The sequence below is a fragment of the Lontra canadensis genome, unplaced genomic scaffold (assembly GCF_010015895.1).
Source record: "Lontra canadensis isolate GAN:19392208 unplaced genomic scaffold, GSC_riverotter_1.0 scaffold100, whole genome shotgun sequence".
Lineage (NCBI taxonomy): Eukaryota > Metazoa > Chordata > Mammalia > Carnivora > Mustelidae > Lontra > Lontra canadensis.
In genome coordinates this window covers 1,773,293-1,917,471 of record NW_022631094.1, presented here as the reverse complement: position 1 = coordinate 1,917,471, position 144,179 = coordinate 1,773,293, and the positions used below count along the sequence as shown (strand labels likewise).

Here is a 144,179-nt window from a genome sequence, read left to right as displayed (position 1 = left end):
GGCTCTTGGGCTCTGGTTCTAGCTCTGGGCTCCTCTTTAGCTCTCTAACAAATTATCCCACCTCTGTAGCTCCCAACTTGGTTGGGGTGGGGGGCAAGATTTTGCCATGTTTGGAGACTTTTTGGGGCATCAAAAAGTGCCGGTCAGCAGGGCTGTGGGTTGGCACTCCCCATCTCTGTCATGCCAAGGCCGGGGATGATGCTAAACGTCTTACACTGTACAGGGCCAGCTCTCTGGCCAAAGATTATCTGGCCCCAAGTGCCAATAGTACCAAAAATCGAGGAATGCTGCCTGGCCTCCAGTCCCCTCACCTGTAAAGGAAGAGGGTTGTGAACAACTCCCCTGAGCCAGCATAGAAAGAAAACTTCTTAGGGATTATGCTCTTTGATTTTCACGGAAACCAACTGCATGGCCATGAGGATGGTCCCTGTTTTGCTGATGAGAAAGTGATGCTTGCAGCCCCGAGGAGGCCACCAAGAGCACACGGGCCCAGCTGGGTCTTCGGAGCTCACACTCTAACCGTTGCTTGTGCCACCTCAAGACAATTTTTGTAAAAGCATTTGGAAACCTAGAAGGACCCTATAAATGGCATCATAGTTCTCAGAGCGGAGGCAGGCATGCAGCTGGATTGTGATAAATCCTTGCAAGTTAATTCAATATGGCTTCCTCCAGTGAGTCAGGAGAGGCTGAAAAACTGAGCAAGGCTGTGCGGCCTGCAAGTTAGATTACTAGAAACTTAGAAAGTGCTAGAAGCTGGTAAGAGTCTCAGTGTGGCCCCAGAGGAGACTGAGACCTTGTGAGTAGGACAGTTCACAGCCTACACCCAGCCTGACCGCCATTCAGAGGACACATGGCCACTATGCATTTTCTCAGGGCACCTGTTCATACAGCTGGCAAACACAACCAGCAACCAGGGCCCGGGGTGGCCTTCTCTGTAGGGGCAACAGAGCTGTCACCCACGGTTGCCGACCAAGAGCTTGCAGGACTGGGCAGGGCAGGGTGATGTCCACAGCATGACTGGCCCCTGCAGTGATGCCTTGTTCTCCATTGAGAAGGATTTTAATCTCCAGGGAGAGGTTACCATGTTCCTTGTGGGGAGCACATGTCCACAAGGACAGAAGGCCTCGCCACAGCTGTAAACTCTTTACCAGTTCATGGTTGACCATCCGTCTTCCTATACGTCACAGCACATGAAGTCATTGTGGCTTGCCTATCATGACCAGGGCAGCTTTGAAGAGCAAAGGTCCTCATCGCCATTCATCACTTCCTCTTTGTTTTTCCATCTGAGAAGTACAAGACGAAATTCGTATCTGGAAATCTCTTTCCTAGGTTCTCCTCTGAAAATAAGTCTGAGCTCAGGAGTGGTTCTTCTCAAGCCCTGGGCATTAGAGCCTGTAAAACTAATGACATTAACAAAATTCTCTGAGCAGCATGCAGGAGGCAACATAGTCCTTCTGGTAGGATGAACATCAGTCCAATAAGATGTATTGTCCATTCCCCTGTAAATAGAAACGGGCCACATCAATTTCTCTTCTGTCTGTGAATGATGACCAGTTTATCAAGTATACACTGAATAATGATTTCCATGGGGACAACAGCTCTTATGATAAACTACGACTGCTCTAGCTGCATTATTATAAACAGCATCCAATTTATGGAGTTAGGAAGCAGATACATTTCTCAGAAATGTGTCACCATTATCTAGAACCAGCCATAAAATCTAGGCTGTCATGTATTTTCTGGCTGCAGACTTGAAGCAATGAATATTCCTATAAAACAGTCTTGATCACAAGCCCGATTTAGAAATTAGTTGTTCAGTATGATGATTACATTCCAGAGCTGGAACTTCCTATGGCCGAATGTGAGTAGCCAAATGTGACAAATCTTATACAGCTTTTCAGACGGAAGGAACTGTTTGAGACATTGGGGGTTTTGGGTGAATTTCAAATGAGGTACCTTCACCTTAGGAAAGGGCCACAATCTTGCTCGGCCTTCCAGAGGAAGATGAGTCACCGGTATTTTCCTGCATCAAATACCACGGCTGTTCCCTAGGCGTGAGTCAGTGTTCAGGAGGCAGTGCACACACGCCCAGCTGGACACTGCACCAGGATGGATGGCTGAATTTCAACTCTGCTGTCCCTAGGAGGGCTTCGATGGCACCCCTGTCTTCTTCCTTAGCCCAGGGATGCCACACAAGATGAGAACTAGGAGACATGAAATGGTGGGAGAATAAAGCTTGGAGTAGTATTTGAAAACACAACCCTCTAGAGTATAGAGCCAACGTTACCAGAAACTAAGTGGAGAGAGTGACAAGCCTTTGGGACATTGTCACTGACTAATCAGTCATTTTAACTATATGGACATGGTCATGCTCAGAATTTTAATCCCTAATATGTCAGCAAAAGAGTTTTGTTCTATCATTTATTTTGCAAAACCTAATTCAGCATTCGGTTCACGTTGAGATATGTCATTTGTTCCCCTGGTCATTTCAGAAGGCCTGTCTTTTGTGTATTTGTAGGCTACCCAGGATGGCGATGAATTCCAAATATGAATTTCGCTGTTAAACATGGCCCACTGAGTTTAAAATGAAAGAGGCAAGAAGAAACCACCACTGGCTGATGGTAAGTGTTCAGGGGAAATGAACACTCATGCACTCTTGTGAGGGAGCACACTGTAATATTATGAAATTTGTGAGAGACCATTTGGCAGTAAGTATCAAAAACTCCTTTGACCTAGCCATTTCACTTCCAGGAATTTTTCCTAAGGGAAACGGTTAGTAGGGGAGATCCTGAGGGGAGCACTGCTCATGCTCACAAATGTCCGGTGTAAGGGGATTGGTTAATGAGGGTTGGGACATCCATGCAATGGAATGATATACAGCCATAAAAATCACGTTATACAACGTATAATGGAAATATTGTTCAATGCAAAGAGCCAGTTAAAAAGTAGACTATATCATAAGATCTCAATTTTATATTAAAAAGAATATATTATATATGCTTGAGGGAGAAGAGTCACGAAAACATTAATGTGCTCTGTATGGAGAAAAAGTGAGTGATTTCAATTTTTCTTCTTTGTGCTTTTCTGAACATTGGGTTTGTTACCAAAGGAAAAGAAATAATGTAATTATTGAAGATTAGGCAAAAATGTGATTATTGAAAAACATTACCCATCTTATAAAGACCATAATAATTTATATGATATATGATACTGTATTCTATTAGACCATATTATACTATAAGATTCTATTAATCATGAGGGGAAGCATTGGGTTGACAATTTTTTTTAATTTTATTGAAACACAATTGACACAAATAAAGTGGTATATTTGTTTCAGGGATACAACATAGTGATTCAAGATTTATATAAATTATAATCATAGTAAGTCTTGTTCCCACCTATCACCATACAAAATTAATACAATATTTCACCTATTTTGCGTACCCCTTTTCAAATCCCTTTTCTCTGGCTACCATGGGTCTGTTCTGTGTATCTTTGAGTCTGCTTTTGTTTTGTTTGTTCATTTCTTTTGTTTTTTTTTAGATTCCACATACAAGTGAAATCACATGGTATTTGTCTTTCTCTCTCTGACTTATTTCAGTTAGTGTAATAACCTCCAGGTCCATCCATGTTCTCACAAATGGCAAAATCTCATTCTTTTTTATGGTTGACTGGGCGCCTTGGTGGCTCAGTGGGTTAAAGCCTCTGCCTTCGGCTCAGGTCATGATCTCAGGGTCCTGGGATCAAGGCCCTCATCGGGCTCTCTGCTCAGCGGGGAGCCTGTTTTCTCCTCTCTCTCTCTATGCCTGCCTCTCTGCATACTTGTGATCTCTCTCTCTCTGTTTCAAATAAATAAATAAAATCTTTTAAAAAAATCATTTTTTATGGTTGAGTGATGTTCTGTTTGTGTGTGTATGTGTGTGTGTGTGTATATATATATATATATATATATATATATATATACACACCATGTCTTCTTAATCCATTCATCTATTGATAGTTCTGTTGCTTTCATATTTTGGCTGTTATCAATAATACTGCAATGAACATGGGCGTATACAGATCTCTTTGAATTAGTGTTTTGTTTTCCTTGTATATACCTAGAAGTGGAATTGCAGGATCATCTGGTTGTTCTATTTTTAATTTTGGGGGGAAACTCCATATTATTTCCCGTAATGGCTGTACCAATTTATATTCCACCAAGAGTGCACCAAGATTCCCTTTTGTCCACATCCTCACCGACACTGGTTTTTTATTTTTTTGCTAATAGCTATTCTAACAGGTGTGATGTGATATACCATTATGGTTTTGATTTGCATTTCCCTGATGATTACTGATGTTGAATATCTTTTCATTTTGTCCATCTGTATGTCTTCTTCTTTTTTTTTTAAAGATTTTATTTATTTATTTGACAGAGATCACAAGTAGGCAGAGAGGCAGGCAGAGAGAGAGGGGAAGCAGGCTCCCTGCTGAGCAGAGAGCCCGATGCGGGGCTCGATCCCAGGACCCTGAGATCATGACCTGAGCTAAAGGCAGAGGCTTAACCCACTGAGCCACCCAGGTGTCCCTGTATGTCTTCTTCAGAAAAATGTCTATTTAGATCTTATGCCCAGTTTTAATTGGCTTTTTATTTATGATTATGATTTTGTTACTGAGTTGTATGAGGTCTTTATATATTTTGGATGGTAGCCCTTTATCAGATATATGATTGGCGAATATTTTCCCCCATTCTGTGGGTTGCCTTCTTTTGTTGATCATTCTTTTTGCTCTGCAAGAGCTTTTGAGTTTGATACAGGCCTGTTTATTTTTGCTTTTGTTGCTCTTGCCTGTGGAATCCGGTTCAAAAAAAATATCACTAAGGCTGGCATCAAGGCACTTATTGCCTATGTTTTCTTCTAGTTTTATGGTTTCAGGTCAAATTCATTTTGAGTTTATGTTTATGTACGGTTAAGAAAGTGGTTCAGTTACATTTTTTTGCATGTGGCTGTCCAGTTTTCCCAATACCATTTGTTGAAGATGCTGTCTGTTCCCCATTGTATAGTCTTTCCTCCTTTATTTAGATTAATTGATTGTCTATGTGTGGGTTTATTTCTGGGCTCTCTATTCTGTTCTCTTGATCTATGTTTCTATTTTTGTGCAAGTGCCATACTGTTTTGATTGCCATAGCTTTGTAGTATAGTTTAAAATCAGGAGTGTGATACCTCCAGCTTTGTTCTTCTTTCTGAAGATTGCTTTGGCTATTCAGGTTTTTTGGTTTTTTGTTTTGTTTTGGTTTGGTTTTCTTTTGTTTGTTTTTGTTTTTGTGGTTCCATATACATTTTAATAGTATTTGTTGTGGTTGTGTGAAAAATGTCATTGGTATTTTGATAGGGATTACACTGAATCCATCAGTTGTTTTGGGTAGCATGGACATTTTAACAATTTTAATCCTTCCAATCATAAGCATGGAATATCTTTTCATTTGTTTGTGGTTTGTTTGATTTCTTTCATCAGTGCGTACAGTTCTGAGTATAGGTCTTTCACCTTCTTGGTTAAATATATTTCTAGGGAATTTTTTTTAAATATACAATTGTGAATGGGATTGTCTTCTTAATTCTTTTTCTGACAGTTCCTTTAGTGTATAAAAACGTAGCTGTTTTCTGTATATTTGTTTTATATCCTGCAACTTTGCTGAATTAATTTAGAGTCTTTGGAGCTTTTTAATATATAGTACCATTTCATCTGCAAATAGGGGTAATTTTATTTCTTCATAACCAATTTGGATGCCTTTTTTTCTTTTTCTTGCCTAATTGCTGTGGCTGAACTTCCAATACTGTGTTGAATAAAAGGGGCAAGAGGGGGCATCCTTGTCTTATTCCTGATCTTAGGAAAAACTTTTAGCTTTTCACTGTTGAGTATGATAGCTGTGCATTTGTCATATATAGCCTTTATTATGTTGAGATCTGTTTTCTCTGTAACTACTTTGTTGGGAGTTTTTATCATAAATGGATGTTGAATTTTGTCAAATGCCTTTCTGCATATATTACAATGATCATATGATCATCCTCCTTCATTTTGTTAATGTGGTGTATCACATAGATTGATTTGTAGAAGTTAGACCGTCCTTGCGTCCCTGGAATAAATCCCACTTGGTCATAGTGTATCACTTTTTTAATTTATTGTTGAATTGATTTGCTGTTATCTTATTGATGATTTTTTTACATCTATGTTCATCAAGGATATTGGTCTATAATTTTTTGTGTGTAATACTGACCTGGTAAAATGAGTTTGGAAATGGACCCTTCTCTTCATTTACCTTGGAATCATTTGAGAAGGATAGTGTTAACTCTTCTTTGAATGTTTGGTAGAATTCACCAGTGAAGCTGTCTGGTCCTGGACTTTTGTATGCTGGAAGTTTTTTGATTACTGATTCAATCTCTTTATTGGTAATTGGTCTATTCAGATTTTCTATTTCTTCATAATTAAGTCTCAGAGGACTGTGTGTTTCTAGGAATGTATCCATTTCTTCTAGGTTGACCAATTTTTTGGTGTATAATTTGTTCAAAGTAGTATCTTGTGATTCTTAGTATTTCTATGATATCAGTTATAACTTCTCTTTCAATTTTTATTTTCTTTGGGTCCTCCTCTTTTTTTTTCCTTGATGAGTCTGTCTAAATGTGTGTCAACTTTATCTTTTCAAAGAACCAACTCTTAGTGTCATTAATCTTTTCTGTTGTTTGTTTGTTTGTTTGTCTCTGTTTCATTATTTCCACTCTGATCTTTATTATTTCCTTCCTTCTACTAACCTTGGGCATGGCATTTTTTTCCTAGTTCCTTTAAGTATAAAGTTAGATTGTTTATTCAGAATTTTTTTGTTTATTCATTGATGTAGGCTCAAATTGCTAAGAACTTTCCTCTTAGAACTGTCTTTGTGGAATCCCATAAATTTTGGACTATTGTGTTTCCATTTTTTTTTTTTGGCTCAAGATATTTTTTGATTTTACATTTAACTTCTTCATTGACCCATTGGTTATTTAGTCTTCATGTGCTTGTGTTTTTCCCATTTTTCTTCTTCTGATTGATTTCTACTTTCCTGCTGTTGTGATTGGAAAAGATGCTTGATATGACTTCAGTCTTCTTAAATTTGTTGAGACTTGGTTTGTGGCCTAACATGTGATCTACCCTGAAGAATGTGTGCACGTGGAGAATGTGTATTCTGCTGCTTTTGAATGGAATCTTATGTAAATATCTGTTAAGTCCACCTGGCCTAATATATCATTTAAGGCTGATATTTTCTTTGTGATTTATTTTGTCTGGATGAAATATCCATTGATGTAAATGGGGTTTTAAAGTCACCTGCTATGATTGTATTGCTGTCAATTTCTCCCTGTGTATCTATCAATACTGTTTTTATATACTTTATATATATATATATATATAATTTATATATATTTTATATATATATTGTTTTATATATCCCTTTACTTTCAGTCTGTGTGTCTTTAGCTCTGAAGTAAGTCTCTGGTAAACAGCGTATGGATGAGTCATATTTTTTTTAATTCATTCAGCCACACTATGCCTTTTGATTGGGGAACTTAGTCTATTTATGTTTAAATTACTTATTGATAGGCATATATTCATTGCTATTTTGCTCATTGTTTTCTGGTTGTTCTGTGGCTTTTCTCTGTTCCTTTCTTCTTCTCTAGCTCTCTTCCCTGTGGTTTGATGACATTTTTCAGTGTTATGTTTAGGTTCCTTTCTAATTATTTTTAATGTATCTATTATAAGGTTTTGGTTTATGGTTATCATGAGGTTTGTATGTAATTACCTATTTATATAGCAACCTACTTTAAGTTGATAGTCACTTCAATTTGGCTGCATTCTAAAAGCACTACATTTTTATTCCATACTCAGTTTTTGTTTTTGACATCTGTAAGATATTTTTATTTTGTGTATCCCTTACCTAACTATTGTGTAGTTTTTACCACCTTTTTCTTTGAACTTTCACACTAGCTTTATAAGAAGTTGACCTACTACCTCTACTATATTTTCCTTTACCAGTGAGGTATATTTTATTTCTAGTTATGACCTTTTCTTTTTGCTCAAAGAGGTCCCTTTAACAATTCTTGTAAGGCCAGGTTAGTGATGATAAACTCCCTTAGCTGTTTCTTGTCTGGGAAACTCTTTATCTCTCCTTCAGTTCTGAATGATTACCTTGCCAGAGAGAATATTCTTTGTTGGAAGTCTTTTCCATTTAGCATTTTGAATATATCATGTCTCTCTCTTCTAGCCTGCAAAATTTCTGCTGAAAAACCCGATGGTATTATGGGATTTCCTTGTATGTAACCATTTGTTTTCTCTTGCTGCTTTTAAGATTCTCTCTTTATTTTTAACTTTTAACATTTAAAAAAAAGAGTTTACTTATTTATTTGACAGAGATCACAAGTAGGCAGAGGGGCAGGCAGAGAGGGGTGGGGGAAGCAGGCTCCCTGCCAAGCAGAGAGCCCGATGTGGGGCTCCACCCCAGGACCCTGAGATCATAACCTGAGCTGAAGGCAGAGGCTTAACCCACTGAGCCACCCAAGTGCCCCAAATTTGACATTTTTAATGATAATTTGTCTTGGTGTGGAACTCCTTGGATTCATCTTATTTGGGACTCTATGCTTCCTGGACTTGCTTTTCTGTTTTTTCCCCCTCAGGTTAGAGAAGTTTTCAGACATTATTTCTTATAGTAAATATTCTGTCCCTTTCTCTCTTTCTTCTCCTTCAGGAGAATATTAATATGCTTGTTGTTGTCATCCCACAGATGCCTTAAACTATCCTCATTTTCAAAATTTTTTTTTTCTTTTTGTTGTTCTATTTGGATACTTTCCACTACCTTGTCTTCCAGGTCACTGATCTGTTCTGTATCATCTAGTCTGCTGTTGAATGCTTGTAGTGTATTTTTCAGTATAGTTATTGTATTCTTCAGCTCTGTGAGTGTCCTGCTTTGTACTTTCTTATATTTTCTCTCTGTATTGAAGTTCTCACTATGACCATCTGTTCTCTTGAGTTTGGTGAGCATCTTTATGGCCATTAATTTGAACGCTTTATCAGGTATATTTTCTAGGTAAATTATCTCCATTTTATTGTTGTTGTTTTTTTCTGAGATTTTATCTTGTTCCTTTATTTGGAACAATTTATTTGTGTCCTCATTTGCTTGACTATGTTTGTTTCTCTGTTTTATGTGAAACAGCTCTCTCTCCCTGTCTTGATGGGGTACCTCTATGTAGGAGATGAACATTATTCTTCAACCTCGCCTTAGATCTTGGTTGTGTCTTAAGTTGTCTCTCCAAGTATTCAGACTCTTGGGGTTCAGAAATGCATACCCTGTGTGGCTTGTGGTGCCTGTTGTTTCCGGTAGGGTCATATGACCAGTTCAGGCAGGGCAGGGCTGCTTGGTGTTGGTCTGGGGGTACAGTGCCAGCAGACATTATGGAATGGGGGTGAGCTGTTTGCCCAGGACTGTTGGGTGGTTAGAATGAGGGTGTAAAAATGGTGCCACCAGGGCAGCAGCAGCAAAGTAGAAGTAGCCGATAAGAAGGCATCTGCCAGAGAGTGCAGACTTTCCTGAGAGAGTGCCAACAGACTTTTGCTCGGGGTACTTTCTAGCACTTTTATTTTTGAGTTGCTGATCTTGCAGGGAATCAGTGAGAGAGGAATCCAGTCTGGGGAGCTGGGGGGATCTGCATCCCCCCAGCTGGTGGCTCCATGAGCCCCAGTGCTGAGCCTCCAAGTTTACCCAGACAAAAGATATGGCAAGGTAAAGATCAACTGTCCTTGGACCATGCATATCCATCCACATATGTGTCTGTGTTCACCAGCCAGAGTCTATCCAAGGGCATACGCATACACATGCTTGCAAGCATGCATGACAGCCTTAGCCAGGCCATGAGGGTCCCGCTTTGCTTTGGCACCAGGACTGGTTAAAAAAGGAGGAGGCAGCTGTTGCCACAGTTTGGTTCTCTATCTTAATAAACAGTGATTTCCTCTTTTCTTAGTATTGAGTGCTCAGTTTCTTAGAATCGTGGGGCTTGTTTAGGGGGATATGTAATTGTATTATGCCTTCCCCTACCCAGATTCCCTTTGGTGTTTCTCAACATAGGTGATGTTGGCATTAGAGCATGAAAAATGTCTGCGGCATGGGCTTGACTCAACACTGAGGGGTTGTTAGCTTCCCTGGCCCTCCAAATGAATACCAGTAGGATGATTTCTGGCCCTGTGATAATCAAGAATGCTCCTGGCACTCTTCCAAAGCTGCTGTGGCAGACTTTCTGAAATCAGAGGTTTACTCTCCAAATAGAATTGGATTAATTCTCAAAGCCTTTGGACCTGACTCTTCTCTTAGCCTGTGACCTTTTCTCTAGGAGAGTGACTTTGAATAACCACACATTTGCATGATGTGGTTCCTATTTGTTGTTCCCAGCTTTACAATCCCCCATATCTCAGATAAGAACCTATCCCTGTGACTATGTGGAACTTGGGCCTTGACCTATTTTGTGACATCATAAATCTCAGATTGCTAAAGGATGTGTCATTTAACTCATTCATTCATTCAATCATATTTGTTAAGAACCTACCACTGTGTTAAGCTTCTGGGATGCAGAGAAATCAATCAAGCAATCCCATTCATAATATGCAATTGCAAATTGAGATTTGTGCTCTGAGGAAGGAAAAGAATAAGGTTCAATGGGAATTTATTTTAAAGGAACCACCTAAACTGAGCAGTCAGAGAAGGTTTTTAGTAAATGATGCTGGAGCAGAGATCCAAGGGTCATGTAGAGGCTAGCTAGATGAAGGGGTGGTTATTGTGGCATTTGATCATTCTAGATGGAAGAAACAGTATGTGCAGAGGTCTTTTTGAGAGGATCATTGGGAAATGGGAGAAATTAGACAAGCCAGTATGGCTTGCACAGAGAACAGGGGCCTTTGAATAGAGGCCTTGTAGGCTTGTTAGAGAATTGTTTATTATTTTAAGAGCAATGGGAAGCCCTTGGTAGGCTTTAAGTAGGGAGCACTGGGAACAGCCATGGTTTTTTTGAAAGATCCTTATAGATGCAGTGTGGGAATAAGGTTGGAAGAGAATCTCACTGGATCCAAAGATGTGGCTACCACAGTCATCCAGGCAAGAGATAAAGACAGTCTGGACTAGGGGGACAGCAGGGAGAGCACTGAGCACTGTGTGGATTTAGAGATATTTGGGAAACAAAATGGTGGCTTCTTGGTGATGGTTTGGTTTGGGTGGTGAGAATAAATGAAATACAGATGACTTTGTTTCTTGCTTGGAAAATGACTATTGTTGCCATTTACTGATGTGGAAATTCAGGAGGGATCAGATGGGGCTGGCAACCAAGGTTGGGGGAAAAAAACATGAGTTTACTTTTAGATAATTTGGGTTTGAAGTGTCTAAGACAATTTGAAGAGAAACTAAACAGGGAAATGCCTGGGTCAGTGGGGGAGGGGTGGGGACAGGGCAAAGACCAGAGAAGATGCTGCAATATTGGGCTTACAGATCTTTGCAAACATTTATTTGTCATATTTTTCTTTTCTTGAGGGTTCTGTCAGATGCAAGAGTGGCTGTCGGTGTGACAAATACAAATATTTGTATTTCAAAGGACAAATATTTGTCCTTTGAACACCTGAGGTATAGCGTGACATACACCATCTGAGATCTTTTAATGAGCCACCAATATTAATTAAGAATTCAAGTGTTAGGGGGAAAAAAGTGTTTAGAAGTATTCTGACCTGTTAGGATTCCCTAAAGTGCCCTAGAGACCTTGGTTTGGAGCAAAGATGGGGCTGGACTCTTATGATACAAGATGGAGGCTTATGTGTGTCTTCAGGAAGGTTCTCAGAGGCCCCTGCTGGGGTCCTTCTTAAATGACACTGTGCTGTGATGTCTCCCTTACTTCTCAGGGCTCCTGGTCACTGTGAAAGTGTAGATGATGGTGGTTTTTTTTCCCAGTGCCAACAATCAGTTTTCTAATTCTCCTGACACTAATGAGTGTTCAGCAGTGCAGTTCGATTCTGATACCGACTACCCAGAATGAGGGCAAATCCTACCGCGTAAGGGCTTAGTTCCTCAAGACCACCCCCACTTTAGATACCAGCCACAAGGCCTAGGCTTTGCCATGCTTCTGACCAACCAGCCGTAAGTCCAGGATTCCTGTGACAATTTGCTAAAACACCTCACATAACACAGGAACATGCTTTACATATACTTTTCACTTTGTGTTAAAGGATAATATAAAGGACACAAATGAATAATCTGATGAATCAATACACAAGGCAAGGTCCAGAAGGGTCCTGAGCATGGCAGCCTCTGTTCTTGTGGAGTTAGCGTGTGCCCCCCTCCTGCCTCACAGATGCACGCCCCAAACTAGAAGCTCCCCAAACTCCATGCTACTGGGAATTTTATGGAAGCTTCCTCCCATAGACATGATTGATTATTACCTCATTCTCCAGTCCTATCCCCCTCCCCCCGAGGATGTGCGGGGAAGGGCCAAAAGTTCCAGGCTTCTAATCAAGGTCTAACCTGGCAACCTGCCCCATCCTGAAGCTATCTAGGGCAACAGGGAGAGTTGTCTCCTTAGAACAAAAGATGCTCCAATCATCCAGGAAATTCCAAGAGATATAGGAGCTCTGTTGTCAGGAACCAGGGACAAAGACCAAAGAGTAAAACAAAAGACAATCCTATCACCTCTATCACTCAGGAAATTCCAAGGGTTTGAGGAACTCTGTGTTGGGAACCGTATCTGTGTCTTATTATACTATAGGTGGCTGGTGCACTCTGGAGGTGCTCCTTGGGTGGGGCTGCTCCTGTGGGGTTTCTAGAAGCCACCTGAGGCTAGGCCTCAGCAGCAATGGCCTCCTGTCCCCCGTTCCCTGCCCTGAGCACCATCCTTACTGCCTGGCAGGTGGAACACATCTCTGATGCATGAACCACCAATGACCTTCCCCAGGCTGGAGCAGAAAACCCCAAATCCAGTCAGTTGAGGACTTGCCAGCAGGGGAGAGAAAGTGTGGGCTGGGGCGGAGGTCATGTTCACGCTGCAGGTTTGTGTCTCTAGTGTACGGGGATCCCACAAAAATGGTTACTCTACCATCACAGGCATGCTGTCAACCAGAAAAATAAGGTAATGCACCCCACTCCTGGAGTTTCTGAGCTGTGCGAACACTTACATTATTGCTAATTCTCGAATCCTGGAGGGAGATGTCACTATCCCTCATTTTATTCATAGTAACTGGAGGTTTTTAGAGGTTGGAAAACTCCATGATCACAGTTCAGTGGCAGAGTCTGATTTCGAACCCGCATCTGTCAGGTGCCAATCTGTTCCGTGACATTCATGGATGCCTCCAGGTTCACGTGAGGGGGACGAAAGACCCAAGAGCCAGTGCCTGGAGGCTGGTCAGGCCCAAACAACAGCTGGCCATGTACCCCACAAACTCAAGGAGATGAGAGCCCCCAAGTGCCTGAGAAATTCAGGATTAGTGCCATGAGCTGCCCTCCGTGGCTCCTCTGGCAAGATGGAGGTGGATTTCCTAACTCTTTCCAAGCGCTCACTCTGGTCCCTTGGCGACCCTATTTGGAGCCTGTTGTGTGTCTTCATGAATGCAAACTTTCCAACTGAGAGCCCAACACAGAGCCAGTCAGGATGCTGGCTCTCACCAGGCCCCTGACGCCCCATCACACAGGCGAGAACTTGGCATTAAGTCCATCAGCGGGTGTAGAAAAGCCCTGTTGCCTACTATACAAAAATAGCTTTCCCTCTGAGAAAGGGCCCACCCAGTGCTGTTGTACCCAGCAGTACTCATACTGCCCTTAAGAGCATTTAACTCACTTTCTTGGGCCAGAGAGACTGGCAGGAGAGGGGAGGGGAGTCCCAGCTGTCCTCCTGGGAGCACTCAGCTCCTTTATTAGGATCCACAAAGCCTTTCACATTGGCTCAAACCCCATCCTCTCTGGAAGCCTTCCTCATCACTCTGCCCTGCACACCCCCTTCCCTGCTCTGAATCCTTCTAATGCCGCCCTGTTGCACCATTATTACTGTTTTAAAACTCCGGGTCCTTAAGCACTTGGGTGTAGGGGATAAGGGCTGTGCATTGCACTTTAAAGTACTTCCTTCCCTCCAGATTCCATCTTGACCTCTGGGGTGGGGCTGGGCGGAGGGGGGGGGGGCTGTGTTTCCCAGATATTCATCCCTCATGGCCTTTGGTATGCACATGCCCTCTCGTGATTTCCTTCCAGAAATGCTGATTTTGGAGGTGCATGTCCGTGTATGGACATCGGAGGCACACCTGCCATTTCCAAGGGCGCAGCAGAGGGCTGGCTGTCCTGTCGCCGAGCTTGGGGGTTTGCTTAGTCATTATGGGCTTGCAGGGCATTTGGGCAGCCTCCAGCCTGCTGCTGGTATAAATAGCATCGTGGCCTCCCTGACACTTTTGCATTTAATCACCCGCTGCTTGGATATTTAACTGTTTCCTGGGGTTGGTCCTGCCTCATCGGAGGTCGGGATGTGGTTTTGCCTTTTGTATCCCCCTCACTGCCCCTGAGGCTGCTGGAACTGAGCGGGAGCCTTACAACCAAACTAGCCCCTTCTCACGCCCTTGTCACCTGCCAGACAACGGAGGATGCTCTTGCTGGGCATGAGCTTATTCTCACAGTGACCCTGTGTGATAGATGCCAGGGTGCCCCTCATTTGCTGAATGGGGAAACCCATGCTTAAAGCGACCAGGTCATTTCCCCAGCGCGCAGTAGCCAGTAAGAGGTGGGGCGTGGATCTGACCTTGGCCGCCAGACTCCACACGCCCCTGCCTGGCCCATCTCCCTGCATTTGTCTGGCCAAAGCAAGCAGACTCCCCTGCACCCCTGCCTCGTCCTGGGCTGATGGGCTGCTTGGGAAGAGTCTTCCTTGAGGTTAGGCCCACACAGGAGCACCTGATTGAGAATTCCTCAGGTGCCTGGCCTGCTCATTCCACTAGAAGGCCCCCTGTGAGGGTGTGTCCTGGGACAACCTGTCTTGTCCTGCAGGACCACAATGGATGGCTGTTACTGTCAAGTTCCTGGGTCCCCAGACTCTTATTCACAGCAGAAGTTCTTCCTCCAATTCCTATGAGCGAGGGGAGTGGGAAGGCCAGAAGGGCCTGGAGTTCTGCTTGTGGGGCCCTTTGCTCCTCAAATATTTTAGAGGAGAACTGCAGATATGCCCTCTGCCTGAGAAACTAAGGCCCAGTGCCCAATGGTCTGGTGGTGAAGGAGACCTGGCGGGACCACAGCATGAGAGGAAAGGACAGAGCCCGGTCCCTTTTTTTCTGAAACTCCTGCCCAGAGTGGCTCTGGCAGGCGTGGTCAGCCCAGAGTAGCCGCTGCCCTTGACTTCTCCCTCCACTGTCACCCACTCAGCACGACGTGGAGAAGCGCACAGTGTCCGCCATGCTTGTGTCTCCAGTCAGCCAGACGTAGTCATGTCTGTCTGTACTTTGAGAAAAGTGGCCCCGTGAAGGATCATCAGAGACCAGAAGGCAAGCCTTTCTGGCAGCTCCAGGTCTGGCCACCTGCCAGGTGGGTGAAGATTAGTTATCCCTGTTCTACAGGTGAGACCACCAAGCTACAGAGAGGGGAACCAACGAGCTCAATGATGGAGTTGAGGTCACACATCTCAGAAGCTACTGCTGGGGTGTCACTGATGTATAACACTGGATATATCTTGATCCGCAATTATCAAACCCACTGATTATCAAACATCTTTTTTTAAAATATTTTATTCATTCATTTGAGAGAGAGAAAGAGAGAGCACAAGTGAGGGGAGGGGAGAAGGAGAAGGACAAGCAGACTCCCTGCTGAGTGGGGAGCCTGACATGGGGCTCTGTCCCAGAAGCCTGAGGTCATGACCAGACATTTCACCAACAGAACCACCCAGGTGTCCCTCTCAAGCATCTTTTAAAATAGCATGATTTTTCTTTCTGACTAGAAAAATAGTACATTTTCATTTTAGAAACTGTCAAAAAAGGAAAATCAAAAATGTCCGTAATCGTCTCACTTGGAGACAACCCAATACTCACACTTACGTATATTATATTCTCTTCTTTATGTGCATACTTTTTACATCACTGCTCATGTATAAAATTTTTTGTAGTCTACTTTCCTCACTTTATAAACATTTCTCTAGTCATCAAAAAATCTTCGTAGGTGTGCTTTTCCTAACTACATACATTTTGACATCGTGTGAAACTTTTCTTAAATATTTCCTTGTATAATAGTTGCTCAATTCCAATTTTTGGCTACTACAAACAATTCTGGGATTAATGTTTTTGATATCAGCTTTTTCTGCATTTTTGTGAGTTTTTATGATCTAGATCGCCCAGAATCTCCTCCATGATACTCCTGATCAGTAATTACTGATCAAATGATGTGAGCACCTTGAAGGTTCTTGGTAAATTGCTCTCCAGAGGAGTTGTGTTCTTTTATAAACCTACCAGCTCTGCCTGTTCCACACCTCCCTCTCCAGGTTAAGTGTTATCAATAAAAATGTAAAAATAATCAAATGATTTAGGCCATCAATACCTTTAGTCACGATTTTCTCTATGGCTCCCCCTCCTTCGGTCACTTGAGTGATAATGACTACATTTAGGGGGAGTGTCCATAAGTCAGACTCTGTGGTAAGCACCCTATGTGCTTTGTCTAGTGTAGTCGTCCCAGCTTCCCTGGTCAGGCATTGTTATTACCTTGGCTTTGAAGATAAGAAACCTCAGACACAGCTTAAGTGAGTGGCCCAAAGTGCACAGTGAGTGAGTGGTAAGATCCTCTTCTGTACCTGGCTCCCACCACCAGGCCCGAATGCCAGGGCGAGCCTGGGGCCAAGTCTGGGCTGTCTGCCCTGCATGGATCCCATTCCTCATTCTGAGTGAGGAACCCGTGACCCACTTCCTGCTTGGTTGCATCATGGCGAAGTCAAGGGGTAAATATGACAGGGTCAAACCAATGGGCCTAATCAACCCCACAAAGAGTTGAGTTTCATGATGTGCCTACAGGATTTAAGATCAGCAAAACATCGTCTTTCCCTCAAAAGCTTACAGCTAGTTGAGGAGTGAAGGTAAATACACAGATGACTGTTCTAGAAGGTAGAATATGTAAGGTCCTAAAAAGAAGTACAATGTAGGGGTCTTAGGCATTGAGAGAAGAGAGTGACGGTTGGCCGAGGGGGCAACGTGGAAGCCCCCTACTGGGCAAGGAGAATTTCCTTTGGCAGAGATGGCATGAGGGGACCTCAAGCAGAGGCTCTGAGGGGCCCGTAGGATTAGAAGGGTGTTGGAGTGGTGGGCATTCCATGTGGGAAATGAGGGAAGGGGATTTGAAGGGTTATGGTTGCCAAAGGCAGACGTCTGCTCTCGACACGGGCTGCAGGACCGCGAGTTGTATCCACAGCCAGGGGGATGATGCCAAATGACACGGACATGGAGGGTGAGATCTGAACTCAGGCAAGAAATGAAGCATTGAACTGGGGAGCTGGGTGTGGGAATGGAAGCCAAATGACAGATTTGAGAGAGTTTATATAATGCAGTTTGCAAGACTGGGTGACGGGCTGAGAGAGTCATTCATGATGGCCTGAATCCCTGACCTCCTTCCCTCTCCACCTCCCCACTCAGTCTAGTAGCTGTCCCACTGGGTCCATCTCTATAACATCCCAGGGACATCAGTCCCCTCCAGCTGTCCAGGTCCCCACCACAGCTTGTCTATCTCACTGCACTCACTCCCAACCGACTTCTCAGCTGCCACAATGGCTGTCCCTACAGCTTTTCCTTCCTGTGGCTGGAGTTGGGGGAATCTTCTGATTTCTGGTCTGAACCTGGACGCTTTGGAAAATGAAAAGAGGCACTATAAATGATTACACCAGGCGAAAGGCATAAACTGGGAATGTTCTGGGCAAACCCCAACGTAGCCAGAGAGATCATTAGCAAATGTAAGTTACATGGCAACTCTCTCCTGTTTAATGGCGTCCCACAGCAATGAGAAGAAAGCCTGCATGTCTTTCCCCCCACTCCCCTGCCATCGGCCCGATCTCACCCTCCTCTCTCCCTCTGCCTGTGCTCTGGCCACACGTAACTTCTTTCAGTACCAAGACCTTTCACCTGCCAGTCATGGTGCCTGAGCACCCTAGATCTTCATGAGGCTGCCCTGCCTGCGTTCATGCCTCTTCACATGCCCTCCCGGCCCCTTCTTATGACCTTGCAGTAACACTTCTCCATCCCCAGCTCGTTCTCTAACACTTACTGCTCTCTGAAAGTAAGTTGTTTACAGATTTCCAGGTTTAGCTTCAACTTGTAAAGAGCTTGGAAGTTGTCACTCCCATCCTCACAATGAGAGAAGCTGGACACACTGAAACTTAATGACTTTTTTGTACTCATTAGAGAGTCAAATGAGGTTGCTGGGCCAGCCCTTGCCCTGGAATCTGCGGAGTCAAAGCCAAGAGCAGGAGCAGGAGCCACCGGCCCCATGAACTGGTACGAACATTTTGAAGAATTGCTGAAGGCAGCACGAGAGCAATGAATTCCTGAGGATGCCAGTCCTTTGGGAGACCCCACGCTTTCTGGGCTCCAGCTGTAGGAATTCACCATGGTCTCCTGGGAAGGCCTGGGAAAGGTCCCTGGCTCTGGCTGGGGTCAAGGAAGAGCCATCCTGGTGAATGTATCAGAGCATTCTCCATAACAAAGGCCTGCCTTCAGGGGAACTGTAGCCCTCCCACCCTACCTGCTCTACCTTCCTGCCTCACCATTCCAGAAAGCCTCCAACCGGAAGCACAGGCCCACTATAGGCCCAGATTGGTTGGAAGATTAGAGCTCCCTCCCCCTTCTCTACACCCACAGGGCTAATTGGCTCCCTATAGGAATTGTAATATAACAACCATATCTTAACCTCCTCCTCTCTGAGGAGGAGTACTTAGGGAAGCCCAAAGTCAAGAGGAAAGACAAAAAGCAAACACAAGAACCCTAGAGTCCCCGGCACCTATAGACACGGAAAACATTAGCCAAATCTACTGACTCCTAGGCAGAATTACTGGAAATTCGTAAGAGGACAAATGACCTTGGTTCCTATTACCCAGTACAGCATCTCCTGCCTTCAACAACCAAAGAATAACCAGCCCCACCAAAACCCAAGAAAGCACACAGTATGAAGAGACAAAGCAAGCATCAAAATGAGACTAGATATAGCATAGATGTTAAGAATGCTCACTGCGGGAATTTAAAGTAACGATGATTAATTTGTGAAGGACTCTGCTGGAAAAAGTCGACCCACATGCTGGAACAGCTGGGGAATGTAAGCAGAGAGATAAGAAAGCCTCAGAGGAAATGCTGGACATTGGAGAACGCCTTTAATGAGTTCATCAGTAGACTCAACATAGCTGAGTGCGGAATCAGTGAGTTTGAAGATCTATCAATATAACTCCAAAGGGGAAAAAAAATCCAGAACAGCCAAAAACCATGGGACAATGACAAACGATGTAACAGACGCATGATCAGAATACCAGAAGGAGAAAAGGGAGAACAGGAAGCAGAACAAATATTTGAAGTAATAATGGCAGACAACCTTCCCAAGATTAATGAGGCACAGCAAACCACAGATGCAGGAAGCTCGTGAAATTACACGAAGTCACTTTGCATTTATGGTTTGTCGTGTGACCCCTCCCCCCCACTGGCGGGCAAGCTCCTTGAGAGCATCTGTTCTTATTCCTCTTTGTATCTCTGGAGTCCAGACAGGGCCCGACACACAGTAGGTGAGCAATAAATATTTACTGAATGGTGGTAGGGTGGTCGGACTAATTTTGATCGCGTGCCCGTGCACAGTTTCCATAGCTGCACGGGACTTTGAGGCCCAGGTGTCTCTTTCTCGGCCCTGGGATCCTTCATTTAGCTGACCAAGAGGACTTCTGAAGAGTGATGGTAACCTGCATGGGTGGAGGGCCAGGTCAGCCCAGCTCACCAAGTGTCCCCATAGCCTGGGTGTGTGACCCAGGATCCACTAGGTACCCCTAGGGTCACCCCAATTTGGACCACCATCACGTCCTACCTAGATCATGACAGCCCCCTGTCCCACCTGCTATTAAAGCTTCAGTGCCCTCCAACTCCCTTTCCACACTCCAGCCAGAGTGGGCTTTATCAGTAACCTTGACCCTTTAGATGTTTCAGTGTCTCCTCCTCTCATTCAGGATAAAAACCCCAACTCCTGAGCCTGGCACACAAGACAGTTCATCGTTGTACCCGTGTCCCCGCTAGCTTTGCCGCTTGCTCCAGTCCCAGAACCATCCCCTGGTCACCCTCAGCCCTTTGAACAATTTGTAATTCTCCAAGGCACCCCCCCCCCCCCCCCTGCTCAGAGCCTTGGTGCTGATTTCTCCTGCTTCCTCCTTCCCACCCAGCCCCTGGTACCCGGTTAACTCATTCAGCCTTCTGGCTCCAGTTATGCATCATTTCCTGGGGAAGCCCTGTGTCCCCACAGTCCAGGCTGAGTCCAGTACCCCTCTTGGGGGCTGGCCCTTGTTGTAGCATTTGTCGTGTAATGTTTTACATGCAATAATGTTTCCTTATGTCTTCGTCCCACAAGAATGTAAGCTTCCCAAGGAAGTAATGATTAGCCAAAACTTCGAAGTAACGCGCAAAGATGACTTCCTGGCTACTGGCAGTCAGGCCGGCCCCCGGTAAGGCTGCCTGCCATGGGGCCACCTGAGGCAGTGCCATCCTGTCTGATCACAGCTTCCTATTGATTAGGGCCCAGACTCTAATGGTACATGTTAGCCTGTAGGAAATGGATAAACTGGGAATGATTTTTGTCCACTAGAGGTGCCAATGACTTCTGACTGATACAAAAGAGGAATCGCCAGTGGTAACAGTTTTACTGCCGGGTGGGACAGGAGCCCGTTTGAAGTCTGATTCACTCCCTCCTTTCCCCACCGTCTCCCCGCTCTGCATAGACAGGAACAGACACATGTCTGCGTATATGTAGCTATTCTCTATTTTTTCTCCTAGCTTTTCCCAAACTGACGTTACTGTCTTGTCTGGTGGTTCCATCATTAACCATTTAATGATTGTAGTTAAGTCTTTGGTTCAGTGTCCCCCCCTTCCCCCCCGCTCAGCTTCCAGGCTTCTCTGCTTTCAGGCCATGATCAGGTCTGGCCAGCGACCCAGTCCAGGGGGTCTCAGGGCCTGGCCCTTTCTGCCGATGTCCTCAAAAGAGCAGCCTTGGGTCTAGGGCTGCCCACGGGCTGGCCAAAAATCTCTCAGCACTGTCTCTCAGGCTGAAGCTGGCTCTCCCATATCCTCCCTCCCTGCCCCCTTCCCAGCTGTCCAGCCTCCATCACCATCAGGAGGCTCCCTCTGCCTCTTCTTGCTCTCCTTCTTTGCGTGTCCCCAATAAATGTTCCTCCCAATAAATGTCTTGCATATCTCACCCTGCCTTGGTGACTGCTTTCTGGAGGCCCCCAAATGTCACCCATGTTCACCATGTATCTGGCTGAGGGTTTTGTTTTTAGTTTTCTGAATATTTCGCTTTGGCAGTAAGTCCAAGGCCATCACTGGTACCATTTCAAGTGTGTATCTGGGAGAGCCTTTATTCTAGCAGCAGGTGCTCAGTCCAGATGTGCAGGATGAATGAATGTGGGTGGGGGCGGGGATTTTGCTTTTAGAGGCTTGCGTGCCCAAGTAGAACAGCATGGTCTTGGTGGCCCGGGAGCCCTGATCTGAAAGTAATTGGGCCATGTTGCTGCAAAGCAGTTGGAAATGCCTCTGAGTCACCTTCACTCTCAGCTGGTTTGGTATCTTTCCTTTGAACGTGCCCACATCTCCTCTGTGACCTAATTCCTCCTCACAGAGCCCCTGCCAGGGCAACAAGGGGGAAGGCATGTGACAGACGGGACATGAGGGAAGTTCCCTGAGTAGGACAGAGAAGGGGATGTGCCAGGGCAGAGAGGAGCTCCGGGCTGGAAAGGGAGGTGGGCCCAGTACACGCCCAGGGCCAAGCGTGGCGGGTGGAGGGGCGGTCATGTGCAGCAGGCCGAATGGGAAGGGAGACTGTCTCCTCAGGACCCCGAGAGCCAGGACGGAAATGGAGAGCTAATTTGAAAAGTCTCTCTCGTTGTCCTGACAGGCACAGAATCTATGAAAACCTGTATTTAGCATCATTTTTCTGATCATGCCATTTTCTCTGGTTATTCAGCACACTGAATAGATGATTACAGATCATCCCCCGACGGTGGCTAATTAAATATTTGATAAATAGAATTTAGCACTTTTCATCAGCAGAGAGCTTTCCTGACATTAACTAATTGAGTCTAAGAAAGGTTATCACCTTCATCCTACAGATGACAGAAGCGGGGAAGGGAAGACCTTTAAAGTCGAAAAAAAAAAAAATGTGTATATGTGGGAGAGGTCCTTAGAGCCAGACTGTCCCGGCCCCCAGAAGCCCCTGTCTTTGGGAAGTTTCGTGTTTGTGATTTCTCGCTGCTCACTGCTTGTATTCCTCAATGATGGCCTCTCTGGATTTGCTTCTGGAAACGTTCCTGGAGCCCCAGACAGGTTGAAAAGAGACAGCATAGGAACTCCTCTCTCCAGGTCACCGGACTCAAGTTCTTTGGGGTGTAAACACGCCTGTGAGGGAAGGTGGGGCTCCTCAGGGTCCACTAGGGTCTTGGGAAGGTCTTATCCCAGCCCAGTGCATAAGGACTGGCGCTAGCTGCCAGGGGAAGGGCACCAAGGGCGCTCCCTTGGCTCCTCTGAGGCTGATGGTGAGCAACAGCGCCACCTGCTGGTGATACAGCTCGTCCCAGACTCTGAGCCTGTGGCCAGCTTTTTGCCTCTGGCATTTCGCCATTTCCTTCCTTGGCCAGTCCCAGCTCCCAGTCCTGGCTTCTTCAGTTGGAGGAATGCAGCTGACAGGTTATTTTGGAATCAATATAAATCTATATAAATTTCAGAATCAATATCAATCGAAGGACCATTTGTATATAAACAGCAAACCTCTCACTGGGGTGAAAATCCGTGTTATTGAAGAAATTTCCTGCCTGGGTGGGTGGGGCTAAGGGAAACACTCCACCAGGGGTGGGTTTCGGGACACTTGTCTAGAAGTTGTTTGTGTAGTAAGCACTGTTCTCCCTGAGGCAGTGTGCGTGCTTGGGGGTGTTGGGGGGGGTAGGGAAGAAGGAGTTGAAGGGGTCCCAGGTCTGGTGCAGCCACGAAGCCTGGCTTCACGACGACCCCACATAAGGCATCTGGTCACCTGCCGTGGCACCCACCCAGGTCCCCTAAACAGTGGTGGGGGATCCATCTGAATATTTTACTCTCTCCAAGAGAACGGAGATGGAAAAAAATCTCCATTTGTTCTCCCAGATAATGGAAAGAAGTCCTGAATTACTTTCCAGGCCTACCCATCCTTTCTCCTAGAGTACAGGGTGATTCAGCTTCTCCTTTCCCACCTGCTGCCCCCCTCAGGACCCCAAACAAGAATCGCCGGGTGGGATCATGCTCAGGAAGCCTGTCCACAGGGGCCTAGGGCCATCAGAACCCCAGAGCGAAGTGAGGCAAAACCCCGCTGCGGCTGGAATCGGGGCAAGAGGGCCCCAGTCTTTCTCGCACAACTTGAGAAGTGGCAGAGTTCAGCACATGGGGACGAGGAAGTTGGAACCTCCCTTGCCCCATCCAGCTTTTAGAGGGGAGCCCTGCATACAGAGTCCTGCCTGGGCTGGAAGGGCCCACCTGCATGGCCCTTGAAGCTGGCCTGTTTCTCTCCCCACACCAACCCTGGCTGGGGTCCTCCTGAAGATGACATTAAAATTATCCGTGATGCAGCTTTCGATTTCCAAGATGTGTCCGCCGTCCCTCAAGCAAGGGCAGTGTTGGATGTGGGCTGAGCTGCGTAATGCCGGCGGAGTTCCTATGCAGGTGATGGTCCCCCAATTCCTCCTGGGGGAGTCCTGGGCCCAGCCCGAGCCCCCGGGGAGCCTGAATGTCGAGGTCGTGCAAGTATCAGTGGGTTCCCCGTCTTACTTCTCTGGTGAACCTTTCCCATTGGGTGCTCTGGCTGGCATGGGCGATGGCTTTACAACATGGCAACTTTCCCCTGTCATCGACGTGTCTGGTGGCCGGACGGCACTTTGCACACATTGTTACTCCAGGCAGCCTTGTGAAGGGTGGTGCCAGGTTCATCAAGCCCATGAACCTAAGGTGCAGGGAGGTTAAGGAACTTGTATAGGCTCATGGGCTGGAAGGGGTGGGGCTGGGGTTGCAAGTCTGGGAGCCTGTGCTCCTCGCTGTGTGACTGGTCCTCCCTCCCATGTTGTTGTTTGTGGCATCGGCAGCCCCTCCGGTTATCTTCGCTCCCAATGGCCATGGCAATGGGGAGGAGGGAGCAGGTGGGCAAACTGAGGCACTTTCTAATACTTGAGTCAAACGGTGGGTCAGAGATCGTGAGAACGGGTAGCTGCTTTCTTCCGGCTGTGTGGAGGCAGGGGGTACAGTGGAATCAGGCAGAGTCAAATTCACCCTCTGTCATTTCCCGGCAATGGGAAGAGAGGCAGGAACCTGGCTTCCAAGTTACTCATCTGTACCATGGGGATAATGAGCACCTCATGGGGCTGCTTCCCAGGATGGGATGAAATCACCTGGTACAAGACTGAGCATGTGATTACTCTCCTGAGTGCCTCCTAATGGAGATGATAATGGACTTTCATTGGTCTTGATTATTCAACACAATCGGACAGGGATGGAGAGCAGACAACCTCATGTGGGTCTGGTCTTGCTGGACCCCTGAAATTTTCCGTGCCTTAGTCTTTTATCTACATTATGCCCAGTCAGTCTTCCAGGAATAAATATATATAAATATATATATATATATATATATATATATATATATATATATATATATATATATATATAAAATATATATGAGAGAGAGAGAGAGAGAGAGGTCTATTTTTTAAAGGACCAAGTGTTGCTATATTGTAATGTTGCTATAAAAATTATATAGTTGGTTTTCTAGTAGCAATTTTATGATTGTTGTAAGGTGCCTAGAAGTCATGCATACTTTGATAAAGAGTTTGTTTTAATGGAATAAAAGTTAATGGATCTTAAAGCAAAAAAAAAAAAAGGACCAGCATTTAAACAGCACTTACATTTAACACTTAAAATAGCAATATAAGGGGCACCTGGGTAGCTCAGTGGGTTAAAGCCTCTGCCTTCGGCTTGGGTCATGATCCCAGAATTCTGGGATCGAGCCCTGCATCAGGCTCTCTGCTCCGTGGAGAGCCTGCTTCCTCCTCTCTCTCTGCCTGTCTCCCTGCCTACTTGTGATCTCTGTCTGTCAAATAAAATCTTTAAAAATAATAGCAATATAAGTGCAGGATTCAGAAACTTAAATATTTTTGGTGCAACAGGATCATGTCTTCTTGAGTAGCTTCTAAGACTAAAGGAACAGTTGGCAGAGCTCCTTCATGATCATGGGAAACTCTAAAAGACGCGCTATTGTGTAAAAACCCTATGCCAGCATTTCCCACATACTGTGTTGTCTGCCAGAGATTTCAGAAATACCTTTATAAGACTAGACTAGAAGGGGATTGAGCAGAGTCAGCACCTTTGATTGTGAGAATATAAAGGTACAAGATAGAAGTTCTAGCACATGGTGTAAGACAAGACAGTAAGGAGAGACCAATGAGCCCTGGAAACAAGCGCACCAGGTCACTGTGAGAAAGGGACACTGCCTGCTTGGCCTAACGCCTCCTAGAGACTAGAGGAGTCAGTCCCAGGTGGTGCGACCAGATCCTCCCCACATCTGAACATGTCCTTTGCTGGGTCAGTCAGCCTGCTCATTTCGATGAAGCATCGATCTCCCTTCATCGTCTGTCGCTTCATCCATGAGACCCTGATATTCTCCGAGCCTGCCTGTGCCATAGCGGGGAGACTTGTGGGCCCTCCCTCTCTACCTCTCCCTGTCCGAATCCTCCCCCCCCTGGAGCTGCTGCCTGATGGGTTAATGCCCAGCTGCTGTGAGAAATCCTACCCGCCCTTCCAGTCCTACCCCATGGGACTCCCTCCATGAAGCTACCCTGATTCCTCCCCTCCTGATTCCCTCCAGTGTGCGCTCTGTGTCAGTTCCCTAGGCCGGCTGTGACACAGGCTGAGTGGTTCAAACAACAGAAACTTAATGTCTCACAGTTCGGGAAGCTAGGAGTCTGAGGTCAAGGTGTCAGCACCTCGGCTTGGTTTCTTCTGAGGCTGTTCTCCTTGGCTTGCAGACGGCTGTCTTCCCTCTACCTCTCTGTCCAAATTTCCTCTTCGTATAAGGACACTAGTCACATCGGCGTGGGGCCCACCCTAATGATCTCATTTAACTTGATTACTTATAGACTGTCTCCCAAGAAGGTCACATTCTGAGATCCTGGGAGTTAGGACCCTGCGTAGCTTTCTTTTGGGGGGAAGGGGCGCAAGTCCAACCCCTGCCAGACTCCCATTGCATCATTATTGATAATTTGTGGTGAGTTATCGTCATTCTCCCCTTCTCTAGAAGGCCCCTTCTGGGATCTAAGCCTTGCTGTTGCTCATATTTATCTTCTCTGTTGAGCCCCTCGTGATGCACACACTCCATAAATACTTGAGTGAGCGAGCAGTAAACACATGTGCTCCTGAGGGAATATGGACCACTGCCAAAGAAGACAGGTCTGGAGTAGCCAGTATGTGAGCCTAGAAACGCACCTCGGCAGACGACGTGGCTGCCCCTGCAGTCAGCTCCGACCTGTGGGAAGACCCCCGCCAACAAGGAGAAACAGTGCTTCCCCCCTGGGATCCCAAGATGTCATCATTGGCAAGTGAGGGCTCCATGCTCACTCTTTGTGATTCCTGATTCAAAAACCAGAATGGCCACCTCCTTCAGGATGCACAAGTGTCCAGAAGGGAACTTGATTATTCCTGGCTGGACGGGAGGCAGGGTGCCTGTTTTATAATCTTCCCCGCAGATGGGCTCGGGCAATAAGCATGTCCAACAGTCCTCAAATGCATTGTTTAGTTGCTTGGGTTTTTTTGTTTTGTTTTTAATATGGAGAAACCACTAACCAAAAAGGACCACTGAGGCTTGTCTGTCAACCTGCCCCCTTTTCTTTTTCTTTGCTTCCACTTACGCAGAAGGCTCTTTACTCAGTGGTGGTTTGATATTTCTTTACCTGGACGGAGATAACACAGCCAGTTAGAACCATCTCAGAGTGAATGCTAAAATGGTGTTCGGATGGCAAGGTTGGGCTTAACAATTCAGTGAGATTTAATAACAGGCAATTGATGTCAATTTCCAGATACTGCAAGTCAGTTCCAATCTATCCCTTAAGAGACTTGCAGAGCTCTGTGGCATTTGGTGACAGAAACATGTCCCGCTGGCGTGGCGAGGCTGTGCAGGCGTTTTGGGGCTGAGGCAGTGTGGAACACTGCCTGCCTGCCCTTCAGCTTGCATTCGCTGCTTCTCCTGTAGGCTTTTTCTCAAACTCAGCATGAGGGAAAAGCTCAATAGGGGACAAGTTTGTTGATAGAAACAAGGGATGATCATCTGTTCCTCTTTCTTCCCCCCAATCCTTAAGGATCAAGGTCATGCCGTGTGCATTCGAACGGTGAGCATGGGGGGTGGCATTTCAGCACATCCGTAGTGTGCACACAGGAACTGAGAACCTCCAGTGTTCTCCCCTTCCAAGTCCATCTTTCTGATCTAACTCTTGGGTTACCTCTAATTGCATCGTCTGGAGCAGCCCAGCCTTCCTTCTCTGGTGCAGAAAGAGCAAGTATTTGCAACGCATTTATTCTTTAGAAGTAAGGTATGGATTTTTCTTTGGGTCCAATGCCATACTGTATATATTCGATTTCCCATCATTTGCGTTTGAATCATTACCTTGATCTGTGATTTGCTGTTGTCCCCTTGACACTTCCTAGTCACTCACTAGTCATTGCTGTTCAGCAAGGCTCTGTACAGAGGCCCATTTGGAAGCTTCTGGCCCTAACTCTGGACTGGGGATTGAGGAAGGCCCATGAAAACAAATCCCTAGATCGTTTCTCTGGGCTTCAGCTTTATGCTGCCCTTCCTCAGCGAGGACTGGGGAATGCTTGTGGGGTGGTGGAGCTGGGCCCCCACAATTGCTGGCCTAGGCCTTTGTAGTGTGGCCCAGGTGGCCTCAGCCTCACACACGCTCAGACAGACATCGAAGAATCAGCGTGGGAGCCCTACTGTTAACAGAAAATTACGATGGCAGAGAACAAATGTGACTTTTTTCTCAAAAAAAAAAAAAAATATGAGCATACATCTCTGTTAATAGATGCAAAGAAAAATCTAGAAGAACATAAGCCAAATTATTGAAGTACTTGGATTTGAGAAGTAGGAAAAAGATCTTCTCCTTCACCAAACTTTAGTCAGGCTTCTCTGAGCCGAGCTAGGTCCTGTCCCTGGGCGTGTCCTCTAAGAGCACAGTTTTAGCACAAATCCTGTCAGATAGGTTTAGTCAGATCCCCTGCCCTCTCCTCATTATCCCATTGTCCTCGGGATCTGATGGGGTCCGTCATTCTCCACCATCCCCTGGTGCTGTCTGGTCACCCTGGCCTGGCTTCAGCAAGAATCCGGTGAGGTCTGTGTAGCCAGATCTCCCCTTTCCCTCATGTTTCCTCTTAGTCATTTTCTCTCCACTGACTTTGGCTATAAATTCCCACTCTTCCTTGTATCTGCAGTTGAGCCCAATCTCTCCCCTACCCCTCATTGCCAGGATCCCTATACCTATTGTGATAGTCCCAAATAATCTGCCTTACTGCCTTAATGAGCAGCATGAGTAATTATTTAGCCATGGGGACACCTGTGACTCTCAATTCCTAAATTATATATTAGGTTTGCATCCTATTATTTGCAACATACTATCATGATTGCATTTTTCACATCGATTAAGTGTTAGTAGGTCAGTCTCCTTGACCTACACATGGCAGAAAACCCACCTGTGTAAGGTGTACAATAAAGTCCTAGGACTTCATTTATAGAGTTGTGGGACCATCGCCAAAGTCCAGTTCGAGACCAGTTTCCATCACACTCCCCAAAAAGATCCCTGTGCTCCTTTGCAGGCAACCTTCCCTCCCATCTCCTTCCCCAGCCACCATGGATCTCCTCTCTGAATGGATTTTCTGAAATTTCATATACATGGAATTAAGCAACAGATGGCCTTTTGTACCAGTTTCTTTGGCTTGATGGGGTTTTTGAGGTTTACCATGTGGTAGTGTGTATCAGTTCACGCTCCACGTCATTAGAGAATATTCCTTTGCACAGACACACCATATTTATCCATTTCTAGTCAGTGGGTTTGTGGGCTTGTGCTATTATGAATGATGCTATGAACGTTCATGTGTAAGTCTCTGTCTGGACAGAAGTGTTACTTTTATAATCAGGAAAAAAGAAAAATGACAAAAGTAAAGACCAACATGGATATAGATTATCAAGCTGTTTCTGGAATGCATCTTCTTTTAGCAAAATGGGAGCTCTAGACGTGGGGCCAAAGTTTTAAAATAAGGAGGGAAAGATGTGGGTCTTTGAGCCAGATTTCCCTGACCCTGACCTGTGCATGGCCTAAGAGGGACAGGGACAGTGGTCCCTGTCCCCTGGAAACTGATGGCATTTGTGCAGTTTCTCCATCGCCTCGGAACACACGTGGCAGTCATGAGTCCCACTGCAGCTCTGACGGCAATCCCAACCCAAACAATACTCCTCTTTTCTGAAGTCCTTTGGTTGAAAAGCCGTAAATTAAGGCCACTACACGACTCTGCCGTGTTTAATACACGTACCCCAGGGTGGTTTGCTTCTGGAGCGGCTATAGAGAAAGGCCTAGAATGCTGGAGCAACTCATCGGCTGAGTTGCTCAAATTCAGCGATTCCAGTTTTTAGGCTGGGTCCTTCCTGCCGTATGCAGAGTTCCAAAGTTGCAGCTGTGAAGGGAAAAGCAGTAGAAAAACCAAGGAAGAGAGGATCCGGGTCTGTAAGCAGGAAAGAGACGCAGGAAATGACTCAGATGAAGAGAGGCAAACAGGAAGTCAGTAGGTATACGAGATGGGCACCCCCTTTAGAGAGGAGAGGCAGGAAGCCGACTGCCGGCACCCTGTCTACACCACTGATGACACCGATCTTATCTGCTGCCTCAGCAGGCTGTCCACTGAAGCCCTCGCAGCAACCGGAGCTCCCGTCTGTGTACGCAGGGATCTGGGTGACTCTGAATGGTCGCCCCGCCTCTGTCCTTTGGAAACTCCCCCTGTTGGCTTACCTGCTTTGAGCCCCTGCTCCTCTTTGCATTCTGCCTGCGGGACACTAATTCTGAATGCCCCCGTCTCCTTTCCCCTCTACGTTGATTTCTTTGGAAGGTTCTACTCATTCTGGATTAATCTGTAATTCCGCGGTGTATGACTACACTACTTCACTTTACCACTGAAGCTTTCCTATTTCAGCTCCTTTAAGGGAAACATCAACACCGGCAGGCATCAGCACTTGAAATATCCAAAGAGATTCTGCTTGATCCTCCCCGAGAACCAATCCTCGGATGTGGGCAGGAGAGAGAGCTAGTATTGACTCTATTTTTTTTTTTTTTTTTTCAAACTGAGGCAATCAAGGTGGGAAAGTTCAGTGACTGCCCAACATCCCACAGTCTCAAAGCGGTGGGCCCAGGAGCGGGTGATAGGCTGCTGACCTAGAGTCCCAGGGTTAGGACACACAAGCAACGTTAAGTGACAACGTGTAAAGCCAATGTGCTATTATCTGATGTGTTAAGACTGAGACCAAAACGGAGCTGGGTGGGTAGGACAACAATTCACAGCAGGTCTCTGGTATTCATTCAAAACCACAGTTGTGGGATTTTATGAATATAGGAGCCTGTGGGGAGTTTTCTCATTTTTAGATTTCCCATTCTTAAAAAGACACTGAGATCCTAAGTAAGAAATACAAAAACAGTTTCAGGGTAAAAAGCTTCTGTTGAGGGATGATTTGCAAAAACCCGTCTTTAGTCTAATACTCAGAACAAATGTTACAGGTCCAAAGTCTATTCAGTTATATGACCCTATTAAAAAAAAATCTGGCCCTAAACTAAATGAAAAGTTATAGTGGTTAATATTTCATAGCAAAATACTGATACTAGGTTAACATTTACAAAGAAAACCCCACATTGTTCAGAAAGGACCATGCCTGGGATCCAATGTGAATCACTCAATTACTGTGTTTATTCTTCAAGCTTTTATTTTGGAGTTCTGTATCGCAAAATGACATGTTTCATGTTTACAATAGGTGTTAGAAATTTGAAATTTTTTTTTCCTTTCTACTATTTGAGAGTAAAATTGGAGATAATTGTTCCAAACCATCATCGAAAAATGCAGAGCAAACTTTTCTGTATATAAACTGTACATAAAAACAAGGCACTATACATTTCGGGGAGATATTAAGGTAGAGAGGTGGATTCGCAGAGTCTTCAGAGCCCATGCCGGGAAGTACAAATTCATTTGTTCATTTTAGCACCAGAAGCAGCACTCAGAACAAGTCAGACCTAATGCTGAAGGAGACGTTTCTGAACGTGTGTGAAAATACGGAGGGGTGCCCGAGCTAACGCCACAGAAGCGACTCCATCTACCTTTTAAAATTATTTTGACACCAAAAGAAAAACAAATCTTAAGAGTGAATGAATACATACTGCTTTGTTAAATACGTATTTGATTTATATGGTGTTTATATAAATATATATATTTTAGAACCCACAAACTATCAAAATAACACTTTAGAAAGAGAATTGCTTCCAAAAAATGGTAGGCAGCCCACCGGACGCGGCGGGCAGCGCGGGAACCGCCGCACATGTGCACGTGGGGAACGCCTTTATTAACATCACCTGCTGAATCGTGGAAAGAGAGTTTCCAAAGGGCTCTCTTAAACATTTACAAAATGCACAAATCCGGGACAAGCAGTAGAGCTGATCACTTCAGGTTTTGGAAAACCCTGATTTAAAAAATCTTTGTTGTTTTTTGTTTTTTTTTAAAATACCAGTCCAAGAAAAAAAAAATACCTATTTCCCTGGTCCAATGGTATTGAAAGTGACGACAGAGGTTCCTCCAGCATCTCTCCAGCTCAGAACAGACCTTTCGCTTTCTTCAGGTTCACCTGCTTCCAGGCAGGCAGTGCGTTGTACTCCTCTCTCGTCATGTCTAGTGCAAACTGCAAAATGGGGAGAAATGCCCCGTGGGTGAGGACGAGCACTCCCAGCCAAGCCCTCGGAGTGCTTAAATGCCAGCCCCCAGGAAGACCAGCTTACCTCGAAGTCTTCATCTGTGAGATAAATCTCAAGCTTCAGAGGATCAACTCCCTCGGGCAATGGCCTGGCCAGCAGATCGGCCAGGGGGTAAATGGTTTTACAGAGTTTGGCTAACACATCTTCCACAAGGGTGATCTGATTGGAAACTTCCGTATCCTAGAGAAGAGGAGGAGGGAGCGGAGAGAACTTCATGCCCTGCACGTGCACAGATGTTCCCGCGCACCTGTGCACATACAGCCCCGTTGGCTGGTCTAAGCCCCAGCCCCAGGGGCTCGCTGGGGCGGAAGCAGGCTCTGACATGGAAAGGTATTGCCCAAAGCCTCACAGTCCTCCTGACTTTTAGATGTCTCCCCAACCCTACCAAATAAATCCTGCCTTGGGGCTGCCTCAGAAAAACGTTTAGGGACCAATCACATGAGTGAATTATGGCATAAGATTATTAAATTTGAACTCTATGAACACTAGAAACATTCAAATAATGGAATTTGTTTAAAAGTCTTTAAAAATAACCTTAAAAGGAATCATATCCTCTACTATCAGCTCCATTTCTCAATCTGGAATAGAAAAAGGTAAGAAAATGCATCTAGAATATGCTGTTGAATCTAGATTAAAAACAACAAAAACCACTCTGTGCATATAATCTGAACAGGTTATTCCATGTAAATGATCTTCTGGTGTTAAACCTGGAATCCCAGATTGGCTCCCTCCTTCTAAGTGGCGGGAATGAATGACTAACGGTGCTGCCAGATTCACCGATGACGGTACAGACTAGTGATCACGGAGGGAGTTTTGGGGCAAGCCTGCATCTGAGACCAGGGACAAGCTATGGCAGGTTTCTGTGCCTCGTTCCTTCCCTGGAAAAACAGGGATAACAAGAAGATGCATCTTAATAGACTACTATGAAAATAAATGAGAAAATACACATCAAGAGCTTGGAGCCGTGCCTGGCGCACAGCGTGCACCTGGCACTCGGGTTATTACTACAGGTTGGTGTCTGCACACCATGCTCCAAGCCCACTGCCGCCCCGGGACCTCCAGCGGATGCAGGCAACAGGGGGATTACTGCCTTCAACGTAGATTGCAGGAGGCCATGACTGTACGCGTCGTCCCTAGTGTGGACTGCACATTTACAGTGAATGGAGCCTTCTGCCAGGACTGTCAGGCTCCTCCCCGTGCAGACCCAGTCCACTTGGTTCCAGAGAGAGAGGTGAGGCTCAGCAGGGCCGCTTGCACAAACATGCACTTGCACTAAATATCCATTGTTAAACAGCAGTGAACTCTCTTTCTGTAAACCTGTTCAGACCTCCCATAAAATATCATGATCTCTCCCCTGGAACAGCAGCTCTCCTACACAGTAAGAAAACTGAAATGGAACAAACCTATTTCCTTACCAAAGCAAAACAAAACAAAAAAACAAAAACAAAAACAAAACCCTTGGAATTCCTACTGCTAGCAATGTAAAAAACTCATAACTTAAGAAATTCAACAAAGCTGTACTAAGCTTTTTTTTTTCCCTGTGTGGTTGGAAATTATGACGTTATAGTTAATAGTATGTTTTAGCAAATAAAGGTTATGATAAATGCTTCGTGTGCTAACACCAGCTGGTGTCATTAAAGACTATTAATGGGCTATTAACACTGCTTATCAGGTATGACTCACGATACATTCATTCACTCTGTTATTTGAGCAGGTTAATCCATCACAGGTTTATTTCATGTCTCCTCTAACACAAGGTTAATGTCTGAAACAAGAGGATTTTGTTGTGCCTTATACAGACCTTGAAAAACGACAGATTTTTAGCTAATAGAAGGAAAAGATGGCAGCTTTTACTTATGTATATTCTGCAGAATAATTAAGTCCACCTTTGCTTTTTTTTTAAAAGATTTTATTTATTTATTTGACAGAGATCACAAGTAGGCAGAGAGGCAGGCAGAGAGAGAGGGGGAAGCAGGCTCCCCACTGAGCAGAGAGCCTGATGCAGGGCTCGATCCCAGGACCCTGAGACCATGATCTGAGCCAAAGGCAGAGGCTTTAACCCACTGAGCCACCCAGGCATCCCCACCTTTGCTTTTAAGTTCTTTTAACTTGAGCACCAAGTATAGCAAATTAACCAAAATAGTTCAAATGATTTCTTCTATTCCTGAGCAAATTCTATGTAGACTCATTAATGTGTTGTAAAAGAAAAAATGTTTTCCCATTTTGAAAATGCAATTGATGCTTTTCCCCAAGGTAAAGCCAACCCACAACCTGAACAGCGGGGAGCTACCTTCACGGGGAGAGAAAGCGCTCTCACCAGTTCTGTGATCTCGGCGATGTCCTCTCTGTGCTCCCAGCTGGGGAACATGTTGGTGAAGGTCAGGGGCTCCAGACCAGCATGGATAAGGTAAGACTTGGGGGGCGGCCTCTTGATATTTTTTCCTGTAGGTACACAGAAGGCAAGGTCAGTACACCCAGGGTTTGGTCTGAAGAAATGGGCTTGCTTTGATTTTCTTTGAAAGCTTTTCTTGTTTGGCTCCCTTATGGTTAAAATGCAAGTTATGAGTAGTTCATAATAACACATGGACGATGTTTATACAAAATGTCAATTTCATGCATATAATGATGCATAAAACTGCAGGTAATTGACCTGAGTCTGACAAAATGCTTCTAGAACTCTGGATGGGAGAAAGCCTCTCTCCATGGCTTTTGGGTAAGACATTTTCTTTCCCCTGTGTTCACTTGTAGAGAATGCCTCTGCCTTCCTGATGCAGCCTTAGTTTCAATGACAGTTAAACAGCTAATGACAGCATTTTATAAGCCACTCTAACTTAAACATTGGGTGGAAATGTGTTACTTATTACTGACAAGCTTTTCAAGAGAGAATCGGCTGTACAAACTCAGTGAAACTAATCCATGAAACCTGAAAAATTAAGATAAGAAACTAAGGGCATTTTTCACTTCATAAAAAATGCTATAAATTTTAGGTGGATGGTATAGTAAAAAGCCATGAGTTCACTACAGATTTCTTTTTTTAAGATATAATACTAAAAATAATAGTGAATGATAAAAAGGTTGCCATTGGCTCTCCAGCCTGTGCGGGGGAGCTTTCCACTCTCAGACAGTGTGACGCTCCGTGGTGTGGGGGGGTAGGGGTAGGAGGAGGCCCTCATGTCCTCAGCAGGTTCATTCCCAGGGCAAAAGGGTTTTAACCAGTCCAGGGTATTCTACAATGTAGTCTTTGACCTTGAGGGTAGCGACTTAGATGGCCCAGTTATCTAAAAGAGAAAAATGAATTCTCATTCAGGCTGATAGCCAAGAACACACTAATCTCAAAATTAAGAAGCCTTACAAAATTCCTTGGCTTCATCACTGTCTGCCAGGCCGTATCAAGACCCCCACACGGTGGTTCAAGCTTGCGCCGTGACCCTCACCTTTGCAGTACCGGAGAACTGTCTCCATGGCGCTCTTCCGGTCGGAGGCCCAGCGAATGCGGGCTGAACCGGTGATCTTGTTCTCAATGGGCCACCAGCCTTGCCAGAGGTACACCTCATGGTGATTGTCAACAAGGAAAAGAGCTGCGAGGGCAAGGACATAGCAGACAATCAGGGCCTCCTCGAATGCTTCCAGTTCACTCTTCCCCAAACCCAATGGAGGTCTTCCCTCCCTACTGCTTTTGTCAGAGGGGGCAGAATACCTTTGGCACGGGCCAAAGGGTGTTTGTGATGCCTCAGCCCTTTGAACATTTGATCAGAACAAGCCTCTGGGCACAGAGGTGGCATCTGTGACACTGGCCTCTTCCCTTCCCTTTCCCCGCATCCTCTCTCCTGTCCCTCGTCAGCTGCAGGCCTGCCAGTAGCCCTTCTGGAACCGGCAGCGAGCTGAGCAGAGGAACAGCTCACGTCCCACTTGGGGGCTTGTGAGCACTGTGTATCTCCTGAGAGCAGTTTACAAACTGGAGAGTGCATCTCCCTTGCTCTATAGGTCAATGATGTCCATGCCCCATGTGTGACTGCATCGTAGGCGACCAAGTTCAGTGTTCTTTGCGAGAAAAGCAGGCTGTAAGTAGATGTGTTCTGCCTCTTCCTCCTCGCTTCTTCTCATCCAGTGGTCACGCTCTTACTCCATATGGCCAAGGGGCTCTTGCACTTGCCAGGTCTGCCTGACCTAAGTCCCTCCCTAATGTGCGTTTTAGGATGCTGTGCACACGACACATGTGAAAAGCCCCAAGACTTGACTGCAGGAGGGCTGGAGGGTCCATGCATGTAGCCCACTCTCTGGTGACTGTGACTGTCCCAACCAGAACAAGAGCACAGAGGTTCTGTCTTGAGGTGGAGGTCAAGTGGAAACAGCCCTGACCTCAGGATCAGAAGACATGGGTGGGAGCCTCAGCCCTACCCTCCAGCCTTGGCAGGCACGGTTCTTTGGCTGACTCAGCCGGTGCTCTGACTCCCTTGCTCCCCCGCAACTCACATTCCCAGGCTCCCTTGCAGCAGAGGGTGGTCATGTGACAGAGCTCTGGCCAATGGGATGTAAGCAGAAGACAGCCGGGGCTTCTGGGAAAGCTTTTGCTTTATCTGATAAAAGGGAGAGACATGGCCATCCCTGCCCTTTTCCCTACCCCTTCTTCCTGTCTTGAATGAAAACTTGATAGCCAATTGCAGACCATGAAGCAACAAGACTGAGGGGAGCCTGGAAGAACAGCATGGATTCCCGACCTCTCAGCTTATTCTTAACCAACCTATTTGGGTAAGTTAGGCAACCGGGTCTCAGTTTCTTAGGCTGTAATGTACGGCTGATGTGCCCTTCCTTTGGGGGTAGGTGTGAGGATGAAATGAGGTAACATAAAGTTTCTTGCCAGTGTACTTGGCAAATAAAAAATGTTTACTAAATATGAGCTTCAAATAAAAAGGCTCTTTGGAAGGTGCATCTTCTGCGGCTCAGGGCGCGACGTCCCCTTCCACAGCCATACCTGGCTGCGGGGCACTATAAAGATCTTCCTGCAGGAAGGGCATGGAATTGACCACGGAGGGGTCTCGGGCGGGGTACATGAATTCCGTGGCTGCGAAATCACCAGAGGAACTGCTGAGGATGAACAGGCGGGGTGTGAAGTTAAAATTTCCAGGATCTTTGAAAAGAAAAGAGAACAAAGCTGAAGACAAAATATGCACAGAAGTACATCCTAGATGGATTGGAGAATTAACATAAAACATAAAATAATCCAAAAATTAGTGCAAGGATGGTAAGATTTATCTGAACTTGGAGGTGGGAAGGCCTTTTTAATCATAATTCTAAAGGAAATAATGAAAAGAGAAGGGAGTTATGTTTTGACAGTACAAAAATGAAAAATTTCATTGCCAGAGGAAAAAAAACCCAAACAAAATGAAAAGGCAGGTGACAACATGAGAAATACAGAAACCTGCTACTATCTTTAGTATATAAAAGAATATATCTCAATAAATTGTCCAAAAGGCAAAACTAAAACATTCGTCAAAGTAGAAATACAAATGACTAAAAATAATTAAAGCGTTTCACAGTATTTCCAATTTAAAACACTAAGTTAAAACAGTGCTTAGATATCAGTTTGCCCCACTAAAGTTGGCCAAGAGGAAAAGGTGACCTACTGAGTCTCTGACTGTACTGGGAAATGCACAGTCCGTGTATGTATATTATATGTATAATATTGCTGGTGTGAAGGGAACTTGGTGCCAATGTCCTGGGGCACCCTGTTGATATGTACTCTAAAGCTTTTCTACCTTTACCAGGGCAGTTCTGTATCTAGAAAATTAACTAGAAATAAATGCAGATACTTATTTTAAATTTATTCACATTTGTTGTATAATGAGGAAACATTGGAAACAGCTCTCTAAAATCAAACTAAAAGAGGTTAAGTAGAAAATGGCAATATACCATCTTCATGGAATACCCTGTGGCCACAAAGTCTAATGAACACCTTGAGAAATTGTTCATAATAAAGGGGAAAATCAGGGTATAAAACTGTATAGTGCTATCCAAAATTTTCTTCAATACAGATATGTATGGATCACACAGAGAAATGTTAATTCTGGTTATCTTTGAGAAAGGTGATTATAAGGAACCGAGTTTCTTTTTCAACTTCTCTCTGCTGAACTCCGTTACGTCCCAGCGCCGAGGACGCTGGCCAAACCAAAAGCATCTGGTTCCACAGGGTCATGGTGTGTCATTGCTCAACTGGTTTCCTGGAATCTTCTTCTTCCCTCTCTTCAAGTCATGCTTACCTTCAAGGCTCTGTTTAAATGCCACGTCTTCTATGGGGCCACGCACAATTTTCCTGGCAGAACCTCTTTTTCAACTGTCAGCCTCCTTCATTTGTACCTCTTTTATGACCCACAGAAAGTTTTATTTGGCATTATACCTGTCTCGCATATTATTTAGCATCCTTATTGTGTTGTAGGCCTATGAGGACCTAGCCTAGGTCTGATTCATTGAGTGTTGTACATAGTACAGGCTCAATAAACATGTATTGACTAAATTAGTGACGGAAGGCAACGGAATGTTCTATTACCTTGAAGCATGCAGTCGTAGGCTTTCCTATCTCTCCTTCCTAAAGCATCCCAGAAGCCCAGGGGCTCGGATCCCTCGTCACACTCGTGTATTGTCACTTTGCTGCTACTATGCAGTCCTGCTTCCAGGGGACATCTGCGTGGAGAAAATCCAGTAGGTTTTTTTGTTAATTTTTGTTTTGTCTTATTTATTTTTTTAAAGATTTTCTTTATTTATTTGACAGAGATCACAGGCAGTGAGGCAGGCAGAGAGAGAGGAGGAAGCAGGCTCCCTGCTGAGCAGAGAGCCTGATGCGGGGCTTGATCCCGGGACCCTGGGATCATGACCTGAGCTGAAGGCAGAGGCTTTAACCCACTGAGCCACCCAGGTGCCCCTGTTTTGTTTTGGTTTAAATAAGCCCTAGAAGTGTTGGCAGTGCAAAATTATTCAAGACTAAATCTACAGACAAGTTCACCGTCTCTCTTCTTCTTTCTAACTAAAACATTTCTTCCTAACAAATGAAAACGGGCTCTGTAGTTTATGAGTGTGGGGGAGGGGGGCTTGGAGAGCGATGAGAAGGACTGGCTGGGCCCTCAGAGAAGAATGTATGATTACACGTAAGATATAATGAAAGTGATACACATTTTGATATATCAACATACATACTTACTATTCCTTGTCCTCTCCTGCTAGAACATAAGCTTCATGGGGACGGAGACTTGGGTTTGTTCACTAGCCAAGTCCCTGGTCCCTATATCTGGGCTGGGCACCAAGTACGGGTTCAATGGTACCTACTGAGTGAATGAGCGAGGGAGTTCATTGTTTTGTTTTTTCTCAGGGCTCCAAGGGGGAAAAGCCGATGGACCAGGGAGGACTCTAACTACCTCACTGAAGGTTGGTTATTGCCCCTCCCTGCTCCCCAGTACACACAAAGGGGTCTGGAGAGGAGACGTGTGGCTTCCCAGCAGGCTGCCCATTGCAAGGGCACTGGCCTGCGTGCTCCTCTCTGCCTGCTCCCCGGGGTGCTGGCTTTGTGAGCAGTCCCAAGGGAAACCTGCTCTCCCTACCCCACCTGCCGTACTGCCCTGGGGCCCAGAGCATGGACTGGACCCGATGACACTTTGGTGGCACACTGCGGCCCTGGAAACTTTTCACTTTTACTGTTTAGATGTTACCACCATCCTCCCGGGGCTCAGCCTGAGGGAGTACTAGGCAACCCCCGAATGCCGGGGCGAGGCTGGGCTCTCGCTGGTTGTCTGTAGAGCCCATTGAGCATGGGCTGCCACCTCCTCTAGATGGTGACTGCACAGTACAGCCCGCTCCCTTGCAGGCCTTCTCTTCCTGCTTCGGTTTTCCCTCTTCCCCAGCGGCCCTCGCGTAATGCCCTGGACTGGGTGCTTCCTTGGCCAGCTGCCCTAGTGTGGGTGCCTGCATGGGACAGGAACCAAACCCAGCCCCTGCTGTGCTGTGACCCACAAATGGCCCAGGCAGGCCGACCACTCCCTGGCAAGTGGCTGCCTTACAGAAGGCAGAAATGCCGTTGTCCTCTGGAAAGGGGGCATTTTAGAGTCGAGCATGGTTGTGGTCTCCCAAACTCTTTTTCAGCTCCATGCTTTCGAACTTTCCACGGCTCTCGCAGAATTAAAACTCTGAACCCCTAAAAGGTGTTTGAAATTTGCTCTCATTTTTAAGTGACAAAGGACTCCAGGCTTTTCATTCAAAAGCTTAATTGTACCTACAAAGAAACTAAAGCTCTCATTGGGGTCATTTCCCTCGCTCCTCCCTCTGCTTTTTATGGAGGCAGGGGAAGCCTCAGAACGCTGGGGAAGCCCTCACGTTGGCAGCATTATGGGAGTCGTGTGTACATCTGTTTGGAACGTCAGAGGCAGCTGACAAGGTTCAGAACTACCCCCCCTGCTGAAGTCCCTTTAAGTATACCGGGGCATCTAGGGGCTTCTACTGGGTGGGTCTCCCCTCCAGCCTCAGCCCATGTCCCACAGGGAAGCCCCTTCTGGAGAGGCCCTCATGCACAACACTCACTGTTCTTTGATTTTATTTGCTGCAGTCCTTCCAACCTCCTTCGTGTGGGCTTGGGCTTTGCATCCATGCCACAAGTAAATTAGGGCTTTGTTTACGTTGAGGACAACCATGGAAGTCCTGGACCTCAGGCTACTACAGTGACAGGCCACTTCCAGCAAGTTTCCTTCCATGGGCACTTCTCCTCGCACACAGTACAGCCTCCACTCGCCTGCAGGGGGCACCAGCGGCACAGAGTTAGGCCGGGTGCTGCCTGGAGAGCTGCCCTCCTTCCGCAGTCACCAGCCAACACCACCCCCTCCCCCCTCCCGGGGGGAGCAGCAGCCAGCTTCCTGGTGGCCCAGAAGGTACAACTTTTTGGAGTTAGAAGCGGTTTATGATATAGAAAGAGCATTTTTACAAAATTTGTAAATACCCAAGTAAATCCTATAACTGGCATTGACGCTAAGCCCTTTCTTTGTGGGAGGGGTAGGGATGTTGGCTAACAAAAATCTCAACTTATAATGGACGACCCACTTAACTTTCTTCTCAAGAAGAGACAGAGTCATTGTGAGAATTCAGTTTAAGGTGGAATCATCTTCCAGCCTCCTACATGCAAAGCCGTATCCTGAGGAAACTCCACAGGACTAGGGGTGGGGTGGGGTGGGGGGTGGTGGGGAGGGTTGGGTTTCCACTTTGAGCTCCCCATACAGCTCATTTGCAAGGCCAACGTTATGAGGCTTTCAGGAGTAAAGACACACCTATATAAAAGGAAATTTACTCTGACCACACTTTTATATAAAAATATCTTTCAGGAGAGGGAGAAAAATCTAATTCCAGTAGTAAAGTGACTTACTTTGTGCATTTTCTTCCTCCTCTTCCCTTCTCCCGGAGTGCACGACCATCCCCCCTTGGAAACACTGCAGAAAGCAGGGGGGCTCCTTTCCCTGCAGAACCTGGACCTTCCAAGGTAAACATACTCCAATAAGTAACACGTACTGGGTTTTCAGAGTCTTAAAAATAATACAGGCCTATGGTAGAAAATCTGGAAAATATCAAGAAGTGCAAACAAAAGCCAGTGATAATACTATTATCTATCTACAGATAACCACCATAAAAATTCTAGAGCCTAGCTTTCCTTTCCAAGTATTTTTCAGGTTTATGTTTTTCCCAAGCTTTTAAAAATAGGACTGTTGTTTTATGTTACTTTATATTGATTTTCTTCGCTTGATGTTTTTCGGTCACCAAAGGCTCTTGAAACGTGTTTTGACGTTTTAATGGTCTTCCACGGTGGAGATGTAACATGACTGATTTAAACACATTTTAAACAAAACCTGCTTCTCAGTAAGGAAAAAACGACTGATCACTTAGTAATTTGGAGGGGAAAGAACGTTCTCTTTTGCCACTGTGCCCAGAGTCTACTCACGGAGCCATGTGCCTGCTGACCCCAGACCACAGCCTGCCCCTCGCCTGTGAACCACCATGTTCCAGCAGGTGGTAGCTGCTTAGTAAACGTGTGGGTTGACTCCACCCACTCTCACTTCGGCTAGACAGTTTCCTTTAATGGGAGACTGATGATTGAGCCTGACAGTTGGGGCACACTGAAAGGTAGGAAGCATTTGCCCACCAACTGTTAACCTGCAAATCTCAGGGCCTGTTCTGCGTAATTAAGTGCCATTTTGCAGCAGTGTTTCATAGGTCCAAAATGTTCTTATATCCACTGGCTTGACAAAAAAAAAAAAAAAAAAAAAAAAGTGATGCTCAAACTCGAGAGGTTAAGGCTCAAAATTCTAAAGGGGATTTTAAAGGCATGATTAAAACCTGGCCTTTACGAAAATTAAAAAGGCAGTTGAGATGACCCATAATTAAGAATAAATTAAAATGCAGTGGTCTCTAACAATTATTTACAATTATTATATGGTCTACAGGAGGAAAGGTACATCTTTTAGGGAAGAGAAGCAACTCTTAGGAAAAGCTAAGTGAGTGTTAATCTATTTTGGAGAAAATTCCTGTTCTCTTCCCTTTTTTTTTTTTTAAATTTTTGTTTAGTGTTCCAAGATTCATTGTTTATGTACCACACCCAGTGTTCCATGCAATACGTGCCCTCCTTAATACCCACCACCAGACTCACCCAACGCCCCACTCGTCCCCTCCAAAACCCTCAGTTTGTTTCTCAGAGTCCACAGACTCTCGTGCTTCGTCCCCCTACCCCTGCGCGCCGATTCCCCCAATTCACTTTTCCTTTCTTTCTCCTAATGTCCTCCATGTTATTCCTTATGTTCCACAAGTAAATGAAACCATCTGATAATTGACTTTCTGTGCTTGACTTGTTTCACTCAGCATCATCTCCTCCAGTCCCGTCCAAGTTGATAAAACTTCATCCTTCTCTTCCCTTGTGCTATTGTTAACTACTCATCCAAGACCATGAAGGTGTTTGCACATGGTATCATGTTCTCTCAGGACCCCACAGCCAACTCTTAATTCCTAAAGGATGGGACCTGAGGCAAAGGTAATCTGAACATCGAGAAGAACTGTTTACAAAGCCTTGGCACTGGTATTACACAGGCCCTGAGGTTAACGGTGGGAAGGAATAGCATGCTCGTAAGGGAAGGCAGATAATAAATAAGCACTGTGTGTTCAAAATGTAAACGAAATGACAGATTATGTGGTTTTAAGTAGTGGTAGTAATACAAGTGCTATAAAACATAGTAACAGGACAGAGAACAGGAAGGGATTTGGATAAAATAGGTGACATTTGAACAGGTATCAATCTTCTGAAGTTGAAAGTTACTATGGATACAGAGGAGATTGTGGGAAGGGGAAACTGTACAAAGGCCCTAGGGTAGGGAATGGCAAAAAAGAGGCTAGAGCAGCCCTGGCCATGGTGAGGGTGAGGGGTGATGTGGGAGAGGTGTGCAGGACCAGACACGAGGGTGCTAGCAAACCACCAGAGAATGCTTTGACTGCAGTCCATGTGTGATGGAGGAAAAGGGAATGACATGATCTGACGTGATCCAGAAACATCACTCAGGCTGCTGTGAGGAATGCAGATGATGGCAATACTAATTTTCATGTTAATCTCTGATATTTCCTTAGGACAGATCTATATAAGTGGAAAAAGTGATCAAAGTTTATGAGAATTTTAAGGTTCCTGAGCCAACCTGCTTTCAGGATGGCTGTTTCAAGCTATCCTTCCCAATGGAAGCGTCCCGCTGAATCCTTACCTGCCCTGGATCCATTCTTCACAAAATCTCTACCAGTTTTAGAAGTGGAAAATAGTATCTCTTTGTTCTGTTTACAATTCCTTGAGTATTAGTTAAGTGGAAACTTAAAAAAAAACAAACCCACCACTCATTGTCACTCTGTACTTGATTTGTGGATTTACTGTTTGCAGATAGATCTCGTATAAGAGCACATGACTGCTGGCCAGGCGGTGGAGACATGATTACGAAGCCCAGCCTGGAATCTAGGGGAGCCGGCCAGGACTAAACGTCGCTTGTGTGATGCTGTTTTTGTTCAATGGACTGGCTCTTTAACCAGGACACACCCCCCTGGAGCTCTCCAGGAAGGCCAAGACTCTCCTCCATGGGGGCAGCCACTTTCTAGAACTTACCTGGGCACCCCTCTCCTCATCCAGCTCCACGGTCATCAGAGCCGATGTGCCCTTCTCACTCACGGTCGACTGCCGGCCTTGCCAGAAGAAGTAGACACACTTCTCCTTGCCAGCCACCCGTACTGAGTGCTCTCCCTTTTGTCGACTTCCCACTGCAAACATACAGAAACCAAGAGGGTGAGGTAAACAGCTGAGAAGCCAAAAGAAGAGCAAATATATGGCTTTCTTCTCCAGGCTCCGTGAGGACAAACTGTGAAGAAATAGCTTTTGGCCACAGGGCTGAGGAGAAAAACCATCTTTCTTCTAGTTAACTAATCCCAAACCTCCAAACTGGAGAAAAAAATGATCTCGCCTTCTTGATACCCTGAGAAAAACACCTGTCATCCTATAGGAAGGCAGATCACTCCAAGTGTGTGACAGAAAAAAATGGCGGCTGCCAGAGCAGGCCTCCCAAAGACACAAATGCATTTTCCATATCATGCCATTTTTTTGGCATAAGATTAGCCAGTAGAGAAAAGATATTAAAAACAACAGCTGGGCCAGCTTTAAGCACAAAGGGAAAAATTTAGTCTGTGAAAATGATTCAAGTTAAAAAAAAAAAAAAACTCTGAAGTTTCCAAGTTGTCAGAAATGGAAGAGCTCTATTGCTGACATATCACTTCCATAAACGAATCTGGGATTTCAATTGTATCTGTCCCCAGGACAGCAGCCAGGATGGAGCGCCTGCTGTCCTTACTGTCCGGCACCTCCAGGCACATTGGTCAACATTACCAGCACCCCGGACACAGATCTCATGAAAGAGCAGGCGTGGAAAGTTCACTGGTCAAGTGGTCGTTTTAAAATGGCCGTATTTCAGACCTCGCCTCACTACTTTTAGGTTTATACTATACTCCAGACTCCTCTCATTCATTCATTCATTCATTCAGCAGATAGTCACTGAGCACCTACAGAGGGCCTGGGCCTCTTCACAATACCAGGATAAGCAAGACACATCAACCCCTTGCTTTCATTCTGACCAACAGATGAGCAAGACAGTTTCAGAGAGTCCCAAGTGCTCTGAGGAAGACAGACAAGGGTACATGACCCAGGGCAGGGTGAATACTGATGAGATTCCCTATTGAGGGAAGGCTTCTCTAAGAAGGTGACCAATGACAAGATGACAGGACCTGCAGGCGGACCATTTTGGAATGAATGAGGTCAGGAGACTAAGCTGTTACCTCAAATGCCTGCCTGAGTGGTCCCAGATAGTGGTGGTCCACAGGGGAGAAAACAGTTATAGCCCCCACGCTTGTTGAAAATTAAAGATGATAACTGGATTCTCTGTTTCTGTATGAACTCAATTTTTCTCACCTCCGAACCCATTTATAACATCACAGCTGTCTTGGAATTTGAAGGTAAGAAGAAAGCTCATTTATCTTAAGTTCTTAAGAGACCAGGGCCATATTTATTTAATTTTTTGGCCTTTGAGCAAAGCACTCTATAAACCGTTTTCATAAATGATTATAATACTCCTTATAGCACTTTGCCTAAGCATGGCCTTTAGTGCCATCTTTTGTGGACCTGAACTGGTCAAGCCCATGTATTTCTAAGTGGACAAAATAAAAGAGAAACTATCAATGAACAGGTCAGGCATTTTCACAGTTAGTTTGGAAGGCACTCCTTTGAAATTTCTGCTACTTTAGATAGGAACAAAATTTTGCCTTTGATTAGCAATCCCACCCTTCAAAGCAGTGAAAATTAGTCCTGTCAGCTGGGGAAAGATATGCTTAAAACAAGTCACAGAAGTTGAGACATATCTTGAAATTTGTTACCACTTAAATACATTGTGTAAGTATATACTCAGGTTTCAGTAAGAATCAATGTTTTACCACCTACCATCTTAATGTGGACTTCAGTATCCATACCTAAAACACAAGTATTTTCTTAAAATGTTTCATAATAGTGTTCAGTACTTTTCCTTGGAGTTTTTGTCAAGATACCCAAATTTCATCCTACACACAATTTTTAGTTCATTTATTTTTAATCTTAGCCAAGTAGAGACTCAGCTTTCAGCAGTAAGACATGACGGACTGTAACCTTTATAGCCTTGATCAGATGGCTGATTTAAAGTGTCACTGTCTCATGCCTCAAAATACTTCCCAGAGTCAGTTTGTGACCAGGAGTTTCGTTTAGGAGTAACGGAAGACACAAAGAACATCAAGGACTTCTCCTGGTCAGGTGGTCTCGCGGCAAGAGTCCCATTTACTGCTCACCTACTCACGGTAGCTTGGCCTGTATCACGCTCCCGAGTTGCCTGGCCTGGTTACAGGGCAGGACCGACCCCACCAAGGCCTTTGGTCTCCCTTTCCTGGAGCACACAGTTCACTCCCCCAAGGAGCTTCTCTGTGGGCCTGTGCAGGCTGGCTGGCGTCCACCAGGAGGACAGCTGTCCTGCCTCTACAGCCTCTGGTTTCTGCTGACCCTGTCCCAGAAGAGCTTCCCAAGCTCCAAGTTCAGTCCTGTTTGCAGGTGTGGCCCTTATGGGGGTACGAGTGATGAGGGGCTGGACCGCAGTCCCCGAGGGGCCACTGTTAATGTCACTGGGCTATGCTTCTCTGCTCCCAGAGGGACCGTCTGGAAATCTGAATGCTCCCTGATCTGACTTAATGCTCTGCAGATGGACTTGTCCAGAGTTGTGGCTGTGGAGATGCTGCCAGAGCTGGCTGTGAGATGTGCGTTGAGTATACCGGGAGGAAATACAGAAGAAAGTATCTGCCTGCGCCAAGTCATTATTTCTTAGGGGCCTCCAAGAGAATAGGCTGTGAAGGCCTCCTAACTCTTAGAGTCACCTGATTTACAGTGATTTTGCTTTTGTTGCTCAGGACATCGGTGGTGATTATTCCTGTGCCGGGCCCATGCTAAACATCATCCGTGCCAGATTATAATAATCTGTGAGCTGGGTACCCCCTCTGTTTTCTAGGTGAGAACACCGATGCTCGGACAGCCTAAGTCACTTTACCCACCTTGCAGAGCTGGTATGTGGGGCCTGAGAGAAGACGTGGAGCTGGGCTGTATGGCCCCTGGGCCTGTGGCCTTTCTTCCAAGCCCCAGGGCCTCCTTACAAATGGGAAAGGCAGTCTTAGGGTCCTAACCTGCTCTCTACTTGCTGTGTGACTTTGGGCAGGTGACTTAAGCGTGTGTCCTCTTTCTCACTGAGCGATCGGCATAACACCAGGGTACATCGCATGGAGCCTGGGGAGGCACTCAACCAGGGTGCGCAGCAAAGCCGCCAGTGCTGTGCCTCGTGAACCAGGTGGGCCTCCAGGACCGGGGCATACCCAGACAGCTCTGGGCATGGCCTCCTGTCCCACCAGGCGATGCCCAGCCACGGGCCTCCCACAGAGCTGGCCTCGGGGAACCCAGCTCTCCTCCCACGGCATGACGCAGCTGCTTCTCCCCAAACTTGCCTTACAGTTATTTATGCCATATGCGTTTAGAAGGTAGGGCCTGACGTCTTTACTTCCCCTTAAAATATATGTCTTATACCCAGAAGAGAGATTAGGTGATCAGTACATGCCATCAGTGATTAACAGACTGAATTAGGAAAGAAATAAATGGGTTTTGAGTCTATGGGGGTCTGATCAGCAGACCACGGCCTCCACCCCCCTGGGGCCCTGGGGGAGCCATATCTGGACAGCAAAGAGGCAGTCTGAGAGGTGAGTGAACTCTCAAGAGCTGAGTCTCAAGACCACAAAGCTGTGACAAACTCCTAAACGGTGCCGAGAACGGGCTACTTCTTGGCAGGGAACAGGGATTCTCCCTCCAAAGTCCACCGGCTCTCCCCACTCACTGCCTCTCGTGCGAAGCATACAATTGAGTGTTTTCCTCGAGTGTTTCACTGACAGGAACCATGAGCAGCTGGACTATGTATTTCTTCTACCAGATCCCCAGAGCGCGTTGGTGCTCTCAGCCTCAGAGGAAATAGCTCCTTTTAGTTCTCATCAATCTCTGGTGCGTTACCACACCATGTAGTTCCAGTTCTAAGCCATCCGGATACGCTTCACAAGCCTTTAATCTAGGCAGCAGACAGCCACATGGTAAGTATCATTTGGAGGCAAATCACCACTTTCCTAGAGAACATCTGGGGACGGAGCTGGGGAGGGAGTGAGGGGAGCGGAGAAACCTTAACGCGCACGTTTAACTTCTCGAGGAAACCATGACATTCATTAGCAACACTGGCTCATTGGGACCCATCTTCAACATTGACCGAATGGTCCTCAGAGCAAACCATCAGACTGGTGCACCGTCCGCGCGCCTGAGGGAAAGGCAGCACACACGGGGACAGGGCTCAGGGACAGGGCTCGAAGATGGGCTCGCTGCCACCCCCAAGCCCCCCAGGTCGGCGTGGAGAAAACGGAAGTGCTCACTAACCTGCGGTGCTCACCATGTACTTCCACTTGACCACATAGGCGTCCCCCTCGTGGAACTGCCCGATGCTCTGTTTGGGAAGCCTGCTGTAGTCAAACTCCAGGATGTGCCAGACATCCACAGACACGCTGGCGATCTCAAACTGCCTCCTGTCGTCCCCTTCCACCAGGCCGTAGCCGCGACCCACGTTCACCCCGTCCAGCACCGTGCCCGCTGTCGCCTGGGGCACCGGCACCATCAGCGCCACATCGTACGGCTTGGCTTCGGCCCTAGGATCTTCCTACAAGGGAACGGAAGGACACTGGTTCAGCGGCCTGTTTCTAATGCCATTTCTTGTGACATTCACTGCTGTTCTCCTATTAGTGGGACAGGAGAAAAGGCTTTCCAGCCCTGTCTCGGCATTTCACTGCATTTTAGGGTAGGGCTCTGGAGTCCTAAATAGCCCCCCACAACACTGAAGGGGTCGCCTGGAAACCCCGGAGGCCCAGGCAGGCCTACTCCGCCTTGGCGAGATAGACTATAACGGGAAACCCGTTCTCTGGTCTCCCAGAAACCCTAGGAAGGCTTTTAGCACCCAGGCCTCTTCTGCTGGGACCTCGAACAAAGCCTGAGGTTTGAGACTTGCTTCCCAAAACTACCTTTGGCTGGGCAAGTTCGCTGGCACTCTTCTCATTAGGTCTCTTCAGTTCAGTCCAGTCAAGGAACTTTTCTTTGAACAAAATTGTCTCATTGTGTTCTGTAAGTCTCCCGAATATTGCCCAATCAGGTCGCCCCTGTCCTTTCCTGCAAGGGTGGGTGGGAGGGGGAGGAGACAGGAAAAGAACAGAGATTAAGCCACGTGTAAACAAAGGAAAGGGACCGAAAACAGATACACGTGGCTACTGAAAACAACTCGGAATACATTAGTGGTATGGGGAATGAGTGGTTCACGTGGTCAGGTAAGTGATGTTTCAGTATTTCAGCCTGAAGCCTGGCAAAACTTTGTGTGCGTGGAGTTGAGGTGCCTGAGTGGGATGTGAACCCCGTCAGGACTGGACTTTTCCAGCAAATTGTTGTATCTGGGACCCGCTGAGGGTGGTGCACTAGCCTGGGAGCCAGGAGAAGGCAGGAGCCACATGCCCTCAGAGTCCCCGGCAGATGCTCACCATGTGTCTGTCACTTTAATGGGTAGATGGGAGGGAGGCCCTGAATTCTCTATTAAGTCACGCTACGATGAAGCTCTCTGGCATCCAGGAACAGATGAAATTCTCCCGTTACTAAAAGGAGCATACTTGCATAGATCATTAAAAGAATTTCTGCATATTTATTTCTAGGACACCAGACATGACAGTGGCCCCGGGGGAGCATAAGTGCACAGAAAAGGAAGTGGCACAGCCCAACCTGGAGGCCTGGTCCTGCCTCAGGATCGCAGAGCTTGAAACGGCTCCAAACCCTGGTAAAGTCAAGGACATGGTGGCTGAAGAGGGTTCAGGAGAGCACTGTTCATTCTTCCACATCAGTCTTTGGTTGTGAACAGACTGGGACGCTACACCCCACAAGACTGCCGAGCAGCGCTCACTGGGGCCCATGTTCCATCACTTCCTGTTTCGTCAGGACTCGGCTTCTGACGTCACAGCTAGGGCCCATCAAGGAGGCTGCTGGCCCCTAGGGAGACTGCTGGGGGACAGCATGGTACACACATGCTCCCACTTCGTACTCTTGCAGGACTCTGGGAACCAGGTACCAGCAACTCTGGAAAATTCAGGGCTCCCTTGTGAGGCTGGGGTCTTTCACGGCAAATGTCTGAATGATCATCCTTCACATAAATTTTACTCTGCAGAGTTTGCTAGGATGCCTATCGGCAGAGCGCTCGCTTCCAGCTTTAGACAATGATTTTTTATGCTGGGTGTCCAGCAAGCACGAGAGGCAGTGGGTGGCGGGGGCAGGAGCGCGTGAGCGTCTACCTCCATGCTGACTTCCATGTTGGAAGTGGGCTAAGTCTGGACACCTCAGTGCTTCAGGCCCCTCATCGGGTAGGAGGGGCTCAGGGCTTACTCTTGGCTGCCCCTTAGGAGGAGCCCCGAGGAGGCTCTTAAGACACATGAACTCAAAAGCCCTACCCCACACGCATTGAGAATACATCCCAGGGGCCGGTGCTGGGGCTGGGCCTGGCACGTGCCTTTTTTTTAAAGCTTCTCAGGTGATTCTGATCTGGGATGTGCTGAGAAGCCCCAGGTTAGGTGCTCACTCATCTACTCCCAGTCGGAAATATTAAAGTTACAATGATTTCAATACAGTATCCTCCCTCTCACTCCCTGTCCCCCAAAAGGCACAGACGTCATCTACTGCCAAATAAATGGTAAATCCTGGACTTTGAGAGCTATGCTAAGGAGGCGTGAAATGAGAAGGAAATATGTCGCTTTTGCCCCTTTGGATCGATGGCGGAATTCCAGGTCCTGGAGCCTTTTCAGATCCGCATGTAATTTGTTTCAACAATGGCTACTCATCTGCCAGGACAGCCCCTGGGAGGCCGCAGGTGGGAACAATTTGTTCACCTCAAGAAAGGAGACTGAACACAGCATCGGGAAGATGATGGCATCCGTATTTCTGCATCAGTTAGGCAAAAACTAAAGAAATACTCTTTTTGTGAGTATTCAGGGTACTGCCTGCAGTCAGTGATGAAAAGGAAACCCTAGGAAGAGTGACAGCAGGTGAGCATGGGGGGAACTCAGGCCTGCTAAGGGAACCTGCTTGACCTCCCACACCACTGATGGAAATACCTGGGAATAAGCGGGTTGCATTCTCCAGGATCCAACGGGTTGATGTCACAGTTCTCATAGTCAAAGGTTCCATTCCATAAGTGCTTTGCCAGCTGAAAAGCTATTTTCCTTTGTGCTAATGTGACTTCTTTTCCGTGCCACACGTACACTTCACTACCGAAGTCGAACACCAGTACCTGGAAAGGCCGCAGAGGGCAACATGTTAACTTCAGAGCCCTGCTCCGGTTGAATGAGGTGTGCACTGACCAAGTCTGATGGGGTGACAGCTGGCCCTGCCCTGCCACGCTGGCCTCTGGCCCGTGGCTCTGATTTCCGTCTTGTTCTGAACTCACCAGCTTCCATGACAAGTTATTTAACTGCATTTTCCTACCTGCCTTCTTTCCCTTCTTCTTCCCTGTCCCCCTGCTCTTTCATTCACTGAGCATATACAGTGGCCACTTCTTAAATGCTAGACCCTGAGGACCAGTGAGGCGGTCTCCCCTCTGTACAGTTCCAGCACCCTCCACCAGGGCAGAGACCATACTGTACTGACATTTACAGGACCTTAGGAAGTGTTTGCTGAGTGAATACATGAATGTAATGCCATTTCTTATTTCCATACCTTTGGTTTATCTGACTCTTTCATCCTAGAATAATTTCTTCCTTCCTGTCCGGCAATCCAAATCCTACTCAACTCCCAGCGAGGCTCAACTGCACCTTCCCTTTAAAATTACTCCTGATTATTTCTTCTCTGTGATTTTTTTTTTTCCATTTAAATGCCCACAGGTGTCATACAATCCACCTAGCTCTGGAAGACGTTCTTTCTAATACTCCTCTACCCAATGAAATGTAAGGTTCTTTCATGTCTTCCATTTTTTTCACAAGACAGTGGTAATGACAGTGTATGTGATTAGTAAATACTTACTGATATAGGAGAAAAAAGCTAGTATATTACTTGGTAAACCCAAATTGTATAAATATGCATCTATTATTCCTGAAACTTTGTTTATAGAAAATCAAGAGATAGCGCTAAGGAGTATTTATATCTTATTCCCTAGTTATACTGATATATACTCGCACCCAGCACCATATAAGTGTTAAGGCAGAAGGCACAATGACTTGATTTACATGTACTGTGAAATGATTACCACAATTTAGTTCAGTTGACATCCACTACCTCATACAGATAAGAAAAAGAATACAATAAAAATCCTCCCAAAAAATAAAAAAAAATTTACATTTTGCTAAAACAGAAAGCCTTCAATGACCCATGACTCCTCTGAACAATGTTCTGAATTCTGGGGGCACCTGGATGGCTCAGTCATTGAGCGTCAGCTCAGGTCGTGATCCCAGCATTCTGGGATCAAGTCCCGCATCAGGCTCCCTGCTCGGCGGGAAGCCTGTTTCTCCCCCTCCCTCTGCCTCTGCTGTGTTCCTCTCTCACTGTGTCTTTCTATGTCAAATAAATAAATCTTTAAAAAATATTTTTTGAATTCTATCCTTGTATTTAAGATGGAGTGATGGTTTGCATTCACAAGTAAATATCCTGTAAAAATACGTCACTGTTCCACACCAGGCACGAACGCTGGCCAGCGTTTCTCCGGCACGTGGGGTGGTGTTATTGGGCAACCCCGTGCCAAGTGCTCTCTTGGCAAGGATGGCGCCCACGCACTGTACCTCTTTTGACTGCAGAAGGGAGCACTTGGGAATCTTCCCCCAGTAGTCATCATCAGGGACAAGTTTGTCATCCATCAGACGGTAAATGCAGTTTGTTTCAATTATGGCTGTTTCATAAAGTTCATCTTCTTTTGGGTCTCCAGCAGCTTTGGGATGAGAACAAGAAGACAGGATGACATTTTACACTGAAAAGTGGCCGGTTTAGAAGAAGTAAGTAGGGAACTAGAAAAGCCTCGCAAGGCTCTGAAAATACAGTAAACTCTTACACTGGTAACTAGTTTGGCCACCCAGAAGCTTCCAGAAGTCTTTGGCCGCATGAGTGTGTGTATTAATTCCTTCTTCAATAGTCTGGACATAGGTAGCTCTACAACCAAGTTCCCTCTTCGTCTGAATTAAACTTGCCAATTCTGAGGCCTGGAAAAAGGGAGGAGCACAATTACCTAGATAGACAAGCCTGTGGTGAGGCAGAGTGGTGCATACTGAAGCCGGAGGCAAAAATGGCGGGTCTGCAGGGGAGACCATGTGACCACAGGGGCTGCAGGCACCGGGGCTTGGGTATTTTCAGCAAGGTCAGGAGAATGGAACTCAAGGACCAGGGGGCACAACTCTCTAGTGTGACCATTCTTTATTTTTAAATACAATAGGTCACTTGTGAAGTTTTGGAAAAATACCCATTCTCTGGGCTTTTGCCTATGAGGTTTTTATTCAATAAGTCGGTAGCAGCATTTCATAGGTACCTGGGATAAATGGCTTTGAAGGGATGTGCCAGTTCCTTTTTCACACAGGAGTGGAATAGGAGTTAAAAACTGGTGGGATCGGTCATAATCCTTCTAAAACTTCCCACTCAAGCACCTAATGAATGCGTGTTTGAGAGACATTCAGCAAAAGAAATACTGCCTCTCTCCCTTCTCACTTGCATGAAACATATGGCATTTGAGAAGCCTTGTAAAGACCTAGCAACTGGTAGAACATTCTATCGGTGCGTAAAGGAGGTGTTTAACTCAACATTTCTTATTTTTCAGATACCAACCTTTGCCTTTTCTATGACATTTGCAAACTCTCCTACCCACACGAAACAGTAATGGGGAGAGAGCAGGAGGAAGCAGTCCCCACTGTTGAGGGATGAAGCTCGAGGTTCAACCAGTCTGGTCTGCACATGTCTTCTTCCTGTAAGGCAGGAGGCAAAGAGTCGCCATCTTGCCAGAGAGGAGAACTCTCCAAGCCACAGGAAGGGCCAGGAAGCACCCCTACTACAGACTCTTACAGTTCTAAAGAGTCTCGTCTACCAACACCAGCTCCATGACAAGAGTGGTAGAAGGGGGTTTCTAGATTACGGCCTTCTAGATTACTCTCCCGTGTTAATGCTTTCCTACATGTCATCATGTGTCTTAGGACTGCCACTGGGGTCCTTTTACAGCACGTGTGTGGATTCGTTAAGTTCCTTCCTCCAGGAAAGTTAGTAAATGTGCTCCTTTTTCCTGTTCAACTCCTCCCCCGACCCCTTTCTCTGTGCCCAGCCCACCTCCTGCATTTCATAGCCTCGGCCAGCCACACTGCAGGCGAGGGCCTGCCTTCCCAAGCATCATCTTCCTGGGGTTTGCACACTAAACCCAGGGCAGTCTTAGAGGCAATCAGCTTGGAGGGAAGAACTGCTTTGTGCTGCTTTCCACAGCTTCTCCTAAAAGACTGTTGATTTAGGCCTTTCCATGGTCACACTGATAGTGTCATCTCTGGGTCAGAACTTGGGACTAGACATTGGTTATTTGCACTCATCACTAGTCCTCCGAATGCACTAAAAAGGCCAGTGGTCACAAAGAAACACATGGGACACCCTCCGTGAAGGATATTCTACCAGCCTCCTCTTCATTATTACTCTAGGATTGCCACTCGGAGGCAGCCAAGGCTCTCCTCACAGCCCATGGTCTCTCTGGTCGTCTCCTGTGCTCTTGACAAAGGGGGTGCTGGAGTGGAAATCTAGGTCGGCTTCAGTTGCCTCTGCTTTCCCTGGATTCCCTCTCCAAGAACTTGCATCTCTGCCTCTGGCCCACACTAACCTTGCTCACCTCAGCGAGGAGAACTGAGTGGAGAGAGCCCCCGCGAAGACTTCGGGGACTGCTGGAACTACAGGTGGTGACGGGGCTCAGAGGGCAAGGGGAGGCAGCAGCAGAAGCTGAGCTTCTGGAATGGGAGAGACCTGGGTGCAAATCCACCTCTGCCACTCAAACAGCCGCTGTGACCTCAGGTGCATCACTAACCACACCAAGCCTCAGTGGGCATCACATCTGCCACCTCATGGGATTTTGTGAAGCTTAGGTGGTTGGAGGTAGCACAGTAGGTTCTCAAAGAGCATGCGCTCCCTCCCCCTTAAGGTCAGGCCTCCCGGTGTTACCAGACTCAAACCCCTGCTCTGTGCGTGGTTCCTCCCCACGGCTCCTAAATACCTTTAATCTGTAGGAGCATCAGCTTCTTGTAGGGCACCGCACTGTTGTTGGAATTCTGTTCGGTCAGATTGACGCTCCGCAGGCTGATGTTGCTGAAGTTTTCTTTACTGGCTAAACCTGCCAGAGTGACTTCGGAGAAGCTGGAGTTGGCAGACACTGGGAGGGTTGAATAAGGAAACAGTGGGGAAGGGGGAGCAAGACGGGCTGGTGAAATGACATTTGCCATCAGAGGTTCATCATTGACTAGCTTTTTCTCAGATTAATCCTGAGGGGGAGACCATCCTCAGGTTTGGGTGACGAGGCGGTACAGGGCTGAGCTCCTGTACTCAGGATTTAACTCTGTCCTCAAAGTACCAGCTGCTTGCGGACACACGTCACACCTTACCTTGCAGGGGGGCAAGAATCGAGGGACAGTGTGGACCAGCTCTTTTGCTACAAAATCAGGAGCTGGACTCACCTGTCGCAATTCCACTGAAAGCAAATATAATTCCTAACAATGTTTGGATGTTAATGCCAACACACTCACAAGGAAGGCTAGGAGGTATCTTTCAACAAAGTCTTTATATGTAGAAAAGCAGGCACTCTTATAGGGATGGGTTAGTCCTAATCTTTTTCCTGGAGGCAAAGTGATCAACTAGATAATCCCTTAAGGTCTTCTGCCCTCAGAATTAAGACCATTGCAAGAAGATGCTGGGTTTTCCATGTACACCAACAAATGTGTACGTGTCAGTCATCACAAAGCCATCCCCAAGCCCCCGAACGTGGAGATAGAGGAAAAATACCTAAAATTTGTGCCAAGAAGCCTTTATTTCTTCAACTGCCCATTTTTTTAAAAATGTCTAGGCTAGGAGAAATTGAGGAGATTATTTTGCCGGGATTAAGGTCTTATACTACTTGACAATTCGTATGGCACAGAGGTTTTGAAATATCTTCTTAGTCAATCAGTTATAATGAAAAGACAATACTTCATGTAAATACTGTATTTCTAAGAAAAACTTTCAGAAGTAGGTTTACGAGTGCTAAAGGAAAATACAAATTATAGCAAGACTATTCAGTCTGCAAATGGTGTATGCCCAAATTACCTCCACTAAGAAAACTACTATTTCAGAACAAGGGACCCTACCTCATCAGGCTGAGGAGAGCAGAGCAGCTGAGCCAGAAGTGGGACACAGGGCACAGAGCCCCTGCCTCACTCTTACTCACCAGCTCTACCCCAAAGCCCCAACACTACCCAATCCACATCCCCAATTTCCAAGGCTCCTGTTAAACGCAATTTGGAAAGCATTTGTTTATGCATTAATTAGTAATATGAAAATCTAGGATTAGGAAAAGCAGCCATTTGGGACATTTTCTCATGAGAAATTTTCTCATCTTCTCATGAGAGATCTAATGATTTGCTCTCAAACAAGATTAAGTGGGGAATTACTGTGTTTGGGCTCTATAGAGCTGAAAATGGGTTGAACTACAAAACGCTTCTCCTCCAATCTCTTGAATGGAAAACTCCGCAAAACAGGGTAACTTAAATACGGGGCGCCTGGGTGGCTCAGTGGGTTAAGCGTCCACCTTTGGCTCAGGTCATGATCTCAGGGTCCTGGGATGGAGCCCCGCACCAAGCTCCCTGCTCAGCGAGGAGCCTGCTTTTCTCTCTCCCTCTGCCAGAGTGCTCTCTCTCTCTGTCCCATAAATAAATAAAATCTTTTTTAAAAATAAGAAAATAAGTTAATGTAGTGAACAGACACTCCACGCTCTAAGAAGTTCTGCGAAAAGCCTTTCCATTTCCAGGCAGGTGTGCACGTACGTGTGTGCAAACTTACTCATTCTTATTTGATGAGTGTCTTTTGAGCACATGGCTGGCCCCAGCAAGGCAGAAAAAGATGAAAATCACCTAATCGCCAGACGCCGACAGAGAGGCAGAGCAGTGGTTCCACATACTCACTCTTTTCTACTTTCATCCGCTTCGACTCCATGAAGGCAACGTTTAGTCTCTGCTCCGTGTATTGCTGAAGGAGGTCTTCTCTGGCGGCCAGCATTTTCAAGGGGTTTTTGGAAGCCTGGACCCGACGCTTGGGCCTCACTGCACGCTTGTGCTCGGCCACAGACGAGGTCAACCTGGGGAGCAAAGTGGAGTTGTGGCCTTGGTCTGCCTATTGTCCATGCCTGCGTTATCTGTGGCTCTCCGACGTGAAATAAGTCTCTACCATTTTATTTTCTGATTTCATTGTCTTACAAGTCCTCCTCCTGCCTGTCACTCCCGGACATGTACACATAGAATCTTGGAGATGGGGGATTCGGGCCCATTTAGTCCAAGATCCTGGAGGCTCCCGGCCCCACATACCACAGCACACCCTGTGGTCTCTGCCTGGCCAAGCATCTGATGCTTTGTGGGGCAGCTCATTCCACTACTAGAATGCTCTGAAGGGTAGAAAGTTCGTTCCTACCCTGATCACACCTGGACTGGAATATTAGGCATGTCTACTCCTGTCGCTGGCGAGCCCTTCAGGAATGTACAGCCAGTCATTGCTTCTCGATTTCTCCTTCGTCCAGACTAAACTTTGTTTTCACACAACTGGTTTTCAGCTGCCTTCGGAACTCCCCCACAACCAGCCTCCTCTCAACTCTTTGCGCCTTTCTGAAAAGTAACCACTGCTTTGAAGAATATATTGAAATAAGACAGGCCCAAGAAGCCAGCAACAATTGCCACACACTCACACGACTCTCTGGGGGCAGACCAGACACGGGGAGGGGGGGGCGATCCGGTCACACGGTCTCCTGACAGATTCCACTCCTACTCTCAGTTTCCAACCGCACATCCTCTGAGCTCTGATACATAATTCTGTCCTTTGTGTGACAGTGTGTGTCTAAACATAGCTATAGCTATACAGAGATAGATACAACGATTTAAGCAATGACATTTGGGTTGGGAGAAGAGGACAAATGTGCAAATACATAAAATTTCATTTAAAAAGTTGGGGAATGGCAAACTGTTCATTTTTTAAGATAGAAAATTGAGAAAAACTGAACTCCCCCCCCCCAAAATATGCAAAAAATGTATTTGGAGCAGCTTACAGGAAAATGTATGATGACCCCACAGTCTTCTGGAAGAGGGAGTCACTCAGATAAATTTGTGGGGAGGAAAAAAATGTGGTCTGTGGCTGTGGGCGTAGCCTACCCAGCATATATTCTCCCTGGCTTCTGGTAAGAAAACCTTGACACTGGCTCTGGCTCTGAGGGGCAGGCGTCCAGAGACCAGCTCTGGCCAATCCTCACCTTCCATCCCCTTGGCTACAATGATTGCTTTAGGACAGGGCTTGGACCCTAGAAAATCCAGCCTGGAACTTGGGCTGGAGGGAACTGCTGAGGAGAGAAGCTGCCTGTACTGGAGTGGCCAAGCCAGTGGCTGAAACAGCCACATCGGGGGGTGGCCATTGTCTGCCATGTGGTTACAGCTTGGCAACAGCAAAGCAGCCCCAAGAAACACCAGCAAGAGAGAGACCTCGTTCTGAGGAGCCTCTGGAACCTTGTTCACACTCACACTTTCCAGTGAGTGGACCTATAAATCCCTCCACACCTTTGTCAAAGTCCATTTGACTTGGATTTCCTTCTGGCACCTGCAACCAAAAGAATCCCAAAACCACAATGGCTTTCCTGAGGTGGTTTAGTCATGATCCTGTGTGAAGAGCGACCCTTGGTCATCCCTGAGAAGACTCTCAGATCTATTCATTTCATAGATTACTGGAGGGTAAGTAACCTGCTTTATTGATTTTCTAAGTCCGTTCTGTGAGTCTGAGCCCGAGTGATCCAAATATTTTTCAAGGTTACGAGTACGAGTTCAATGTCAAATGAAAGACAGCATAGAGATTGCTGGCCAAATTTATGTTTGTCTAAAAATCTGCAGAACAATATTCAGTTATGTGACAAACACAGTGACCTTACTTTTATGGGCAGGGGCAAACACCAGCGGCACACGCGGTCTTCGCCGACCTCCTGCCCAAGCGCACATCTGTTCTGGAGTGCGCATGTCACCTACCCTACGTGTCTGGCTCTAGAGAATAACCCTGTGTCTGTGAGGAAGGTCTGCGGCAGAAGGAGGTGGCAGTGAGAGAAGATCCTCATGGAGGTACCATGTGAAGGCTGACGACAGAATCATCCCTTCTCTGTGGGTGAAAAACAGAAATCACTCACTTAGGGGCATAAGGATCGAAAATGACATCAAAATCCTCGTCCAGCTCCACGGGGCTTCGTGGGACGGTGTCATCCATGCTGCGGTAAAATCTGGCAAAGGTCTCGTCATCGTCCAGCTTCATGACCTCCTTCACAGATTTCCCAGTGACCGTGAGTATGGTCTCTCCGCCAACTATGACAGACGAAGCGAATACATGACCTTGGATTTGTGTCAAAACACTACCCCAACTACGCTTCACGAGGTCTTCAAAATATTTCCCCCTGAATGCCAAGAGCAGAGAGAATGTGATAGTTTCTGGGCCTTCCTGACGTCTCATGGAAGGACTGTCCATTGCAAAAACCTTGCACCTGGCAGGTATTAGGAGAGGAGGCAATAAAAGCCCACCGAGCATTTCTGAACCACCGGAGGCAGAAATGGCCTCAGCCTCATTCTAGATCAGAAATCAGTAAAAACTTTTTCTGGAAAAGGTCACATGGTAAACATTATAGGCTGTGCGTGGGAGGTCATAGGGCCTATATGGCAAGCACTCACCTCTGCTACTGGGCAAAGGGGACTCTTCACAATACATTAACAAGGGAGCATGACTTCGTTCCAAACAAACATCATTAACAAAAACAGGCGGAGAGCTGGATTTGTTTCCTGACCCCATGAGCTAGATCACCATTATACATATGTAATAGGCTTCAAGTTGTTTGAACTCCTTGCCTTGCCAGTTTCGTTATGACCTTACACTTTGATGTTGCTGGTATAAAGCATTTGTCTACATTATCCCCAACCTGTTAGGAGGTCATGGTCAACAGTAGCGACTCCCAGTGCTTAGTATGTGATTGGTTTCAAGTACTGGACATTTTTATTGAGATGACGCTAGTTCTGCATATTATTCCTTTACTTTGTATACTTTAAGGACTTTTATACTGACGTATATATTTCAACATGTATTCAGAAATCACTTGCAATATGTCATCTGCTACCTTATTAGAAACTGACAGATAGAGGTGCCTGTGTGGCTCAGGTCATGAGCCCAGGATCTTGAGATAGAGCCCTGCATTGGGCTCCGTTTTTCTCCCTCTATCTTTTCCCTGGCTCACGCTCTCTTCCTTACTCTCTATCTCAAATAAATAAATAAAATCCTCAAAAAAAAAAACAAAACCCAAAAACCTGAGATATACAATTTAAATTTCATGCAGCATGTGATTATGTCAATTTTGTGTAATATCTGCTTTCAAGTATAAAAGCAAAATTACTGTGTTCCCAGTCCCAAGGACTGAGTGGGACTCAGGAACCAATCTTACTGGAGATCCCCAAACTAGTACAATAAGAAGTGACTCAGACCGGGGTAATCCAATCATTTCTGACTTCCTTTTTCAAACCAATGGTAATGAAGATAATACTTTCACTATGACTTGGTGAAGTCAAACAGAAAAGAGACAATTTAGCTGAGGAGAAAAAGCAATCAGAATCACGATTTAGAGATTCTGAGAGAGAAGCGGGGTTTTCTTTTTAGGTTCCCTTAGCTACTCATTGGATATGAATCACAGCAAGCTACAAGCTCAAAACCCAAAGCCTCGCTCTGGCTTCCGGTATGTACCTTTGTTATTCAGCCTCCTCAGAAAGGTTTCCAGCCTGTCGAGCTTCAGGTCCGATTCCAACTGCATGTCTGGTCTGGCTTCGATATCTAGGTAAGCGGAAACCATCCGTGAGACAGCGCCACGGGGACTCTTCTGGTCTTAGACCCAGGGGCATATCAGATGCCTCAGTGACTTACCTTCCAAGGGCTTAGAAACTGGTGTGGTGCCCCTTGTTTTACTGCAGATGGGAGACGCCACTGGAGTTATGGCCGTGGGTGATGCCAAACCTGCAGAACATCAAAGGAGCTAGTTAGTATCTCAGGATCATTTCTGGAAATTCCCAGGACCCTGCCGGATCTCCAGTAGTCCCATTGTAGGCTTTACAACTTACAGACCTCACACACAGGCACACATGTGCACACGTACGTACATTCAGCAGGTATCGTTGCTACGTAGGGCAGCTGCAGATATAGACAGAGTTTTATAGTTTCTAAGGCCTACAGTAGCTGAGAAGCTGCCACTCCAAAAGGAACAATGAGGACAGGTGAGAAAACGTGCCCGGAACACGTAAGTGGAATAGAAGAGTACATAAAGCATCAGGAGTTGTGAGTCCTGAAGGCCCTTTAGGTGGTGGAGGTAGTTCAAGAGAAAGTATATTTGCACCACATCCCACAGAGGCAGTGGAGAATGGGCTGTGTCATACCAGCTGTCAAGCGGCCCCTGGCACTGGGGTCTTCCTGCAGGATGACCCGAGGTAGGGCAGTTTGGCCTTCGGAGGCATCAGTCAGAGAGTGATTTTACTGAGCAATAACCTAGGGAGTACTAGCCTTTTAGAAGAAAGACACAGAAGAGGATACCTTAAAATTGATTTATGATCGCTGAAGGGTCATATCTATCTCGGGTGTGGATGGGAACTAGCTAAATGCTTTCACATACATTTATCAAGGAGCAGAGCGGGGGGATGCCTGGGCAGTGCAGTCGGTTAAGAGTCTGCCTTTCGGCTCAGGTCATGATCCCAGGGTACTGGGATTGAGTTTCGAGTCAGGATCCTTGCTCAGTAAGGAACCTGCTTCTCCCTCTGCCTGCTGCTCCCCCTGCTTGCACATTCTCTCTGTCTGTCTCTCTCTAATAAATAAAATATAAAAAAAAAAAAAAAGCAGAGTGGGGAATTTTTTTTTCTTTTTAAGTGTAAGTGTTAGGGACATATGAAAGAAAGGCATTCCCGCAGAGAGAGGGATAGTATCTGGTTGGAACAAGAAACCTTAATAAGGACAAAGATGAGTACCTTTTTCCTCACCTAAGTAAAGGGATTGCAAAGGAAAGTAATTAGTGCATTTACAAAGAACAAAATGAGATGTTAATGTTCTTGGTATTCATTTGTAATAAATGTGAAATCATTGGATGACACTGCCCCTTTAAGCATCCCTCAAAGAACAGCATTTGCGGAGTATGTAACTCACTATCGCTGACTAGGAAAAATAAATGAATGAATTGCTCTTCTCTTGTTCGCTGGAGAGGGATGTATAATAGCATAAAACTTTTAAAGAAAAAATACAGAAATGTGGCTTAAAACTTCAGTTTTAGGTGATATTCTAGAAGTACTTCTTAATAGGTACATATATTTGCTTGATGATGTCCATAAAAATCCAAACATTTGTTTCAATGACCAAACCTGAAAAAGGTTTATGTGAGAAAGCAAACTTTCTTGAAAGATAATAAAGTAAAATTTGGTAACACAGCCTGTACAGGTGCCGTAAACCATCACCTACTAAAAGGATGCAAGGGAGGCAACAGAAGAGTTGCCAAGCCCTGAAGCTCAGAGAACTTGGCCCTCCGGACTGTAGGGGCGCCCCCTGCTGCCCATCCAGCCAGCAGCATGCACAAGAGCTCCCAGAGGTGGGACGTTCCCTTTCCCAACTACAGGCAAGGGTTTCTCCCTAACTCAACACCGTTAAACAAAGCACTCCCCGTACCCCTTCTCAGTGAATTCTACCTGCAATAACCAGCCACCTACTCTCTTCAGAGACATCTTCCCAGCTCTCTTATTCAAAGGCATATTTTGAGAACTTTCAGGAGAATTGTCAAATGCCACAAGAACTAGAGCACTAATCCTTAGGTACAGTCTAGAAACATCAAAACATCTTAACGAAGTAAGAGAAGGGAAGGAAAATCAGGGTTAATATGTAGCAACACGCTGAGCTGAGAAGTCTCTGTGGCTGTGGCATAGGGATTATGTTATTCTGCAGTGAGTGTAGCACACTAGATGCCGTATTACTGCAAATCAGAAAGAGCTGATGATTCCAGTGAAACATGTAACAGCAGATGGTAAAAATATTAGAAAAACAGGATACAGTTTTTTTCCTTACATGAAAAGTACAAGACATTTATTTCCTGAGCCAGTCACATAGCACCTGTTAAATAAAGACCCTGGATTTGTTCAAGAAATGTGAAAGCAAACTCCTGCACCAAGGGATACGAACGTCTCTGACCTTGCTCTCCAAATCCACTTCCTCTGACATCCCTGTGGACAAGGACAGTGTATTTGGTAATAAGGGCCTGGTTACAAATAAATGATAATTTTTAAGATGGAAGAAGAAGAAAGAAACCAAAGTTCAAAATTATTGGGATAAAAGTCCAGGCTAAAAGTTGGAAGATGGGAACTCTGGTTCAAGTTCCCAGCTTGAGTTCTTAACCAGCATGGGCCTCAGGGTCTGCTTTTGTTAACACAGGAACAGGGCTCGGGCCAAAGTTGTTTAACATGTGTATACAGGTCTCTGATCTGATGAAGAAAATACGCAGTTACCACCTCATTCAGTGGGAGCAAATTACCTTCTGTTTTCCTACACCAAGATTTGAGTTAATCACAATTCAGGGTTTCCCCGCCCTTCCTTCTACAAATATTTATTATGTGCCTACAATGAGTTAGGCACTATTTATAAGTGAGGATCCTGGAAGTTTTCCAGGGAAGAGAAGCATGAACTAAGAAAGCTGATGACAACATACATTAACTCTAAGTGCGTGTGAGCACTTATATCACGAAGTCAGGAAATTTGTTTTCAAACAGTACCTTAGGAAATGAAAGTATAGGCATATAGGTGATGAACGGACCCCAGATTTTAACCATTTCCCACAGGATATGGAGGCTCACAGCTTTACTGACCACGTGAGGCAAAAAGTGACTTCACTGACCATGTGAGGCATTGGTCAATTTCACAAATCTTTGAATACTGACTTCAAATCAGTTTTAAGAGCTCAGCGGCAAAGAAGTGACTGTCTGCAGGGAATCCTACTTTCTAAGAATGGCATACGTCTTTTAAAAAATCTATTAAAACCTCTCCGGAAATAGGGTTTTGTAAGCCAGCAAACTCTAGTTTGATGGAAAGGGACCTAGGAATTCCTCTAAAAAAGAGAAGATGCAAACTGCTTCTTCATTGACAAAGGCTTATTTGGGTTAACTGATTGCCAGGTGGCAAGAAAATGAAAATAATTTTAAAGCAATTATGGGAAAGGACTAATATTTGTTAGAAGATTTGCCATTGCTTTTGAAACCTGTGCTCAACTTCCAAATGGCTAAATTCTGGGTGCCTGGGTGGCTCAGTTGGTTAAGTGACTGTTTTTGGCTCAAGTCGTGATCCTAGAGTCCTGGGATCAAGTTCCTCCTCAGGCTCCCTGCTCAGTGGGGAGCCTGCTTCTCCCTCTGACCTTCCTCCTTCTCATGTGTTCTCTCATTCTCTCTCTCTCAAATAAATAAAATCTTAAAAAAAAAAAAAACCGCCAACTGGCTAAATTCTGAAATGTGACTAACTGAATTATACTTCTTACATGAAGATGATGCCATTTAGGAAGAAAGGATTTTCAGTAGGAAGAGCTCCCCAATCTACGCCCCACTAAAATCTGTACAACTTCAATAAGAGTAAAAACTAAAAAAGATCATGGCTTGATTTTTTAAATTGGGTTATCACAGGCCATCCTCCCTTCCGTGGGCAACTGAGCTGGTGTGTGTGTCCCCCCCACTCCCCACATGCACACGTGCATACACACACACACACACACAGACTCTGACCTTTCTTCACCATTCTGCCAGCCACTGTAAACTGGGTGGAGTCATTGGCCGCCCCTTTGCCTTTTGTCTTCCAGGCTTCTTCTCTCACAGAGATGAGATGCTTCCTCTCTTCGATAGTCATCTGGCTCTCTCGACTTTCTGTGACCCGCTGTTTACAAAGCATGCCAGGGAGAAAAGAGGGCAGGGAAATGACAGAGCTGTGAATTTCAGCATGTAGCATTTCGTGAGCCTAGGAGCAGGTAAGCAAACAGGAGGGGTACACTGTCCAAAAAATGTCTGTAACTGTTCTAGTGGAAATAGGCGGGATGTCCTTACTCCCAGCTTGGGTGAGAGATCACCACCAGCAACACCAAAACTTTAGGTTAAAACTTTGATTTTTTTTTCCCACTTATTCGTTTGGACTACTGGACCACCAAAATGACACCTTGTAAAAATAAACAAAAATAGAGACTCTCTTCCAGGCCATCAATTTAAAAGTTGCTCAATTGTACCGAGCTAGCTAAACTCCGTTGATTAGGAAATTTCAGTCATCTGTTCTCACAAACGATATGGTCAATCCAGAAAAATCTTACCCACTTCAGTTCACAAGGATCACGGTCAAGTATAAAAGAGAGAAAGCTGAGTAGGAATCAGGTGTGCTACAAGAAGGTTTTCTGGAACTCAGCATGTTTCCTAGACAACTCTGGTAGGTGGGCAGTCAGGGAAGCAGGTCAGCCCCCGAAAGGGACTTCTGGGTCCCAATGTGTCTGGTCACAGAGGATGAATGGTGCTATGGACAAAACCTACATTCAGACCAACATTTCCACCTAAAAACTACTTTCAAAAGCTTCTAACTGGAGATACCTGCTTCTTCAGTTTCTAAGGCCTTGGTGAACTCATTTGGCCTAAGAGAAAAAGGCGTAGGGAACTGAGGGAGCCGGGAGAGGGGAGGAAAGAGGACAGGACTGGGCTGAGATGAGAGGAGGAGGAACAAGAAGAGGTGGCAGAAAACTATGGAAAGAACCTAGATGTCCATCAGCAGATGCATGGATAAAGATGTGGTATATATATATACAATGGAATACTATGCAGCCATCAAAAGAAATGAAATCTTGCCATTTGCGACGACGTGGATGGAACTAGAGGGTATTTTGCTTAGCGAAATAAGTCAATCAGAGAAAGACAATTACCATATGATCCCTCTGATATGAGAAAGTTGAGAGGCAACATGGGGGGTTTGGGGGGTAGGAAAAGAATAAATGAAACAAGATGGGATCGGGAGGGAGACAAACCATAAGAGACTCTTAATCTCACAAAACAAACTGAGGGTTGCTGGGGGGAGGTGGGGGAGGGATAGTGTGGCTGGGTTATGGACATAGGGGAGGGTATGTGCCATGGTGAGTGCTGTGAAGTGTGTAAACCTGGCGATTCACAAACCTGTACCCTGGAGTTAATAATATATTATATGTTAATAAAAAAAAAAAGAAGAAGAAGAAGAGGTGGTAGAGGGGAAGGAGCATGCCAGGGATGTGTGGATAACAGTGGTGGAAGACACCAGGGCAGGCAGTCCTCAATGCTGGTAGGACAGTTTGTCTTCCCTCGTCGTCCATGCTGTCTCTCCTCTCATTACTGACCCCTCTCAGAGTTACTTGGAATTAGGGTCAAAGTAGGCACAGATCATGAGGGGGAAATGAAAGAGAAGGGCTTTTTAATTTGGGGGCCATTTTTTGTTTTGGTAAAATTTAAGATTTGCCAAGTGGCAGGGAGTACAGGACAGGGAGAGATGCAGGGGCAGGAGCTGTGGGAATGAGTGTGGAGGAAGGGAGAGAGGAAAAAGCCTCCCCCCAGAGCAAGAGCTTCCCTCGCTCACTCTGCAGTCCACTGTCTAGGTTGGTCCTGTGACAGGGGCTCCAACGCCGGTGTGGCCTCCTGGCTATGTGCTTCGGCTTGAACCTCAGCCCCTTCTCAGACCTGAGGTGCACCGTTCCTGCTGGGGCTTTGCTTTCAAACTATGGATGACCTTGCCTTAACCTCCTTTGGCAGGTTCTCTCTCTTATTCTCTTGTTAGTTTTTCCTTGGATAAGAAGCAACAAGGTCAAGGTGATCATAGACCTTCCACGGACTAAAGTCAGAAAACCAGGAGAGCCCTGAGGATACTTCCCTTAACTGACAAACAGGAAAAACAAACAAACAAAACAACTTCTAGATTCATTCAGCAAGAAAGCAGAGATCAGCAAGGTTCATCCACGATGGAGGGTATTACAGGAGAGGGGTCCTTCCCTCGTTTCCAAGAGAGATGGGCATAAAACCGTATCTGCACCGGCCACATTCGGGTTAAGCCATGAACAAGGACTTCTCCCTCATCTAGTTTGTTAATCCTTTACAGAATTCTTCTACAGAGGAATAACAGCCAAAATGGACTTTGAAATCTTTGGTGATTAAATTAATTTAAGTAAAAACCCTTTTCCTGAAGAGACAGAAGGGGCTAGAAGGGGCATGGCTGGAGGGGAATGGGCACAGCTGGAAATGGGCTGTGGATTGAACACTGCATCAAGGTTACATTTCCTCATCTCCATCACTGTATTGTGAGGAGACCGAACGTTTGTGTGCCCCAAATTTCCTATGCTGAAAGTTCATCCCCAGGGTGATGTCTTAGGAGGTGAGGCCTTTGGGAGGCGTTCAGTCAGGAAGGTGGAGCCCTCCTGAAGAGGACTGACACCCTTATAAAGGACACCTCAGAGAGCTCCTGTGCCCATCCTACCATGGGAGGACAGTCACCACGTGAGGCTGCAGTGAGGAGATGATCCTCTACAAACAGCAAGTGGGCTCTCATCAGACATAGAACACACTGGCACCCTGATCTCGAATTTCCGGCCTCCAGAACCGTGAGAAAGCATTTTCTATGGTTTATAAGCCACTCAGTCTATAGCATTCTATTAGGGAGCCCCAATTTTGTATATCATGTATGTGTACATGAGATAGGAGGGGACGGGGTGGAGGGAAGAGATGAGACAGGGCAGGGTGGCGAGCAAATGCCAACAGTTGGTGGCTCTAGTAAAGGCGATATGAGAGAGCCCTATCACGGTGCCTTTTCTGTAAGTCTTAAAATTTATCAAAATACAATATTATCCCAAGGTTAAAAACCCTTTCCCTGCACTTTTCCACGTATGGCTGGTGAGATAACCCTCATTCTAAGTAACTCTCCAAATCCAATACCCTTATTAAATAAACTCTGAGGTTGACTTGCCAGGAAGACCTCATCAAAATTCAAAAAGGATAATACGTTTTCTTTGAAAACGAAGTTTCAGGAGGGAATTTTAATCAAATCAATGTAGCACTTGGCTTAAAATATTCTGAAAAAACATATGAAGTGCCAAGAAAGTTTGCTCCTCCGAAGAGCCAGACATCATCATTCTGCTGAACTTGGGAACACGTCTCCAAAGTCCCACGTGTGGCAGCGGGGTGTGGTTCATGACTCAAAAAAATGGCATCCCCGAGTCCACAACTCCATTTCCCAAAGCAATCAGATGCCCCTGGAGCTCCAGCAAGAATGTGGAAGCTACAAGCCCAGGAATGATACAGCTCTTAGAGGCTTTAAAGCTTCTAGTAGTTTGCCAGATCTTTGTCAAGGAGTGTTTTCTTTTTTTTTTTTTTTTTAACTCCTCTCTCAATGATACTATTGAACATAAAACTTTTTGCCTCTCTTTCTTAACATGGCTACTTAGTGAAGTTGGTTTAGGGCCCCTAACTGCTGACTTCAGATGGCTCTATAATGGGGGTAAGAAATATACAGCTTTTAATCCACAGAGATGATTAATACAATTTCTCACAAGCTATTAAATTTTTGAACTTAAAATGTGACAACAAGATACATATCTTTGTCTACTTTTTCTTTGGCTTTAAATTTCATTATTGTCTTGTTTTTTCCTTTCTAAGTTGTTCTTTCCTTGTTTAGAGAAGGACATGGTATATATTATAGTAAGTATTGTGCCATTTTCCAGGCTCATCTAGATTTAGCTGGTGATGGTTTAGGATTGACTGGAATAGTAAGAGAGTTAGGGCAGAATGTGAATAGAAGCCCTACCCCATCTGTCCTCCATTCTTTCAAATGCAGATCCCATGAATGTGGCAGAGACACGGAAACAGCGAGGGGAGAGAATAACCATATGTGTGTGTGCATGCACGTGTCTGTGTGTGTGTGTGCACACACATGTGTGTGTGTATATGTGTGTATGTAGAAGACAGTGAAACAAGTGAAGTAGCTGGGGAAGAAGGCAGGTCTTAGGGACAGAGTCTTAATAGAACACAGTTTGAAATTAGGCAAAGGGTCAATCTGCAAGAATGTTTTCAGCATATTGCATTGTTACTGATGGCTTTGCCTCTGTACACCTACCGGGAATACACAACGTAAATCTTCCCACATGTTGCTGACACAGAGAGGTGATACAAGAAGAGAGAGCAAATCTAACATGTTTTACTAGGATTAGTACAAATTTAAACTGGAGGGCTTCATGAATAGAAAATACTGTGATCTGGCTTTTAAATTTTTATCTTATTCACATCTAGTTAGGCTAAAGAAATTATAAGAGCACAGATTAAGTAGTAAAAATAAAGTGACAAATCAGTACTGTTAGCTTTTTTGTGTGTAAGAATTCTATGTACTGTTAAAGAATTGTGGCTTTGCACCAGCCCCCCACCCCACCAACCCCGCCAGTGATTTTAGTCCCTCATCAGTACACGCAGCCGTCGATGGCCTGAACAAAACATGGAGAAAGATCTCAACTAGGCTTAAACCTCAAACTAACCATGGTCTTGCTACCATCTACCAGCAGCTAAGATGAAGGGAGGAGAATACAGGGAAATCTTCTTCTGGTGCAGTTGTGAGGCATGTGAGGAAGAAGGAAATGTGTGTTAAAGCCCAACAAAGAGACAAATGGTCCACTTAGACAGAATGTGTGTGCTGTTGTAATGCTCTGTTTTCTTTTCTGAGCCTCTGCATAAGTGAACACAGATACCAGGACCACAGGAGGTAAGGAGTCTCTGAGACACTGATGAACTCCAACTACAAAGGCTGGTACATAAAATGTTTATTTGGGAAAGCTGTCAAGATATAAAAATACAAAATTTTAGGGCTATTTTAACTTTGAAGCAATTAAATATAAACTACTTCTGGTGAGTGGTATTTTTCTTTAAACTTAAAAATGTATGGAGAGGTAGTCCATGTTCATGGATTGGAAGCTACAACATTGTCAAGATGCCAGTTCTTTCCAACTCTATCGACAGATCTGATGCAATTTCAACCAAAATCTCAGCAAGCTACTTTGCAGATATTGATGAACTAATTCTAAAGTTTATATGGAGAGGGGGAAAAACCCAGAATAGCCAATATAATATTGAAGGAGAAAAATGAAATTGGAGGACTAGCACTACCCGACTTTAAGACTTATTACAAAGCTATAATAATCAAGACAGTGTGGTATTACTGGGGAAAAAAAAAAAAAACAACAACAGATCAATAGATCAATAGAACAAAATAGAGAGCCCAGAAATACACTCATACAAATACACTCCACTAACTTTGAAAGGTCCAGGGCAATACAGTGAACATCAGACAGTCTTTTCAACAAATGGTTCTGGAACAACTAGATACCCACTTGCCAAGAAAAAAAAAAAAAAAGAAAAAGAATCTAGACACAGAATTTACACCTTCCCCTAAAAATTAACTCAAGATGGATCATAAGTCTAAATGTAAAATGACAAATTAAAATTTATAGAAGATAGCATGGCATAAAAATCTAGATTACCTTGAATGTAATAACTTTTTAGATACAACACTAATGAGAGAAAGAACCAATAAACTGAAATTCATTGAAATAAAAAAAAGCCTTTGTTCTATGAAAGCACTGTCAATAGAATGAGAAGACAAGCCCCAGACTGAGAGAAAATATTTGCCAAAGACACATCTGAGAGAGAAATGTTATCCAAAATACATAAAGAACTCTTTTTTTCATGACTATAGTCATGAAATTTTTAGTTAGAACACACCTTAGAGGTAAGAAAGCCCCAGTCCTGAGGCACCTGGATGGCTCAATTACGCCTCTGCCTTCGGCTTGGGTCATGATCTCGGGGTCCTAGGATTGAGCCCCGCATCAGGCTCTCTGCTCAGTGGGAATTCTGCTTCTCCCGCTGCCTCCCTCTCTGCCTACTTGTGATCGTTCTCTCATAAATAAATAAATAAAATCTTAAAAAAAAAAAAAAAGAAGAAGAAGAAGAAGAAAAAGAAAAGAAATCCCAGTTCTGATGAGGAGACAAAGGCCCTCCAAGGGAAATGACTAGGTTAAGGTCCTTAAGATGGAGGGAGGATAGAATCTGGGATTCATGACAGTGTGGATGCAGGCACTTCTCCCAGCCACTTTGACCCCAGGGACATTCCAAAGGGAATAAAAAACAATCACTGCTACTCTGGGCTTGAACAGTGATCGTGTGTTTTGCACGAACAGAAAGATTCCACCCAAGCCAGGTCTCCTTTCTGGGGTGGGGTTCAGAGGAGGTACAGTGGAGATGGAGTGGAAGGGGCAAGAGGGCTGTGGGCTCTCATCTCAGTAAAACACTGAGAGGAGGTCCTGTCAGCCCAGCCTCTTCCCTGCTCTACCTTCCTCTCTGGCCCGTCCACACCCACCTACCTCCACCGCATCTCCACGTCTTCCTTTATCAAGCCTAACAAAATAGCACTGTTCCCAACTGGGAGCAGAACACTTCGGCATAGACCCTGGGCTTCTGACTTACCTTGGACATTAAGAGGGGAAATTCTTCTCTTAAACCGGTTTCACAATTACAAAGTCAAAGAATGCCATCAAGTCTACCTAAAAGTCTGACCCATGGATGTGACGTGTGTGACTAACTCTAATTATACAAGAACTGAACTCTCTCTCTCTCTCTCTCACTCACACACACACACAATGAAATGCAGTGAAGGAGTTACGTCCCCAAATGAAACAAGTTCTTCTCTACTGCTCAGAAATTGCAATGAGGCTTAAAATGCATAGGCTTTTCCTCACCTGATTAACAGATACAAAAGACAGGTGTTTATGGGCAGCACGTATAGTAGGAGAATAAGTAGAAGCATATACAGGTTCCTATAGAGCAAAGCAAGAGGATTAGAGGTGAAAAGAGAAGGTTTATCAGAGCTGGGAGGGAAGGAGTAGAGACAAAAATGAGGTATCTCGACCAGGATGTTAATTTACTCATTGCAATTTCAGTTCTCTTTTCAAGACAGTCCCTTCTATTTGTTTGTTTTCTTAGAGGGCTAACAGAAACCCACACCAGCACAGTAAATACAACCGAGTCAGTTCTGTACAGTAATTACATGAGTTAATGACAAGATTACTGCAGTCTCTACAATATTCAGTTACAGAGAGGGGAACCCCAAAGTTCATCGACAGGTTCAGCATTTACCATAAAATCTCTTACTTAAAGTCTTTAAGGTTTGTCATTGTACGATTAAAAAAAAAATTAAAGAGACAGGATAGCTGTCTTCTCTGGATAGAGGTGGCATCTTGCTTGGGGGCAAGAAACCAAACAGTGAAGGCTTAAAAGGGCAACACCAGTGATGAAAATTATACATGGCGAGGTCGAATTGTAGCTAGAATCTAGAGGACTGCTACGTTAGAGTCAGGCTTACCCAAAGCAGATTAGAAATGGCACTATCATCTGCAAATCCTCCTTCTTCCTACAGGTTAAAACAAACAGGAAACATTGCAGAGTGCTGGAAGAGTAGGGTAGGGTTAGGGTGTCACAAGCATTCTCAAGGATTTGGTGCCTGGGCTCACTTGGACGCATGCACAAACATGCTCACACAGTCGGTGACACAAACACCAGGCAAACTCCCATCCCAACAGTGCGATGATAATCTTTCATTTGGAGATCATACCCTCAGCCTTTCTCTCCCTCCTCCCTTAGCTCTTTGAGGCGACTTCTTTCTCCTGAACTGTGATTTGGAATTTCAATTGAAATTCAATTGCTGAATTTCAAATGTCAGCAGACAATTAGAACGTGAATGTGGCAGATTTACCTTCGCTGAATTTTCAAGAACATGCTTCGGGACATCACAGATCTTAGCTTGATTCACTGACCTGATACTACTGAGCACAGCTGGAAATTAACTCCACATCTGTGACTCAGACACAGAACTTGTAATGGCACGTTCTATAAAGGGATTTTATTTCCTGGAAAAAAGTCTGATATATTGGATGATTATCTTAAACTGTAGGCGAGTCATGACATACCTTGATGTCAAACATGCCAAAATGAGGTGGAAATTTAAAATAATCACTTGGTTTAATAAATAAATAAATAAATAAATAAATAAATAAATAAATAAATAAATGCAATTGAGTGGTAATGGAGAGACTCCCGCTTTGAAAACTTTGTTTCATTTTTCTGGCTTTTTGGATGGAATGAGTTAGCCTGGAGGGACCGGTCTACGGATCGCGCTCAAGTGCACACATTCCGGACAGTGTGGACCTGGCCAAATCCACAAACCACATGGCTTTTCCATCTTCAGAACTAATTATACTTGCTACAAAAGCAGACATGCTTTTAGTCCTGCCCTGGACTAAGCCAAGAACAGGAGAAAGGAGAGAGAAGAAAAGAAGAGCAGCAAGGGGAGAGAAAGGGGGAGAGAGAGAGGAGAGAGGAAGAACCCAGAATGGTTATTACAGGAAAGGAGAGAGTCCAGTAAACAAATGATTTGTGCTCTGAAGCTCCAAATCATCCATCCCGATGCGGGGGGCGGGGGGGCAGAATAAATCTGGAAAGCAGGGAACTGCTGTTAAGTGAGGTGTTCTCTGAAACACAACCAGTCTTTTCATAGGGAATGGGAAGCTCTTAGTTCCCCAGATCTATTCATGGGCCAAGAGAGATTTTCTTCCCAGGAAGGATCCAGAATGGGATGCCGGTTAGAGCATCAGGAATTTGTTTTGTCTGGGGACAAACTCTTTGACAGAAACAAGACCCTTACAGATCTTTCAAGGCATCGTTGATTGGTTTCTAATGCGGCCACTAGACAATCTAAAATTACATATGCTGCTCACATTTTATTTTTACTGGACAGCGAGGATTTTCATAGGGGCCACGGGCATGATTTATAGGGAGTCCCGTCTCTATTTCCTGCCTCTTCTGCATTTCCCCAGGCTGCAGCTCATGGGGTTGTGCTTATAACATACAAAAGCTGGAGGAGGGTGGACGGGAAAAAGTCTGGCCACCACAGTTCTGTGCCTTTGATGAATTCACAAACTGTGCTGGAAGTGAAGCCCTGACTGTATAACCAGCTCTCTTCTTCTCTTGGTGGAAAAGATGGAAGGTTCTAGAACTTGCTCCCCTTAGCAGAGCTCTCCATCAGCAAGTCTAGATCCAGCCCAGGCAGCCAGATCCCATCTGCATGCACCACATGGCATGAATGTCTTTCTTTCTCCGGGCAGTATTCAGACACCCAGGAGCAGAGGCATCTCTCCAGCACCCTTCGGCTGTTGGGGGACCATCTGAAGACAGATTAGGTTTAAGGCACCTCACATCTGAGCCCAGCGAAGGTGTGACTGAAATATATTGCCAGCCCTTAGGATGAAAAGAAGCCGAGGGCTTATCAGGGGCCATGTGAAAACCACTTGACCTCAACAGAACCTGAGATTTCCCAATGTCTGTTACAAAAGCCCAAAATAGATCGGCTTATTTTAACTTCAAAGAGCTTACTGTCTCAGGCCCTGGCAAACTAGGTCACTGAGGAGGAGGAGAAGAGGAGGAGGAGGAGTTGGAGGAGGAGGAAGAGTGCATTCACGATGGGTGCGGCATCTGCAATGTCCAGGAGCACAGAGACACGTCTGCACACTTGGGCCCCAGGCATGCTTAGAGCCCCGGCGCTCCTGTGGGCTGCGCTCTCCCCCACGGGCAACGAGAGTCACCACCTCAGCCCTCCCACCTTCTGAAAACCTAAGTGGGATGCAGTTCAGATCTCATCCTCTACTCACAGCTCAAATGATCCCCCCCATCTTTTAAGGGGTAGGGCGCCTATCCCATTCACTGTTCCCAGGAGCCCAGCTACCTTGAGAGCTGTATCTGAATTTTCACCAGCCCCATATGGGCCTGTCAGCTCCTATGGCTTCTCTGCATCTTCCAAAATGACCAACAAGGAGTGTTAAAGTTATTGTTGAACCGATGATTTCAAGACCCTTTTAAATTAAGTGTGTGGGCAACAGGGATACATCGAGGGACCCCGGTTTTTGTTATTGTTTTTTTCCACTTCAAGATCTCATTCTTGAAATCTAGATTTTGCCCACATGCTTTTAAGTCAGCTATATTAGAGAACTTTACAAATGGCTGAAATGATGTTTTCAGTCAATATCTTTAATATCTTATATGTCTCAAACAAGAAAACTCAAATTGTTGTTTCAATTCAACCTAAGAGGACACACAAGGACCATATCAAATAGCACCAGAATTCTCGCGGCTGAAATGATGTTTTCAGTCACTATCTTTAATATCTTATATGTGTCAAACAAGAAAATTCAAATTTTTCTTTCAATTCAACCTAAGAAGATTCACAAGAACCATATCAAATAACACCAGAATTCCCGCCTTAGCATCCTACACGGGCACCTCCCTTCCATGGAAGTTTCTGAATGGCTACCGGCCACATTCACAGTTCCTCTCTTCCACAGATGCTAAGTTGTTTTAGAACTAAAAGAGTTACAGGGGATTATCCTGGTGGAACTGTTGGTTTTTTGGGTTTTTTGTTTGTTTCTGTTTGAAGACTTTTGATCCTAGAAGTTGGCCAGTGGACGTGTGACAGGTGGCCGCCTTGTCCCCAGCCAGGACATGCATTTGCAAGCGTAGGGCCAAGTGACAGGAAACTCACCATCAGCTCTGAGAGTGCGCACTGACTGGTCCAAAGCTGGTCATCATCACATTAGTAATTTAACAACTTGTCAGTATCGAAACACTTGCCAGTATCGATCACAGAGCATTACTTGGTTTTTTGTTTTTGTTTTTATTACCTGCTTTTAATTTGTAACGAATTTTGCTATACATTCTCAACAAGAGGCATACCTGGCTCCTTGTAAAACACGCTCACAATAATAAGTAATAAGAAAATAAGCACTCACTGACCACACATATGTTCTTGTTTTGTATGTTTCAGTTTTTAAATCTTAGCACAGGACATTCAAGACCGCATTGTATATGCATCTTATAAACGGCTTGTGGTCAACTAAAGATTGTTACTCTAAAGGTTTTAACAACACTGTAATGCCAAAATGACTTCGCTTTGGAAGGTTTTAAACTGAAGTGAAAGTACACACTTCAAAATGTAGGATCTTGCTTGCTTCACGCACTACGTACACAGTGCTGTTCGCACTTTGATAGCATCTCAAGGCTTGACCTTTTGATCAGTTTCGGCTGCTGTGAGGCAGATGTGCAGTGTGTAACCGAGGCAAGACAGCGCTTCCCAGAGTGGACATTAGTTAGGGCATGCTTGCCTAGCTGATACACTTCCAAGCATGATGTTAGTTGAATGCTTTTTCTGAACATGGAGAACATTACCTTCTTCTTGAGGGACTGTTCCATTTCTTGTATGTGCAGGCTGCTGGTGACAGACGCCTTGCCATACTCCTGTTTTCTGATGAGTCTGTTTTTCCAATCTTCTTCCCCACTCTTCTTCAACAGCGCTAACCTGGGGGGAAAACAGGCCAACCAAAAGGGGTTCAGCACTAAACTCTACCTTGTAACAGAAGCATAGTTTGGGTAAGTTAGTCTTTGGCCAAAACATGACCACAGCTACCTACTTTCAATCTTTTTGAGTTTCATTTATTCTGAACAAAGTCCTGTCTGGAAAATTAATACAAGTATCCCCTTTTCTAAGATGTCCCTTCCCCCAAATCTTAGCATCAACATTCCACCAGAGGAATTACCTTTGTTTTTTTCTTGCCCTTGGGCTGAGAACAAGGAGATGAAGGTAAACCATCCCCAGAGAAAAATGTTTTCTAGTGACCCCTTCTGGTCACTTTGTGGAATAACATTTAACAGCTACAGCAGGATGGACAGTACTCCTTTGCAGAAAATTTAGCCGAAATGGCTTTAAAAACCTAAAGCTATAAAGAACTGACAATCACTTCATATATTTCAAGAAAAGGCAAAAGAAGATGTTTAATATTTTCATCTCTCTGTACTCTAAGCCCTGTTCTTTTCCTCCAAAGGTACTTGGTCTCTCCAATCTATCTTAATATGGAAACTATTCTCTACAAACCTGTTTTAAATGTTTTAAAATGACTCCAACTTTCCTCCTGGGGGAAAGCCACATACAAAAAAAGAATCTAATTAATTGGGGTTTTTTACCTAACCTACTTTAGCTCAATCTGATGTGACCTGGTACCAAGCTACCTAGATGCTATAGCCTGGGAAAAGGCTGTTTCTGTGAGCATAAGGTTTCTCCAGCTTGCTCTCCTATGATGAATGAAGCCATCTCAGGCACTGAAGTTGGCCAGACATAGGAAAGATGAAAGGAAAAAAAGTGAAATGAGTAAATGAGTAAACTCATTTCAGCTGCTGTTCAAACAATGTAAAGATTGGGGGGAAAAGGCATTAGACGGCCCCTGCCGTTCTTCTCTGCCGAGCCTGCTACAGCCTAGTGCATGTCCATAAACGGCATACTTGAAAGCAGCACATCAGCTCTAGCCTGGCCGTGAACTCTGGCCCAGCAGCCTGGCATCCTTGTTGGTAATTCTGGGAACTGGACTCAATGGTCTCTTAGGTCCCTTCTACTCAACTTCCTGACTCCGCTAATGAAAGTTTTCCTATGCAAATAAGAAAAACAAATTTTGCAGTACTTAAATAAGAATCTACTTCCATCTAAAAATTTGTACATAATCATACCTTGTCTATTCATTCAAAGAATGGAAAGTAAGCACGAAGAAAAGGAGTCCCCTAAAAGGGAAGGAGCTTCAAGCTCTGGACCTATCCCCTTCTCCTCCTTTTCCTTTCTGCTGTGTTACAGCACATAAGACCTCACATGACCATTCTATAAAACTGATACAATGCCACCTTATTGTGATATTGTGATTTACAATAAGAAATTTGTTCTTGGATTTCATCACCCTTCTGGGCCTAGAGCTGCTAAACTCCTTGAAATTTCCCAAGTGATGAGAATGACAGAGGTGTCTTTATATTAATCGAGTGACCTTAGGGAAGCCCTTAAGGATGGGGACTGGTGGCCAGGAGAAACAATCATGTGGTATGTGATTAGAGGAGTGGGACTTATAGTCCTATTCCCTGACTTCTGCAGAGGGCAGAGTGGCTGGTGGTTGAATCAGTCACCAATGGCCAATGATCCAATCAACCACGCCTATGGAATGAGGTCTCCATAAATACCCAAAAGGATGGGACTCAGAGAGGATTGGAAGCTCAACGCCCTTTCTCTCTACCTTACCCTATGCATCTCTTCCGTCCAGCTATTCCTGTGTTATAACCTTCTATAAGAAGGTTGAGATCTAGTAAGGATGCTCTAGTAAATCAAACCCAAGGAGGGGGGGGGGTCATTGGAACCTCCAATCTGTAGCATATAGGGTCAAAAGTCCAGGAGACAACCTGAACCTTCCTCTAGCATCTGATGTGACAGTGTGTGTTAAGGGGGCATCCTTATGCAACAGAGCCCTTAACCTGTGGCATCTGAAGCCATCTCCAAGTAGACAGTGTCAGAATTTGCTGAATTGCAGGACTCCCAGCTGGGGTCAGAGACATGCTTGGTGGTGGAGGAAAATAACCCACGTTGGCAATTAGAGTCAAAATCCTAAGACAGGCCCCATATGGCTGAAGGTTCCATTTAGCCCTGCATTCTATAGCCTGTGATGTTTGACAGTATTCTGCATGCTACTAGGGCCAGTTCATGCACTTGAAAATAAATGCTCAGTGCCTTTAAGGTGTTTTCATCAGACTACACAATGATTTCTCTTTTCTCTAATTATTCTGAATGAATCAGTTTTATGCCACTAAGAAAAAATAACCAAATAAAATCAGATCATGAAAAAACAACTAGTATTTGCATAGAGCTTTCAAAGTATCTATGTACTTGCACAGAGTATTTCCAAGTATCTACAAGTGAGATTTTAAGAAAGTGAGCATGCCGGTATTTTTACACCCGAATGAAGAAGTACTTCCAACGTGCCATCTCATGAGAGACATTCATCTCCCCGATATTCTCCTTGCAAACTGGTCTCGGGGCCGGCTTCTGTCTCTTACTCCCCCTTTGACACAGACGGTAGTTCTTCATGTTGACCATCTACCTTTTTAATCGGATTTGATCCCAAGTGAGCTGAGAGAATCTAAAAAGTCAAATTCATCCCTATGAGCTGGGCTTATGGGAAATCCTGTGCTACAGTCTTTGAGGACATTCTTGAAACAAAGCTCCTGGGTGTCTGGAGCAATGAAAACATAACCCAAATAACCATACAGTTTCCTTGATGGCTGCCCCGAGTGCACATAAACCTGACTTAGAAAAAACAAACTGTGGACTCTCCAATCACTTTATGGCCCACCTCATGCTCTACTGGTTCCAAAGAAACTGGAGATTATTCCTGAGGCGACAGATGAGGCATGAGTGCACACACAGGCGAAGGATTTCACTGACCAAGGTCACACTGCGTGTCAGGTGGGGAGGGGGGGGCGGTTAGAGGGGAGGGGCAGGGAGATGCCGTGCGCAGGGAGGGGTGCCCTGCCTCCCAGAGCATGGCTTGTCTGCCTCCATTAGTGCATTAGCTAACCAGACCCATTTGCGTCCGAATGTTTTAGAGACTGCATAGTATCCTGGGTTTCTTATAATGTTGGCTTTTTTCTCCCCTGTGATGGCCTTCATTTCAGGCCCCAAACCTGAAATCTTGCTTCTGGATGTGCTGGCAGGGTCTCGTCAGGCACTTCTGAGGACTACAGGGTCAGCAGAATCACGTGGAACAACCAGTGTTTTAACTTAGGCCACACAGTACTTGGACCCTGCCCTGGCTTACTGACTGCCAATGATGGCTAACTTAACGAATGACAGGCACTGAAACTTGTATGCATTATGGATTTCCTACGAAGGCAGGAGACCTTTCCAAACCCCAGTCCTGTGATTCCACGACCCACTGGTGGGGGCCGAGGAGCAAAAGGTCTGCTCCCACACACGACTATGCAATTCAAACAACTGTCAGCGCTTTTCACATCCGCCAAGTCTGAGCGCTATTTGCAGGGCTGTGATGCTGACAGCCTGGGCATCTGCTTGGTCTGAGGCGGGGAGCCCTGTGAGTGGCACTGGGTTAGCCTATTAACCCCAAGGCCTGGCTGGGGGCCACAGGCGCTGTGTGCTTCCAAGGCCGCCCAGGGAAATAAATGTCTGCCTCTCTCGCCAAGGCCCACACTTTCTCAGCAGGGAATGCTGGCCTGACAGGCCTGTGCTCAGCCCAGTATAAGAGGCCAGTCTGATTAGAACGGGTTTTGCAGGCTCCCTGCCGTTGGGGCTGGGTCAAATGTGGAACAGGCAAACCTTGTGCCCCTAATCTTAAGTCTGTTTTTTTTTTTCCTTCCCCCTTTGAATCACCGGCACCCCACAGATTTCAGATAGAAAAGACCAGCACAAATCAGTACTCCTATCAGATCTTGGTCTTGGCTGGTTTGCAGGCTGTTGGAGTGAGCTCCTGTGTCTTTTAAATGAGGACACATCAAAGATCAGAGAAGACTCCTGGGGCCTGAATTCTTACGTAAATCTGGGGGCCCTCTGGTGGCTGAAATCTTGAAATCTTGAGCAAGAGCCTCCAGTCCCTGTGGGGGAAGCATGGACACAGGCTGGTGGGGCAGGAGTTGGGGGAAAGCAGGAGAATGGAGGGGGGAACGCAGGGACCAGAGCGGGCCTCTGCAGGGCAGACTGCTAGGCTGGTGAGGGCCAAGGGGAACATTCTTTGCCACTCTGGGAGTTCACCTAAGCCCTCACACTCCACCAGTTTCCCAGTGAGAGGATGGCTTTGTTGCCTTGTTTAGGAATCTTCTCCTGAATCCGAAAGCACAGCTACAGTTGCTTTGGTAACTGTGGATAAGGTTCCTAATAGCCTAGTATACTTCTAAAGAGGTCTCAAGGGTCTTACCCCTAAAGAATACACAATTTATTTGACTTAGAATAAGAAGTACCCGAACAGGGCCAATTTAAACCCAAATCATTTAGGCAGTTATGAAACAGTTGATTTTACTAATCCAGTGCAAAAAGCCAATGGGTAGCCTGAGTGGTGCTAGTTATGGTTCAAACTTGACATTGAGGACATCAGAAAAGAGGAAGAAAGAAAAGGAGCCTTTAGGGACATCTCCTTGAACGGCCAGCTTCCCCCAGAAGAGGAGCATACTGAGGCTTTCCTGTGATTTCTTAGTTGTTACACTCTTCCAAGTCCCAGTTATCAGAGTACAAAACAGGGACAGCATTGCCTCCCTTTAAGGGCTGCCTTCAGTACTAAGTGAGGTAGTCCATAAGAAATTCCAAGGGAAGGAGATGACCACTGGTGTCCTTCAGAATGAAGGACTCAACAGGCCCACCTCCCAAGCAGGAAAGAGACGGATGCACAAGGCTGAGGAAGTGAAAGCTGCAGCTTTCTAAAAACAATGAAGGAAATCTGCGAAGTCCAGTCTCTACCTCTTACTAAGAGTCAGATGTGAACGTAGAATTGGAAATAAGCCATGCAAAGAACACGTGAATTGAGAAAATCCATTCAGGAGGAGGCGAATCTTTTTCCCACCCCTGTCTCACTGACATTTCAGTCCTCTGTTCAGTTTCCTAGTTGGAACACAGGTGAGCGGCTAACCCAGCAGCGTGAGCATACGACAATCTCACCCCAGCTACCCAGGGGAGGTCGGAGGCCAGCCCCTGGGGTCGGTCCCATTGCCCCCGTTGGGCCTTAGTGGCCCTTGGAACCGAACTCCTACTTTGGTGAAACGAGGCAATCAGAAGTTAAAATAAAGTTTGAAAGTTCCACGTGATATGTTACATCACAAAAGGAAAAAAAAAGGCCAAATAATATACAAAGAGCATTCTTATTTTAAATAGGTCAAACTTCATTCTTTCTTTCTGAACAGAAGGGAGGGATCAGAGCCCTGTTTCAGGAAAAACCACCACAGATGGACTGTAAAGATAACACAGTTTGTGTTTTCAGCAAAGTACAAATAAAAATACTATCAACATAACGGGGGAAAGATCACTGGTGATATATTTTCTAAGAGAAGTGTCTCTCAACCTTTATTAGCAGCTAAGCTCGTCGTAAATTATGCTAATAGAAAATATACCAAATTTACCATAAACAGGCAGGTAAACCAAGAATTACTGCAGTGGAGAGACACAAAACTTCTTCCTCGAAAGTCCAAAGTCCCAACAGACAGATTATACCCAAAGATGGGGATTCTCCTTTAAGAGCCTGTGAAAGAAGGGGGCATACTGGTATCTTTCACTGAAATTTTACCCCAGGAATATTTTCCGATGTATGAAACACCTGAACTTGTGTGTAAGTGGTATTTGTCATTAATTCCCTTAAATGATGTCTCTTCCTTCTCATCCAACCGATTATGAGGAGTAGGATCTCTGGGATCAAATTCTCCCTGGGCCAGGTTTTGGTAGAGAAGGAATTCACACCAGCATGGGCCAGTGTCTCTGATTCAAGACCTCACTCCCATTTAGCTGATGGGGTATTATCTTCCCCTTCATCTAAACCCCAGTCCAGCAGTCTCATCTACTGTGAATTTGAAACAAGTGAAGGCAAAAGTACGTAAGATTTAACAACCTTACTAATCTGTCGGTTGAGAAAGTCCCCGTCTATCTAACCTTTTTTTTTTTTAAGAGTTTATTTATTTATTTGACAGACAGAGATCACAAGCAGGTAGAGAAGCAGGCAGAGAGAGGAAGGGAAGCAGGCTTCCCGCTGCGCAGAGAGCCCGACGCGGGGCTCGATCCCAGGACCCTGGAATCACGACCCGAGCCGAAGGCAGCGGCTCAAGCCACTGAGCCACCCAGGCGCCCCTCTAACCTTTTTAAGCATGGGGCTCAAAAAACTTGGACTTGAAAAGCAGAATGAGGAATTTTGATTGTGGTTTGATATATAGTCTTAGGCAGTGCAAAATGTATCCAGACAAATCAGAGTGGCTGCTGTCTGGCAGAGGAAGAAAGCTTCCAAATGGCAGGAGGTGTGAAGGAAGGGTGCCGGCCAGCAGAGCGGATGGCAGACACAGCTGTGCTGGTCACCCTGGAAAAGTATAGAGATCTTTCTGCATCTAGTCTTTTTATTGCTATGACATCTTTTGCTGTTTAATTCTACAGTGGCTAAAGGCTAAAGGCTAACAAGGAAAACACAGCCTGAAATATTTAGCCCTGGTTCCTTGTCCCTGTCCCATTTAAATATACCCTCTCAATCCTCCATTCGATTTTTGGAAATGAGGTTACAGTGTTACTGGATATTCCAATGTAATCTTTCACAGCTATTACCTGATATAAAAATTCTAAACAAGAGTCCTCCGTTTCCCTTTCTGTAGGATAAATAAAACTTGGGTTCCAATCCCAAAGACATCTGTCCCAAATATGATTTATCCTCATTCCATCTACATACACTTTACATAGACAGTCATGAAGGCTTAAGTGCATTCAATTTGAAGCCACATGTCTGATGGGGAAAGAGCCAAGATCACTGCTCCCATCATGGGACAGTGCAAGAATTTCATAGGAAAAAGAGAAAATGGAACCCCAAACAAATAAGCACAAGTCAGCATCCGCTCGTGCCCGTACCTGAGTCCAAAACTGGCACTCCTCCAGCGTCACCGCCCCCTGTGTGCTCATGACGTCATCTCTGCCCATCACTCGGAGCTTTTCCTACCAGCAACATGTAAGCTCCACCCCCAGGAGAATTACTCTGCCATCATTCAATCACGTTACCTCTCTTTAATGGACATGGTTTTGCCAGCTGAATCGAGGATGCCCTCCACCACAGGCACTTTGATCTCTCCGGCAGCGAACATCGCACACGGACTCCTGGAGTATTTCTCCTGTCCTGGCTCTGCAGGATCTTGCTGCCTCCAGGACACGGGGGCTGCGGTGGGGGCCACAGTCTTCCCGGTAGCCAGACCCGTCTGCTCAGAAGGGGGCTCCCCGAACTCTGCAGCTGGGAAGAGAGGAGCCACGTCAGCATTCCCTCCTCCAGGCAGACATTCCTCCAGCTATCTACCCCAAGCGGCCCCACATGTGGAGTGCTATCTGGGGGCGTGGGGGGTGTCACCCAATCTGCATGGATTCACGCCAATCTGTAGCACGCCATCCTCTGTGAGGAAACCAATCTGCCCAGGAGGTTTTGTGACAACTGGTCTTTTCCTGTGTGCAAGACACAGGAAGAGAGCTTTCACTACACACTACGGAATGCTTCCTCTCCTCCAAAACAATCCTTTTCACATTGCCAGTGCCGGAATCACATGCTAAAACCACCAACATAACTTACACGCCATCATTTTCTATAAATGCAGAAGGAGAATGAAAGCCCCAAGTAGCAGAGCTTACCAGTCTGCGTACCAGGACCATGGAAGGAGTCTGGAAATCCACAGTCCTGGGTTCAAGTCCTCATTCCCTGTGCTTAACACAGCCCTTTGGGGTCACCAAGTCACAAAAGGGGCCAACAGGGCTAGCATTTCACAAGACTTATGTGAGTGAATCCTCGTGTGCGAGAGCTCTGGCATTCCTATTGTTGGAAACTGATCAATCCACTGAACAGGTCAGATTCAAGGGGAAGAGAAGTCTAGAGAAGAGTGGGATTCACTTGTGATTTGTAATCAATACGAGTTATAAACCGTCCTCCTACTTTAATTAAAAATAATCACAGACACACACAACCAATCAAGCCAATACCAAAAACCCAGGTGGTCTCTAAAACTTCCGGAGCAGTAACTTACCTCTTAGTGAAAACTTCCTTCTTGGGACATTCTCCATGTCGACCTTCTCTTCAAAGGGCTGCCTGTCCTTCAAGTCTGGGCTCCCCTGTGCGAGGCTTTTACCCATGGAGAATTCCTTCAGCTCGTCACCAAGGTGGGCGACGGGAGGATGGCCTAGTTCCAGGCTGCCCTTTCTCGGAACGGCATATTTGGGTTCCTTATGGCTGTCTCCTTCCCGGACTCTGTTAAAGGTGGGGCAGGATGGCTCTGCTTCCTCGAAGGACCCGTACTTTTTACCACCATCTCCACCTGTCAAAACTCTCTTGCTTTCGGCCTCTCCAAACTCTCTCAACATTCCTCTGCTCCCACTACTCTCTGCTGAAGGCTGCCAGGCTTGGGACTTCAGGATGCTTCTAACTGGAGAATCTGAATTTTCTATCGAAGAAGGAAACTTATAGTCAGTGGCACTCGTGTTGTCGTCCACAGACAGCTTTGTCCGAAGATCCCCTGCGTACATCGGTGTGACCGTAGATGCCACAGTGGACACAGAGGTGTTAACAGTCGGTGAGAAAGGAATGAGCTTTCCACTTTGCACCTGGAAGGACATAGTTAAAGTGCAAAAAAGCGGATTCAAAAATACTATCTATATGAATCTCAGTTTAGGGACTGACATAGAATGAACGACTACATTGGGGGTAGTTTCACGGCTTGTCTTAGCAGGAAGATGTATTTTCTTTTTTTTTTTAATATTTTATTTATTTATTTGACAGAGAGAGACCACAAGCAGGCAGAGAGGCAGGCAGAGAGAGAGGGAGGAAGCAGGCTCCCTGCTAAGTAGAGAGCCTGATGCGGGGCTCGATCCCAGGACCCTGAGATCATGACCTGAGCCGAAGGCAGAGGCTTTAACCCCCTGAGCCACCCAGGCGCCCCAGGAAGATGTATTTTCTTAATCAAAATTAATCATTAATCAAAATTATCTGGGTGAACAGCAGATTTCTCATCCTATTCTTTTCTCCATAATGGATTCATTCCAGATGATTTCGGCAAGCAAATCATGAAAAGAAAAAGGTACTCGGCGTGGCTATCTTTCTGAGGAAAGAAGTTATTACCAGACTCCCGACAGGTCATACAGTTTATCAACTTAATTCCATCTAGGAGCCAACAGCACGATCCTGCATTTTAAGAACATTCCCACACACTGGATTAGACTTACAGTGTACCCACCTGTTCCACCTCCCCAAGCGTGACCGGCTGAGTCTGATAGCGAGCGCTCATTCTCCTCTGTCTCATGTCTATTCTGTTTCGGGTAGAAATAGCTTTTGAGACCGGCTGAGACAATTTGTTAAACAAGGCCAACTTCTCTGCTAAGCTTAGAGTGGAGGAGTCAGGTTCACCTTGTTCAGCAGAATCTTTGCCCTCATTTGCCTGGTCTCTGGCTAAAGCTTTGTGGTGAGCAGATGCCTGTAATCTGAAAAGGATAAACATTAAAAAAAAAAAAAAATCAGTGACAGAGATCAACACAGACAAAAAGCCCACTGCCAAATTTTGAATATTAACTCTCTTCCAAGTGTCACTTAATTTTCAAAGGGACTGATTTCTCCCTACAGAAGCTGAAGACAGGGGTAGGCACTGTTTAGCTATTAACAAGCCCGTGAATAGCAGAGACTGTTACCAATGTCATGAAGGCAGAACTTTCTCTCTAAATTATTTCTAAAAAGTGAATTTCCTCTTTAAGAGACCGAAGTCAGCTTGGATATACCTTACCTTAGAGAGATGGTATATCAGCGCTATCAACAACAAATAAGGCTGAAAGAGAATCCCAAGGCATTATCTATGGCATGTCTAGACACTAACTAAATATGTGGTTCGGGGGTGCCTTGGTGGCTTAGTCGGCTGAGCATCCGACTCTTGGTTTCGGCTCAGGTCATGACCTCAGGATGGTGAGATCGAGCCTTGTGTCAGGATCCGCACTCAGCCCAGAGTCTGCCTGAGACTCTTTTTCTCCGTCTCCCTCTGTCTCCTCCCCTATACCCTGTTCTCTCTCACCCTCTCAAATAATTAAATAAATCTTTTTTAAAAAATAAACATGTAGTTCAGACGTATTCTTTTCTTTTTATAGGACTAGGAAATAATCCAGTCACTCTGTCAATAACATATCTGGAACAAGGAGTTTCGATTTTCACTTACTAAACACAAATAGATCGATTTTAAAGATTCCTTCGCTCCTTCAGTGCATCATTTTCTCTCATAGCTTCCTACCACTTTTCTGAAAGGTACAGAGATCTGCAACTCCCAGCAACTTGAAAAAGGGCATTTCAGGTGCTGCGAAATCCCTCCAGCTTCTGGGTGGGGGAGAAGGCCTCCTATTACCTGGTCGCGGTGGATTTTGGAAGGTTTATGACAACGTAGGTTGAGGCCACCGGCAAATCCAGTTCTCAAACCCACTGGACAGCATATTCTGTCTGAACACCAGTGAATCACCAGTTCACAAGTTGCCCCAGACTAAGGAGCAGGAGACCCCTGCCTCTGGGTGGGGCCAGACCTATTTCTGCACTGCCGTCTGACTTCTTTAAACTTATTTTTGGCCCTTGTGTTTTGGTCCCTCACAGCAAAACAGGGGACACCTATGTGCCATAAGGACATACTTCCAAAACACAATTCAAAGCTTAGTAGTAAAACATCTAAGCTCAGACTCCATAGATAATTATTGTCTCAATCCCAAAAAGTCATGACCTTGTCTCTCTGTACATTAGAAAGAGATACAGTTGTTTCTAGCGTGTATTCATGACTATAAGTGTTTACAAAAACCAGGGTATTACTAGAATTTCAACATTCATGTCGAGTCCTCATTTTCGTATTAACCTTTATTAAGTGCTAGTAATTTAGATGGAGGATGAAATTTCTTAAAGAAGACCGTGATTATGAAAAACAGAAACAAAACAAATGGATGAGTGAGTTAGTGTGATCCTAGTTCCAATACATGATGTAAGCAGGGAGATGAAAGGTTTCCTCATGCAGGCCTACAGGAAGTTAGCAGCGTTTCGCACTACAACAAAACAAAATGGCGCCCATCCCCAAAGGCAACTCCTTGCATTGACTCGTTTCTCAAACACATGAAAGACATTCAGGATAATGAGATGCATCTGCTGTCTAGGACCTTTGGCCTGAGGGCCGCATGCAGCTACTTCCGTCCAGTACCTGGCAGGCTGCACAGTGCTCTTAGCTACACTGGGACTAGGAAGTCTCGCCATTACAGGCTGGGTGGCCCCAGAGCACGAAGCAGGGATAGGTTCACTTTAAAGGCAATTGCCAAAGAAGGAACATTCATGAGGAGAGAGAAGAAAAGAAGCGTTAAAGGAAAACATAGTTTTAAATTTCAGAAACCGTAAATATTTTAACAAAATTATTTATAAGTACTCTGGGGGAAATTACCAAAGAACTTGAAAAGCAATTACAAACTGAGGAACTAAGAGACAGAGATGACGCAAAGTAAATGGAGTAAGATTAGGTTTTTAAAGCTTGGAAAGGATTTACTCTGACTTCAGAATAAATGTCCGGATTTTTTAAAATAACTTAAGAAAAAGCTAATATCAGCCACCGGCAAATCAGTAGATTACGCTCATGTCTTAGAATGTTGTTCTCAGCCAATTTTGTGGAAAATCAGTATCCTCCTATAACCTACACACACATCAAAGTAGCTTCAGGGAGCCTTACAAGGTGATAATTTTTGTTTACATTTACTCTTTTGCTCCCATGAGTAGTTGCTTCTTGTTAAACAACAGCTCCTCAAACATTAAAAAACAAAAGAACTAGGACACCTGAGTGGCTCAGTCACTAAGTGTCTGCCTTTGGCTCAGGTCATGATCCCAGGGTCCTGGGATCAAGCCCCGCATCGAGTCCCGCATGGAGCTCCCTGCTCGGCGGGAAGCCTGCTTCTCGCTCTCCCACTCTCCCTGCTTGTGTTCCCTCTCTCGCTGTGTCTCTCTCTGTCAAATAAAATAAATCTTTTTTAAAAAAATTTTTTAATTTTAAAATTTAAAAAAATAAGAAAAAATAAAAAACCAAAAGAGCTGATCTGCTCAGAGTTCCTAATGAACACAAGAAGTGCCCCTCCACAGACACACCAGGAGCTGAGGAACAGCTGGGTAAGGACATGAGCAGCTGCTCTAACAGCAGGCCCAAAGGTGTGGGCTGCAACACAGACGCCTCTTGGGGTGCCCATGCCCTGAATGAGATGAACACACTTTCTCCAGGAAGGCTGCGTGTGGGTCTGGGGTGGAAGCATGAAAACCATTTCTAAAAACCCAATAAAAGTTTTCACTTGATTGAAGCAATTATCTCTGAATGAATTAGTTTGGGAAATTCATTCTGAACATATTGGAGTTGACTGCTCAAGTACTGGAAAGTCCTCAAATTTCCAAGGAATTGTTTACAGTTTTTTGATGTCTATTTAAAAACAAATTAAAAAAAAAAAAACAACCCTCCAACCCCTTATCTTTTTGAGACAGCTGCTAAAATGATATCTGGGGTTTGCCTGAAAATGAGGCAGGAGGACAGGTGAAGTGGATGGGGTTTTGGGAGAGCAAGACTGGCCGGGCTGCTGACTGTTGAAACTCGGTGGTCAGTACACTCGGGCTCATTATGTTAATCTCATGGTTTAAATTTTCCACTGTGAAAAAGATTAAGAGAAAGGCACAGACCAAAAAAATTAAAATTCGTCTTGAGGTTTTTCTAGGAGATACAACAGGCAACACACCCTGTTACAAAGTTCAGAGACACCACAGGAAGAAAAATCCCGGAGTGTGAACATCTCTGTGGAGTCTAACCGAACCATCTTCTGATTGCTTCATTTTTCCTTAAAAGTCTTTAAATCTTTTTCTTTCTCTCTCTCTCTTTTTTTTTTCCCCAAGAAAACTTTTCAGCCAAGGCCCAGAGGTCAGGAGGGGGGACTTACGTGGCTGCAATGGCCACCTCCTCGGTGGTAACGGGCTGGGTGTGGGATCGGTCCTGGAGCCGCCGCAGCCTTTGCTCCACGGCCGCGTTTCTGGAGCGTCGCTTAGGAACGTTTTTCTCATCAAATGATTTTTCCATTTCCTGAGATCAGAAACGATGTGGAATCCTTATATGTCTGTGGAAAGGGCACTGGGGCTGCAGGGTCTCTGCTCTGTTTCCTGACAGGGCCCCCCAGGAGGGACCCCCTGTGAGGCAGGTGTCATTCAGGAGAGTGCACCTGTGCAGTGTCAGGAGGTGGGGGGGGTGTGGGGGCGGGGGTAGGGAGGTCTCACCAGCCAGGGGCTGAGAGGCACGTGGGCCAGGCCAGGCGGGCCGGAGGGCCCCGTGCAGGGAGCATGGGACGGTTTCACTTCAGGCACCTCAGTACACCTTACCCTGAAAAGCAGCCTCTTGGCAGCGACACTCAGCTTGGCTCGTTCGTCTACCTTCTCTTCATCTGTAAGAGGCCACAAAATAAAAACTGAACATTATCAGAAAAATGTAGGTGAAGTCTCTGAAAACTTTCCCAAGCCTGACCCTGGAAATCCTTTGAATGTAAGAATGGATGTACCAAAGATTATAATTGGCAATATTTTCCCCCTGGAGGGATCCCATTCTTCTGCTCAGTGAAAAGGTGCTAATTTCCTTTGCAATTAACCAGACAAAACTCGGTCTGGACAGGAAATCTCTATGACAATATTTGAACAATTAACGTTTAAGAATAGATTTTATGAAAGGAATTCTTTATTGTTACATAGTGACAAGAAATTAACAACAAAAAGCTGCTGCTTTAGCAAATCAGTTATTTCAGTATTATTCATTCCACAGTTCTAACTCTCTTAAAAATAAGGAAAAGCTCACCCGAGAATCTCAACTAGGTTTTATTAGAGTCACAGAGAGAAAACCTGCAGCAAAGAAATCAGTAGACTCCAAAATTTCATCCTCTCAAAAAAGCAGAATCTTACAGAAACCTCATCTGGGTGAGATGACAGAGAAGCGACAAAAGGAAAACAGATACTTGCCCTCCGCGGCCAGCATTTCTGAATGCGAAGCAGACCTAGGAAAGACATTAGGCAAATAATAATAACCAAAAATTAGCTGGTGGGAATAGAAGATCCAAATAAAACATCAGATGAAAAGTTAAAGCAAAAGTAAAAATTCAATCGAACTCTCTTAAAGAATATCATCCTGCTAGCAATCCTCGTTGTGAATACACAGATACAGGTGTTAACGGACACAGTGCAGTGTGTGTGCACACAACCCAGCCAGGTGCACACCTCGTGGAGATAAATCAGAACCGAGTGGGACTCATTAAACACGACTGGTCAGTTTGTACGCAAACCTCATCCTCTCTACGTATAAGCTATAGGACCGTGTAAAACTCAGATATGACAAGTAGACAGACATTTAGAAAGTGAGTGTAAAATCCCTAGTTCTTTGCACAGGAAAATCTGGGGAATACTCACTGTGGTTTCTAATTTAACGAGGGCATAAGAAATGAAAAACAGTCAACGGAGAAAAATAACGTGTCTCACTTCTTACCGTCTGAACACAACGTAAAACTGTACTGCGATACTGTTGCCACGGGCAGCATTCTTTAAAAATACATATAGGGGGCACCTGGGTGGCTCAGAGGGTTAAGCCTCTGCCTTCGGCTCAGGTCATGATCTCAGGGTCCTGAGATCGAGCCCCACATCGGGCTCTCTGCTCAGCAGGGAGCCTGCTTCCCCCTCTCTCTGCCTGCCTCTCTGCCTGCTTGTGATCTCTCTCTCTCTCTCTCTCTCTCTGTCAAATAAATAAAATCTTAAAAAAAAAAATAAAAATACATATATACAAGCCACATAAATATCCCTTATAGATTAGATGGAGGAACAATGGAATCACCACAACCCATTTTAAACATCGCCAGGACTGTCCCTGCGGGCAGATCCCGTTCGATGGCTTTTACGCTCCTGGACTACAGAACTACACATCACGCGTGCCTACCTATCTGATTCCTTTCGTTCGGCTGAGGTTATAGGTTGAGTTCTAAATCTCTCCGAAGTTTTTCTACTTTCACCAGGAGAAAAATAGCGTCTTGGTTTCCGGGACCCTCTTTCCCGTTCCACACCGGTAGGCAAGCCAACGCCCTCGGTTGACCTCTCCACCCGGGGTTGGCTTTTAGAATCATTGGGAGGGAGTGCACAGAAGGGCAACGAGAGACAGAGAGAGAGAATAAAGCAAAGGTTTATGCATCTCAGTGAGGCAAGGCTCAGACACCGCCAAATCCCGCCACATGCCCCGACCATGCACTAGAAGGAGGGGGAGCAGTCCAGCGACCCAGTACTGTAGCTCCCTATTAGTAGGCAGAAGCAGAATGGTAGTTTTCAAGCCATTTCCTGTACGGTCTGCCCTGCACCCTGGTGAGCTAAGCTAATAGGACCCAATGCGGGACACACCGCAAGTGGCAAAGTGAATAATTCTGCCAAGGGCGTGCAAGTGACACATCGGGAGGGCGTGTGAAACATCACCTACAGTTCAGGTTTCTTGCTGGCATGGACAGACTCCAGAAACGCATTTCGGAGCTGGGCGACAGAGACCTTCGTGTCCAGCACGCCGACTTCCGGGGGGGGCCCTTCAGCTTTGGAACTCTGTGGCTCCGGTTCTTGCCTGAACGTGGAGTCCTTATCCTTCAGGGCCTGCAGCTGAGGGGGGCCCGTGTAGTCAGACAGGGAGCGGGTGAGGACCTTGCGTTTCTTCACCAAGGCTTCCTGTCTCTGGCCTGTCGCCCTGGCATCTTGTGACACGGGCTGGCTCTGAACGTACAAGACCATCTCGTGTCTGCTTATCCTCTCAGCGGGCGGTTGCTGAGCGGGAGGCGGGTGTGACAGGCTCTCTGGTTCCTTCTGATGTTCTGAGGGCACTGGGCTCCCAGCAGGCTTGCCGACGTCATCGTTTCCAGAGGGGTCTTCGTGGCTTCGCGTAAGCCCATGGTCCTCCAACGCCAAAAGTGATTTCCTGCTTTTCTCGAGAGCTTCGGTGAAGAGCATATCTTCCTCTGCTTTCGATTCACAAATATGGAGAACTGGGGTATCCCTTCTCTCGCTTTCTAGAACCTTCAAGGTGGGAGGCTTTCTGACATTCTGGGTGGCGGACCCCCCCCCAGCTGCATTCAGACACGTTTTCTGGGATCTCTGAGGTCACCAGCGTGGCCATGTGAATGGGGTCCGCCGACTGGACGTAGCCTCGGATCGGCTGTCCCGCGGAGCTGGCTGCCTTGCCCAAGACCCTATCAAAGGCCGAATTTTCTGACTGAAAGGACGAGCAATGGATGGGCACTGGCTGATGTCTCCTCTGAGTGAAGGGCTCGGAGGCCACCTCAGGGCTGCTGCGAGCACTCTCCTCTTTCACCATTTTTTCTCTAACCTTAACTCTTTAAGAAAGAAAAAGGATTTAAGTTGCAAAATGCAGTAACCGCTTCATGGGGAGAAAGCATGCGTGGATCCCAGACTACCCGTGAGTGGAAATCCACCCAAAGGCAGAACCCGGTGACAATGCATTTCTGGTGGTTCACGTCAGAAACTCACTGCCAGCCGGGTGAAGGATTTCGAGCTTCCAGATGGGAGTACGCCAGTGTGGCAACAAACTCACTCTGCCCTCCGTAAAGCTGAGACAGCTCAGATGCCGTCCTGGGGGAGAATGGCTGCCTTCTGACTAAACGAATGACCAGAAGCCACAGAAAAATCCATTAATATACACCACCAGTATGCATGAGGGCACATCGAGGCTGTTGGTGGGAATCTGTGAACACTACACATACAGGCCCGGTGTGTGGACTCTGGGCGGGGGTAGTTTCCAAGTATACACACACCTATGGACCAAATGCAATAATTTCACTGTCTCCTGGAAATATAAGAACATTTGTGATTTTTTAAAATTTTTTAAATGGAGCTCAAGACACAACACACAATCACCCCTTTCAAGCACTCAGCTAAACATTCCCAAGCGTTTTCATGCAATGCAGACTGTATCCATTCATTCCTAAGACATGTGACCAGTTTGGACATCATTACGACTAAGCATTGTAGCACCAAGAAGACTGATAGAGAAAAGATATTTGTTGAGAGAACAGACTAAACGTTTTCTTCCCTTCGGAATTGCTAGTAGGCCCTTAGCTAAAAACTAAAGTGAAAAGAGATTGCTGTCATTTCTGGACCTATTTAAATAGCTGAGAGCTAAAGTGAAATCCAGTTGAAAAGCTACTCTACTGCTTACTCTACTGCTTACTCTACTGCTGCAGAAGCCAAGTAGCCAAGAGCTCTGGCTGGGGCACCTAGGGGACCTTGGTTCAAAACTGGCTCAGCCAGTTCTAGCTGTGTGGTCTGAGGCAACTTACCTGGCTCAGTTCTTTGCTTTTAAATGGAAATCCTAGTGACAAAATGTAATGTGATGTTGGCAAAGCACTTGGATGGCTTAGTACTAAGTACTCTTAGCGAAGAGTAACCATTTAATAGTGTTAGCTAGTACTTATCTCTGCTTTCTGAAATGCCACATAGTGAGAAAGGAGAAACCACTGAAGCTGTTCAAGAATGGATTATTAATTGGCAATAATCCTTAGAAAGTAAAACACATTTTTGGAGTGGGAAAAGTGATTTCTTGGGGGACTATAAACACTCATGTACTGAAGATCAGTCAGCAAAAATACTTATTTATACCTTTGGAAGAGAATATTTCCTTAAATGACAAATGCACCCTGCTAAATTTGATATCGACTCCTACGTGTATTTCAACAACAGATGCAGGATATCTACATATATTTCGTTAACAAAAAATTAAACACACACAAAAGGCAGTTACCATGAATAATCCAGGAGGGGGGGAAAAAAGCATTTTAAGTTATTTTTTTTCCCAGAGACTAGCCAGTGTTGGAGGTTTTCATATTTATAAGCTTTGTTAATCAAAAGAAGACTGAAATGTGGTTCAAGTTCTCCTATGGAATGTGTCCTTCTAATCAGAGACAATCTGAATGTTGTCTCCGCTGAGAACAAAGTGACTGTTAGAAACTCAGTATATGGGTGCTTTGTCCTGCCAGAAACTTATTCATTCTCCCTCCTTCCGCCTCTCCCTGCCCCCAACCTTAAAAATGAAATGATAGGGGGGTTTTTGTCTGCCTTTAAAAGCACATGCCCTAAGGGCAGCTGATAAAAATTAACTATTGGTTTAGAGACAAGGAGACGTGAAAAGGAGGAGGCTGGAAGCGCTTGCCCAGATGGGACACTCCCTGGTTAGTTAGTGAGACTCAAGAGGAGAGAAACCAGGAGGAGCCTCACTACTGCCCCCACTTGGCGGTATGCAGGTTGGTGAGAAAGGAGAAAAGAAGTGTCATCAAGAAGATTTTCAAAGAGGAAAAAACGAGGAGAGGGAAATACGATTAGCAGGGATTAGGGCAATGGGAGGAGAAAAGCAAAGGTTCAGAAAGAAACTTCCAGCAGCCCCTGTGAACACATCATTGTCAAACGCACTGCCATGAACAGAGGGCAAGAAGAGAGTTAGCATTGGGTAATGTGTGGAACAGCAAGGCAAGTCAGCAGGGAAGAAGCACTCACTACGAGGAAGCCAAGAGGTTCAGCTCGGCATATACCTGGAAGGCCAGTTGATAAGAGAAGGTGTGTCCCCTTCGGAATCTTTCTGGAGAAACCACTCATGTTTGGGTTTCCCGGTACTATTGTGTACAAAAGACAAAACTTCAGATAATTTCTACTTGAATGTCAACACAGGTACAGACAATTATAATCTGAAACCCGGAGGCTGATGTCTGTTAAGTCAAGACTAATCCTGGCTTTCAGAAAATGCATAAGCGCATTTTGTCACAGGGCTTACATTCTCATCAGGAAACTCCCAAGGACATGTGGCCCGTTACTAAACTTAAGAGATAGAAATAAATCTATCCAAAGCCACCACATAAAGTGTTTTCCAAGTAACCTGAAAGTATTAGGAGTCTGTTATACTCACACTCTCCCCAAAAATACCAGACAAATTTTCTTGTAAGAAGTTGGATTAAGGGGCGCCTGGGTGGCTCAGTAGTTAAAGCCTCTGCCTTCGGCTCAGGTCAATGATCCCAGGGTCCTGGGATCGAATCCCGCATCGGGCTCTCTGCTCAGCAGGGAGCCTGCCTCCTCCTCCTCCTCTCTCTCTCTGCCTGCCTCTCTGCCTATTTGTGATCTGTCTGTCAAATAAATTAAAAAAAAATCTTTAAAAAAAAAAAAAAGAAGTTGGATTAAATGTCAACTCATCCTCTATTAAGTTTTGTCAAGGGACATTGGTAAATAGCCAAATACAAAGATAGCATCCATGCAAAACAACACATACCAAATAAAGGAAATCAATAAAAAGAAATTCAATGAGATCATATCTTTAATTGCTCTTATATATTTTCCTTTTCCATTTGTCGCTGAATAACGCAACCAACGTAACAATGACATAACCAATACCAATTCACGGCAATTCGATAAATGTTGAGTTCCTACTATGTATTAAACCCTGAACTAGACTCTGAGAAGTAACAAAGGGGACCCGGGCATCACCCCAGCCATTAAAAAACTTACACTATGGCAGGCCGGATAACATAGGATTTATACATTCATACCTCCACACACGATCGGATATTACACAAAGTTGGATGTGAGGAAGGAATTATGCTAGGCTGAAGATATTTTAGAACAGGCCAGAAAAACCCTGTGGCAACCACGTAAAGCAGGACACAGGAGGAACAAACCACTGATGTGTATCATTTTACGATGCAGAAAAAGAATGTTTACCAGCTCAGAACCATACCACCTTATTTGTAAGAGTTTTTCAATACAAGGCTAGAAACATATTTTAGCTCAAAGCAGTATCCAAACAAAATAGAACGATAATTACAATAAAATAATCTGATTTTTCTAAAAATCATTTTAGTTCAAGTTTTAGCTGAAGCTGATAGGTAAGAGCCAGTCTGTAACCACTGCCCTACCTTTTACTGTGACCACTGAAATCTGTCACATTCTAGCCTTGGTTATCCCTCCGCCTTTCTACACAGGAACCTGTCCGCCCACCTCCCTACCCCAGCATCACAGCAATTCAGTCTGGTGAACAAAAAATTCAGATGTACGGAAAGCCGTTTTATTTCCAACTATAAAAGGTCTAATTTCTCAACACTCATTTCAGCATAGGATTAGTTAGTCTACCATCAGCAGCTAAGAAAGGAGGTGATTCCTCAAGCACGGGATACAGTGGAAGGAGAGGGAGCAGCTGATATTTGCTACTGAAAACCACCCAGTTAATATAACGAATATGGCCACCTCACAAAACTATTTTAAGACTCAAATGCATTGTGTGTAACAGAATGCTTTGTAAACTGTGAAGTGCCATACAAATTTCTGAACAGGGCTTTCATTGATAAGACTAGAACTTGGTCAGCACCACAAAATAAATCAATAAACAGATAAATAAATAAATAAAATAAAAATAAAAAATGATCAGGGGCTTGTTTAAGAATATGTTGGGTCAGCATCTGAAAAGCGCCAATCATACAGACATGGGAGGCTGGCTGGGTTCCATTTATTCATTACACCACAGGTATGGAATTAGCCAAAAAACCAACATCCTACTGTATGTCTCTGAGTTACTGCTTCTATACTGTAAAGAGATGAGACATACAGAATCTGAATTCAAAAGTTGTGTGATTTTCAGGAACGTGCTTCCAGCCTCAACCAGGAGGACGAGTCTGTCTTGAGTCAATTTGCATCAGGAGTGATATAGAACAGTATTTTGCAAAATTAGGCACTAAGCTCCTTGACATTGGCTGAGGCGCTTACCTGGGTGATACTTTCGGCCATCAGAACCAGAAAAGAGGGAGAGAGGGGGTGGGGAGACACCTAATCTGGACACTTTCTGCCCATGGGCTGTTCTGGGCACGCCCACCCACTGACCAGCAGCATGTGCTCGCTCCTCCATCCTTCTCCTTCTCTCCAACAAGCGGCATCTGCTACAGGTGATCCCACCCTTCACCCGACTCAGCAGCCTTCTTGGTCTCCTCCTCCCCCGCCACCATCTGCATCTCTAGAGCTTGGGGTGCCCAAAACCGGCTTCTCTCCTCCTCCATCGACATTCAGTGCCTTGATGTTCCCATCTGGCTTTCACTTCCATGCTGACCTTCCCTTCAACTCCAGCCTTGGACTCTACTGGCCACTGGAAGCTTCCATTTGGATATCCTGCTTCTCCCTCTTCCATTCCCCCTGCCGGTGTTCCCTCTCTCACGGTCTCTCTCTGTCAAATAAATAAATAAAATTTTTTTTTTTTTTTTTTTTTTAATGTATTGGGGCACCTGGGTGGCTCAGTGGGTTAACGCCTCGGCCTTCGGCTCGGGTCACAATCTCAGAGTCCTGGGATCGAACACCGCATTGGGCTCTCTGCTCGGCGGGGCGCCTGCTTCCCCACCCCCCCATCCCCCACCTGCCTCTCTGCCTACTTGTGATCTCTGTCAAATAAACAAATAAAATCTTTAAAATAAATAAATAAAAATAAAAAGATAAAAAATGTATATTAACTGGCTCAGATCACAAGCTGGTGAAGAAAGGCTGGGGTTTGAACCCAAGTATTGTGAGACCCTGCCCAAGTCTACACCTTCTCCTCCAGCAAGTGCTCTACAGGCTTTCAATTCTGGAGAATGAATGGATAATGAATGAGCAACCCCTCCCCGGCTTGAGTGAGAAATAATGGCGTTGGCGCACCAGTATTCGCATGCTCTGGGACTAAGCAAGGAAGGCACCAAGGGTGTCCTGGCCACACCCACACCCCTGACTAGATGGAGGTCTCTTGGCTGTGCCTGTTCCACTTTTCAGCAGAGAGCCTGGAAATTTCCTGTAAATCCTACAAAACCCAACGATCTTCTCCCTGTTTTTTCTCCAAATGCACAACGTGAAATCAAATGAGTCTGTCAGCAAAGGGCAATTTAGCTTGGAGGTACTCACTGCTGAGGAGGGGGTGGGAGAGGGGTGCAGGGGTCCAGACCTGGCGAGACGCACAAGACCTTTTCTCCTTCCCCCACCAAAGCAATCTATAGCAGAAGATAAGTGTAAGAATCAACCATCTGGAAACAAGAAAATTCATGGAAGGGAGAAATTAGGAGCAGGTGATACTGGGTGTTAGTGGGAGGGATCAGAAAATACTCTGAGGCCCAAGGGAACATTCTAGCCTGACTGGGCCTCTGGGCTGCCCCTGCTCCTCTGGCACACATAGAAAAAGAGAATGTGACATGACACCTCTTTACTAAACCTAAATGCCACTTTCACGGTCCCTTTTCAGGCTCAACATCACAAGAGCTAAACACAACTCAACACTCACTGATACACGTTCATGTGTCTGCTATGCTCCAGGTGCAATGTCCGTATCAGAGAAAATAATTTTAGCATGCACACCTGACTTCCTGGCACGCTGAGTATCCACTAGGAAATCTGAGATTTAAAATTAGCTCTGGGGGCACCTGGGTGGCTCAGTGGGTTAAGCCTCTGTCTTCCTTCGGCTCTGGTCATGATCTCAGGGTCCTAGGATAGAGCCCTGCATCGGGCTCTCTGCTCAGCAGGGAGTCTGCTTCCTCCCCCACCCCCTGCATGCCTCTCTGCCTACTTGTGATCTCTCTGTCAAATAAATAAATAAATAAAAATTCAAAATAAAATCAGCTCTGTGTGAACTATCTTATACATTTAAATCTCAACCAAGTAAGAGGGATTTGTTTTCTAAGATGGTATTATAAATTTCTCCTATGATTTAAAAAAAACTAACTTCATCAAATTCTTATAGGACTTGTTTGAAATTGACAAGAACAAAACACTCAAGGAATTTGATTTTTATATATTCAAAAATCTAAACCTGTAGTGGAGAAGACAGATGATTGGTTGGCGGGACCTGGTGGCAGCAGCAAGGGTTAACCGCAAAGGCACACAAAGGAATCTTTGGGCTGATGGAACAGGTATGTATCTTGACTGTAGTGATAGCTACATGACTTGATGTATTTGACAGAATTCACAGAATTTCACTAGCAAGAGTGAATTGTACTGTGCCTAAGTTATACTTCAATATAAATATCTTAAAAACTTAAGACTTCTAAAAATTGTAATTCAGGGGGCACATGGGTGGCTCAGTGGGTTAAGCCTCTGCCTTCGGCTCAGGTCATGATCTCAGGGTCCTGGGATCAAGCCCCACATCGGGCTCTCTGCTCAGCAGGAAGCCTGCTTCCCCTTCTCTCTCTGCCTGCCTCTCTGCCTGCTTGTGATCTCTCTCTCTCTGTTAAATAAAAAAATAAAATCTTTAAAAAAATTGTAATTCAGTGTACCTTCATAATTGATCTAGACAACAGTCTAAGGGATTTACTTGGACATAGATGTTTAGTGTAGTTAATGGAATTTTTAAATTCAAGTATCTCTTTTCACTCTTTAAAAGCAAAAACTCATATAAATACATAAATAACAAACGAAAATGTGGGTCAAACACAGTCAATGCCACAAAATCCATTTGAATCTTTTTCTTTCTCTCCTTCAAATTCTGCCCCCAAAGCCCAAAGACACTGAAAAACCTGAGGAGAGAGCAGAAAACAACCCAGAGTGGTCACTCTTAAGTGTTGACATCGGTGAGAAACCAAATTCTACCTTTTGCATTAAATGCATGGGTCCCCAAATGGTGGGTCAAGGTCTAAAAACGATCTCACCAATTCACAGGCACTCCAAAACAATGGGATATAATGGAACTTTGTGGACCAAGTTCTCCATACACTCTGACTCTGAGACTCACAGGTGGCCAAGGGATGTCCAAACTCCGATTAAAACGTCTATCATTTTGTAAGAGTACAAAATGTAGTTCTGGGGCCTAGGAGCCATTGGTTTTTGGAGAAACAGTATAATAGCTGGTAAGCTTTTAAAAATAGAGCTCTTAAAAAAGAGATCACATCTGAATAATGGCAAATAATGCCTTGGGTTCATTTTCTTTCTTTAAATATTAAATTGATGCTATTTATTGCAGCATGCCTTACTGTTATGCATAACTATTTTTAATAATTAAAACTTAGTTTAAAAAAAAAGAACCAGGGGCACCTGGGTGGCTCAGTGAGTTAAGCCTCTGCCTTCAGCGCAGGTTATGATCCCGGGGTCCTGGGATCGAGCCCCACATCAGGCTTTCTGCTCAGCAGGGAGCCTGCTTTCCTTCCTCTCTCTGCCTACTTGTGATCTCTGTCTGTCAAATAAATAAAATCTTAAAAAAAAAAAATTGAACCAAGTGGGAATGGTTGGTTTAGTACAACAGAACAAGTTGAGTGCATGATACCATCGGGCTATGGCAGGTAAATTAGGTCGTTGCAAAGAGAGTCAACGATTGATGGTGGACAGAGGCACAGCAGAGATGTAAACCTTTTCTCTCTCAGCTAGAGCAATGGTTACATGTTTCACAAAACTCCCTAACCTGCATTCTTAAAATACGTGCACTTTGATGTGAATTATGCCTCAGTTAACAAATATACCACTGCTGGATTAAAGTGAGGATTTCTTGGGGTGCCTGGGTAGCTCAGTGAAGTGTCTGACTTTAGATTTCAGCTCAAGTCACCATCTCAGGGTCGGGAGATCCAGCCCCATGTTGGGCTCACACTCTGGGCATGGAGGCTGCTTGGGATTCTCTCTCCTTCTCCTTCTCCAAGGAAGGCAGGCAAGCAGGCAGGCAGGAAGAGAGAGACAGAGAGAGAGAGAGAGAAAGAGGAAGGAAGGAAGGAAGGAAGGAAGGAGAGAGAGAGAGAAAGGAAGAAAGAAAAAAAAGGGAGAGAGGAACACAAATAATGAGGACTTCTTGAGTAATGAAAGTCTAGAAATACAGAGTCTTCTTGGAGCAGAAGCAGGATAAACATGTGAAATAACCAATTTCTTCCAGGTTCCCTCTGAACTAATCTCAGTACTGAATGGCTAAATGCTAAGCCTCAGATGAGAAAGCACAAAGACAGAAAGCGTGTGTCTAGAACTGTCTAGAAAAGTATTGGAGTCTCAGGAAGGTGCCATAGGGGCCCTCCCAAAGTGGCTCCAGCTTCTAGCTCCCAGCTGGATTTGGATCTCCACATCTCCGGCTTGGATGTTAACTAGCCCCGCTAGAACAAAGTGATCCAGGGACTTGGCTGCATTAGTCGTGAGACTAACCTAGACTCAGCCATTCAGGACTGGAGACCGAGTTCACAAAATCCCAAAAGCAGCACCCCCTCAACCAGGATGCTCATTCATAGTTTCATAATATTTATGAGCACACAGACTCAGGCTCACATCCAAGCACTCTAACTTCAGACAGAGTGGAAAGAGCCTCGCCACACGTACGTGCCACTCAGAGTGTGTTCTGCTGACTGGTGTCCCTGGTCCATGATGAGATCAAAGACCCACACCGGAGTGGAGATGAACAATGTCCCTAAGCCCACTGTTGAGTTCAGCTGCCATTTTGCTCATAGCATGATGTTCTTGATGAAGGAGAGGACCCATGATTCACATTCAGCTGCAACCCTCACGGGCAATGGGCTGATAAACTGTTTGCAGACCAGCTCTTTCAAGTAGCACTGTTACAGTTTGGTAACACTTCCAAGAAAATCCAGAAAACAACAGAACATTCACCCAAAAATGACTGACTGAGCTACTCAGTATGCACTAGATGCTGGTGGGAGCGGGGAAGGAAACACGAAAATGACCCAGGGCAAGTACCCTTCACAGAAGACCTGTACTGAAGTAATGCTATCATTGGGATCATCCTTCCCAGTTTCACACGTTGGCATAACACCAAATCCATGTTGCCGTGTTCGGCCACCTTGACCAGCATCCCTACATCTGGGGAGGTCAGCCCCATGTGCAGGTAGGAAGACATTTGAATGTCCCTCTTCCCACGACAGGAGGTACAGGTGAAACGGCATGTGTGACACACCTCATGAACTCATGATCTCTTTCTCCTCTCGTGACATACCTCATGAACTCATGATCTCTTTCTCCTCTCCCCTTCAAGCAGAATCCTCATCAATGAGAGGCCAGGTTGGTAACCTTAGGGCTCCCTATCCCAAGCCAAACTTTAGCCTTATAACTGCGCAGGGGAAACAACCATCTGCTAATGAGAACAACGGATTGGTGTGACAGACTAAGCACCAGAGAACGTGCAAGAGCCCAAAAATGATTCTAGTTTCTCTTAAGATGAGGGGTGGGGTGGTTATAAAAACTTGGAAAGGTCAAGAAAGCAAGGGGGACAGGAAAGTAGACCCTCTGGATAGGTTCTCATTGGTCAACAGCTCAGTTAGAAGGAAATACCCAGATGTTATCTGAGCATCACAGAACGGGCTAGACCAGTACTATTTGGCTATTAACAGTTCACTTTCAGTCCTGTACCCCAAGATTGGACCAGTCATTTTGTCAGTCACATAAAGAATTTGCTATCAACTAAAACTGCTAGGTCTGTTTCCCATGAACTGCTGTTAAATCAGGTTTCCCCAATCCTGAACTTGTACACAGATTTTCTCCCCCATCTAGGTAGAAGACTTTATTAAATTTCATCTTGTTAGTTTCTAACCTTAGTGCAGGTACATGTGCTCTCTTCTCTCTCATCTCTCTTCCTGCTCCATCCCTCCTCCCACTCTCTACCTCACCATCACCAAACTGATCAACCTATCACTAATATCTTCTCTAATGAAATGCCAAACAGGACCAAGTTAATGATGAAGGCCAACTTGGAAGCACAGACTTCATTATCTCAGGCTGGGTAACTGCTGCCAACATGCCCGTGGTCTTCCTGATTGGAATCAACTCACCTTCAGATCAATCTTCCATACTCCTCCAGAGCAATCTTTCTAAAACACAGAATCAATCATCCTTGCTTTAAAATGCTTCAGAGGACACCTGGGTGGCTCAGTTGGTTAAGCAACTGCCTTCAGCTCAGGTCATGATCCCAGAGTTCCGGGATCGAGTCCCACATAGGGCTCCCAGCTCCATGGGGAGTCTGCTTCTCCCTCTGACCTTCTCGGGGCGCCTGGGTGGCTCAGTGGGTTAAAGCCTCTGCCTTCGGCTCAGGTCATGATCTCAGGGTCCTGGGATTGAGCCCCGCATAGGGCTCTCTGCTCAGCAGGGAGCCTGCTTCCTCCTCTCTTTCTGCCTACTAGTGATCTCTGTCTCCCTCTGACCTTCTCACCTCTCATGTTCCCTCTCACTCTCTCTCAAATAAATAAATAAAATCTTTAAAAAAAAATAAAAATAAAACGCAGAAACTTCCCATTGTCCACAAGGCAAAGGCTAAATGCCTTGATATGTCATCTGAGGCGCTCTACGACTGCTCCCCCCGCCAGTCCCGGCACTCAGCCTCATCCCACCTCCTCCTCGGTCTTCACTGGGCATTGGTGCCTTTGTGCTGGGAGGAGCCTCCCTTCCACGGCTAGCAAACTCACCACCACATCCTTAAGGACTTGGTTCCACTGTGACCATTTCTCCATGGAGGAAAAGTTAATACTCCATCTTGGTACTCCCCTGGCACCCAACCTTGATCTCTAGAAACTTATTTACCCTATCATGTTATAGTTGTTTCCTACACTTTTTTTTATACACCCAGCTACAAGCACAGTGCCTCGCAGACCGGAGACCCAATATAATTTTCTTCAGTGATTAACTAAGCTATTTCAGAGCTGAAACTAATCTATAAATCAATACCTATGAGGTTTGCATAGATATATGGATGCCTACTGTATTTGAACTCTCCTAAATTATAAGTTTTCATTTTGCTTATAAGGCCCAAGTTGTTAATCCACATATGCTGTTTCTCTAATACCTCTAGTCTTATTTCCTAAAGATCTCTCATCTTCAAAGGGCAAAACCAGCAAACCCTCTTCTTCAGTGTGTTGGATAATAGAACTGACTTAAGTAAGAGGAGCAGAGCACAATGGGAAGAATGGGCAGATGCAAGGGAACTTGACTGAGTGAATGAATGGGTGATGGATGATGGCCTCAATGTTGTCAAAGCAGCCTTATGGTCTTAAATCAATTCTTTAATCTTTAGTTTTTTCACATGTAAAAAACATTTTTAAATAATCTCCAGGATTATTTTTGTTTCTAAGAATTTAAAATTCTTTAACATTGAGTATCTGTTCTTGTGAGGGCTTGGAGTGAGCCAGCTCCCCATAAGGCAGAGGTCACTCCCCTGGGAGAGGACCACAGGGTCACTGGGGACAAGAGAACAGTGAGAGGCTGACCTTGGGTATAACAGAACTTTCTAACGATGTGGCAATTGGCTAGCAGAGAATTATGTTACCAGGAAACAAGAACTCAACCCTAAGTCATCACAGAGGTCGGGAGCTGCTCTTGGTCTCTATCCCTAAGTCTGTAATGATGAGCTTTAACTCCCTGTAACTCCTAAGAGTCAACAGACTTAAAAGTGCTTCCTGCTGTCACAGTGAAGTCAAATCCAGCTGAGGAGAATCAGTTTCACCCTGTGGGTGCCCAGCTCTAATTATATAACAGCTTCTAATGATAAAACAGTATTCAGCTGAAGAAGAATGCTTATTAACTAGGCATCCTATTAAAATGAACAGTTTACATGCTTCAAGTTGCTTGTTTGGAAAAAGTGCTAAGGATTGCCTTGTGGGTCCGTGCAGGCGTGCGAACATGCAAGGGCATGCGCACACAGCTCAGCTCCTTACAACCTGGCAGGTGTCTAAATTTTTGGACATACTAGCTAGGGTTCTTGGTGATCTATTCATATTTAGTTCAGTGAACAGAAATTGATAACTTGCCATTGAGAACAGAAGAAAAGGGGGAAAAAAAAAACAACAACCATGGGAATGAACTAACCATATTTTAACAGGCAAAAGTTAGTAGAGAAGGTGAAAAGATATTTGGGGGTACAGGGGCTAAAAGGTGAAAAGAGTTCCATCCCATTACAAGATCTGTGAGCGTACAGGGAAGTCTCTTCTTTAGAGACCTAGGTTTTCCAGGACACCTGCCCTGACCCAGAGCCTGTGTTAGGAACACTCCTGCCCTGGGGGAACAGGGACTGAGACAGGAATGCCTATGACCAGAGGCAGCTTTCTCTCTCCTTATCACTCCCGGGTGGACATTTCTTTCAGGCAGGTTAACAGAACTTTAACAAGGAAAACAATGAGCTTGAGGCTCTGAAGACAGTTTTTAGACTGAACCTCTCCCTAGGAGCTGAGTAAGTATCATCAGAGACAAACTACAAGAACATAATCTAAGCCCCCTTCCTTCTCAGTTGGCTGAGTCTGCTTGTCACCATGTCTCCGAAAAGGCTCACTGTGGAGGTGACCCAGGAAGATCCAGTCCACAGGTCTGATGTCACCAGAGCCCTGTCCGAAGCTTGACTGACCAATGGCAGCTCTCCCTAGCTCAAATTTCAGGGAGGGCTCTATACACCATAATCATTTTCTAATGATACAATTTGCTAAGTGGGAGTTGGAGGGGTGGGGACAGAAGCGGAGAGATGAAACACAGAGGGCGTTTTCTAGAGTGGATCACCACTGGGAAATTTTCCTCTTTGCCAATACACAGGTCACTGAGATCAGGGAGTCACAGTGGATGCTCAGGAAAACAGCAGATGTGGAACTCAGGTCGTGAGATTCTCCACTCACAGAAGTAACAAATATGGTGCATTTTCTTTTCTTTCTTTCTTCTTTTTTTTTTTTTTTTAATTAACTAAGAAATACAAATTCTGCATTCAGGATTTCCATTAGCGACAGCTCAGATTTTTAAAAATCTGAAAAACCCACAGGCCCCAGATCCATTTGAATTTTATTCTAAAATTCACAATGGCTTAATTAACAAAGAATGGTTCCTATCAGCAAACCTCCCTCTCTAGAAAACACAATTCTGAAATTCTAAATTGAAGGGGCTTGGCAGAATTCAGGGGTTGGGTAAGAGGTATCTTAGGCTCTCTTCTGTGAGTATATATATTCTCCATTTCCTTCAGAAGGACGTGTTCTCCCGAACTCCCAGGCAGCTACAGGATTTCTTGAGCTAAAGACCCTGTGACATATGTATTTTCTTAATCATATAAATGTTCAAATAAACATTAACAAATTCTAATAAATTTAAATGTACTGTTCAGCCCTCAAGACTGTTAGGAGCTTAGAATGCTCTTAATGTTATAATGACTGTTCCGTCTGTACATGTGTTCGTGTACATGAACACACACAAAAACTGTGCATTTGATGTCTGGCTCAGAGGTGGATTTTTAGGATACCAGAGGAAGTCTTTGATGGTATATTCATGAGTGACACATTCGTATTTAATTAATGATAAAAAAAAAAAAAACCAGCCTCTTGCTAGTGAGCACAAAATAAAATGATGACATGGGAATGAGTTAATTCAGACATTACTAGCCCCAATACTTAGCAGAGCTAGGTGATGAGAGAGTATATAGTACAGCAGTGAGAAAAACAGTCCATCTCAATGCTAGGATATATCCACAAAAACATGCGGAATAAAATAATTTCATTATCTGTAAATGGTTTTCTTGGTTACTCCTTCATCTCCCTCAACGTTTCTGTTACTTATTTCCATACTGGATGACAGGCATTTTCATTTATGGTTATTAAGACACTGAGATTTCTTTGATTATTGTTATAATTCACAAAGTATTTTTTGTCTTTCTTCCCCCCAAATGGAAATCAGACAACAATGGTTTTCTGACACCCAAAGATCCGGGCTCTAGAGAAAGGATATCTAAGCAGAATATTAATTCATTTAAATCCATCTTTGCAAGATGAATTGCTGTAGTCATTACAAAATAAATCCTTTTTTAAAAAACATACAGTGCTATTTTAGTTTCAGGTATACAATACCATGATTCAACAGTTCCATACATGACTCAGTGCTCATCATGGTAAGTGTACTCTTAATCTCCTTCACCTGTTTCACCCATCCCCCCACGCCCTCCCCTCTGGTAAACATCAGTTTGTTCTCTTATCATTTCTATAGTTAAAGAGTCTGTTTCTTGGTTTGCCCATCCCCTCTCTTTTTTCTTTGCTCTTTTAAGTTCCACATACGAGTGAAATCATAAGGTATTTGCCTTTCTCTGACTTATTTCACTTAGCACTATACTCCCTAGCTCCATCCATGTTGTTGCAAATGGTAAGATTTCATTCCTTTTTTATGGCTGAATAGCATAGATAGATAGATAGATAGATAGATAGATAGATAGATAGATTGATCAATCACATTTCCTTTATCCATTCTTCTATCAACAGACACTTGGGCTGCTTCCATAATCTGGCTATTGTAAATAATGCTGCTATAAATGTAGGGGTATACACATTCCTCTGAGATAGTGTTTTTTTATTTTTGGGGGTAAATACCCAGTAGTGCAATTACTGGACTGTAGAGTATTTGTAACTTTCTGAAGAACCTCCCATGCTGTTTCTTGTATCTTTGTTTATCTTTTACTGTCATACTTGTCATACATTATGTTCTATCCCTTTTAATGTAAATATATCTCAGTATTTTCCTAAAATATATATATGAAATGATTTGTGTTTCTCTGCCTCTAAATCATAGAATTATAGGTCTTGAATGGCTTTTAAAAAAGCATGTGCCTTTTTTAAATTAAATATATAAAGCATGTGCTTTTTTTAAAATTGAAAAATACATAAATAAAGCATGTGCCTCAAGAATTCCTTTATAATTTCTTAATCCTTTTAATCCTCTCTTTGTGAAAGTCAAGTAAGTGCTAAGAGGCTGGGGTTAGGCTTATGGAAACTTCCAAGTAACATGCCTCTTCAAATAATTGAGAAAGAAATACCTCTTAAGATTTTACATTATAGACTTTTTTAATATTAAGATTTTAACACAGAACAATTAAATATCCTATCTTTTGACCTGGAGCACCCAACCAAGTTTTAGTTATTATTACAACTAATTCAGGATCTCACTGAGGATCTATCATATGAGATCTAGATGACTAACCCAGGTGCCACGTTAACAACCCCAGTTTTCATAATATAGCAATCAGAAATTTGGCTCTGAATTTTCTCCAAACCCATGTAAGCGTAAATCTCGAATTTCCTTTCTAAATTAGACTGTTAGGTTTCTTTGACCTGTTTACAAAGCACATGAAGTGTTCACTTTGATAGGCAAGAACACGTTTTCTGCTACGAAATGAAGGTTTCTCAAACAACAGACTTTAATTTCAAAATAAGAGAAAACAGGTCACAGTCCCAAAATTTCAAAAAGCCCAAAGGCTATGGGGCGTCTGGGTGGCTCTGCCTTCAGCCCAGGTCATGATCTCAGGGTCCTGGGATCGAGCCCCACATCGGGCTCTCTGCTCCGCAGGGAGCCTGCTTCCCCCTCTCTCTCTGCCTGCCTCTCTGCCTACTTGTGATCTCTCTCTCTCTTTCTCTCTCTGTCAAATAAATAAATAAATAAATAAGCCCAAAGGCTAAAACAAAGGCCCTCAGAACCCCGTATCAGTTTTTACAGTACTGACTTCTCTAAGAAGTTAACTTCTCTAAATATTTTAGTGTGAATTATCAACTAAGTAGGGGAAGGTCTTTGACTCCATAAATATCAATAAGTAAAATGATCTGTTTTAGCTGTATTATTGCCACTTAGAGAGGACCACGTTCACTGCTCTGTCCCAGTGTGAAATACAAAGGAGTATTTCCCAATACTTCTTCCTCCCCCACCCCTTTGTTTTCCCCTCAAAATAAATTTGCTTGATCCTCCCTCTCCTCAATTTACCTGGGAAGCTAATGGCTATTTGGACCGAAAAACACACCTAAAAATCTACCTAGACAATTGTCCCAAACTTTAAACTATGATGTTTAAGTAAAGTGCCTTTTGAATATGGTCATCACACTTACTGAATTTAAATATTTAAATTTTGCTTAAATTTGAATATTTAAATTTTACTTAGATTTAAATATTTGAATTTTACTTAGATTTAAATATTTAAATCTTACTCAAATTTAGAAATTTCAATTTGATTTAAATTTGGAAACAAATCAAATTTAATTTAAATTTGGAAATTTGAGTTTAGGAACAAATATTCTCTTCTGGCATTTGAGTTTCTCATTTTACCCTTTTTCTGATTTTCCCAAATGGGAGCTGTTGTCTTTGTGTATGACAATTACTCTTAATGACTGATCTTTTTAATGAGGTACTCTTCTACACAGCTGTTTCTCAGCATGTTGATATACCTGCATAGCTACAGGAGACAATTATATTCAAGCTATACTGCAGTCATTCGTCATACCCAAAACTGAGACCCTTCCACTGTGTTAGTGGTGGTCCTTCTGCTTTGTGATTTTACATGACAGCAACAAAAACAATCACTAAGAAGTCTGGGTTATAATGGGGCACCTGGGTGGCTCAGTCGTTAAGTGTCTGCCTTTGGCTCAGGTCATGATCCCAGGGTCCTGGGATTGAGCCTGGCATCGGGCACCCCCCTTAGTAGGAAGCCTGCTTCTTCCTCTCCCACCCGCCACCCACCCCCCACTTGTGTTCCCTCTCTCATTGTGTCTCTGTCAAATAAAACCTTAAAAAAAAAAAAAAAAGGGTTTTGGGTATAATTCTAGAGAAATACATAAAGGAAAAGACAATTATTAAAAGCATATAAGAAACCCATAAAAAGAAGGATCTGTAAGTGAAACTCCCATGAAAGTGTCCCCATGACACTTGTTCAGCTTATCATTTTTTTAAAAAAGAACTGAAGCTTCTTGCTTGGGCAGAACCTGTTTTTATACTGCAGAAATTTAAAAAACCCTATCTTACCTATTTCTGCCACCAGCAGAACCCTCCACAGAAGACCAAGAACACCCAGACCCTGACGCAGGGGAGGCAAAGCAAAGATGGTAACACAGCCCAGAGCGGGCTCAATGCTTACCTGACTCGGGCCTCAGGAGGGAGTGGAGGGTCACCAGCAGAGTGGCTCGGGGAGGCCGGTGGCCGAGGCGAGGAGAGGGACACGCTGTGCATTTGCTTTGGGGACCTTGGCACTTCACTGAAGGCACAGTCTCGCCCAGGGAAGGGGAAGGATGAGGAACTCTCAACCGTGGGGGCCAGGTCACGGGCCTGCCCAGTGGTGCTAGGCTCCTGACCCCGTCTTTGGTTTTCCACATTGAGCAGCACCTCGGTGTCCGAAAGCCCATCGCCCCCAGAGAGGGCATAGTCCTTGGAGTACAGAGAGCTTGAATCTTTGCCTGGCTCGGCCTGTCTGTCACCTTTCCCTCCCCTCTTGTCAGCAGCATCGGCGTCCTTCCTGGACTTGGTGTATCGGGACGGCGATTCCGAGTCTGCTTCGGAATCCAGCGCTATCCCGTATTTCTCGGCCAGCTGCCGTCTCCTTTCCGCTTTGTACCGCGCGATTCTCTCCGCTTTGGACTCCAGAGCCTGGGTGTCCATGAGACCTGAACCACAGGAGGGGTCAGCATGGACGCCCGAGGTTTCGGTGCAGAGTTTGGAGCGGGTCTGTTTTTCCACCGAGGAATCCGAAGTGTCCTCCTCTTCATTGGACCGGCCTACAAGGGACCACATGGGGGACACAGAGTTCAAGAACAGAGGCACATTGACTGTACTCTGTTCTGTGCACAGAAGTGCATTTTTCCAACTGCAGCCACATGCTTGGTACAGCAAATGTCTAACATTGAAAACATAGGAAGGTAAAACTCCAAATCACCAATAATCACGAATATATAATAATAATAAATTGATAATTTGCCAAAAATTTCTATATATTCCTTCTAGTCTTTTATAAAATTGATTTCTTTTCTCCCATATAAAGTAATTTATGTTTTATATACCACTGATGTTCCGTATAAAACATTTTCTTATATTTGGAAGTCTTTTTTTGAAGACATTCTTTAAAGCTTTGTAATATTCTGTTCAACAGGCATTCCATAGCTAATTTAACCCTTCTCATATTCCTGGGCATTTGCATTGTTGCCATTTTTTTTTCATTGTTTCTAACTTTTAATCAGTCTGATTTTCTGACTACTATCACAACAGATAATGGTATAATTGCTTTATCAAAAAGTGTATCATTTTATTTTATTTTATTTTATTTTTTTTTTTTTAAGATTTTATTTATTTGACAGAGAGATCACAAGTAGGCAGAGAGGCAGGCAAAGAGAGAGGAAGGGAAGCAGGCTCCCTACTGAGCAGAGAGCCCGATGCGGGGCTCGATCCCAGGACCCTGAGATCATGACCTGAGCCGAAGGCAGCGGCTTAACCCACTGAGCCACCCAGGCGCCCCAAAAAGTGTATCATTTTAAGAGACTTGCTAGACTGTCAAGTTGATTTCTATAAAGTTTGAGTCAATTTATACTTGAACCTGCAATATTTAAAAATTTCCTTTGATTACTAGAAAAAGAGAATTTGTGCATTTTTCAATTATTAGCATTTGTATTACTTTTTTCTTTTCTGGAATATCTGATGAAGTTTATTTAAGCTCTATATACTATTGATTCATAGTGTCACTTTTATTGGTTCGCATGCTTTTTTTTTTTTTTTTGAGACTGTGAACCTTAATCTCATTCATGAGTATTTCAAACTTGTTTAATATTCTGTGACATCCACATGGAAGATTTTCTTCGGAGTACAGATGTGAATTGTTATGTGGTCAAGTCAACTGAACTGGTCATTTGTGATTTCTCAAGCTGTTTCTGTGTTCTTTCCCATTCGATGTGCATGAAATATTCACCTGTTTTCATATTTTTAATTATTTTCTTAAAGTTAATCATGTGACTAATTGGGACTTATTTTTGTGTTTCGTGTAAGTGAGAAGAGGTCTATGACCCCTTCCCTACTGCACAATAACCTATTTTCCCAGTACCATTTTATTAAACAAGTCTTCCCTTTCTCACAAATATGTGATGCTTAAATTATAATACATAGATTCACATTTTACATACATGAGGGTTTATTTCTGGCTACAAATTTTGATACTCTATTCTTGATTCTCAAGTAATTTTTAAAAATCTTACTTCTCTAGCTTTCTGGCCATAGAAGATCAGGAACTTTAGGTAAGTGACATGATCACATCACAAAGTAAGATCAACAGCCTTAAGGAAGAAACCAGAAAACACTGGCCATAAAAAGCAGCAGCATGGAGCTGCAGAGCCAGGGATGGGTTGAGAAGAACAGCCCCATATGGGTCATCCTCTTCCAAGCCCAAGTTGAATATTTCATATTCCTAACGTTGACAGTTACCCAAAAAAGTTAAGTCACATCTGAAATACGTCTTAATACAAAATATATATGGAATACATTTAAAATGACATGTAAATTATTTATATTAAAATAATTTAAGTAGAATGTTTGTTGCATTAACACATAGACTAAGAACCCTAACCACTCAAAGGTCCAGGCTCATTTTAAATTGCTCCCTGCTGCGAGCGACCAGGCTCTGTGCTGGGCACCTGGGTATTCTATTTAAAGGAGTCTCATTCAGTCCTCTAAGAACTCTTACTGAGAAGAGGACAGCAGGTCCTGTGCCAGCACCCTGAGGGGGCCAGGAGGGAGATGTAGTTCCTGCCCTCTAGGGGTCCCAGGTGGGGAGGGGGAGTGAATGAGGTCATCAATTTCCCAACAGTGTGCCAAGAGGAACCATTTCTTCCTGCTATGATCCCAGAGGACCACACCTGTGAGATGGGGCAGAGTTGACATACGTGTCATTGCAGTGTTTCACAAATAACATGTATTTAATAAGTAAGTACACCTCCACAATTCACTTTTGTGGACTATCTCATTTTCCTTCCAATGCCACTGGGTAAAGAAAGCAGCATGGACCATCTCGGGCAGCCTGCATGACGGCAGGCTACCAGACAAGCGCGCTCACCGGTGTGGGGGCTGGCCGGGTCTGTGGCTCGCATGTATCTGGGCGTGTCTTCCTCCAGCAGGCGATGAGTCACTAAGCCGGTGCAGCTCTGCAGCAGGATGGGCTGCGTGTCCGTTTCTATTCCTTCGAGGCGCCTGGCAATTCTTTCTTTTCTGTACAGGGCACCAAAGACAGGCCTCGTGAGCCATGGAAAGCGGTTCTCAGGGAAAGTGAATACTGCTTCACCAAGCTCTTCTACTTTCTAACGAGGTGCAATCAATTTCTTACCTTTTCATTTCTAAAAATTCTTTCCTCTTTGGTTCAAAGATTTTTCTTAATTCTGCAACTAAAATAAAACAGAAGAATAAAAAGATACTCCAGTTTTCAGTAGTCATGTGTTCATTCACTCATTCATGAAACATAGATCTATTGAACTTCTATATTATCGAACTTATATAAGTTAATATTGAACTTACATATTATGTATTATTGAACTTATGTATATAACTTATGTTATAGTATGTTCAATAACATATATTCTTGAACTTATGTTTCTGTTCTTAGATCCCGTGCAGTGTTTTCCTAGAGACTGTCTTCTAGTGTTAAAGGGCAGATGCCACATGGGATGTGTAAACACACACACACACGTCACAGGCTTTTTTAAGAAGTAAAACCATGAGTTCTGTTTCATCCAGGGGAGTCAGAGAAGGCCTGAACATCAAGATCTCTCCAGCAAGCAGATATCTCACTATCTGTCTTTATTACTACATTCAACAAAGTATTCCAAGTTTTTCCGCTATGGGAAACTTCTAACGTCGGCAGAAGCAGAGACCAGTACTAGAGCCCCCACACGCCCATCAGCAAGCCACAACCCCCATGTCTCCCCACACTCCTATTTCACCCTATCATTGAACCTGTAAAAATCTGTGACTAGCTGATCGTGTTTCCAGCCATCACTAATGGAGCTTTATGGACATTAACCGCGGTTTAGGTTAACACAGTTCTAAGCCTCCCGTTACCAGCTTTCGCTGCCGGGAAATGTTAACATTTGTCTCCCCGCTCTAATTTGGGTGGATAGATAAACTAACAACCCTAATTCTCCTGGTAACACCGGATGGGCGGACAAATGTCTGGCTGAGGCTGGGAGGGTCTCATGTGATACTGACTACAAGGATATCACTGAGATGCCAAATACCTGTTTCTTTGGAGAAATGGCCCAATTTGGTGGAGAATAAAGGTCTCTCTTCTCACCTCCTCCTCAGCCACGTGAATTCACAAAGGCTCATCTGAGTGGCTCCTGTTGAGGACCCAGGAATACCAGGGAGAAGTGGCACTAACAGCCCAGGGGGTCCAAGGAACTTTGAAAGGTTGAGTCAAAGAAGAAACTCAATGGAGGCATAGAAGAATGCTGGAATACTTTTAATTTTCTTTTTTTGTTTTTTTAAGATTTATTTATTTATTTGACAGAGAGAGAGAGAACACAAGCAGGGGGAGCAGCAGGAAGAGGCAAAGGAAGAAGCAGGCTCCCTACCCAGCAGGGAGCCCGATGCGGGACTCGATCCCAGGACCCTGGGATCATGACCTGAGCTGAAGGCTGACGCTTAACTGAGCCACCCAGGTGTCCCTTTTTCAATTTTCTTTTTTATTTTAAAGTAAATTCTACATCTTGGGCCACCTGGGTGATTCAGTTGGCTAAGAGTCCCACTCTTGACTTCGGCTTAGGTCATGATCTCAGGGTTGTGAGATCCAGCCCTAGGTTGGGCTCCACACTAGACATAGAACCTGCTTAAGATTCTCCCTCTCCCTCTGCATTTCCTCTCCCCAACTCTCTAAAATAATAACAATAAAATAAACTCTGTGTCCAATGTGGGGCTCAAACTCATGGCCTTGAGATCGAGGGTCACATGCTCTACTGAGCCAGCCAGGTACCCCTAAATTCTGGAATTCAACTTTCAACTGCTTTCATTTCTATTTTTTTTAAAGCTGTCATATTTAGTAATGAGTCAGAACCACACACACACACACACACACACACACTCCCCTTTTATATTGCCCTTTGACCGTCTTCAGAGACACAAGCCTTGTTTTTATTTTTAAATGACAGCTGCCTTACAATTTTAGTTAGATTGACTTCTGTTGAGATAGTTACACACAACTAATGAATCATTGAACACTACACCAAAAACTAATGATGTACTATATGTTGGCGAATTGAATTAAAAAAAAAAAAAAAAGATAGTTGGCTTCAAAAAAGTCTCTCCCTCAGGTGGCTTTCCTAGGAACCAGAGTAGCTGGAGGCAGAGGTATACTTGCTCTGTACTGTCAATTACAGCTCTGTTTGGAAGACAAGGGTGTAATGGTAATGGTGCCTCTGCCATGTTACCTTTTGAGGAAGCTTGATTAATACTAGCTTCCCAGTTAATCAAATTAGCTCCAGCAAGATTATGGTGATAAAACTTTAATGACTGGTAGTGCATATTTTGAAAATATTTCCAAGGATGAGATAAACCAAAGAGTATCAATTAACTATTTAAACCCCAAGAAGAGCAAGGGGCCATATTTTTCCTAAGAGTGTGCCAGAAGCTACTAGAACCAAATTCCAAGTGCTCTGAAAGGTAGGTTTCAGACTCTATGCGTCAAACTCATCACTGAGAAACAGGGTATCTTAATAAGGTCTTGCAGAGCATAACACCATGATCTTTCCTCCACCCAAATTATTTCAACTAGTTATCCTACAGTCTACATGTTGATGTCCTACCCATATTCATATGTTGAAGTCTTAATCCCCAAAGTGATGATATTAGGAGGTGGGGCCTTTAGGAGATGATTGGCTCTGCCCTCAGGAGTAGGATTAGTGTCCTTATAGAGGAGGCCCCACAAGGTGCTGGCGCCACCTTCCCACCATGTGAGACACAGTGAGAAGCTGGCAGTCTGCAAGACCTAAGAGGGTTCTCACCAGAGCCCAACCATGCGGAGTCCCTGATTCAGCCTCCAGAACTACGAACAACAAATCTGTGCTCTTTAAAAGCCACTCAGGCTATGGTATTTTGGTATAGAAACCCAAATGGACTAAGATAAGGATAAAAACATTAATTCAACGCACAGAGTATCCTATACCTTCTATTAGACAAAGGCATATTTTTTATCCTAAATCTGAGACTGAAATCACTTCTAGTTAAATTTTTACATTTTCCTTTAGAAATTATACAACTAAAGACATTAAAAAAAAAAAAAAAAGAAGATTCCAGCAGTAGAGTGAAAAAGCTAAGTTGTTTCCTGATGTTATTTCCCATCTTCTAGAAGAAACGATCACCTAATTGGCAGACTGTGCAAATGGCCCACCCACAACAAAACTATACTTCTCCTTCTGCCATTACCTACGTATTTCAGCATGCTACAAAAACTAAGATACTATGAGAAGGGAATAGGCTGATGGTCAGAACAGTCATTCATCCTAGGAACTGAACCCTTAGAAGCCTGGGGCAGTGGGAAAAAGATGGGGGAAGGGGTAACCTAAGTTACCCTACTGTCCATGGTGACCTCTGCCCTCTTCTGGAGAGAACAGGCTGTTAGTCTCACTGCTGTTAAGTCTGAGAGCAATTAGCAGCCATTCACGTACACCTCCTCAGGGTCACGGACTCATCAGCCCATTCTGAAACAGGTCACAGATCACCACTGGGGTGCTAATGGCCTTTTGAGTGAAAAATTCCTTCATGGAGTCCTGTACCTCAGGACGTTAAGTCTCCTGGCCTCTCCTACCAAATGCCTAATCATCATGAGTTGCCATGACGCAAAAATATTCCCGCTTGTTCCCAAAGCCCCCTGGGGATGGTACTGTCCTGGATTGAGAAGCACCGATCCTAGGACAAAGATGCAAATAAGCAGCCACACCCCTGGATGCTGGAGCTCTAGGTTATCCCAATGACAGACACCACCAGCCAGCACCGTACTCTTTTCAACCACACCTAGGTTCAAACCCAAAACCATTTCAAGCCTCTAACCTATAGTCCTCTAAGATTATTTCCTGAGGAGTGAAATGAAGTCATAAATCAAACCATACTTTAAATGTATCAGCAAGCTAGGGGCACCTGGCTGGGTCAGTCGGTAGGGTGCTCAAATCTTGACCTTGGGATGGTGAGTTCCGGCCCCATGCTGGGTGTAGAGATTACTTTAAAATTAAATAAATAAATGTACCAGCAAGTTTATTCATTCTTAGTGGAGACCCACAGTGAATCTTTTAGGGGGAAAAAAAAAATCCCTTAAACAAACAATTACTTCTCAGTCAATTCTTTGTAACCAATCTATTTTTCAGTTACCAAGATTTGCTTCATTCCTATAGACATGAGATTACAGGGGAAAGATATGATGTGGAAGACAAAAGAAGTCATAGAGAAGCTTCCTTTCCCAAGTCTATAATTTAAAAGTAAAACAAACATGCAATATAATTACTCTAGTATCTCTATTCCATGGGAAAACACTTCAGTTGTATAAAAGAGAATAGGTTTTATTTGAATTGCTGATGTGTGCATATTTTTGGGGGCCCTTTCCAAGAAAAAAAAAAAACCAAAAACAGCAACCTCTTCTGGGCTCTTGCAGTCCTCCTTAGGCCCTTTGTTTGGAAGTTTTGGTCAGGTATATCATAAAGCATAAAAGGGGCTGATATTAAGAAATCACAGAAGTCATCCCAGCTGTGGAAATCTATGTTGCCCTCCATTCTTTCAGTCATAAAGCACTACCACAGTTATGGTCTGGGAGGCAGTGTTGAATACAATTTGTTACTGTTCATGATCTACCAAAAGCGGTCTTGTCTTTACTATTATTATGTAATTTCAGACTTACAGAAAAATCGACACATGCTTCATAACGTGTTTACTACATTCATTTTTATCCTTTTCCATAGGCATATTTACATGTGTTATGTGTGTATACACATGCATGAATGTACACATATGTGCATATAATTTTTTAAAGACATTTATTTTAGAGAAAGTATGAGAGTACGAGTGGGGGGGGGCAGGGCTGGACGGAGATAGAGAGATCCCAATCAGGCTCCACACCCTGTGCAGAGCTGGCCATGGGGCTCCATCCCATGACTCTGAGATCATGACCTGAGCCAAATCCAAGCGTCAGATGCTCAACCGACTGAGCTACCCAGGCCCACCTACATGCTAATTTTTCTGAGCTATTCAAGAGTAAGTTGCAGCACGATATCCCTTTATCTCTAAATTTATCAGTGTATATTTCCTAAAAACAGGAAATAAGAATGTTTTTTTAATTGGATAAAGCTGAGACGCCTGGATGGCTCAGTTAAAAGCAGCTGTCTTCAGCTCGGGTCGTGATTCCGGGGTGCTGGGATCGAGCTCTGCATGGGGCTCCTTGCTCAGTGGGGAGCCTACTTTTTCCTCTCCTTCTGCCACCCCCTGCTCATGCTATCAAATAAATAAATAAAACATTTAAAAAAAAATAAACAAAATTGGGTTAAGCAGCTATAATTAAGCTGATTGTATGCTGTGGTGTAATGCATACCACTCATAAATGGTTCAGGTAACAGTAATAGCAATCATTGTATAATACAGATCGAAATAGGTGCTGTTGATCTAACTTCCATTGTAACGAATTTTCTACTTTGCCTTCAAGTACATTAAACGGTGACATATACTAAATTATTCCTCATTGCACCTGCTATCTCAACCTGCTGCCCTCCTCTGAGTAATTCCAAACAGTGCTTCTGTGCCAACAAAGATTCTATGAGTCTATTTCTTTAGTTATTTTTGAAGGGAATCAGACAGTCATTTTCTGAGGTAACTGAAAGGCAATTGACATCAGGGCTATCATACTTTACAAAGTTATTTAACTTGCCTAACATGCTTTATCATAATATATAAGGCCAATACCCAGCATAATGTGGTCCACTGGGTAGTTTTCTTGGGCAACACTGTTTCTTTAATTAGCCCTGAGAATCAGGCTTTCTGGTGAAATTATTGTTGAGTTCAGGCGTCCAAACCCAAGTACAGTAGAATCTTCCAAAGAAATATAAGTGGCAGAGGACTTCCAAGAACACCTCCCTCCTACCCTGCACTTGACAAGTTAAGAGCACAGCCCAGACCCAGAAAGTCCTGAAAAGGGATCGGACTTCCTGCACTTTAATTTTCACACTTGGATGGCAGCCACTAATACAAAGAGAAGCAGCTTATAAAATCAGAGATTACAAAACTCGAGGACTAAGGGGGGCGGTGAGGGCTGTGAAGTGTGGGATTTCTTTGTGGGGATAAGGACAGTGTTCCAAAGCGGACTATGGTGATGGGTGCACAGCTCTGTGGATATGCTAAAAGCCACTGACATGTATACTTTGGATGGATGAATTATAGATTGCTTGAAATATATTTCAAGAAAGCTATTAAGAAAGTAGACTAATATATTTGGTCCATTTCATAATGTGTAAGGGGAAAAACTATTTTAGTATCATCATCTTTACAGAGTAAAGATTTTTAACCCTTGGATAACTTGTTTGTGATACACAGTTAAAGGAAGCCCCCTTAGAGAAAAAGTCAATGATCATTTTGATGCTCAATTTCACAAAAGCAAGAATTCCTCACTAAATGACCAGAAACTTCTATAAATGTATAAACAGACATAAAACGCTATGCCATGAAAACGGTTGTAATCCACTCCTACTTTCACCATTATATCTCCAGGAGCTGACAGAATCATTAAAATATTTACGATGGAGAAGTGAGATTAGAGGTCATACGTGGGTCTTTCCAAATTCGGGTCTTTCCCGAATTCGTGAGTACAGAACGTAAAATAAGACTATGCGGAATTTACATAAAATTCAGGAGGGGAGGGGTTCGGATACTTTTTAAGCACGTTTTGAAGATCTTGTGAATTTAGAAACATAAATCTGATTAATACATGGTATTATCTCTGATTTGTGAAAAAGTACATTTTCATCACCAATTATGATACATTTTTTTCTTTTTTTTTTTAACAATTTTATTTATTTATTTGAGAGAGAGAGAGAGGGAGGGAGGGAGAGAGCACAAGCAGGGGAAGAGGCAGAGGGAGAAGGAGAAGCAGGCTCCCTGCTGAGTGGGGAGCCCAATGTGGGTCTCGATCCCAAGACCCCAGGATCATGACCTGAGCCAAAGGCAGCCGCTTAAATTGGCTGAGCCACCCAGGAGCCCCTATGATACATTTTCTAATGAAACTGGTTAATCAACTTAACGTGTTCTTAAATTTCGGCACATACAGAGTTACAAGCTGTTGAACCTGAAAGGAACCTTGCATCTCATATACCGTTTCTAATTTTTCTGACCCTAATATTGCACATACTGTTGCTCATCAAGGAAAGGACCACGGCAGACAAAGAGGATGAGTGAAACAGCTTTTGCTACAGAACTTTGCCTAATCAGTCCAATCTTCTAAGTTTCTGCTCAAATCAATCTGTTCACCCTTGAACTTTGCTTGGACCATCTTCCCAGATTGTAAGGTTGGCTCAGACTCACCAGAGCTGCTTTGTCTTTCACAAAGAGTCTAAAAAATCGGAAGGCTCTTTCCATGTCACGCCATCCAGGCGGGAACCCGCAGCATGTCTCCTTCCCATGGAAGCCCATGACCTTCCTTGAACAGCCAATGGGAGTGAATGAGATGGCGATGCAGCCCATATAATCCACAGGTCCCATGGACTATCAGAATGGTCTCTCTCCTACGAAATCTCATCTACTTCTGTGTAACTCAACACAGTATTCTCGTCTGGGGCCTCTGGGACAACACGGAGTAAGTCTGTATTTCAGTTGACAGTTTTCTAAGTGCTTGAAAATTGCAAAATGTCCCTGTTTAAATTGTCTCCACAAGGCCAAATCTCTGGGGTGCTTCAAATACCCATCCTCGTCAGACTACGTCTACGCACATCACCTATTCAATTCCTCAGGCTGTACACCCATGTATCAGTGGGCCTTTTAAACTAGATTTAGTTTCTATTAAAAGAATATTTTTTCTGGTCTCATCTCTTTTGGGTTTGATCTCATGTTTGTTTGTTTTTTTCTTTCAGAGGACAAAATAGAAAAAAAAAATCTGGCCTTCCACCAAAACCTGTTTCTTCTGAAGTAAGGGTTACACAGTGGATTTGGCATGAAAGCAGTTTGAGAGCTGGTATGCCCCTCTTCCAGTGTTAGAGTTGGGGGACACAAAGATCTGGTTAACGTTTACATCATTTCTCAGGCAAAACATAGGGAGTAGTGGGCTCATGGCAGCTGCGATGTTTTACGGCACTTGTAACTTTACCAATGAAAATACGAATTCACAGAACACGTGAGTGCCTACCTGGGGAAAGAGATGCGGGAGGTGTGGGGCGTCCTGGAAACCCAGTGTGCTGCCTGGCAGGGAGCTCTAAGATACTCAGTGCAAAGGCACCAGCAAAGCACCAAGAGGCGGAGGTAGTGGACAGAGTAGACAGAGTAGATAAGGACTTATGAACAACACTCACTGCCCCTGGAGAAGGTGAGAGGTAGGAGAGATGACGTGGGTGGATTCTATGCTGGCTCTCTCTGTCACCCTCCCCACCCGGCCTCCAGGGAATTCCCGAAGATGGCTAAAATGAACAAGAAAGGAGACGGAGAAAGGTGCAGATGAAACACGCAAGAAGAGAGGTACCTTCATTAAGGTTAATTCTTGCAACAGGCAGAAAGGAACACAAGGGAGGGTATACACTGGAGCTTCGGAATGAATTCCCCTCAGAGAAAATCAGGTGACACAATACTTATGTGCCCGGGACACTGGTCAACCATTTAGAGAAAGACTCACCTTTCGGAAGTGCAGTTAAAATCTTAGCATCGATTCTTCTTCTGCGGTTAGCACGCTGTTCTTTCTCTTCAAGCCAGAACTCTTTCTGAAAGCTAAAAATTAAATTATGCCATTAATAATGTTTAAAGTCAATGTGAATCAAGATATACGATGTTAAGTGAAAAAAAATGCAAAACAAGAGTTATGTGACTGTTATATATAGTGAAATACGTGTATGTGGATTACAAGTAAAGAGTTTTATTTCAGGGAGTTAAATGCTAGCTTATTTTCATTTATTTATAGTCATGTCACTAAAACTTTTTTGTGTAACGGAAGAATTACGTCAGCACAGACAGGTGGCATGGCGTCAGGGGTAACAACATGGTGGAGCCGCGAGTTGGACGCCTCTGTTGGGATGGCCACTCTCTTCTACAGCCACTCACCAAGAGCTGGGGAAGCTTGGATTAATCGCTCAACCTTTCTGTGTTCATCTCTTCCTCAGAAAATCAGCAACTTGTCTAGGATATGTATATGCTTTCCTCCAGGGCTGAAATTACGGTAAAGTAACAAATGCCTTCAAACAACTAAGAAATCAAAGCATGGTGAGTAGGTCTGAAGTCTGAAAGGCTCATGAAGACCTGTCTTGGGATACAGGAGGAAATGAAGGGGGAAAGAATAAGGAATTAAGCACTATGTACTTTTCTTCTCTAATGAGGCATATTGTGGGTATAATCTTAATTATCTTCATAAGACTCAGTGAGGCCTGAACTGCTCAGGGCTGTGCTGGGAATGGTTTAACAGTGGGCTCCTTCCTCTTGCTCTCCCACCTGCTTCCCCTGAGCATGTGCTTTGCAGTCTTTGCTGATGATGTCAACACTCCCACTATGGCCCATCTGCAAGCTTCGCATAAGACTTTCTGGAAAGAGACACATGCACTCGCTCTCACAAGGCAGTGCGAGCCAGCCCCAGCACACCACTGGCACTATCGTCATCCCTGGTTTGCAGATTAGGAAGCTGTTACATGGTTTGTCCAAAGACGACACACCAATCTAGGGGACCCCAGGCGGCACACACTGACACCACGGGCCTCCGTGGGAGCATGTCTGGGGTTGTGCAAGACCACAGAGCTGTCGCCACGCAACAGGAAGAAAGCTTAGCATGAAAACAGGAGAACTAATATTCTTCAGTGATAGGATCACCTCCAGAAAGGTGAATGACAGCCTTGCAAAGGCTGAACATCAGTGCAAAGTTAACCCTCCCCAAGGGCTTGTCCTCCATTTGCATTTCCACTCTGCAGGGGTGCCTGTCCATAGGGGTCCCAAGGGGACTGGACCGAGGAAAGTTCTGTGCATACCAGGTAAGTGGGACACACAAATCATCTACACTCCACCCATCAATTCAATTTCAATCTAGCAGGCGCAAGATCCAAGATAGGGGACAGATCTATCTTCTAGAACCAAGTTCATCTGAAATCTTTCTTATTGCTGATAAATGTGGTAGGGCTTATATTCATAAATATGACTGCCATATATTCATATTATTTCATAAAAAGTCTTGAGAATAAGTAGTCATTATAAACCACACCCCAAATGGTTTAAAGACCCTAGGACACCTGCTTAGGTCAGAAATGTGGACTTGGCGCTGACTTCTAAACAGCGATCATGATGCAGTGACAATTCTTTTTCAGTGTTTTATTCAGATTTACGACTTAGTATAAACCAACAGAATCACATAACTGTAGAAGTACAGCCCACTGAAAGAATGGCATGCCATTGTCATCGGTTATTCAGCTACTTGTATAAACATCTGGATAAAGTTCTGTACTTTCTTCGGGAAACTAAAATCTCAGGAAAAGAAGTCTCTACAAAAACAAAAATGGTCCAATCCTGGAAATATTCAGTTTCTCAGGCCACTGACCTTAGGGGACAAAGACTATTTCGTATTTTCAAACATAAATATCTGCATGCTTCTATTTTCCCCCTTTTTTTTGTGCTTATCAAAAAGCCGCTAATGAAGACTGAGAAACTCCTCCCCAGTTAAACATTTTTCTGAACTTCTACAGTGGGGTTTCCAAGTCAGCCCCTGACAGCTCCTGCACTTACCTTCTTCAAACAAGCTTTGAGAGTGTCAGTATCCATAAGAAGGGCAGCCTTTTCCCAGTTGGTCAGAAACCAGTGGGAAACCCAAGCACTGTCAAGCTCTCATGGCTCCTAACACGGTTTACTGTAAATGCGATTTACTCTACCCAGGTTCCCTCCTCTCCAGCCTACCTGAGTCCTGCTCCTGGTTCTGGGTCTCAGTTTAAGGTCAGTTCCTCAAGGAAGAAAGTCCCTGACCCCATGCCCGTCCCACCGTACACCAAATCTATATTATACACCTCGGTTGTTGTTTTCTCTCATGGTATCCTGGTTTCTTACTTGTAGAACATGTGGCAAATGTCTTATTTCAAATTATTGATTTATAGGGGTGCCTGCGTAGCTCAGTCAATTAAGCCTCTGACTCTTGGTTTCAGCTCAGGTCATGATCTCAGGGTCTACCACATGCGAGCCCATACTCACGCTCTCAAAAAAAAAAAAAAAAAAAAAAAAAAAAAGATTCTGGAACACTTGTGAATGAGTAATCCCTTCCGATCATCTTCTAATGGCTAATAAAACACAAATACCCTGGGGCACCTGGGTGGCTTAGTCCTCAAGCATCTGCCTTCAGCTCAGGTCATGATTCCAGGGTTCTGGAATCAAGCCCCGCATGGGCTCCCTGCTCAGCAGGAAGCCTGCTTTCCCTCTCTCACTCACCCTGCTTATGTTCCTGCTCTCTGTCAAATAAATAAAATCTTAAAAAAAAAACCAACAACCCACAAATACCCCAAAGAGCCCTAACATCACCCTCCTTTAATTTTTTTGAGTCCGAGGCACCAAGCAGTGTGACTGGTGGAGCCCAATCCTACCTCACACAATGGGGGCCTCCAAAGCACTGAGCTCCACGTGCTCCGTGGCGCTCTCTTCGTGGACCATCACCCCTGGGACATGGGCTCTCTGCCTGACAAGCTCTGTAGGCACAGGTGGGTTTCCACAGCTCAACCAAAAGCATAAGTCTGTATTTCAGAATAAAATATATAACCCTCCATATACAGCTAATGTAAATGCTACAGTCTTGACTTTTGACATTTGCCATTAAGCAGCACCTTTTGTATTTTTTATATATCTTCATCTCCTCTGAAATAATGCTCTCTCAGGACTAAATTTTTCCTACCCTACCTCCTTCCCTCTGCTTCAATAATCTAAGAAGACATTGCTCCCTGCCTCCACAATTTTTTTTAATGTGTCCCATTAACCTACTTAAATGCCAACAGTAGAAAGAAGGGGAAACTTTAGGAGAGTGAGGACAGGATTTTCTGTGGTTACTAGCATCTGTCTTTGACAAAATGGGGCTACAACCATGACAGTGATCAGTCAGCACCCATGCTGGGAAAGTCTCCCTCCGATCTGTTCACTCTTCTACTGTTGTTCACATTACAAGACACAAGAGATCAAAGTCTACTACCTCCTCTTTGTACTTCTGGCCTGGTTGATCAGAATGCTCTCCATCTCCAGCCGATTTTACTCTAGTTCCGTGGGCAGGAGGTCATCATTTGCATGGATCCAGAGGACCTACCGCCCACCATTTTAGAGCAGCTGTGTCCCTCTGAATCTGCTTTCGCTGGAACGTCTGACCTTCTAGTTCATGCTACTGCTGTTCTTAAATAAGCAACGCTTTCCTCTTCTTCCTCTTGCACAGTCACTTACTAGCTCTACTACGGCTCTACCAACCTGCCAGGAACATACTGGGAACTAAGCTACTCTGGTCTGAACATCTGTATTCCCCCAGATTCAGATGTTGATATCCTAACCCCCAAATGTGATTCGACGAGGAGGTGGGAACTTTGGAAGGCGATAGGTCATGAGGTAAAGACTTCATGAATGAGAACAGTGCCTTTATCTTATAAAAAGAGATTCAGAGATCAACTGTACTTCAATTAAAATAAAAGAACTCCTCTGAGAGACCCAGCGATCTCTCTAGCCCATTCCACCAAATGAGGACACAAGAAGTTGGCCATCTCCAACCTTAAAGGGGGCCCTCACCCCATTATGCTGGCCCCCTGATCTCAGACTTCCAGTCTCCAGAATTTTGAGAAAGAAATTTGTGCTGTTTACAAGCCATCCAGTCTAGAGTATTTAGTTATAGTAGCTGGAACTCACGAAAGTGTAAGCCTTAGATTCTATCAAAAAAGGCAAAGATAAGAAATATAGGAAACTGTGTGAAGCCCCAGAAATGTAAGATTTCCTGAGTTCAGTAAGACAACCTTACCCATGACCCTGGCTCATTACTGCTCTAGTTGGCCTGATACTAAGACATGGATCAAATCCACCGAGGCTTTATCTCATCTAATGTGCTCACAAGATCGATTTTGCCATTCTCAGGGCAGGGCCAGGCTCAGCCTGATGAGAACAGCTATTTATTCAATGTCATTGAAATGCAAACCCTTTATAGCAAAGAAACAAAGTCATACATGATACATTAGGAATGAAAGCGTCTGAGTGGAATGCGGGGCAAATCAGGGTTGGGTCCTTAGACCATCACCAAGTGTAGACTGGGATTGATGCCTACATGTCTTAGGGATAATAACTTTGTGTCTCCACTTGAAAATCTCAAATTCTATCAGGGACAGTGATCTACTAAGAAACATCTGGGATACAGCTATCTGGTTTGGCACAAACTTTAATTTTTACGAGAGCTTAAATGAATGATTATGTACTACAGCGTCTCAGCACGTTAGGTAAATTGAATCAGTGCCTATAACACCTTACAGTCAAGGGAAATGATTAAAAGACCTCACTGGGGGATGCCTGGGTGGCTCAGTCAGTTGAGCGTCTACCTTCCACTTGGGTTATGATCCCAGGGTCCTGGGATCAAGTCCTGAATTGGAGGTCCCCCTGCTCTGTGGAAAGCCCACTTCTCCCTCCCCCTCTGCCTGCTGTTCCCCCTGCTTATGCTCACTTGCTCTGTCCAATTAAAAAAATTTTTTTAAATCTTAAGGAAAAAAAAAAAAAGACCTCACTGGACAGATGGATTGGTTGGGGGTGGGGAGGGAAGGAGGGAAGAAGGAAGGATGGAAAGAAAGAACAAGGCTAAAGTTTCTCTTAAAAAATCAAAAGCTCTCTTACTTGATGGACAGACTGCAAAAGAACATCCCACACTTAGAGGCAGGTACAAGAAAGAAAAGATAATAGTCCTTTACAGGTTCAAAATTTTATCTGATCTGCAAATAGATCATGTACCCATAAACAGCATTAATGAATACAAAAAGGATCTTTTTTGGCTGAATGTACTATTAGGTCAGCTTGCTTCAGACATTTTAATAAACCAAACTCTGGGGAGAAAACATACCGCCAAACATTCAAACTCATGAATTAGGAATTTAGGAGAATAATTCTAAAAGCTACCACAGATCTTCAAAATTTAAGATTCCTTGAGAGAAGATCACTTTACCTTGAAACTCTTCTTTGACTTGGTAATCCAACAAAGCTTAAGTTTTTCTGGTTGAAATCTAAGGGGAAAGAAATGATGTAACATTGAAATAACTATACAGTAAGTTAAAAAAAAAAACTCCAGTGGAAAAAAAAATTCTCCAAAACCCCTTTGAACATATCACTTAAGGAAAAGGTAACCATTAACCAGACAAGACATAAGAATACAAAAATGACATCTTTTAGGAATCAAATTCCACAACATGCATTTTACACAGGCAAAGTTTCCTCCTCTCCTGAAATTTAGCCAGCATAACTCTGCAGGTGGGGATGGGGTAATCTGACATAGTTCAATGCTACCATTGAAATTTGTTATAGCTATAAGAATACTCAAAGCAATTAAATACTGAATAGCACAGTTACATACTCAGGGGAAAAGAAGGCAAAAAAAAAAAAATTAAACAATTTCGGTCCAGATAAACAGAAACGGTGAAACTCATCACTGCCTGATATATTCAAGATGCTTTTAAAAGAATGTGTGCATGGAGGGGTTGGTGAAGAGCCGGGGAATAGGTCTGCTCTCTTTATTGCCTTCATTAAAATCTAAATAATAACAAATCATCAAATTAACTATTTCTTTCTTTATTTTTGAAGACGAGATATGTATTATGTAAAGACAGGTGGTAACAATCCCACACAGCAAAAAGACACATCCGGGTGGACCAGTTAATCAAAACCAGGCAGAGACAAATTTATACCGATCTAATGGCAAGTAATGTTTTACAACTTTTGGCACAGTAATCATTTGTCCACCAAGAAAACCACAAGCAGACCACTTACACAGACTTCTAAGCAAGTGCCTTTTACTGTCTAATATTTGGGGGCAGAAGCCTGAGGAAAAGGAGGTACAAAATGCACCAGATGCTGACATGTCCTTAACCAGCAAAAACACATCCAGAGCCTCCTGGCATTTGGAAATTCTGACCAACTAGAGAAATACAGTAAAATGAAAAGTATAAGGCCAATTAAAGACCTGAGCTTTTTTCCTAAATATACAAATATCGTGTTATATATTTTAAAAAAAAGAGAGAGAGAGAGAACTCAGTTCAAAAAGCTAGCAAATGTTGTAGAAGAAAATTCCCGAAGCTGAGGCCTCTTTGAATCACCTCCTAAGAGTTCATCTGTGCTGGAAAAGACTTTGACACAGAATGCCAGAATTTCACACGGGACAGTCAAAATAACTTCAGCATTTCAGCCCTGTTCAATCAGTGATTGGAATCCGTGGAGTCACTCCGGCGGTTCCATGGAAAGCATGCATTTTCCTCTGCCCTCAAAGGAAGCCACTACAAAAACAACATTTTGTTCCAAACAGTATCACATGAAGATTTCATAAAAAAGACAAACACCACTGTCTACTGGAAATAATTTAGTACATATAGCCCTTGCTTTAGAAAACTATTTTAGCTAATGCACAGCACATCCAGAACAGGATCCAAAGTTTGGGCATTGGAATTGAATCTGCAATTCTTCCTGCATAAAGGCTTTTGTGGTTCAGCAGTATCTCTAACTTACAATAGGGGAAAAAAAGGGGCGGGGGAGAAAAAACAAAAAGCAACAACAACGACAACCAAACAAAAAACCACCTCAGGTATTTCAGCCACAAAATAAGCTAATTTATAAATGCAATTAGATCTTTCAAGTGTCCTTTGAGGAAAGGATAACGGGACACAGGAGAATACAAGGAAAAAATGGAGGATACGAGGCATTCATCCTGTTAGAAAATAAACCCACAAGTGCAATTCCTATTTCTCCTGCCTTACCTTGTTTCTCAGGGAACCTGAGAGCTCCCAGGCAGCCGGCAAGCTCTGGGTTTCTGAACATGTTGCACACAGAACGTTTAGTCACACAGTGTGATCCGGAGCCCGGTGCAACCGGCCGCGGCCTGCCGCCCGTCTAAGCAAAACTGGGTTGAGATTTTTCACAGCACAGGGCTGGAGCAATCAGGCCCTCGTGTCCTTGAAAGTATAGTAAACGCAGAGCAGGAGGCTGCAGGCTGGAACAGCTCAGACCCCGTAATCAGATTACAGGCAGAAATCAGGCCTGTGGCTGCTGAACCAGGCTGCTCTCCTCGGATGGGCCATTCCTGATGTTGCCACTTCAAAGCAAGGGCCGAAGCCCAGCTTATGCTCCCGCCACACACACAATACTGCAGCCTAACCCCCACCATGGGGGAGTCCAAAACAACTCCTCCTCGCCCTAAAAATAAACAAAAAGGAGCCATACAGGGACTCCTGATATACTGGGAAGCGGGGAAGCTGCCTAACAATTCCCAGGCTGCTCCGAGTCTGGCTTTGGCGAAGTTAAATGAAATATTTCACCTAATGGGGAGCCAAAACCCCATCGTTAAGAGTTAAGATTTATGAACAACATATGAGCGAAATTGTGGGAAAAGAAAAGGCGATATTACTGGAGGCTCAAAAATTTTAATTTGAGACAGAGGCTCTCCGGTTAGGCCTTACCTCTTGGGTTGCCCCCTTTTTAGTTTGTTATTTTTTAGAGGGACTTCATTTTTATAAAGCAGGTCCGGGTTTACTACAAGGTGGAGGGGAAGGCTCCCTAAAAATCCTCTGTGCTCTGCCTACTCACCCCCCACCCCCTCCCCCAACAACTACTGCTCTTTTTCCATCTCCCTTGTTGCGCCTTTCCTAGAATGTCACATAGCTGGAGTCATAGCATGTGGCCTTTTCAGATGGGCTTCTTTCACTGGTAACATGCACCGAAGGGTCCTCCATGTCTTTTCCTGGCTTGACGGCTCATGCCTTGTCAGTGGTGAATACTATTCCATTGTCTGCACGGACCATAGTCTGTTTACCCATTCCGCTACCGAATGCTTGCTCCCTTGTTTGGGCAACTATGAAGGAAGCCGCTATAAACATCCACGTGCAGGTTTCTGCAGGGCAGAAGTCTTCAACTCCTTTGGGTAAAGACCAGCTCCTTTGGGTAAAGTCATGATGCATGACAGCCGCATCATATGGTAAATAAGTTTAGTTTTGTAAGGAAGGGCCAAATGGTCTTGGAAAGTGGCTGTACCATTTTGCATTCTCACCAGCAATGTATGAAAGCTCATGCTGTTCTACATCTTTGCCAGCATTTGGTGACGTCCATGTTGGGGACTTTTGTCATTCTGATAGATGCACAGTGGTACTTTACTGTTCTGAGTTTCCCTGATGACATATGACATGGAACATCCTGTCATATGCTTATTTGCCGTCTGTGTATCTTCTTTGGTGAGGTGTCTGCTGAGAGCTTTGGCCCATTTTTTACTCCATTGTTTTCTTATTGCTGAGTTTTAAGAATTCTTTGTATATTTTGGATAATAGTCCTTTATCAGATGTGTCTTTCGCAAATATTTTTGCCCAGCCTGTGGGTTTTCTAATTCTCTTGAAATCATCTTTTGGAGGAGTTTTATAATTTTAAGAAGGAACCAGCCTGTCATTTCTTTCTTCCACGGATTGTGCCTTTGGTGTCGTACCTAAAAAGGCATCACCGGGGACACTCAGGTGGCTCAGTCTCTTAAGAGTCTGACTCTCGATTTCTGCTCAGGTCGTGATCTCAGGGTTGTGAGATCAAGCCCCATGTCGAGCTCCATGCCGAGTGTAGAGCCTGCTTGAAATTCTCTCTCCCTCTCCCTCCGCCACTTCACCCCCTCTCCCTGCTCATGCTCTTTCTCTCTAAAAAGTAAATAAATTAAAATAAAGAGGCATCGCCATTCCCAAGGTCATCTGGGCCTTCTCCTATGTCCTCACCTAGGTGTTTTACAGTTTTGTGTTTTACATTCAGGTTTAGGATCCATTTGGAACTAAGTTTTGTGAAGGGTATGAGGTCTGTGTCTAGATTCATTTTTTTTTTTTTTTCATGTAGCCATCCAGTTGTTCAGACAGCATTTGGGGAAGAGACTATCTTTGCTCCCTTGCATTGCCTGCAGGTCTCTACTCCCTATAGAGACCCCGACTCCCTGTACTGGCCTGTCTGTGTCTCTCATCTCAGGAGCAGTGGTTTGCCCTGGGACCACCTAAGGATCCAAGAAGAGTTGTTGATCTCGGTCTATGCAGCTTATTTCTTGTTGTTGGGATAAAGTGGGGACTCACAAGCTTTTTACATGCAAGACTAGAAACCCTGGAGTCCCCTCATTTATGTTTAACTACAACATGAAGGCAGGGAGACAAAGCAGTAACAATGCAATTCCAAGAAAAATATGCAGTGATTGGAGGTCGGCAATTTTACAGCTAAAAGGAGCATTAAAGGGAACCTAAGAAAATGGTCTCATTTACAAGATGAGGAAACAGGGCTAGAGGAGTAACTCGCTCATGTGCAGACACTCGGTTCATGATGGAGCCATAGGATCTGGGGAAGGTGGTGGGCTACAGACCATGATTCGCCCATTCACCCACAGGGAGGCAGGGACCTACGTGAGTACATCTGTCTTTGAGCGGGGCACATCAGGCTCCCAGAGAATGTGTGCTGAGTGACCATATGAAATCATGCAGTAATCTTTCCTGAAGCCTCGAGGTCACACTCTGAAATGACTTTCATTGACTTTACATCCTGATTTCAAACCAGATGGACTTAAACTGATCTCCAAACTACAAACATAACTTGAAAAGGAAGAAATTAATCAAGGTGCACCCACAGAAGGCACCCCAGCACTGGTTACTCCGTGGGTCCGCGATGGCATCTGAAGTTCTCTCTATACAGCTGGTCACTACAACTCTGATGAAACTGGGGAGAAATAGGGCAAATGGGACAGTTTAAAAAAACTCAGCAAGGAACAACATACGTAACTGTTGGCAACTGTAGTGGACATTTTACTGTCAGGTCTAGACCAACTGGGAAAAAAGAAGGAAGTGTTGCAAGGTGAAGAGGAAGGGAGGAAATTGCACAAGCAACTGATTCTGGAAATGAATAATTACATGAGATGAAATAATATTTATATTTACAAATAATCTTTATAAAGAATTTAGTTTATAAAACACAGTGTCAACTGCTCATGACCATTTATATTCCTGAAAACTACTCTTCTTGGAGAATAGTTAAATAGAATTATCTGAAGTATATCTAAATGTTTATTTTTAATTGTTACTGAGGAACATCTCTAGTTTGAGTTTTTAAAATGAAATTCTGATAGCAACTAAAAAGAATTTGGATATTCTCTATAATTTGGTAATGGAATCTAACCAGAATTATTTGCCTTGCTCACCCATTATGGAAAAAAGTAAACAGATTTAAATATGGCTTCACTGTTGAAAAGAAAAAGCACAGCATTCTTTATTAAATTACGGATATATAAATTAATTTCCTATTTAATTATCCCATCCTCATGAGATCATAAAGATGAAAGAAATCTGTATTTTACATCAGTAGAAAGTATGAGGCTTTTAAGTCTACTCTCCAATAATTAGAAATAATAACAATTAATAATAATTTTATTTTAAGGTGGCACATTCACACTGAAGAGCGATCAAAACAGACAAACATTTCCTCACATCGTTCTGTAGGTTAGCATATTTTATTTTTCTGCAGAGAAAATTCTAAGTTGTGGTTGTGATGTTCTTAAATTTCAGGGAGAAGATAGCTCAATTTAAAGCAGAGATACTGTCGTACTCGCTATCCAACATCACTTAACCACCAGCTCAGTGCAAAGAAAGGAGATACACTAGAGGCATAAAATTCTCTGCTACTGTGTCCAGTTAGAAACACAGATCTTTTCCATTTTCAAAGCACCATGGTCTTCTCAATGCTCAGAATTAATGTTTTATAGAAGTATTTTATGGAATGTTTTTGAACTTTCAATCTTGAAATTAAAAAGAAAGCAAATGTTTACATTTCCTCTAGATGGGCACACACAAAAAATGTTTCAGTGGAAGGAACATAAATGTGTGAATGGGAGGGCAAGAGGAAGGTCACTGTCATGGGCATGTCAATGTCATGATCTGTCGGTGGTGGATGACCAAGAAGGATCTATGAATAGACCACTGAGATGCTGACATCCCAAAGTGAAATCACGCGGACAACTGCATCAGGTCTTGGTAAATCCAAAGCCATGGACTTTGGGAAAACAAGAGGAAGGGGCCTTTCTGATCACCTGGTCTTCATTTTACTAAGAGTTGGACAACCTCCCTTCACAAGGTCACAGAGCGTATGGTGTGGCAGTGCCAGACTAGAAATAAACTCACATTCTCTCTCTCTCCCCAGGACAACTCCCACATTCCTGATCAGTCTGGACACAAACTAACAGGGGCCATTGCTGTATATGTGTCCTGGCTTGTTGTCATAGGGTCCCCAGCCCTCTGGCCTGTGTTGGTTTCATCGGTAAAGGGGACAATGTGGCCCTGGGAGGAGTCAAGTCAGCTTCTTACAAATCTCATAGACTTGGTCTGGTTTTGGTTCCCGAGATGCTCCTCAAGCCAGAGATGGCTCCACATGTGCCTCAAACCCGCAGTGACTCCAGACAGGAGTAAATAGGACATATCTAAGGTCCTCAGGCAAAGACAGAAATCGGGGCCTTTTGGTGGGGGGGGAATTATGGAAAAAAGAAAGCAACTTACAATTCTTCCTTCCCTTTCCAAGGTCTCTACCTTATCGGAGATAGACAAGATAAGGATGTTACTGTCAACTTTTAAGAATGTATAAAGCAATGACTCAGTAATTCTACTTCTAGAAAGGTACTAAGGAAATTACTTTGAATGAGTACAAGGATGTTTACCACAGTTTTGTTTATAAATGTATAAAAATGGAACCAGCCTACATAAAGAAACATACAGAAGAATGGGTAAATTATACATGAAAACCAGGTTGGAAACTTATTTGATGATTTGAAAAAATTTTCATGATGTATTAGAGATAGACACCCCACCTTATCAGAAAGACAGTAAACAGACCAAAACATTATTATCTCGCTACCCAGACATAACTCTTGTTCATGTTTTTCCTCCTTTATTCAAAGATCCAACAATAAGCATGAATTACTTCTACGATTACCAAAACAATTAACTACAAATAAAGACAAAGGTAACAGATTCTTTTAAAATCCCAAGGCTTAGATTTGGCCTAAACATCCAGGAGAAAACCATGAATGGAATTGTGTCTGTAGGCCTATGCACATCAACCAGCCTTTCTCCCCTGAACATACGCATTTCTTGGCTATAGGGGCATCGGCCCAGAAAATCACAAAAGCTCTTGATAATGTGCAACCCAGTGTTTCTCAAACTCCACCCCGCATGGGCCACAATCGCATGGAAGTTCTGGGCCAACTTCCCCTGCCAACCAAGAGTGAACTCACCTGTTAAAGCCCTTCCATAGATTTTCTTCTCTCTCAGCATCTCTCTATTACCAAGTACACTTTTCCTGCTCAAAAGCCATGTCTTTTGGGACTACCAAGCTTGTGGGGCAACACCTGAGACACATTCCTAGCACAGTGCCTGGCTCAGAACAATGAACTATTAAATACTGGAAGAATGAGTGAATGAAGCAAACAAGCTGACCAGCAGTGGGCTCACTTCCGCTCTTCCTCATTCCTAGGTTCTGGCTCATTCTCAGCCAACTCTATTTCTTTTCTAGGAGGCATAAAGCAGAAGTACTACCACTCCTTCCTGAACTTGACCCAGGATCCTAGGAACGTTTTCTTGTCTTTCCTACAATGTGAAGCAAGGATATGGCACCTAAGTATTTGTGTAGAGGGAGAAACAGGAAGAAATGCTAAAGATGTGCCAGGGGTATGAATTAATGGGAAAAATGGGAGTGGATTTCTGCAGTCCAGCTGTGGACAATGTCAGTATGAGTCCAGATAAGAAGGGTCACCTCCTAAAGGGGCAAGGTCAACAGGTAAGGCATTAGATGACAAAAGGGTCAAGGTAATAACTCCTCAGGGACTGTGGTTCACAGCTGTGGCTCAGGATTACATCGAGGCTTTATGGAGGGGCCACTGTCTGTGACCCAACTCCCATCTGCTGTCTGGCTGACATTTATGTACCCCTGCAACGTGAGAGGAAGCTGTCCTCTGGGAGTCATCATCATAGAGGAGAAAATGGGAACAAAGCCAAATGAAAAGGAAAACAGCCTAACACCTACACATTTTCTACTACATCTACTGTGATGATTTAAAGAATAGCATAGGAACTGAGTCCCTTACTGACCTTTCACCAAGAGAGGGGACACAATGCTAAGTGCTCTGGAGCATTAAATTCATCTAGTTCTCTCCAAACCTTCAGGGAGATGTTGCTACTATCCCCACTGGCAGATGGGAAAACAGAGATACTGGGTGTTCTAGGATAAATCCTTGGGCCTGGACAGGCCGCTTAAAATGTAGCTCTAAAGGCAGAAAGACCACTTCCTGGTCAATTAAAATGAAATCAAAGAGGTAAATATGAAGGTGAGGCCATGATTAAATCAAGACTATACAGCTGACCCTTGAACCACGCAGGGGTTGGGGCACCGACCCCCTGCACAGTCGAAAATCGGAGTAGAACTTTGACTCTCCCAAAGCTGAACTGAAAATAGCCCATTGATCGAAAGCCTTACCAAGAACACAAAGTCGATTAACGATATTTGTTATGTGTATTATAACCTGTATTCTTATAATTGACTAAGTAAAGACAATGCTATTAAGAAAATCTTAAGGAAAATTCATTTACAAGTACCGTCCCGTATTTATTAGAAAAAAAAAAGTCCACCGAGACATCAATCCGCTCTTGTTGCAACCCGTGTTGTTCGAGGGCCAACTGCGTGGGAAACAGCTCCGAGAACCGGAGGGCATCCTCCAATCCCTGTGTGGATCTCCATATGGGAAAGAGATGCGGGTGTGTGCAACACTCTTCCCAGGCCTGTGGGCTGTCGCCTCCCGCCTCCTCACTGGGCTCCCTGGATAGTGCCTGAAGCCTCCCAGTCCACAGGAAAGAGAGAGAACATTGACACGTGCAATACCTGACTACATCCTGTTGTGAGTTACTGACACATTTCAACGATTTTAACGATTTTAAGTGCCACAGAACCACTGTAATGAAATCTACTATAAGCTACTACAGGCCATGACTGAAAATTCCAAAGCGAGAGCTATGTTTTTATAGCCTAGTAAAGTAGGGGTATTTTGTATGCTAGAAGCAGCTGGAAATTTTCTGGGGTGGATTTTATTTCTGTGTGCAGACTCTGAATGTGGGCAGAACTGCCTGCCTGAGTCCCACCAGTAGGAAGCCTGGTGAGTCCTTTTTGCTTCCCTTTTATCACAAACTGGTTTATTCAGATATTCCAGATTCCTTATTTAGAGTAATTCTCCTCCCGTGTGCGTTGTAAGTGTTTTGTGAATTTGGGTTTGTGGTAATAATTAGAAGTCTCAAATAAAATTTTGTGTTACAGGATTTGTTAAGGTAATTTTAAACAGGCCAAGTATGTAGCCATGAAAAGGTGTAAGTACTTTCAATGATAAGAAATATTATAACTCAGACATTTCTGTATCAGATGTGTTAAAAGAACCATGCCCATCTTGCCATAGGAAAGATCTTAAAAAAAAAAAAAAAAAAAGGCTTACTGCAAACCCTTAAGGACTTATTCATGTCTTTAAATGTCCAAAAGAAGAATGTTAACATATGAAGTGAAAATTTTCTCTAATCATTTTAGCTTCTGGCCAGTTCTGAATCTGTAGCTAATGATTCTTGGGGAAAATAACCCAGGTAGCTTACAGGAGGAGAGGACAGTCAACCATTTCTCAGAGCAAGAAAAAAACAAAACAAAGGTCACTTCCACGTTTAAAATATACATTGAAATATACCTACAATGGACTATTATTCAGCCTTAAGGATTGGCATTCTGACACTTACAACAATATGGATGAACCCTGAAGACATTATGTTCAATGACTAAGCCAGACACAAAGGACAAATATTGTGTGATTTCACAAATAGGAGGTATGTTGAGGAGTGAAATTCACAGCGACATTAAACAGAACAGTAGTTACCAGGAGTTGGGGAGCAGGGGGGATGGGGAGCTACTGCTGAATGGGAACAGAATTTTAATTGGAGGACATGAGAAAGTTCTGGAGAGGGGTGGTAAGGTCGGTTGCAAACTAATGTAAATGTACGTAATGCATTTAAAAATGGTTACAATGGTATTATATTTTAGCACTTTTATTTTAATAAAGTACACTAAAGGTAAAGCACAGAGTGATACAAGTTACAGGCATGTACTGGGCATCCGGGCACAGGTCTCCTGACAGGCGCTGGACCAAAGGCAGATGCTGGCTTGCACGTGCCCACTACTCCCTTCCAGGTCAAGGAGACTCCAAGAACATTTCTGACCTATTCAAAGACCAATACACAAAGGGTCCTTCAACAATGATCTGACAAATATGTAATATACTTAGATATTTAGTGTGTAAAATCTGAAATGGCATGAGTTGCAGAACACTGTTCTTGAGAGCTACAGAGGTCCAAGCCCCACTGGGCTTGCTCACAGAGGGCGGAACCCCAGCTGAGGAGAAGGGGGCTAGCATAATTCCACTTGTCCAGGGAGCATGCACAAGGCTTCTGCCAACTCCAGTCATTCAATACTCACTATTTGATGGTTTTAACATGAACAGAAAGCAAGGAAATACTGAATCATCAGATATGAGAATGTTTTATGAGTCTAAAAATCCAGATGGTAGACCAGTAAATGTATAATATTACTGTTGATACCTGAGAGATTATAGCCTTTCCACAGCTATGCTTGAATGATTGGAAAGGGCTTTGAATAAAATAATTTCTGGCCTTCCTTGTTCTCAGAAAAGCATCTTCATAAAAACAACGACCACCACCTCACAAAACTAATTTGTATGGAAACTTAAGAAAAATACAGCAACCTGCCATCCCCAGCATCTCCACTGTTTGTGAGAGATGTAGGTTGGCTGGTACCCAGGACCTTCACTAGAGTTTCAGAGCTGGTCCCCAGTGCATTTGCTGACTGATGGGGGATGGGGGTGGATGTTGCTAAGATTGGACATGTTCTCAAGAGCTTTCTCCATGTGCAGTGATCTCCAGGAAAGCAGTCTGTACTCAAAGACTGAATAGCACAGGAAGGTTATGACATGGAAGTTGAAGATACATTCTACTCGAAATGATGAAAGATAAACGCACAATTATGAGTCAGTTTAACATCTGATAAAAAGGCAAATGATAGCAGTTTGGTGCCCCTCAGAGTCACGTAGGGTGCTTGTTAAAAATGAAGGTCCCCCTACCCCAGATGATTAGGATATGCTCCCAAAAGTCAAAAATCACGAGTACAAGCCAGTTAAGATGACATCTGGGAAGAAGCAGGAAAATCGAACCAAATGGTTGAGTTTAATGAAGGAAGGCTTCCTGGAGGAAGTGATGGTGAGCCTAGTTGGGAATGGAGGAAAGGATGGGTAAGAGGAAAGGGTCATGGGAGTGTGACAGATGGGAGGAGAGCAGTGCTTTACTAAAGGAGGTGTGAGCTGGAACAGGGGTCCATATTCAGGAGAAATGGGAGAGGCCAGGCCATGCAAAAGTGGGAAGGCAGGTATCTACCAGAACAAGAAGATTCACCTGCTATGAAGAAAATGAAAACCAGTACTGAAGTCCAAACAGAGGAAGGAATTTCAGATTCTCTCATGCCTTGACACCACACTCAAACAGTGTACTGTATGGTTTTTAGGCAGTGAGAAAAGTTTTCAGGAGCACAGATGTACTAGCCCAGTCTCTTTCTCTATATGGCTTGCATGCCTCTTACCCTTAAACAGGACGGCAGACAGCAAAATAAAAAAGCTTAAAAAGGGCAGCCTCTTTGATAAACTCATTACTGTGATCCCTCCACAGGTCACAGCCCCAGCCACGGCTGGCCACGTCGCTGCTGGGCTTTGGTCTCTGTCACCAGACACGACTGGCTGACCAGCACACCAGACACCCGAAGCCAGTGAGACAGACTGACTGCCCGGGATGTAAGTTACAGGGCAGTTCAGTGTTAAGAGTAAGATGTCATCTGAAAGCTGATATTTCTCGTTATCTGCCTGGAATTTCCAGTTAGATGCTCAGCCACCGACCTGAACCCAATATGCAAAAGACAAACGTCAAAGACTTTGCCCCTCCCTCCTCGCTCCTTGCCCCAGACCTCTTCTTGCAGAAGCTGTTCCTTCCTACCCAACAGGATTCACCGAGCAACTACCAGAGGTCAGGAACCAGGGGGGCTGGAACGCTGAAAGGACTGCCCACCCCCGAGGAGTTCACAGTCTAGATGAAGAGATGGACTAAAGGATGCAGAACTGGTTTTGACCCATTTGGTCCTCTTCCACCTTGTTCTCCCTGACCCTTTTGAAGTTTCCCTACCTCTTCTGTTATTCCTGTCAAGTGCGTCTGTGTGTCTTCCATACACGATCAGTTCTTCCCGGGAATCAGGAGACTGTGCCCTCCAGCCCCAGAACGACCAAGTGCCCAGCAGCGCGGGGACAAACAGGCAGGACGACCGCAAGCCCTCACTTCCTAGAACAGAGAACACGCCGCACTTCCTTCACACTCGGACCTTCAAAACACCCAGTGACAGCAGAGGCAGCGGAGGCATTTTAACTGTAACAATGTGGAAGTTAAGTATGTAAACTGTGGAGTCCTAGTCATGTAAATCATGTGATGTTTTACACTCATATTGATCTGGAGTCAAGCATCCATCATGGCTCCCTTGTAGCTAATCACTCATTGAAGTAATAATGGAATCATCAAAACAACCGATGAAAAACCGTGTAATTCATGGGAGTCTGTGACCCTTCCCCTTAAAAAGGCAGCACTTTTAACTTCCCAGGAACAGGGACTATGCCTTTAAACCAAATCATTGCTTATCAGTAAAGACATATATATTTATTATATATATATAATATATATATATATTTAAAAACCAAACTGGAAAACTCAGTGCCCACCTGCTAGAATCCCAACTTCCTCATTCCAGACACCTCGAAGTAAAAAATTCAAGCAATAGTTTTGGAATTTACAATGCGGTAGACTTTGTGTCTTCTCATTCGGGGACCCCAAGTTTATATTCTAACAAGAAGCCTCTTCCGTCCCCTGATGTCTTTGTGATGCATAAAGAAAATGTACCCCCCCTCCAGAGAGTTTTCTGCTCTTTCCTGTCCTGCACACAGTATTTTTCTCTTTACAATTCGACGTGCGGCAATGTTCCCTCCAGCCAACATACTTTGCACGGAGTTTCAGATTTCTAAAGTCCTAGGGGAGCTTAGCACTGAGCTAACAACTTCATTTTTGTACAGGCCAAAGGTACATTTGTTAAGAACCAGTAACCCCAAGTTACAGCCCATGCCCTGGGGTGCCAGTTAGCCAAGCTGGTCAACAGAGATGGGAACAGATATTTAAAACAAACAAACAAAAAAAGGATTTCTTTAACAGGAGGGTAAAGTGACCCACCCTTTCCCTGAATGATAAGCAGCAGACAGGAGTCAATCAAAGGAAGACAATGAGGTGAAAACAGGGCCCAGCAGGAGGGCACCTGTCCACTCCCCTAGGGTCTACAGCCATTTGCCCACCCTAACCCTGGGGATGGGGGTGCTGTCTGGTGGCAAAAAGAGCTGGAGAGTTTTGCTGCTAGGAGATTTCTGGGGTAAGAGGAGAGCCTCACCCGTGACCTGGCAGTTGGAAGGAGCTGCCATTTGCTCTTTCCATCTCAGTAGGCTGTCCAGAGCCTGTACCCAGTACAGAAATGAAGAAGAAATCACTTAGACAAGGGGATGCCAGGGTAGCTTAGTCAGTCGGGCAGCCAGCTTTTGATTTCAACTCAGGTCAGGTCTCAGGGTCCTAGGATCCAGCCCTGTGTCAGCCTCCACGGTCGGCAGGGAGTCTGAAATTCTCTCTCCCTCCGCCCCTGCACACTAATAAATAAATAAATTTTGGAAGGGAGGGAGGGAGGAGGGAATCACTTAGACAAGTGACATGAACTTTAAGTGTCCCCGTGCCATGGAATTAATTCAGGCTCCTTCTCCGTGTGCTCTGTGTCTCACGTGAGGCTTTGGTTCATGAGCCGTGACTGTTCGTTGCAAGAATTTGAGAAGTCCAAAAAAAAATTTTGGTCCAGAGAAGTGCCATCCTCCCTAGTTTCTAGCCACTGCATCAATTTTGAAAAAACACAGACAAGAAAAGAGGAATTCCGCCTTAAAGGCTCACTCGCATAGATATTTCCCTCAGATGCAAGGTTTTTGGCTATTAACCACCAACACCTAGAAGACCTTATTGCTAAAGAGAACAATAAAGCAGATGCCATAATGTAATGAATGTAATTTCAGAAGAGAAGTTTAGGGGTGCCTGGGTGGCTCAGTGGGTTAAAGCCTCTGCCTTTGGCTCAGGTCATGGTCTCAGGGTCCTGGGATCCAGCCCTGCATCGGGCTCTCTGCTCAGCGAGGAGTCTGCTTCCTCCTCTCTCTCTACCTGCCTCTCTGCCTACTTGTGATCTCTGTCTGTCAAATAAATAAATAAAATCTTAAAAAAAAAAAAAAAAAAGAAGTTTAAAATGGAGAGGTCATTTTACCCTACATTTTAGAGAAAACAATGGAAGTGACTTGCCCAAGGTCACTTAGCCCATCTGTGACAGCCTTCGAGCCCGGGTCCCCTCGCTCCTGAACTCTGTTCTCTCCACTGTCCCACCTTGCCATCTGGTGATATTTCCTCCCTACCACACACAGGACCTCACCACCAGCAAGACTCTACTAGAAAACCCAATGAAGATACCAAGAGTCTCCAAAATAGCTTGGGTTAACAGGAAACCAACATTTCCTGATAGGGTCCACACTCCACAGAGTAAGTCCTAACACAGTACAAGCTACACAGTGAGTAAAACCCTAGCAAAAGGAGATCCGACCACTTTGTCCTTTGGGAAGCCACCTCCTGTTTTCCACCCATAGCATAAAGTATGTCTGCCAAGGACAGTGTATATTCCTGTCATCACAGTGGGCTAGAATTAATTGAGCAGTACTAGGCCATGTCTCCAGGGTCTGGGCTCTCTGGCTCCTTGTAGGACACCAGCCCGCTGCCCCCAGCTCTGCCAGCCTGTCCCCAGACGCCAGCCCTCTTGGCCTGCCAGCCTGCCTAATAAGGCAACATGCAAGTTGACTGGCTGGCTTGTAGGTCATGCACTGTTTACTGTGCAAACTCTGGGCTCACAAGCAAAAGGAGCGCCTACCTTTTGGCAGACAAAGGGTTACCCTTTGCCAAAACCTCTTAAAAGGCAGCACTGTTGGGCCATTTACATAATAATATATACTGGTCTGCAAACCCGGGGTGACTTGCAGAGTTAAAGGACCTTACCTCCAGCAGGCTGGAGTAGCTAGGCTTCAGGGGAAATTTCCCTGCCTTGGCCTCCCCCAATCCCCCTTCCCAAGTCCCTCAGAGAACTCACACTCAGTCTTTGGAGCAACTTATTTAGCGTGCATCCTGACTCCTTGAGGCGCCCACCTTCAAAAATAGCCACCGACGGTCTCCAAATAGATGGCATGTCCTGGGTACTTAAAAGGGAGTCACCAGGTCAAGTGCCGGAAGGATCCTAAGCATTCCACAAAATATAC

The 144,179-nt window shown here is 44.5% G+C and overlaps 1 protein-coding gene across 1 annotated transcript; it reads right to left on the bottom strand.

Annotated features, from left to right (window-relative positions):
• Positions 1–31,244: 31,244 nt before the first annotated feature.
• Positions 31,245–130,474, bottom strand: SVIL (supervillin). Its single transcript, XM_032837812.1, is given in 39 exon segments — positions 31,245–32,245; positions 32,343–32,498; positions 34,636–34,760; positions 35,753–35,896; positions 37,291–37,446; positions 38,863–38,996; positions 40,881–41,088; positions 41,713–41,818; positions 44,470–44,621; positions 48,880–49,156; positions 49,515–49,659; positions 51,636–51,811; positions 53,292–53,437; positions 53,558–53,705; positions 54,322–54,458; positions 55,733–55,888; positions 57,669–57,841; positions 59,915–60,086; positions 61,504–61,590; positions 61,681–61,770; positions 65,547–65,694; positions 77,118–77,247; positions 84,496–84,721; positions 85,500–86,073; positions 86,703–86,946; positions 88,677–88,772; positions 90,433–90,572; positions 90,866–90,927; positions 91,493–91,527; positions 92,457–92,627; positions 92,985–93,610; positions 93,612–93,882; positions 96,091–96,171; positions 111,363–111,996; positions 114,315–114,466; positions 114,582–114,639; positions 123,096–123,187; positions 128,601–128,658; positions 130,399–130,474. Coding segments are annotated over 39 exon segments (6,834 nt in total). The 5' UTR covers positions 130,460–130,474; the 3' UTR covers positions 31,245–32,158.
• Positions 130,475–144,179: the final 13,705 nt, after the last annotated feature.